Genomic DNA, 110,648 nt, shown 5'->3' on the forward strand with positions numbered 1-110,648 from the left:
ACAAGTTTATCTACATACAATGTGTAAAAACACTGTAATGTCGTAATAATAGGCAGTTATTCGTACCTTACTTCTTGACTGACTCTCAAATGATTCGCTCCGGGATTCATCCGTCTAGACCTGCCTACCAGCTAACCTTGTGTCATGTGATTTGTCAGATGGTGTAGTCTGTTGTTATTGGTCAAATGCTCTCATGATTTGTCGCAAATGGAACCCCCCTTCCATCATTACAGGATTACGGTTTACATGTGGTTGGATGTCATGTATATTATATGTTTAGCTCGAGATTGCGGCGGTTTTACCGTACCAGTTTGAGCCCGAGTCTGACGAGGAAGAAGACGCCAATCCACAACAAACTCCACCACGACTGGAGCAGGATGTTTGTCAGTAGCAAGTGACACTCTTGTCATAAAAACTCCCAGTGTGACAACATGCATGTTGTGCTTTTGCTCATCAATGAAATAAAATATAATTTTTTTCTCAAAATAATGTTCAAACGTTAGTAATACTATTATTTTGTCTTAACTGTGCATTGTCATGGTACATAGATAGAGCATTTCAGAAAGTCGACGTTATGAAAAATGATATATATGAAACCCAAATATATCTATATAGGTGCACGTGCGACAAATGTGTCAAAATGCAAAGTAAATAGCAAGATAAACAAATTGTAACACCCCAGAAATAACTGTACATGCTAATGTTAGCGTTATATGCACAAGCTAAACACAGACATAAGGTACGAAAATATTTCTTGAAGTTAATACAAAATCAATAGTCACACTTACAGGTTGGGATTCGGAGGGGCTAACAGGTCCAAATAGAGTTGGTATTTCCCCCTCTTTCAAGGATCGTCGTTTCACATATCCTGCACTGAACGCGCCAAGATTATTAAACCAATCTTCGGTGAAATGACGCGCGCACAGTACAACCATGGGGTTATAATCCTTTGGTATCGTTGGAAAAATGAATTGTAACCATTTTTCCCTCCCTTTGGTAGTTGAAATAAGTTGAAATAAGACGGACGTAGTTTCACACCGTAGAACACAGTTTCTAGACATGATACACACGCATCACGAACGAGCGTTATTAGTGCCAGTAATAATGCCAGCTAATGCCAGTTAAAATTTATCTCAAATTGAAAACAGTACTAATAGGAGACTATTAAGTAGTAATTCAATCTACAGTAAGTTACAAACAAAAGTAAGTTGGCAAACCTGCGGCTATAGACATAAAACCACATAGGAATGAGTCATTTACAGCTTTAGAATTTTTCTATTTCATGAACTGAAACAACACATGCTTCTGTACATCACTGTAACGGATATGAAGCAAACCACTTCAAACAACAGACACATCTCCGCACCATCCCTTCCGTGACGTATTTGTCCACCTGCAGAGGCTGTTAAAGTCTGCTGTGTTGCCTTTACGCATATGTGACTCATCCCATGACCTCTGGTAACAAATAGGCAGAGAACAAGAGAGCCAGTGTTGGCCAACATCTCACTGGGTTAAGCAGAGGAGCACACAAGTATACAGACCTCCTCCAGCCATGTGGGGAGAAAAGATCCTTTCCCTTCAGTGACAGCCTGCCAAAGCAAACACTGCAAACGAACAGAGGGAGGAATGCACTGAACACACATTCTTAGGTTAAGCCAGAGGATGTCGAATTATCTTATTAACATCTCATATCATGTCTCCGGTTTTCCTAATCGCTAAATGCTTCCATTTTTGCATCTGACGTTTTTATCTGATAAAACATGTTCGGAATGATACTTTCTATACTTTGAGTCTACTTTTTATGTAACTCTCATATTTTAAAAACTTGACATACTAATAGATTTCTGTATTCTGACAGAAAAGTCTCAATTTGGCCTACAGTTTCAGAAAACTTTCGGTTAACTTCTATTTTTTCCATTTTTGAAAAATAGGAAGTTCATTAAAACTGTGGAATAACACAAATGGAACAATGAGAATTATGTTATTTAAGCATGCACCTTCACATCAAAACCTTTATAAGATAATAACAAACATTTTGCTCAAGTGTTCTAAAACTTTTGACCTACTAAAATAGTTTACTGTAAGTATAATGTCCTTCAAAGTGTAATACATTTTTTACAAAACATGTGTTAGAAGTATTGAACTTATAGTATAACTAGTATTATACTTATGTGTTAGAGAATTCTTCAACCAACAATTTAAATTCTGTCATTATAAACTATCCCTCAAATTGTTCCAAATCTGTATAAATGTCTTTGTTTTGATGAATACAGATTAAGACTTGGAAGTATGCTTGTAACCTAACAGTTCTTTGCCACCACTGACTACCACGTAAGAAAAATAGCTTTATCCATTTCCTTGTTCTGTTGGACACAAGGAGATATTTTGAAGAATGTAGGATATACAAAGATACACTTCTAGTGCACTTTTGACTACCATTGTCATTTTTCCTCCAGCAGTACAAATAACACATAATTGTAATCAAAAGTTTACTACTCGTAGAGGGACAGTTAAAGTAAACTTAAAAGTACCTTTTATAAACTAAAGTAAACTAAAAATTTAGCCTAGCAGTATAAAGAAATGTATGATGGGTTATTTTCAACCCAACGTCAGGTCAAAAAGGGACAAACCCAGCCGTAGGGTTAAATTAACTCAGAGAATATTCATATTTGACCCCAAAATATATTACCATAAACCATGATTTTGGGTTAAAACAACCAAGCATAGGTCAATTTACAACCACACCGTTACATTTTTTCCCTTTTGACCCAAGGCTTGGTTGAAAATAACCCAGCATTTTTCAGGGTGACAATTACCTTGATTGTTGTATGCTTACTATATTAAATCCATTAGCATTGATATGATCACTCTCACACACTGCAGATTGTCATTTTTGCTTTTATTAATTACAAGCAGCAATATTAAAAAAGAAAATGTTTCAAATATTAAAATGAATAACTGAAATATAGTGTACATCCAGAGCCCAATGGCAAATATTTAGACTAGCCTTTACTCTTTAAGGATGACAAACATCTGTGTAAGCGATCAGAATAGCCACTGAACTTCTCACTCACTCCCAAGCGGCTGCGCACAGCGAGGCTAAACAAGGGCCTCTATACTACCCCCACTGCTGCTTGGGCCGCTGTTTGTCTTACGCCCCTAAAGACTTCCATCCAGGCCTTGACGCAGGACAAGAGCGAATGAGAGATGAGAGATTCACCACCATGAGAAGCAGATACTGATCAAAGCAGCGCACAGTTCTGTCGAAGCCTATCTAGAATCCGGGTTGCATGGTCCCTCTCCGACTCGCCTTTCCTCACACGTACCAAGAAAGTTTTGATTGCAGTTTGTCACAAGGATAATTACTTCACCAGTCATTAATGTCGCTTCTCAGAGAGGAAGATTGTTTTAATATTAATGTCGACGGGGGGACGAGAAATCAAAAACATTACTCTTCTACGCCGCTATGATCAAGGGTCCGGCCTGCAGAGTGAGAAGAATCTCTTTGATTCTCTCCTGAGTTTTACAGTCCAGCGACCACTTTGTTATTCCTGAGTTGTTTGCTAATGAGATTTCCAGTCAAGCTGAAGCCATGTTTTTCTTGTCCCATTTTATGAAACTCAAGACCTCTTCTTCGCTTCCCCCAAAATAGAGAGCTCTGTAAGCGCTATGTCTATATTCCATCATCCCATGCCAGCGTTGAGGGATTTGAACCAGAAATCCTCTGTTGCTGAATGTGCAGCACATGGCATCAGGTGTGTAGCGGGTTGTAACGTCAAGGTCCCTTTAAGGAAAGTCTCTGTATTCGCAATGTTTCCAGGCAGCTGTTTCAGTCATACAAAAACAAGTCATCTGCTTGAATGGGGTAAGAATGATATCCCTATAATCACTTGCTGAAGTCACAACAAAAACATATTTCCAACCAACAATCAAACCAGACAACTATAAACTAAAAAAAGTGCTGGGTTATTATCAACCCAAAGTTATGTCAAAACGGGATAGTGTTCATCTTTACTCTTTAAGGTATTGCATATGTAAAAGCACGTCAATGTTTTAGTTGTTCTAGACTGCGTATAGAGCTGCTCAAATGTGATATTTGGCAGCCGTAAGAATCAACTGTTGTACACTCACAAGTGATTTCTTTCATTGTGCAACGTGACATGCACATTACGAAACATTGGTAAAAGCATAATTCGGATGCATTGTCTAATACCACCCAGGGCCGGCTCCAGGCATGGGCGGACTGAGCCCACCTAAACGTCTGTCTTGCCCACCCAATGAAAAAAAAAAAACCTATTGGCTTGAAGCAACGCCACTCTTCACTCACATAATGACTTTGGTTTGTAACAGAAAATGCATGCCACATGCTATGGTGGAAGCAAAATACCAAGAAGATTTTTGAATTTTCTGTTGTTTTGACCCGTTTTGATTTCATTTTCTGCAAAAAATATACAACATTTCTTTGTGTGAGAAATGTTGACAGAAGTTCACAGAAATAGCCTTAACAAGAATAGTAATTTTACCAAAACACATTCTTATCAGAAAAGAAACTTAAAAAAATTGTCTCTTTATTTTTTGTGGCCATATACTGTGTGTGGTAAATGCCCACCCAGGACAGCCCACCCTTTTGCACTTGCCAGGAACCGGGCCTGATAGCACCGCTCGATTTTCCTCTTTGGTTGAGCTGAGCACCCACGTCCCTCCCTGTACTGTAGTCTGCTTGTGTCAGATGCTCGTTCCCCACACTTTGAGAATGGGCCGGTCCAGGAGTTGACTGGTTTTTATCTGAATATGAAGACACATTAAGAAACTCATTAATTAACATTTATCGTTAGAATATTTAGAATTTGGCGGCCGCAGTACATTATGAAAGTATCCCAAAAACCCGCGACTCTATAGTCCCCCGCAACTGCATTTTCAAAATAGCCCAATTGTGTGGGCACACGTCTTGATGTTTTGCGGGCGAAAAATTTGTGGTAACGCAAATTTGTGGATACTGAACATGCACAGAGTAAAATATTACTGAAAATTGATTAGTAATGCCTTGCACTACTGCGTTACAGGTAAAAGTAATGAGTTAGTGTAATACATTATTTTTGTAACGCATTACTCCAAACACTGTTACCAAGTGGCAGATTTTTCTGTACATACATTCGGCACAAATTTTTATCTAAAGCGGCTTACATTTAAGCATTACATTTTATCAGGTCATGAATTTACTGCGAATTGAACCCGTGACCTTGGTCTTGCCAGTGTAACGATCCACAGTCGAGCTACAGAAACGGTCTCATTAGCAAATGTCAAACATGCTTTCTTCCGGACCACATACATAGCGATCACTGGTGATCTATTGGTTTCTTGTTTTATTTAAAAATAATTATACACCAAGTCAGGACTTGAACCCCGGTCCCTTGCATACTAAACATGAGCTACACCACTAAACTAACATGTCTCATGCATAAAGTTTTCTCTTCCTTCGGTCATGTGTTATCTGGCCTAGGACTCTAAGTGAGGTGACTGGTGCCCCCTCCAAACAAAACAGATGCATGCTGTTCCCGACCAAACTGATGGGATTGTGTCCCACTCCAGCCAAAGGCAGGGAAGGGGTGTTCAAGCAGAGAACACATATTCCCCAGACTGCACTGGAGCCACACAGTGGGAAGTGGATGAAAGTAAACACAGCATGTGGAGGGAAAAATGATGCTGAAATTGCTTTCTCTAAAAAAATGTCTGACGAAATTTGGGTGACCCCCTGGCCTTTCCCACAACCATAAAAGCCCAAGTGTCTGCGGGCCACAGCCTACCACTGCAGCGGGTAAACTATCATACAGTCGCTCTCTCTCTGTCTCTCATGCTGTCACATTCTTTCCTCCTTTATCCTCCCACATGTCCTAATTACTTGATTTCCATGACAATAATGTATTTTTCTTTACAGACTGACTTTTGAAATATGTTCTCCAATTATACGTCTGTGAATTTGCTAATGGCAACAAAAACTCAAAATGGACCAAAAAGGGCAGACGTCTATGGCATTTGTAGAAGAAAATTCCAGTGCTTGCAAGGCAGCAAAAAAAGTTGTAATGGTTTGAGGAACGTTTTGGGTCATATTTTGGTCACCCGTGCATGAGAATCAGTCACTCCGTTAGCAGCGTTAAGAATCAATAAATCCAATGCTCTTGGTACTGACATTAGCATCTGGAAGAACAGTATGCTGTAATCAAATATGCATTCTTGCCTATTTGGAAGTGTTTTGACAAAGTATTTGATCAAGTGTATGATTCTGAAGTTATTTAACTTAAAAGAAATGGCTACACAATAGGTACACTGTGAAATCCCCATCAGTTCAATTCCTGCAAAATCAAAAAGCCACAAAGCTAAAGGAATGTTCTTGATGACCAAACATCCATGATGAATGTCCAAACGTTGGTGACTATGACAACCTCCCAGTTGAAAAGAGTAAGAAAACAAACAAACAGTAAACAAAGCTTGAGCAAAAAAGCATATTTTGAGCTTGACATACAGTGGCCTAAATGTGCCAGTTTTGATTTTGTTCTAATGTTTATATACAATCTTATTTTACCCTCTCACATAGAAACAGGCTGTTTTTAATGGCAAGCCTTCAATATGACCCATTGTATTTCCTTTATCTTAAAGGTGCAGTGTGTAATTCTTTGGAGGATCTAGTGACAGAATACAATATAATATATACATAAGTATGTGTTCAAAGGTGTATAAATCCTTACATAATGAAGCGTTTTGTTAACATTACCTCAGAATCAGCTATTTCTATGTACAAGCACTGCGGGTCCCCTTGCATGGAATTCGCCATGTTGTTTCTACAGTAGCCCTTAACGGACAAACTGCTCTACAGAACATTTTTCGTAAAAACATTATCTCCTCCGGGAAAGAAGCGAAAAATCAGCCACCTCACAGAAATCGCAACCTCACAACTAGGAGCCGCTAAATTTTAAACATTGGACCTTTAAGGAAATTGTACATTACTTGTACAAAAGAGAGATCGATCCAGGTTCTTATTATATCATGCTTGGCATTTACATCTTGTGTTGTATGTTTCTCCATATTGTTACTAGCGTAGTAACTTTCGAAGACTAATATATTACACAAACTCTATAATCTTTAAACCAGCTTTAGCATATTAATTTCCTTTAAAGGGAACAGCTCCATAATCAGATGTGTACTTGAAGAATGCGTTTCATTTTCAGACTGAAGTTAATGGTCTCATCAAAACTCATCCGAACAAACACATTGGGACTCCAATGGGCTTTAGGTCAGCGCAGGCTGTCTCAGACAACTTTACAAGCGGACTAAGAATGAACAGAGATGATTGAAATCTCCACCAAGCCTCCGTCTGAGGTTGTCTGAAATGCAAGGCTGTCTGAAATGCAATATACATGGTTTGTTTTATTAAAGCTAATATACCTTTGAACATCTAAATGAATAATACACAGCATATGAGATCCGGCCGAGCATATGAAGTGTTTGGTGGCATTGAAAATAAGGAAATGATGGGAGATGTATGTAACCAGTCAGAACAAAGTAACAGACGTGTCCTCACATCTGATAGGCTGTGCCTCTTCGGCTCTCTCCCTTCCCCCACTCAGCCCCGAAATGAGACAGAAGTGCTCACGCCAGCTCTACCAGATTTCTGCCCTCTTTTCTGCAGTCTAAAGTCCAAAGCTGTAACAGATTTACAACTATGGGAGGGCTATTGTGCATAATACAGAGCGCTGGTCTAATCTGAGCTGAAAAGGCTTTGGCAGAGTTAGATCGTCCTGCTCGTGGTTCCATCCAAGTAATGCACTCTTCCTTTTATACACGAGCCCTTTATAAAGCTGATTAATGAGAGAAGGACTATAAAACGAACAGATAGCAATCAGACAGCATGGCAAGCCAACTTCTTTAAACTTTTAAGGAGTTGAAGTGGGTCCAGACTTTATTCTGCACAGGGGCTGCTCAGAAACCCTAGAAATGTCTATGAAAGTGTAAATCAACTTGAATGAGTAAATCTGGGTGAAGTCGAGAGAGAGGTATGTGGTGTTACAGGCTTACAAACATTAATAGGTGTGTGTGTGTGCGTGTCTCCACTCCCTTGAGAGAATGAGCGTGCACACTTCCCCTAGAAGTTAAGGGTTAGGGTGTGCCACTGCCGTAGCGCATGTACAACCAACCGTCTCAATGCTCTTCTCACGAAAGATTTGGACGTTTATCATGTCTCTGGGTTCAAATCAAACAAATATGTGGTTGTATATAACGTCTGAGATCAATTTATATGCACATACTGTATACTCTCTGCATCCAGCACATACACATTATTTAAACTGCAAACCGTCTTTAACTTGATAAAGGTTTCATATGAACCACTGATTCAACGTCTGCATGTATGCTAGAAGATGTGGTTCTGTTTCTTGGACTTACAACATCACCCTCTGTGAGAACCATAATCATGTAGTAAAGAAATTAAATTAAATCTAATGCAAGAAAAATAGTACAATAGTGAGGGATTTTGAGGAATCCAAACCTTTTAGATTTACCTGGTTTTCTGCATTAAAGGAGCAATGTGGATATTTTAGCGGCATCTAGTAGAGAGGTTGCGAATTGAAACCAATGGCATAGCAACCAATCTTTGTCGAAGGAGATAATGTATTTACAAAACACGCATTGTAAAACAGTTTTTCATGGACCTTTAACTGGTCTAAAATATGATCTTCAACCAAGTCACTGTAGACAAACACAATGCTTAAATAACATCCAAACAATACATTTTCATTGTAAACAGTTTGAACAAGCCACAAACGGCCCTCTTTGGGTAGCAATAACCTTTATCAAACGCTTCCTGAATGTGCAGATAAGACTTGCGTAAAGGTCAGGAAACAGTTTGCATTGTTCCTTTTTACAAAAATTATGAATAGAAAAAAGGTTAATAAATCAAATTTTGCAAAATAATAAAAAGTTATTATTCATTTTTTCCATTTTCCATTTTTCCATTTTCAATCAGGAAAAATAGCAAAGGAATTGGAAGGGACAGTTCACCCAAAAATATTTGATCAATTGCTCAGGCTCTTGTCATTCCAAACCTGTATGACTTTCTGGCTCGGGCGGGACACAAAAGAAGATATTTTAAAGAATGTTGTTAACCAAACAACACCCACTAACTTCAATTGTATGGACACAAAACCATTTCTCAAAATATCTTCTTTTGTGTTTCACAGAACAAATAAAGGCATACATGTTTTGAACAACATGAAGTTAAATATATATTACAGAATTTTCAGGTAACATATCCCCTTTAAAACAGTCAATGACATACAGCAAGAATAAAGCTTTCATTAATGTGATTTCCAAAGGGCTTGATGATACTTTTCATTGCAGACTTCAAAATCTAATTCTCAAACTCCAGAGAACACTGAACAATGTTGGTTTGATCTCAGGAGAAACGGCCGAGAAGCGAGAGAATTCTTCTTTTGATCTCTCATCTAATCCTTGTCTAGAACAAACAATTGAGAGATTAGAGATCTCATTTGTGATTTTTCTTTTCGATGGGGACATATATTTCTCAGGCAGGGACAACTTTGTGGCACCATTTCACAAGCTACAGATGGCACGGATCCTGCTGGCATTGCGTAAAGCATAAGGCCCGTTAATGACTCTGAGCTCTCAAAACAATCCCTGAGAAGAGCTCAGGCAGGAGGCTTGCACTAGCTGGGCGGCTTGTGCTCAAGTCACCTTGATGTATAGATGCTTTCTGGGGTTCGAAACAGAAGATAGAAAATGACAGTTTTATGTGGATCTGCTGTAATTAGATTGGCTGGTACTTATTTGTAATTTCTTCATGTAAGGATGAGTTTTTTTGCAATAACTAGCTGGCTGTACATTATCATGTGTATTATTATGAGTTCATTATTGGATATCGTTGCTGACCTTCCGAAAACTCGGATGTCCATGCTTTCAGGAAATGGAAAAACTTCAAACTGTGATGTCAGTACTTTTTGATGACCTTTTTTGGGTAAATAATTGCAAAACCCATTGACAAACATAAAGTGTCACTGATAATAATGATTTATGGCAAACACCCCACAACATTTTTTTAAATATGAGGTTTCTTAAGGACAGCAGAACAACAATGATTTAAAACAATGTATGAGCTCATTTGTAACAATTGCAGACCTTCCACATTAAAAAAACAGTAATTTTGGTTTTAAGACAAGTTTTCTGAGAAACATATACATTTGAATGTAGCGAGCAGCCAATCAGAATTAAGTATTCCAGAGCACAGTGTAATAATGACATTTAAAAGGACTTATAGACTACGTCATGTGCCCCCATTTTTGATTTATTGTATTTGTGAAATTTGTCGAGATCCCTTGCAGAGAGCTTTTCCCATCTGATGCACAATAAATCATCTTTCTATTTGAAAGGACTTGCATATTTAAAATGTGAAAGTGCAGACGCTAATACAGTATCGCTATAGCCCTCTCCTGTATTGTTATCGTTCTTAGTGTGAACTGGTTTTGTCAATATCTGAAATAAAAAAACATGATTATCAACATTGTGAATTGTATTGTAAATAATTCCTTACCCGATTAATGGGTTGCCTTAAGAGCCACAATGGTTACAAACTTTCTCTCCAATCTTACGACCGAATTAAAAGTGTGATTGGATGGCAAAAAAGAAGAAAATAAAAAATCTATTTGTCTAATAGTATTATTATTATGGCGCTCTAGAATACTTGATTCTGAATGGCCCATCGCAACATTCCAAGGTCTTTCCAAACATAAACCGAATACAAATATTTATTTTAATAACATTCTTTTAACATATTTACAAGTGATTAAACCGAATTGCATGTTTGTGGCATCTGGACGTCATGTCTTACCTTTAAACCGAAAGTAAATGGGTTTTCCTTGCCGAGGGTCTGCATTCATTAAAAATGAGCAAATAAAATATTGCAAGTCAATATTGTATGTTTCACATCAGTCCTAATAACACCGTCAAGGTTAGCTCTTGCTATAACCACCGGCTGCCTGTACATTATCCCTCAAATTGAAAACACTTAAATATTGTGGTAATACCGTAAATTATTTCGGCCACAAAAGTGAAAATTGTGGTAGTCCTAGTGAGACTGACTGTCAACCTTTGAAGTTAATTTGCTTCAAACTCCAATTTTGTCACCATTTACCCATTCTCATGATACTATTGAATAAAAAAAGTCCATTTTAAAGTAAATATACCCATGACAGGTTTTTCAGTTTTCCACTTTGAATCCTGGTTCTCTTAAAATCTACATCACAAGACTAACACTACCGCACTACTACAATTGTTGATTGTTACTGAGCAAGGATTACCACAGATGCCCCTGAAAAAGAATGGATGCTGTCCTTAACTGTGGATAAGAGGTTGAGCCCTCCAGCTAAAGTTGTGCTACCAATAGTTTGCTGCTATGTTGTTAAAGTCGTCCCTCCCAGATCAATAGAGAGCTTTTGAATATTGACAGCTGAGAATGTCATGCCATTGAGTCTGTGAGAGGAAAATAAGAGAGAAAGATAGAGGGCCAATGACGTCAGAGCCCATTACCCATGGCACCACCCCTCTAATTAAACAAGCCTGAGCTCCCCAGAGATCTGAGAGGGAGAAGAGTCTAAACATCCCAATCTCCTGTCTGCCTCGTTCTCTCACACACACATCCTTAAACCAAGGCACTGTATCCTTTCATTTCCTCCTAGAAAACATCTCTCCCTCTAACAAAATATGAAGGAGAAAAAAATCTTAGTAGTGATGCCCTTGAATCCAGCTACAAATGCCTTCTCGATGTGAGCGGGCCTAAGCATTTATGATATGATGCCAGGGCTTATAATCCAACTCTGAGGGGCGAGGGGGGTCCAACTTTTACCCACGGTTGTACTCCCCCCACATACGACTGAGTGGGGGAGGGGATTTTGTATGATGTTGAGAAGCATTGTATGTGTGTGTCTATCGGGATTAGTCTACCGCTATCTCCTCAACCTCTGGTGCCATCTGCCAGTGACTTTGCAAAAATGCAAATCAGATACCCAGAATGCACTGCAGCCGGAGCCGCACTCCATCAGAAAAATAGGTCAGTGGAGCTCCGATCCCCAACACTCTCTATTACACCGCGTGCGTTTAGAAAACGGGGTAACGGCGAGTGGTCTGGGGGGGCGAAGAGAGGCGTTCTGGAGGGACCCTCGTGTGCATGCGAAGCTCCACAAGGGATGAGCAAAACAGGATGAAATAAAGAGAGCGAGATTATTTCACACAGAGAAGATAAAAGCATGAGGAGTCAGGGGAACATTTGAAACGAGCCATGGCAGGAGAACAAAGGCTTGGGTTGACTATCATCCACCAAACACACACAGGGATGGGGCGCAGGTTTGCGCAAGGCTTCGACCCACTGGATGTAACATACAATTAAGATACAATATTCACCGTCTCATCTGCGCTCACAGACATCCCCTGATGACCATCCATCAGTTTAGGATGGCCATCAACAACCTAAATCAAATCACAGACCGTTTCAACCCAGCTATGGAGCGTTCAGCCACGGCTCATTCTTTTTTATAGACTGCTAAAAAAAGATCAAAGACCCTGGTCGGTAATGTGCGTATTAATGAAAGCGAGGTGGCTGATGCAACGTTGTGGCAAGGCTACTGCAACCCAGGCAGCTAAGCTCAATTCCTCGCTGGATGACTTGTATGAATAATGTATCCATTAGAGTAAACCCTTGCTCCTTCTTTTTAGCGATCAGACCGGTCTCTGCGCAGCCACAGAAAGACACATGCAACCTTTTGTACATACGCTTTTACTCTGAAATATACAGCTCAATTGTAATGGATACATAGCAGGATGACTATCTGTTTAACCTTTGCTTTTTGGTTCCATAAAATCAAAACATGCTGCGATCACTTGGATTTGTAACGTTATGTTTTTAGGAAATAAACTATGCAGAGCAACAACATATTTAAAGTGTGGTGGATCAAGTCTTGCTAAGGCGGTTAAACATGAAAGACGTGGGTGGTTGTTTTATATTGAACAATTGCCGAAGCAAGAAGTCAACCTTTTAAAGAAGACTAAGGAAGAGATACATACATACGAAGAATACAAAAATATGGATGTCCAAGTGTGTGTATGTGTGTAAATGTATATGCATACTGCTGCCTATACGATGGAGTCCAAAAGTCTGACATCACACAGATTCAATTATTTGTGACATTGAGCATGTTAACTCCTCCACACAAAAGGTCAATTTCCTGCTTCCATTGAAGCACACGTGACACTCTTTAGAACGGTCTCACATCTTACTAAGACAACATGTGGAGTCTACGCTAGTATGAGTGCACGCTGTAGTAAAGTGTAAGAAAATTCAATATATTATTTTTACACAACATTTGTCCGAGGGATGGGGGGCGGCGGGCTGTCTGTCGGAGGGGGGGTTCGCAGCAGTGACACGAACAACCAGGTTCTTGCAACTAAATTGTGCTGCGACTAAAAACATCCAAAATAAATCAAAACTACGTTGCATTTTAGCATGTTCAAATTAGTCACATATTACCAATTAAAATGTACTTTTGGCATTTCATTATTCAGCTTCTTGAGGTCTTACCCTGAAATGTTCTTAAACAGGTTTGAAGGAGTTCCCTTTTATGAGTGTTTAATGCCTGCTCATTCACAAAAGGAAATGAATTAATACTAGGTGGCTAATTCATATGATTTTGTACAAATGTTAATAGAAAAATGGTTTATAAAAAACATGTTTTTTTTACAGTTTTTCCATGTATAATGTCAAAAAAACTTTTTTTCAAATATTTTATAAAATACAATCAAAAACATGAAATTACAGAAAAAGGCTGCAAATTTTCAAAGAACAACAGTGGGGATTTTTATTACAGGGGGAAATTTTTAATGGAAATAAACAACTATTGCTGGAGCAGAGAGCAAATCTGACTAAACATATAGGATTCATAGAACTAAACAAGATTGGATTAGCCACCAAAAAAGGAATTGTTTTAATATTGTGTTGGACTTTTGTCTTCAACTCAAAAGGTTTATAGACATTAGGAACACTTAAGTCAAATGACATCAAACTTTTAAAATGTAGTGCACATAGTTTTGTGGATTTAATGCACCGGGATAAATGCTATCAATTATTATCAGGCTTACATATAGCTGAAAAAAACCCTCATGGCTCAATGGCTGTATGAGAGCCCATCCATTTTGCAAACAGTTACACAAGATGTTTGACTCTGTATTGATGATGTAGTGCAGTGTATCTCACTGAAAGTGTAATATAATACTGGTACAGGCATAGAGGCTAATATTAGTAGTGGAGAGGGGAGTTTAAAGTGGGGTAGATGAAGTAACTGATAACGAGAGAAAGGGTGAGGTCAAGACAGACAGAGAGGCAGACCCAGCTGTGCAGTGGGCCCAAGGCCCACCCGCCCATAATTATGACTAGATTAGCAGAAGGTCCAGACTGACTGCCAAACATTTTGTCCCAGATTATGGCCCAGATGCAGCGCCACTAAGCTGTACAAATCGGTCAATGGCTGCTCACTCTCTTCTTAGCAGAATCATAGCACACCCGGAGCAGTGGGGGTTGGCAGCCGAGCTGGGCCAACTTTCGCCCCCACTCCTGCGCTAAACAACCAAATGCAAGATGGGTCTGATTTGCACTCATAATCTCTGAGCTCTTGTGAGCTGTGCAATCAAAAACACATGTGCAGTAATTATATCAAGTGTAAATGGGGTCTATAACATACCCATAAACGTTTTTTAATCAACCTAAATAAAATCAAATATCTCTAAAAATTATTTATATTCTACGATTGGTCATTTGTCTCTTTAAATCAACCTGAATAAAATAAAATGTACATAAAAAAATCTATATTCTATGAATGGTAAATCAGAATTTTTTAGAATCAAATTTAAGGGCTTTGACCAGTCATTCATAATTAACCTAAATATAATAAAATATATCTCTTTTAATAAACCTCAATTAAAATATATTTAAATCAATTTAAGTGTCATGACTGGTCATGCTGCAGTTCTTTTAATAAACCTAAATAAAATAAAACTTATTTAAAAAATAATTGAGATTGTATGACCGGTCATTCATCTCTTATATCCACTTAAATAAAATATAATTTAAAATAATGTATAGTCTTTGGCTGTTCATTCATCTCTTTCAATAAACCAGAGTAAAATAAAATAAAAATACATTTTAAAATAATTTTAGAGCTATGACTGTTCATTCATATCATTTAATCAACCTAAGAATAAATTAGGGTTCGAGCCCGTAGGGCTAGAAACCTATTGTATTTAAAATTAAGATTCTTTGACTGGTCATTATCTATTTTTTTAATCAATTTTTGTATTCACAGCAAATTGGAGGAAAAAGTTTGAAATGTATCTTCACTTAAAAACAAAACAAAAATGGAGATAAGAAAATGATTTTGGTATAACCAAAGTTACACACATACAAATTATTTTGATAATTTAAATTAAGTGTACAGAATTTTGTCATACAGCAGGACATATTAGCTCTCCACATATAAAGAGACCGATTAAGCATGTTCTTATTGTTTTATTTATAAGAGAACACTGAAAACAGATAACATTTGCTTGACTTTAGTAGACCGACTGCTGCATTGTGCCGTCTGCAGGTTCAGTACGAGGCATCAGTCTGCGCTCTTCTCTTTGTCCTCCTCTAATCCTCAGCATCCGGCCCAGACGGTATAATTGGTTTTTGTAACAAAATGCGTGTCTGCAGACACCAGCGAGACAGTTCTCTTCGTGCTCTGTGCTGCACATCCATCTTCCTGCCGGGAGGGGCTCAAATCTAAAATCAATGCTGGCATCCATAACGAAAACCCAAAATGTAGGCTTTCTTTTCAAACCCCCTTTCAAAGAGAAGACTTCAAAACCTCAAAGACCTTCAGGGCGGATTCGACGCAGCCGTCGAAATTGGAGTGTGTGAAGCCATCACCCCCACACACCAGCAAAGGTTGGGAGAGTAATGTCATTTGCCCTGGGCAATCCACCACTGATCTTGTCACCTAATTAGAGAACAACAAAATTGAGTGATTGAGCTTCCAATAGCTGATGCAATCTCATTCTTACACTGATAATAGTTAAAAGGGTCCAGTGTCCCAAATAGGGCCAATGGTAGCAAGCATGTAAATGTGATTTATAGGTGTTAAAATGCTGTTCAATAGTCAAATTTCCCTGACATACAATTATAAAGGGTAGGGTTAAAAGTGATGTTTCAAATTGCCTCAAAAGATCACAGATATCAATGGCTGGACGGAGAGTTGGAGATGATCTGAGTGCATTCAGCAGCAGTACTAAAATCCAGAGCACTTCCGTTTTACAATTGAATGTGAAATAAACTGTCTCTGAAATTCAGGCTAAAAGTCGGTTAATGTAATGAGATTAAGACCATTCACGTTTGATATACTTAGTCAATATTGAAAATATCAACGTTACATTTTAATAGTTTACAGAATGATATTAACAGTTTGTAGTGTGTAAAATGCGGTAAATCACAAAATGGGTCACATTACAGAATGCTTTAATGGAAACATGTATTTTTTTATTGTTCTAGCAATATTTAAAGGGATAGTTCATCATTTACTCACCCTTCAAGTTGATTCAAATGTGTATAAAATACTTCGTTCAGCTAGAAAGGTATTTGAGTACATGAATACAAGAAAGGTATTTTAAAGAATGTTGGCTATTTTCAGTTCTGGGACATCATTGACTACCATAGTAGAATTTTTTTAATGATTTTTTTAAGGTGACCCAAGATTTGATTGCTTTCCTAAATTCTTCAAAATGTCTCATTTTGTGTTCAACAGAACAAGGAAATCTATACAGATGAGTAAATGATGACAGATGATGACATTTTTGGATGAACTGTCACTTTAAATGACAGACTTCAAATAAAATGTACCTAACCAAACTTTAGTATTAATAAAACCTACACAATTATGACATGTGACACCAACCTCCTGTATATTCCAAACTCAAATACAGTTCAAATACTTTATTTATACAAAATATACAGTTGAATGTAGAGTGTTTACAGTCTACATAGTTCTAGCATCTTTTTTCCATAAGGGAAGTTCTCACAAGAGGTTTGGCTATTATTATATTTGGTTAAATGCAGAGCTTTTAATAGCACTAGAGGCGCCTTCATTGGGTTAAGCCACAGCCAAGAATAGAGTAGTTGTCAAAATGAGTAGAATTTAGATTATACTCGCAACTTCGGAAAAATAGGTTTCCAGTAAGTAAGGCTTATAAAACTCTTGAAATATTAACAAAAATACAAACGCAAACAACTACAAATTCTCCTAATGTCAATCAGAAAATAGAAAACTATTCCCATGTTCTCTGGCTTCTCCACTGTATATGTCAGATGTGTCATAAGTACACATATGCAACAGTTACACAGGACAGACATGTTCCACTGCTAACCTCAAAGTAAATATCTCTTCTACGTTTTCATAAACTACCTCTGCGGCTCATTAAAATGAATTATGTATTTTACAACGAACCGTAAATGATACAGGTCCTCACTGTAAATCACTCCAGTAAAAATCCACTGTTTAAATGGAGATATGCAACACGCAAACACATTCAACGCATGGCCTATTACAAAGGGTTCAGCCGCCCCGACGCTCCAGATAAACATCGAGGTCCATCATGCAAGAGACGAGGAAATAGTGTCCATTTCCTGAGGCTTATACTAGTCATCTTCCAAACAGAGCACTATCGTCGTACCGTCCGCACCCCTCCCCTCATATCTTTAAAGGGTAATCTGTGTGTAAATCAATTGATAAACGTTAGGCCTTAAACGAGGCCAAGAACAAATTGTTTAGTTTATTCAAGAGGTGAGCAGATGCAAGCAGGGCTGAGCTCCTTCACCTCCCCAAATCTGCTTCAATCAGTGTTCCTCTGGTCTTCATTCAGATTCTTTCGTATTGAAACACAAACCGCAGTCTCATTTTTCACACTTCTTCAGTAACTGCTGTCGTGACCCAAAAATAGGTCAATGAGCAGAGAATTATTAGTATGCAATGCGGCGTCTACAGAACAAACCATCACTGAAACAAGACATTGAGAGTAACACTGAGAGTTATATTATGTGTGATAAAAGAGAAGTCAAATGTTTTGCAAACATACAAAGTATTGCAAGCTGAAACAAATCTGTCTGCATTTGCCAACGATTAAAAGTCATGATTCATAAAGAGTCTTTCCAGCCATTAGAGTCAATGACTTTGACATGTGGTGTGTGTATGTGTGTGCGCTGCTGGTTTATGCTCAGCAAACTGTGATGTGTCTAACCGACTCGTGCTCCCTACCCTCTTTGTGTTTGACTGGGATCTGGCACGTGCACAGGTGTGTGTGTGTGTATGTATGACAGCAAGTGTTCTGTTCCCGTCTGTGCAGTCTAAACGGGCCTTGGCCCAGTCTCTGTTACTCAGCGCTCCCACACAGATGTTCTGTGTCCTTTGACCTTAAACTGGGTCCCAGCGCTGTATGTCACAGGGGCCGACAGCGTGGGGGCCCAAAAACAGAACGTCTGTGTGCGCGTCCGCTTGCATGTATGAGAGAATGCAACTGTGCGAGAAAGGGCGCTGTCCCACACAGTGTGTGAATGCATAACGTACTACTGTAAGTGTGTGTGTATGTGTGTGTGTGTGTGTGGTGTATGTGTGAGCCAAGCGAGTGGGGGGAGAGGACGGATTAGTCTGTGTGCGTGCGAGACAGACTCAATCTACCAACTCTCTTCTGATAAAGTTAGACTAGCTTTTTTTCCCACTAGAACATTCTCTATTCACTGCTGCAGTCTGCAGAGCAGCTTTATTAAAAATGAATGCCTTTGCTGTATAGCGGGAAGCTTTTATTAGTTGTGCTGGCCTAAATAAGCCAAGGCCTGAAAACTCATTCTTGCTATACATGATGAAATCAACAAGGTGAGTGTTTCTGAATGATTTTTATTTATTTATAAATCAATTCTTAAAAGAACCCCCAAGTGAAGAAACAACTCCTAAAGTTCAAACAGAGATTACATCAAGAGCTAATGTGATGGTAGACGGGATAGAGCTGAATAGTCCAACACAGATCAATTATTTCACAATACACACTTTAGAGTGTTATGATATGTATGGTATGTTCTGATGGATTATTTACAGAACATTTTATTTTTGATGTTGATCTTATTAAAGTCCCTGTGAACCGGAAGTTGTCAATTTTACTGGTCGGTTACTGGTTGAAGAATTTTGGGGTATAATATGTCACAGTTTTCTTTATTTTGCTATCATCACTTACCTAAGTGAACTATAGTGTCCTTGTGCACCCACTAGTAAAATATATCAACAATTATATCTGATGTCCGATTAATTTTTGCTTTGAAAACCCGTTCTACAAATCTATTCCTAACATCATCTAAGCTTTTCCACCATGTTGCTTACCTGGGAATATCTCCACTTCTGACACTTGATACTGTCAGGTTGAGGAAGCCCTGGCATCACCTTCTCCAGCTCTTCAAGGATGATGTTCTGCACCACATCTTTCTCCTTCTCAAGGTGCTGGACTCCAAAGGGAACACTGGTGTGGACCACCACAGAGTGCCCGAAGTCATTCGACACTGTTGAAGGATATAAGGTCATACTCATGAACATGCACAGATCACAGGTTCCAGGAGACATTTTACATGAAGAAAGAAATGAGAGTGACAGCTAAAGAACTGTGCAGATACAGAAAACGCACGAATACTAAAGAAAAACGTAATAAACTTTTTTGACAGAAGTATTGACACTGTAATTGTCAATGTAAATTGATAGTCGCAAGCCTTTGGTGAGGGTTAGCGTGAGTAGAGTTTAGTATCTGTTCCAAACCGTGTCCAGCCTTCTCATCACCAGACTATGGTTTCTCGGTGATATCATCTATGGGCACACCAAACCAAATGATGTAATGCATTACGGGCCAAGCTCATCGGCAGAGCCACGACCCACGACTGAGCCCTAATATATCAGCCTTGCACACGGCAAAATCAACACTCTAATAACACTGCTTTAAAACATATATTCAACAAGACTGGAGGAAATAATCCTTTATTGGGTTCTAGAAACATGGGCTGGGTTTGAACAGCTGGAGAAGGAGATGAAGTGACTCGGGCCGATTGGAAATGAAATGGAGATGAAATAAGGCATCGGCTGGTTCTGAATTAGACCAATGAGACCCGATTTGTAATGTAAAAGCCGCTGGCAGATTCACACGGTTAACACATGGACTTTATGGCCACCTGTGAGGAGGGATTTTAATTCAGTTAAATCAATTGTGTTTAGAAAAGTTTTGTGGACCAAGAGGGAACAATGAGTCATTTAAATTTCGTCCATTGGCGTGAACGTGGTGTTTGAGGATGTATGATTCTAGGAAAAGGTATCAAATATTAGCCTCTGGCATGCTTCTAGCAAAGGAAAGAGGAAGTCATTTTTTTCCAGATGTAGTCAGTTGCTTATATAACAGGTTTATAAACTTTTACCGAAACCTAGATGCTTCACTTTCAACTTTTCAGGAAAATGCATTGATGAAAGGATTAATTTCAGTATGATGGACACAAGAAAACAGAGACAGTCTACCAAGTGATTATACTAAAATGATTGTCTTAACCGGTCAATGTGAGGTGGCCAACTCAATTCTTGGATGACTGTTAGTATTGGGTTAAAAACACAAGAGGCACAGTCATTTTCCATTTGCAGAACAGTCAAAGTATATACGTGTTTGGCACAGTGCCAAGCCAAGAGGAGAGGAAAAGGAGAAGCAGAGGGTGAGCGCGCGCGCGAGAGAGAGAGAGACCTTCCTTAAAAAGAGAGTTACAGTGTTTATGTGTACGTGTGCTTGTGCCAGAATGTGACTGAGCACCAGATAGATAGAGAGAGAGGTCATGTAGCGTGGGTAGAGGGCTGGCATCGTGCCCACTGGTTGAGTCACTTATTTCTTGCTGGGGGCAGAGCTTGTCGCAAAGTTCACAGGGTTAACAGGAAACTGCATGTGATGCCAGACAGAAAAAAACGTATATTCAAATTCAATTTACAGAATTTATTTAAAAAATGCTACCATAACATATGAATCAAAGGTGAATGTGTTTGAATTTTAAATAGTTTCTCCTATTTCAGTTTAATATGCATAAACAACTATAATTGAGAGACATTTATTGGTTTCCTTACAAACACCGGGGCGTTATGCCAGCACAAGACATTGATCACTGTGTGGTTGAGCATCTAACAAAACAAATCAACCTTCAATTTCAGATGTGTGAGGTATTTTTCACTCCCAACCAAGTACATTTTCAAAAGTACGTACATGTTTTTACTTTGGAAGAATGTTTATTCCTTTTACTAGATTATAAAACATAATCATACTTTTTACTCCACTAGATTTGATAAATGGGTGATTCTCACGAAATCTTGGTTTGAAGATGTCAAACATGATTGAACACTCAAACAAATGTATTTTTAATTCATCAAAATGGATGTTACACACGCAATTTCTGCCAATCTCACATTAATCTTGAATGCCTATAGAGCATTATTCCATACTTAGTCTTTAGTTTGATCACATTTATAAAAGACAGTTGAGTTCCTGAAGGCGGGCAGTGGGCGGAACTAAAGCATGAGCACACAATTCATCATTGCATTATTCTTGCATATGTGTCGATTCACTGTAAATTTCTATTGTTAACATTATCATTGCTCCAGACAAAAAAAAACAGTTAAGGAGCAATAGGGGAAAAATTATTTTCAAATACTGTAAATAATTTTTTTAAGAGCTATATAACATGAACTTACATGTTTTAATCACATACTTTTAGTTATCCTGTTGTGTGTTAATCTTCCCTCTCATAGATTTTGCTAACATAAAGTTGTTCTTTCTAGTTGTTTTCCCTCATAAACAGGGTTATACGAAATAGTTCTAAATGTGTTTACATTTGTACACAAATATAAATATGTGTAAATGTGTTCAAATATTCTTCAAATGCTGCCTGTCTATGCATTTATAGGCAGATTAGGGGGCAGTAGTGGCCTAATGGTTAAAGAGTCGGACTCATGACCAGAAGGTTGCCGGTTGGACTCTCAGGACCGGCGGGTAACGATTGAGGTGCCCTTGAGTAAGGCATAGTTATAGCTGCACACTGCTCTGGGTGTACGTGTGTTCACGACTTGCTGTGCGTGTGCTCACTACTCACTGGATGGGTTAAATGCAGAGGTCACATTTCAGGTATGGGTAACCATATCTGACAAATAGGTCACTTTACTTTAAGATTTCTGCTAATTTAAAAAGAGGCAGAGAAGTGATATTGATTATTTCTAAGACTGATGTTGATTTTAGTTTGTAATAATGACGCTTTTCCGTATTTTCCCAACACAACCTAAAGATAATTGAAAATAAAACTTAACAAGAGAATTCGCCTGTCGTTCATGCTTGCCGTGAATGGATGTGAAATGATACGTTCCCTGAACTTCTCCGCGTTTAGTTTCATTTTAAACGTCTCAAATATCACATTGTTTGTCCACAGGCTCAATAAAATCCGTCACAGCATACAGTGCATTCTACAAACAGAACATGTCAATAACAAGCGCTAACATCCACTAGTAAATTTGCACGGTCTCCGATGGCGAATTAATACTTTTAGTAGCAAATGTGACTGTTTTAGGCACAGTCTACAGCCCTGCTTATGTACGTACATGCGGATTGTAAACAAAACACAGACATTTGAATCCAAACACAGCTGAACTTTCGTACAACGAACGAATCCACTGATGGACTTGCTCTCGTTCTCGCTGGTTGATGTGTTTGGATGCTTTTCTGGGAAAATTGTCCAATAAGAGACCAATTAAAATTGTTAGGTAAAGGAATTTCATGCTCTGAAAAAACTTTCCTAAACCTATTCGAACCTTAAAGAAGTGTATCAAGCACAGAAATACCACATTGTCCATCCAACTCGTTTTTTTACAGGTTGACCATGTCAAGCATGAGAAGCCAGCATGTTTAACGTTTTAAAGGAGTCAGAATACATTAAAGAGTTTTGAACCTCCCTTTAATGTTTTTTAAAACTAATATTTAAAATTAAGTAAAAATCCTTGAGTTAAAGTAATTAGGTACCAGATTTTTAATGCACTTGAGAGAAAAAATACTCAGACATCACAGCTCTGTTCGATTTGTTTAACCATTACGCGCAGGAAACTTGTGTACAAACTTCAGATCTCAGAGTTGTGCGCTAATCTTCTGATTATTATCTTCTGTATTATGGGTTAAACAGTGCCTTCTGGGATCAAATCTGACATCAAAACAATTGAAAGCCGGATCTTTGAAACTGCTTGGATAAGATACTTTATTTATATAATTATAACCTTACAGATAATTATGGGAAGGAATTAATTAATCACATCTAGAGCATGCCAGTCACAAACCTAGTCCTATCCGAATGGTGCTTTGATCAGAATTCACATTTCCTGCTCTTTTTAGACGGCATTACCCTTTTCTAATAAGTTTCAGATTTCTTATGTAATCAAACTCGCATCAATAATGAACCAGTTCAGATTTTTGGGAACCATAATATAGCCCTGATATAGCTCACTCCACATTAACCCAACTGCACAAATGCGCTTCGTGCCAGACGCTCAGGAACACAGTAATAGCTTATAATTAGCGGCCTGCCAAAAAGTTTTCAAAGAGAGCTCGGGGTGCTGTGCGAGATCAGACTCAGACCTACTTTACTGGAACTACAAGCAAAACACATTATAGAAATGAAAATGAAGATTAAAGCGTGGCCTCGTGAAGGCTGTGGAGGCTGGAAGGAGCATTCGGCCTGAAAGAACAGCACAGCAGAATGCAAAATTTAACAGCTCTCCTAATTATGATGTTGCCCTGAGAAACACTGGAGTGGATGGAAGGTGACAGGTGCGCAGGCTGTTTTTAGGAACTAATTCTATTGGACTCCGGTAGATGTACTATCGTGAACCGACAGAACCTTTGTGATTGAAAATATGTATAAACCTTGAACACAAGACTTTTTTCAGGCAAAGATGCACAAAAATCTAAGATGCATCAGACACAGAAACATAACAAGGCTAGATGGCATGAGCTCTGTTCCAAAACCAAGTGATGTCCACAAAAACAGCTACCGACATTAGGTGTTTACAGATGCCTATGCAGACAATCTGATCCAAAGCAACTTACAACATTCTGTCATCTGTGATAAGAAACACAAAGTGCACTGCAATGCATTCTGGGGTTATATTTTGCTGTGAAAGTTAGGGCAGCAGGCCCGGCACTAGTCTTGTTCGACTAGGAGGGCAATCATATATTCTGGTTGGTTAACAATATAAAATCCTTTTTAATTGTTTGCAGAATTTGTATAATTTTCTGTGATTAAATTGACAGATCCTAATATCATAGAGAATACAAATAGAAGCGTTTATTTATGATTGTCAGCTGCATATTTTTAAAGAGGCCCAAGGAAAGTCTGGGGGGAAAATCCCCCCTAGCCCCCCCTTTAGCCGACCCTGTAGGGCATCCTAATTTTGCTGCTTACTAGGTTTTGGTACAGATACCATGTATGGTAACTGTAAACTTCTGACATTTCATGCACTTCATTCGGGAATTGTTGAATTCAATTCAAGGATATCGATTTATTATTGCACAACTAGCAGTTCAGTCAGTTCATTGTTGCATATTACTTACCTACGCTACTTAAACTTATATAACTGATGATTTATACTTTTCAATGAGTAATGGTGGCTTGGGCTTCTGGGAAACGTTCTACACAAAGAGCTTTTTATGAACGAAGATCTAAAAATGGTCTTAACGCACATGTGCATGCGGTTTTCAATAACCGAGCAGTGCATTATCTGTTAGTTCTTACAAACATGCATGTCCACACACACCATCACAAAATATATGTACACATGTAATCATGCAGCCAGCGCTTCAGCATTGTGTGAATAGACATTTGAGCGGTCCGCATAATTTCGAGACGCAGCCCTTTGTGCTATGGATGACACTTCAAGGCAGACAAACTCAATTGGACGGTGATGTTGCGTAATTTGAGAAGACAGGAAAGTGGGAGATAATAGACTAGCAAAGCGAACAGAAGAACATGGTGTGATGGCAGGGCAATGCAAAGGCAGTAAAAATATGTTTTTTTAATCAGTTGTTTGTAATGTGAACAGCGAAAGCTACATGAAATACAATGTTTACAAACCCAACACAATGTAGTTTAAAACTAGTTTAAAATGGTTTAATCTGAATGGTCAAACTGGATTTCTTTTTTTCACCATTTGGGAAATGACAAGTACACCCCACTTTATACCTTTTCCTCTCCCTATGTATAGATTATGCTGTGAAGAGTGTAATTCTGAAAACAAAGTATGCAAATGCAAAAAAAGTGTTTCATTCTCTAATGCAAATTTGGTAAAATTGCAAGATTTCTTTCTTCTACAGTAGACATCAGCAGAAGCTAAATTTCTTCCCACACCGACAGCTAAAATCTCCTGACATCATGCTGATGCTAGCATCATTATCATAGCAACTGATGTAGACACACAGGACATTGACAAATCTGTCAGAACAAACCGATTACATAACTAGCAAAATGACAGTGAGAACAGTCCTAAAGATCAAATTTGTAAACCAAATCGGATTTTTGTGAAGTGTAAAAACGCATGCTACACATTGAGTGAAAGACAAATTAAAGCACAAACAAACAGACAGCAAAACCGGAAGATGTAAATGAGAAGAAAAAAATGTTGAGACACACCTAAATTGCGCTTTTTATCGTCTATGGCAATGAAGCGAATGCAGGGATTATTGGAGAAGTACTTGGCCACCCAGGGGACGTCGATCCGCTCGCCGGCTTTGTAGAAGAGTCCAAGTGCGTAGCGGGAAGAGTAGCTGACAGCTCTTAGCTCCTTCAACTGGTTCTCCCCCATCACTGGATAGAAACACACAACAGCCGTGGTTGAAGCACAGTATAACATACATACGTATAACACAGTCAGAGCTTTAAATGGACAGTGAGTGGCACTTTAATGAGAATGTTGTGGAAAGGCACGCTTGAGCTTATGGGCTTCTTTTGTGTCCTTGTTTCCAGACTTGAACATATGTTATTTATTGGAAACAAGCAGTCACACTAAGGCCTGCTTTAGTTATTTAGGGCCCATAGGTACATGGAGTAGTCAGGGTCAAGGGTCACGCCTGGGGAATCGAATGCATATTTCTGCTCAAAGACACTCCTGTTTCCAGTAAGGAAGAAAGGATTTTCGTGGAAAAGCAACCGAGAGGAATAAATAGGATCTAATTAACATTAGTGTCTAAGCAGAATCGTCCCCTAAAGGAACAAACAGATGTTTGGTCAAAACTGATGAACAAAAACACAAAGTCATCAATTTTACTTCACACACGTGTGAGCCATGTGCAGTGTCAGTGAGATCGGTATCCTGTGGCCACTTTAAACTAAAACGTGGGGATAAAATAATTTTGTAATTAGCCAAATCCATGCTATTGTTAACCTGTAGGGTGATAAAATCAAGTTTTTAGGTTTTCACCGTACTATTATGTCAGATGTCAATATTTAGTGCTTTAAATACCCATGTGACGTCTCTCCTTAAGTTTTTAAAGCACTTTAAAAAAGCACTTTTCCTTTTTTAAGCACTTTTTTCCATAGTCTGGTAAGTGAATTGTAAAATCCATTGCGGTCCATATTCCTTATAAATGGGGACATGAACAGTTTAATACAGCAACTCTTCAATGTTCTATAAAGAGCCATCCCTTCTCCATTTGTTGGGTATTAGTGCATCTGGAGTGTTGATTTTTTCGCAGAAATCCTACAAAGCACGTTGTCTCTCAAAAACGTTTTCTTTTTTGTCCCATCCACAACACATGAATTTTCCCTCTTTTAAAAGAGAAATCTTTTGTATATACTGATCTTTTTCTGTTTGCTGGAAGCCCTCATCGGGGGTTAAGTAAAATATAAAGTGTTAAATATAGTAAATAAATTCTCTTTAAATTTATATTTTAAGATTTAACTGAAAATGTCACATCCATAACACTAGAATTGCTCAAATAATTTTTTGACAAGGTTGTTTCAATGACAAATGCATTTATTTTGGGGGCAAAGAATTTGATATTCGGAATAAAATTAATATATATACTTAACTAAACTTATAACTACTTATAATTAATTTATATTATTATTTCACTGTATAATAATTGTATGCAATAAAAGGTTTGTTGAATTTTGTTGTATGTTTATTTTATTAAATAAACAATTTGTTAAATGGGACCTGTAGTTTGGTCACATTAAAAACAAACACTACATTATGGTACATTGACATCTTGTGGTTGAGCTTGGTCTCCGAATCTAAATTCAAAATATTGGAGCGACAAGTTTAGCCAAGTAACGGTTCTTCTGGTTTCATTTGATTCTTATCATAAATTATCTGAATCTATGTCCCAAGAAAAACACATGAAACACAAAAGACTTCCAAAAGCTTCCATCTGCCTCCTTTTTAATCTCATTGATGTCTATTAGAAAAAGAGTGAAACATTAAAGAGATCTCACCAGTTATTTTCTCTTTTATGGGTAAGCGCTTTACACGACACAACTTTTTATGTATAGAAAGAAATTCATACAAATAGCAACTAAAAACCCAGTTAAAATGTTCTTAAACTACCACCTAAAACTGCCAGTTCTTGAAAGGATCAACAGATCATATAAAAAAATGCTTTTCGGTCATGCGGTTCACCAAATGACAGCGATGCCTAGCAGACAACCACCAACCCCCCCCCCACACACATCCTTAACCACTGCTGTAATTTTGCCGTCACTGCGAACACTTCACCAACTGTTAGTTCAATTAAGAAGCAAACACCTGACGATGATGGAATATGACAACAGAGGTGAAGCGGTCACATGACTATCCCCGGACACCTCCCTTTTATCACCTTCTGTGTCATCTGCGAACATCTGGAGGAGATTAGGAGCATGTATGTGCCTCTTGGTATAGAGACAATCTGGTGAAGCATCTGAGCGTGGAAAGCCCAGGGATAAAGCAAACCCTGTCAGATGAATCTAGAAAAGACTTGCCTTTCTCATGTTAATGGAATCTGGTTTCAGAACACGCTATTGTTATCGTCATAAAAGATCCTGACATAGGAAGGGTTATCTCATGAAACAGATATGAGAACGTTTCTGCCACCATAACTCATTTGAGTTGTCTAAAATCACTTTCACTAGCTGGACAAATCCACATTCATGAATAAAGCCACTTCAGAAGGCCATGACTTTCATTTCGAGTAACTTCAGCGGAGTTATCGAATTGAGAGGCTTTTGAAGCTATTATTTTCTATCAGTTTCTTTCACACACAGAACAGTCAAAGTTAAAGTGATAGATCAACCAAAAATGTAAATTCTGTCATCTTTTACACACCCTTGGTCAATTCAAATCTGTACGACTTTCTTGCTTCTAGAGTACACAAAAGAAGTTATTTTGAAGAATACTGGCAACCAAACACACTGACTTCATTACTATGGACATAACCCCACTGAGACAATTTATAAAATACCAACAACATGAGGGTTAATAAATGATGACAGATTTTTTTATTTTTGTGTAATTTATCCCTCAAAATGTCTTATATGCAGTCCCAGATTAAGAATTCAGGAGCCCCTGGGCACAAGTGTGTTGTAGACCCTCCCCATAGGCGAGGGTGCACAAAAAAGTTTTGAAATAGCCTACAGGGCTACGTGTAGGAAATACCTCTATTTTACCTCTAATAAACCTCTAGCAGATTCTTCCACAATTCACACACAAACACACCGCAATAACAAAACTATTCTTAAGAGAAAATAAAATAACTTTATTAAGATAAATTATAGGACGTTCTTAAGAATATTCGTAGGTGTAATTCTCAAATATTTTACTTATAAACATCTTAATTTTTCTAAAAATAAAAGGGCAGAGTTTGTCAATGATTGTTATTTGTCCATTTGTTAAACTTTATTATAGGTATACTTCTTTAGCCTATATGTTAGTCTGTGTAAGTAAACATTTTGCACTGTAAGCTATGTAAAGGCTTTTCTAATAACGAAGACTAAATATCTGTAAGGCAGTTAAACAGTCAACATTATATCAAAATTCAATACTGGCGAAGAAACTCCACCAAATACACCTACATGTAAAAAAAGTCTTACCTTTTGAGATTTTAATTTTAGACAATTGTGAGGGTATTCTAACTTATATATATATATATAACCTATAGATTATATTGACAACAATAAAGCCGTTTTCATCGATATATTTTCAGTTTCTATTTTCAGTTCTGACGCGACATCTATAAAAAAAAATCAACATATACTGGCGATTTTGGATATATTCTTTTACACAGCCTCTGTCTAGGTAAACATGTGTATATATTTACAGAGGAAATCTTTTCATTTTTACACATTCAGTCAGTCGATAAAAGTGACAGGTTGTTGGAAACGCTGTTTTGTTCTCATTTAATTTAGGAGTAACCTGTCGAATGTGATGCATTCTTCCTGTCTGACCGGGGCAGCACTGGCGACATTTTCCCACTGAATGAAAGCTAAGGTTTACTGGAAAGTCAATATAATCGTCGCTTTGTGATTCTCCTTTAACCTGCTAAAGGGCTTGTTAAAGTTACTGAATCAAGAGACAGACTTGCGTATACGTTAGAAACACTGTTTTGTGTGCACACTTGTGGGTGTGCGGGCCAGAGAGGCAAACGGCAGAAGGAATTTAACAAAAACATTGTTAAGTGAAATGTTTTCCCCATTTCTTGGGCCCCAAGGTGCGCAGGGGCCCCTGGGCCAGTGCCCTTAATGCCCATTGGATAATCCGGCCCTGGCTATGTGTAATTAATTGGAGAATCTACTGACATAAATGCAATAAAATATAGATAACTGTCTTCAGAGCAGAGGTCGCGTTTACCTAAATTCTCTGTCATTAACAATTTTTTTTACCAGTGACAGAAAAAACTGAAGGCTGTCCGTCATTTTGACAGATTACAATAACGTCAATTTGTAATGCCCCATTCTATCATTTCCTTTTATCAGAACGTGATTGTGAATGGACTGAACTGAACGTGACTGTAAGCAGCAGGGGGTAGGCTTCATCCCCTACCCTGAACGCGATCGCAAAAGGATGTGTGTCCCATTTATTAGCTTACTTACAAATGCCTGGTCTGCATTGGAAAACGCGCGCCAGTCAGCAAAGACTTGCCGTGCAGATGCATCTGTCACTCAGCTATCGAAAGCCAAAAGTATCAATAATCGCGTGCTTTGGGTCGGCCTATTAAAATAAAAAAACGCAGATTTCTTAACGCCGCCAGACATTAAATAAGCGCCGTCTGGTGCAAAATTAACGTCAAACGCCGCCACACGTTTAAGTAACGCCGTGCGCTGATCGACGTTAAGTTAATGTGAAACGTCACTCAAAATGCAAACGTATTAGCTAATATACATAGCCCCTCCTCTTCTGGGTTTGAGCGCTCTATGGCAAGTCGGATGCCCGTGTCATCTCAAATCCATATCCAGCTTAACTTTGTGGAAAAACAAAAAATGGAAAGAAATTAAAGAAAAACCAGCTGAAAAGAAAACCAAATGAAAACTAATGCAGTATGTTCCAGGAAGCTATGTGTAAAATGTGTAATATGTAAAATTAAGTCAAGTCATGATTAAAGGTACCGTAGTTCACCCCCAAAACGAAATTTCTGTCATCATTTACCAATGGTCCCGATTGACTTCTATTGTATGAAGAAAAGTCAATGTGGACGAACGGTTTTCTGTTACTAACTCTATTTCAAATATCTTATTTTGTGTTTATACGGTTAACACGTTATACTGCCACACAGGTTTGAAAAGTAAAGAGGGTGATTACAGAATTCTCACTATGCTTATGCAATTTTAAATATAAGCCATTGCTAGTCTGGAGGTCAGCTCGTTTGGCTTTCGTTCGCATGTTGTGTCTTTGACTGGTTCGAGTCCCACTTGGACCATTTTCTGATTTTACATTGTTGGTCTTGTTATGTTTATCTGTGTCACGGGGATTTTTTATTTATATTTTAGCATTTATTTTGTGGTTAATATATAAAGAAAGTCAGGAATAAGAGCTCTTTTCTCACAACAAACAGTATATTCTAAATTTCTCAATCGCTCACGACACCGTCCAGATAGCCTCGCCAACAGCCTTTCAATAATCACCTTCAATGATATTGTTTCATATGCTTTGATGAGTAAAATTAATTATATTTAAATGCTCGGCTGAAAGTCAGTATAACGTGTTAACCGGATAAACACAAAAGAAGATATTTGAAAGAAAGTTAGTAACAGGAAACCGTTCGTCCACATTGACTTTTCTTCATACAATAGAAGTCAATCGGGACCATTGGTAAATGACAGAAAAACTACGGTACATTTAATCATGACTTGACTTAATTTGACATATTATACACATTTTACACATAGCTTCCTGGAACATATGGAATTAGTTATATGGTTTTCTTTTCAGCTGGTTTTTCTTTAATTTCTTTCCTTTTTTTGTTTTTCCACAAAGTTAAGCTGGATATGGATTTGAGATGACACGAGCATTCGATTTGCCGTAGAGCGCTCAAACTCAGAAGAGGAGGGGCTATGTATATTAGCTAATACGTTTGCAGTTTGAGTGACGTGTCATGATAACTTAACGTCGATCGGCGCACGGCGTTACTTAAACGCGTGTCGGCGTATGACGTTAATTTTGCACCATATGGTGCTCATTTAATGTCTGGCGGCGTTAAGAAATCGGCGTTTTAATTTGAATACGCCGATCCAAAGCACGTGATTTGTGATACTGTTGGCTTTCGATACTCAGCCCCCGCGTCGCATGCACGAATACACACACAGGTGCGCAGTGGTGCGGACAGAACTTTAGGCCCGATTCACATTTCGCGCGGCACTCCGAAAAGTTAAACTATTTTCATCTCGATGCGCGCCTGCCGCACGTCTACATTTAAAATAACTAATATGCGCGCAGAAACATGCGAATTGTGAATTTCAGAGTTTTGCCCTCAGAATATCGACTAGCGTCTTTTTGGATAAACATTAGCTGTCAGTGAGTGGAAATAGTCTTTCTCCGTGTCTTCTCTGTTCAGTAAGCGGCAGAAGCAGCACATTCATAACCAAACTGCAGCTTGCATGTGAGTAAGTACAAAACACCTTTTACTAAAGACACCTGTCATTGTTACTAACTGGACATATGAACAAACACGTGTCTGTAATTATTATCTTATGTCTGACTTTAATACATAAATGAATATAAACAACATCGACTTTATTGTACAATCTATTGTTTTAAATTATAGTAAGTTTAGAGAGTAAACGAAAGTACAGTAAAAAAGAATATCTTAGCAGCCGGGGCACCAGAAAAATTGAAATATAAATTTCTGGTTATATATTATATATTTTTGACTTAATTGAGAGACAGAGAACGTTTAGGGCATGACTTGATGGGAAAACACTGACCATTAGGTTTGGACAAATTTGTGAAGTCTATGCCAGCTTAGCTGCATCTTATCATTAACTGCGTGTTTGTGCACTTATCTCAAGAATCTACATTTAAGGGCAAAGGATAGTCTGAAATGCTTCTAAAAGAATTAGGCAATACTACTGAATAATGAATTTCCAGATTCCCCATGGAGTTTTGCTTTTCCCTTTATAGCATCTTTGTCAAGACTCATTCTTTGAAATGATGACCTCTCAAAATGTTGTGGTTCCACAAAAAAGAGCTTGTTTAGAAGAACTTGACATAACGGCCTGCATTTGTGCAAGCAGACGTAAAATGATATTCACCTTGAGGAACATTCATCCTTTCTCAATTTTCTTTCCCAATCATACTCAGCCCATAGAGAGGTTATCAATTTGCTTTAAGTGACAAATGAAGCTCTGAATTGTGCCTTTTCACATTTTCCCTTTTATAGCCGACACCTTTATAAAAGATGCACGCCTCCCATCTACTCCCTTCCTGATAGTTTGTATTTGCTTGCTTGATGATAAGTAATGACACTAATGTGCAATGAGAGCATTGGTGAGCAGTTCGGTAAAAAAATCCTCTTGGTTTAGACCAGAGGGATTTGATTTCATTACACACATCTGTGATCTTTGTCCTCCTTCCTTGACACATCCTCCGGTCGAAGGACTAACAAATCCACATGAGCAAAATTCTACACAAACATTCAAATTCCCTCGAAGAGAAAAAAAACACTCCGCTTTGCACGCGAGTGCTGCACAGCCCTAAACGCAAGACACACCTTACACTAAACTACATTCTCATGAAGGGCCATACACAGACACACCTGATGGCCTCTTCCTCTGCACACACGTCACTAATGAGTGTTTGCATCTGTCTGTACATTATAAATATGTGTGAGCTAGGAAGGCCAGAGTTTGTGGGGCTTTGGGCAGCTGTGCTGTATGTGCATATGACCAAGCCTCACAGAGAGAGGATGAGAGAAAAGAAAAGAAAGATAAAAGCAGGGCAATGCTAACCCCAGTCTTGTTCTCCCAAATATTTGAATTCTATTATCATTTACTTCACTTTTCTTTACTCTCATGTCAAACCAAACCTGCATGACTTCTTCAAACGGACAAAAAACTGGTTTCCCGTGCAATGTTTTGAAAACAATGCAGTTATTATCTCTGTGTAAACTATGAAAACAGGAATGTGTGAATATGACATCATGATCTGTCTTGCGTGTTCAGTCTATAGGCATGCACAAGTACTACCAGAACAACAATGGTTGACTACAGGATTGTGTTCCTGCCTCTCTTACTTATTAAAGAGTACATAATTTGGGATTTAAAAGGTCCTACTTTCGTTTAAGGAGTGTTCAACAACAAGTTTATGTACATAGAAGGTGTTAAAACACCATTATTTCGTAATAATAGGTAGTTATTCTTGCATTACTACTTGACTGACTCTCAAATTCATTCCGCGATTCATCTGTCTACGCCCCTTCTTTCCACTAGCCTAGTCTGATGTGATTGGTCAGATGGTGTAGTCTGCAGTGATTGGTCTACAGCGAATGAGGCTCACAAGCTAACGTTTTTGGGGGAGAAGAGTGAAGTTTAAGCGGGCAGTTCTAACAAAACGTAGGCGAGGACTATATGTAGTGACGTAAATCTGCGGCGGTTCATGAAAAAGCATAAACTGGCATAAACTTTCCCGGGGAGGCTGAGAAGTGTGATCCCCGATAGTTGGAGCACAACCTCCGGTCCCACTTCTTAAAAAGAGGGACCACCACCCCGGTCTGCCAGTCCAAGGGCACTGTCCCAGACCGCCACGCGATGCTGCATATGCGTGTCAGCCAAGACAGACCCACAACATCCAGAGACTTGAGGTACTCAGGGCGGATCTCATCCACCCCCGGTGCCCTGCCACCGAGGAGTTTCTTGACTACCTCGGTGACTTCATCCCGGGTGATGGGCGAGTCCGCCTCCGAGCCCTCGGCCTCTGCTTCCTCAATGGAAGACGTGACGGTGGGATTGAGGAGATCCTCGAATTATTCCTTCCATACGCCCGATGATATTCCCGGTCGAGGTCAACAGCTGCCCCCCTCCACTGTAGACAGCGTTGGTAGGGCACTGCTTCCCCCTCCTGAGGCGCCGGACGGTTTGCCAGAATCTCTTCGAGGCCGACCGATAGTCTTTCTCCATGGCCTCACCGAACTCCTCCCAGGCCCGAGTTTTTGCCTCCCCAACCACCCGGGCTGCAGTCCGCTTGGCCTGTCGGTACCTGTCAGCTGGCTCTGGAGTCCCACAAGCCAGCCAGGCCCGATAGGACTCCTTCTTCAGCTTAACGGCATCCCTTACTTCCGGTGTCCACCACCGGGTTCGGGGATTACCGCCTCGACAGGCACCGGAGACCTTACAGCCACAGCTCCTAGTGGCTGCGTTGACAATGGAGGTGGAGAACATGGTCCACTCGGATTCAATATCTCCAGACTCCCTCGGGATCTGGTCGAAGCTCTGCCGGAAGTGGAAGTTGAAGATCTCTCTGACAGGCGATTCGGCCAAACGTTCCAAACAGACCCTCACAGTACGTTTGGTTCTGCCGAGTCTATCCAGCTTCCTCCCCCGATGCTTTGAAACTTCAATAAACTAATTTCTCCTTATGATGTAGTTGTTAGGTTTAGCTATTTGTGTAGGATTAGGGATGTAGAAACAGGAGATGCAGCGTAACACTGTCTACACCGGCCGCAGCGACAAGACAAAAGAATGCAATAGAAATAATTTCTAATTTTGTCCACACTGTATGCGGCGCGATGTAACAATCCCATTAGAATAATGCCGTGCTCAGACTAGACTTTGAGCATGTGAAATTTTTTTTGGATGGTGCTGCTAAAATAGGCGGGAGCGAATGCTCAATCTCTTACATTTCTATACAAAGAGGTCACGCTGTGACTTTTCTATCTTCTATTGGTCTCATGCACTCTAGTAAATGAATTCGCAGGTCAGAGTTCACCAAACGTGAACTTTGACATGAGCAAAATATCTTCCGACGGCCTTGTGTTTCCGGTCTGTTGCATTCGCATGCGTATGAATAGAAGTCAATGGAATGAAAACGTAAAGTGTGACTGCGGCTTCTGCTGTGTACCATTGCGTTGCACCGGTAGCGTCTGGTGTAGACTATAGTCTAAATTTTTTGAGGTAGACTGTTATGTGATGAAAGTCATGTCAACATCAACTAGTCGATGATGTCATTAATCAATAAAATAAGAGCTAGGAAATATTTTGCTACAAGATTTGATGGGGTGTGGGCAGTAATACTCTCGTGTGTGCCAGCTGCGGGAGAATTGCAGGACTCCTTCATAATAGCCTCTTAATAAGTACTATCTAAATACAAATAAACTGTTGTTCGTCTATTGCACAAGAGCAACAACAACTAAAATAAAATAAAACTATTTTAAAGCGCAAGGAATGACATCAGTCCCACACACAGGTCCTTGGAAAAGTCTGCAATCTTCTTAAAGGTACAATGTCAAAAAAAAAACACATGACCCACGCTTATCGTCAGCTTTAAATGTTGCGACTAGTCTGAGCAACTCCTAGTGTAGACATGGTGTCAGGCATCATAATGACCTTTATAAATTCCAATAAAAGCCAATAAGCATGCTAATATGCAACTAGTTAATAGTGAGAATTGGAATAAAATAAAGTTGTACCGAAAAGTTTTAAGATTATAAAAGTCAGGAAGAAGAAAGTTATCCATTTTTGTTGTTTGGGTGATTAATTCCATTGAACATTTGAAGGCATTTCTTACCAAACAAAACGACAAAACTCTAGATTTCATTTTACACTCAATGCTGGGTTGTTTCAAACATTGGTTGGAAAAAAACTGACAAACTTAACCGTTGGATTAAATTAAATAACTGGTAGATATGTAGATAAATAGTGCTCTTAGTAAACATCAAAGCAACATAAACCTTCAAATCACCCATTATCTAACTTTGAGGCTTTTGCTCGTTCAACCTGAAAAAGCGAACCGAACCCAAGGTTACTCAGACACTTCCTTGGCTGTAAGATTGACTTCATTAGTATCAGCGAGTGTGTATGCATGTAGCTCAGGGACAAGAAGGTTAACATTTTCCAGTTTGCCGCTCGGGGGCATGTGTTGAACTATATGGTTGGCAGCCCTTGGATCTTTGATGTGGGAGTGGGTTAAATGTTCACTCTAATTCAGCATGTTGACAGTGCAATCCTTAAACAATGCAGGCCATAATGTACATTAAGTCATTAGTCAACTTGTCTTTACAGTATATTTAATTAAAACAGGATTGTGTTTACATTGATTTTTCTTAAACTGTACTGTTCAATGTTGACAACATAGTATATAATCATTTAAACAGTGCAGTGTATTTAAAATTTTCGTAAAAACAGCGAATTTGGACATCCGAGGTTCTGGAAGGACAGAAATGATTTAATTAATTTATAATGCATTATAAATGCACTATCATGATAATTTAATTGAACTTAACTTAAAAGGTTCAAAATGTATAAACATAAATGGACATGATTCAATATCATGAATCTCGGAAAAACAAACCTCTTGTTCACTCGCATTTGAGAGATGACGGAATAGCGTCAATATGGATATTTATCTTAAACTAACACATCAATTCACTTCATAAGACCTTTATTACGATCACAGAGCTGTGTCGAGCAGTTCTTTGATCGATGGATGCACTTTTTGGAGCTTCAAAAAGTCAACACCCATTCACTCCCATTCTACTGCTTGGAAGTAAAATGAAACGTGGTGATATTACTCCGACTGCAATATTTTTCAAGAAGAAAACCATATTCAGTACGGAAGACTTGAGGGCGAGTCATTTTTTTACAATTTTGATTTGGTAGTAAAGTATACCTTTAATGCTGTCATCCTCAACCTTTGCTTCGTTCCATCTGGACCGCGAGACATAGCCTAATAAACAATTTAAAACTTTTGACTATTTTGGTTGTTTAAATTGAGCTTGTCTTCACAACTGAGAATCACATCACAGGCGCTCTCAGGTACCTCTCAGGATTTTCAGCAGGTTCACATTTTGTAATGAAAAACGTTTTAATTGAGAAATTATTTAAAGCTCGAAGTATGGTAAGTTCTGGTATGAAATTGAAAAGGTGAAAATGGCATGAAAAGGCTAATTTAGTAAGTAAGTTTATTTTCTGTTTATGATTTTAATTGTTTTATAGCATTTTAATTGTTACATTCACCTTGCTGTTTGTATGTTGTCAGTAGTTTTTTTATTTACAAATATTTATTATTAGACTTCTATTAAGAGGGCATACCCCTGAAGCCACAGAGCCTATACATACATATATCAAAATATAAAATAAATGGCCTGATAGAAGATCATTTCTTTTATACAGTATATCCAACTGGACTAAACTGAAAAAGATATTGTCCGGACCTCCATTTGGAAGAAAATATAAAGACCGGACCACTTGGAATTTTATTTGAATACTCCTGCTTTAATGAATGCTGTTGAGGTATATTGTTAATTTGACGTATGTTAATGACATAATGTTAATGTTGTATTTAATTACAAAACGGCACGCAAGTACCGTAGTGCAAAAATCATTCTCTTAATCCTTTGTCTTGTAAATTATGAAGATCCTTTCATTTGTATAAAATGCAAAATTGTGAAAGATATTAAGACATAATTCAAATATACTTAGTTTTTTTATTATCAAAAACTTGTTCACACAGCACCACTATCTATCAATACCTTAAAAAACTATAATCTGCAGTTTGTGTGAACAAAAGCAAAGCATGAGATCTGGTGGTGTCATGTTAAAGCATGAGATATGAGTCTTCCTACAGAGCTTCCTCTCATAAGCGTGTGTTCGGATGAGGGTTTGAGAATTACTGAGCTACAGCGTGATTAGAATAGTAAGGACCCAGGAGAGCATGTAGGAGTGAGTCTGGCCTGAGCCCAGGTAGTTATGAACATCTGCATTACATCTACATGCACGCACATGCACACACTCACACATTTACACACAAACACGCAAGCATACACACATCTTCTTGGGGACAAGTCATAGCTGTAATGATTTTTATACAGAACATGTATATTTTATCCCCTAAACCTAAAGATCAAAAAATTTAGTTCTGTACGATTTATAAGCTTTTTCGCCCATGGGAACCTCAATTTTGGTCCCCACGGTGACACGAGTTCTCATGAGATGGTGTGCATTCAAGTTTAGGTAAAAACAAGGCTACACGCAGTAATGCTGTGAATATAGAGAGGGGTATTTAGACATATAGAGATATTCAATCTTTTTTCACACCAAATCCTTAATGTTCAGTATATACTTACATCACAACCCACTTTATATTTCATTACATTACATTATATTGCAACATGTTTCCATTAACATTCAAACTCAATAAATAAATGAATGTAGAATCCGTTCCAAACTCAATTGGACACAGTATTTTATCATTGACACGCTCCTGACATAAAGGCCGTTCAATAAACTTGCCAGCATGATTATCCTAATCGTTTTTATAAATTCTAAGAATGCATTTTGAAAAAACATATTTTTGCCAGGTTCCTTGTATCCCTCTGGGAGAAGCCAATCCCACAATGCACTGCTGTGAGCTTCGCAACAACAACAAAAATCAATCTAAGATAATGGGTGACGTACATCGGTGGCCAAAAGTGATGTTCAACTTTGGACAGTTGACATCTTCGCTTTATATTTGAATATTTTATTAAGGATGCATAACAATTTCCATGTTGCATCTGTTTGGATTATAATCTGAAACTCAAAATATTACAAGGATTACCAAATATTAATAACAGAAAAAATAGTAAACAGTGTTTGATTTATTTTTTGTAAGCCATTTGTTTTCTATGCATTTTTGTATATTTAAATAAAAGCGATATTCCCTTATATTCTGCGGTTTGCCTTATTGCCAATTTGGTCAGTAAATACCTGTTTAGTGTTTTTGTACCATACACACCATATTTTGATGATATACAATATGATGCTATACAATATTGGCAAAAACTGTACAAATATAGCCCTCCGGACAAGACTTTTGGCCCTAATATATACCTAAAAATAAAATTCATGCAAAAAAATGTTAAAAATGTATATTTTACCTGATATTTGTGTGTCAGACTTTCTAGATCATTGCAGCTATATCCCAGCAACATTCTAATAGATAAACTTATTGTCAATAAATTGTAAGCTATATACTGTATGTGCAAAAAACTGTTACTACGATGCCATTTGTCATATTCAGAACATGCGCATACAGTACGAATCAGTCACCTATGACTTCATTTAGGTTAGGTTGTTTCCTTAAAATACAGCTGCCTACACAGGCAGCAGACATCTCACTAGGTTTTGGAACAGAGCCACAATGGCCCTTGCTAACATCAGGAGACCTTTATTTTAGAACAAGGAAAATGTGCTGTTTTCAAATGAGATCGTGTGGATTTAATAATAAATAATTAACATAAAAACAAGCCCATTTAAAAGTGTTATTTGCATGCTGGAATCATTTGGTTAGTGATATTTATGCAGAGTGCCATGTCATTTTCTGGACTGGTTACACATCATAAATGCTGCTTGGCCTTAAAACTGAAATCCAGTGTTATTGTGCAACACGATCTCTGATTCACTAGCAAATCAATGAGGGTTAAAAGGGAAAAGGTGATGAATTATGATACAAGGGCATTTTCTCACAATACAAAGAGCACACTTTGGCTGCTAATGTGTCATTTCTATAGTAACAAAGTCAAGCAGTACTGTTCCCACAGTGGTTCTGGATGTGTGAATATTCCCAAGAGGAACAGGTCTTGGGATCCAGCTTTCCTTCTCAGAAGTTTGCCTAATTGGAGCTATCGGTGAAGGGTGTCAGGGGATGTGATTTAAACATTCTCTTGCTTTTGAATGTGTGACTGTCTCATAGCCAACTAGAGCTACAGTATTAAGTCTACAGTATTTGGTGTTCAGTGCTGGAGAAGTTGAGCTTTGGATTGTTAAAAAACTTAACTTAATAAAATTCTGTCACCGTTATCTCACCCTCATGTCATTCCAAACCTGTAGTTTCCTTTTGCATCTGAACACAAAAGCAGAAATATGTAAACAAGTTTGGCCATACAATGACATCTACCCTAAAGGTATTGTCCCTACAGACTATGCTCCATTCCAAGTCTGCTAAAGCCATTCAATAGCATGTGTTCTCAAAGTGTAGCACTTCTAGATGTGGTTTCAATATACTGGCTTTCATAACACGGGCTGAATTGTATAGACTACTTGATAGTGAGTTGTCATCTATGTCAGTCGTTGTGTGAAAAACAGCTGTTGTCAAATGTAAAAAATAACCGCATACAGGTTTATACCAACATGATGGAAAGTGAATACAAACAGAATTTTTGTAGTGTAGTATTCCACTATCATAAAAGATGATCAGACAAACAAAAAAGGCCCAAAAAAACTTTTAGTATCATCGAAGGGAAACACCATATTACAAATGGCAGTTTCTGTCCTGCCTGTACTTCTTTACTTTGAGAATGAATGGCAATGTCAAATGCGTATCGATTTGGCATCTTATAGACGTCCTACTGGGATGATTTTGATTCAAGCTGATATAATGAATGAACATCCAGCATGCACAGAAATTCACAACAAGTTTATTTCTGAATTTGGGTGGTCATTTTTTTTTCAGGCTGGCATTGTTTGAGGCAACATTGTTGCAAGCACACCAACTCCCATGCATTCATCATTGTTCCCTGGAAGGGCTGGCCTTTGCCGCTACCCTCTGGGACTCTGCACAGCAGCGTATCAGCATACTGGAAGGCTATACAGAGTGCACCCGAGAGTTGAACCATTTCCCAATTTATGATCTCTCAGCCCTTTAAAGGTTGATTTAATATTTGCCTGAGAGGTTCTGGAAAGCTTCCCAAAAGTAAACGGGAAGATAAATACAAACAAAACACAAAAAGGGAGTCGAGCGTTGTTTAGCTAACCTTTAATGCACTTGTTGGTGAACTGCGTCCAACAATAAGAAGTATTTATTACTCCGGGTGAAGTAGAGGGATCCCAACTCCAATTCAGCTTTAAAGGGGCTTCGCACAGGAGCGAGAGGTCCATCATTAGCCTCGGCTCCTAATGGACCCCGTTTCAACAAGGATCTGCTGACATGACATGCAAGAATGATGATCTACAGCATGGGAAGAGTCCTGAATTGCTTTTCCAACTGCTCACCGAGAGCCAGGTTATATTCAAGTCACTTGGAAAAAATAAAGCAGCGCGTTAAGATCGGCGTTACGGGTGCCAAAGCAAGCTGAAGGTAGCGCTGCCAAACCACCTGGATGCAAGAGCGCTTTATCTCATATGCGCAATTTAAGCAGCAGAGGCCAACGGAATAACAGATGCCTCCAAGTTGTCTGAAAACATTTAGCGGGTTGCCTATGTATCCAAACTCTGATAAATCAGCCCTCTTATTTGCCATGTGATTTCATTAAAGGTGACTCACAATTAGCTTATAACAGGCCTCCATGCAGGCTGGATTCAGTTAAATGCTTATAAAGTCTTGGTCGTGAAAGAAACCAAACCTCAACTGATGGCGCATCTGATCATGAGTGTGCCAAAAGCTTAACGCATGCTTAGTCTTTTTATACAGCTGGAAAATGTGTCAACAAAGTATACATGCAAAAACACACAACACAGTGATAAAAAACAGACTTATATAAAAACTGAAACAAGAGCTGTAATTCATCTACAATAATATGCTATATACTTAAAAATGTTCCTTTGCTAACATTAATAAATTTGATGAAAAAACAAAAAGCAATAGTTTAACTGCATCTATTAACTTTGATTCATGCTCACTTAATTGTATAAATAAACGTAAGCTAACATGTTATGAAAAATATATAGCACGTTTGAAAATTAAAGGTCCAGTGTATGAAATTCAGCGACATCTAGTGGTGAGTTTGTCGATTGCAACCAACAGCTTGCTTCCCCCTCCCTTTACTCAGTAACTTTAATCAAAGTAACTGAGTGTAGCTGTGACACGTCAGAGGAGATCTGGCCCTCCTGGCTGAGACTGGTTTCTCACAAGTTATTTTTTCTGTATTTATCTCTGGTTCCTCACCACAGGGCACTGTTTGCTGGTTGCTCACCGAGAGACTGCATTTATTAGATATTATTAGATATTTTTTACTAGAATGATTTTGTTTGTTTGTATAAACAGGGGGGGGTTTCCTCCGGGTACTCCGGTTTCCTCCCCTGGTCCAAAGACATGCATGGTAGGTTGATTGGCGTCTCTGGAAAAATTGTCCGTAGGGTGTGAGTGCGTGAGTGAGTGAGTGAGTGTGTGTGCCCTGCGATGGGTTGGCACTCCATCCAGGGTGTATCCTGCCTTGATGCCCGATGACTCCTGAGATAGGCGCAGGCTCCCCGTGACCCGAGGTAGTTCGGATAAGCGGTAGAAAATGGAATGGAATGGAATATAAACAGGGATGCACATAAGTGGTGCGCATGTAAGACCAAAATTAAAAATGCGCTCTGTAAATAAGTTAAGACCGCTCATTTGCGTACTGACATGATTGAAAACCTTTTGATGCACAATCACTGTTTTAGATCGACCAAATGTAACACTGGATAAGACTTCCGTTTGAACTGAATGCTGCTAAAACTGTCTGGATCTGCGCTGCGCTGCATGTCTACAAATACGCCGCTTCTCTTAAGTTTAAACAGCTTGTCCTTTTAGAAAGTTTGACACTTGCACGCAGCTTGAGTCTCTCTATGCTATACTCGATCCTAGCTCCGCACCGCAAGTCTCCATGTGCACTCGCAAGTGCACTTCCCAGCAACCTGCCAAAAAACAAAAATGTTGTCTCTTGAGAACCAGATAGAAAAACTTATATGCATCCCTGTCAAACCCATGCACTGTGCTGTGTTTTAATTTTTTTGTGTTTTTCTCCTGTAAAGCTGCTTTGGAACAATCCACATTGTGAACAGCGCTAAATAAATAGTCTAAAATTGAATTAAACTATGACGGCTGACACAGGACTAAGATGTTGTAACGTTTTCCCTTCTTTGCTGAAGGAGATAACATATTTACGAAATACTCCTCTGTAGAGGAGTTTAGAGTAGGGTTCCCACTCTACGCCAAATTCCCTAACTTTTCCCTGACTTTCACTGACTAAGAAGTTGAATTTCCATGACCTGTAATGAATGAAACCCCTGTTTTGAAGTGGGCGTTTTTCAGCCAAAGCTCTTGAAATGTAAATTTAACTAAGTAATGAGTTACTGTAATTGAATTACTTTCCCCTTGAAAAGTAAAGTAAGGGATTAATCTTATTTTTTATGTAATTTAATAACAGTTACTTCTGACGTAATTGAACTAAATACTGTGTAATATATAAAATAGTGTTATATAAATCTAATATAAATCTGACTTTAAATGTATGCTTTAATGTATCCTCACATTTGTATATTTCAGTTAATAAGAATAATTGATGTAGTTATTTATTATTTATTTGAATGAATTAAATAAGCCATGTCTATCCTTGAATCAATTCTACTCAAGGTTAATATAGGATATATAAAGTAATTAGTTATAACTAATGGAATACTTTTTGGAGAGAGTAGTTTGTACAGTAATCCAAGTAAACTATTGAATATGTATTTGGTAACTTGTAATTAATTACTTTTCAGTTTAAACTTACCCAACAGGTGACAAGGGTGAAGGGAATAAAATGGCACTTAAAATAACCGTAACAATATGTGTAAAAAAAAAAGTGTGTAAAAAATACAGTATAGAAAAATTACATTTTGATACATGGAAACAAAAGATTTACGTGACAAACATGACTTTGACAAAAAATATATATAAAAATTCCATGACTTTCAATGTCTGAATTTGTCCTTTAATAATTCCATGATATTCCAGAAATGACATGACCCGTTGCAACCCTGTTAGAGCTACTACTGTAGCAACATAGGATTATTCCATGTAAGGAGACCCGCAGTTTATGTAGATAGAAATAGCTCACTCTAACGATAAAAAACGCTTCATTATGTAAGGTCTTTATACACATCTGAAGACATTGTTTTGTTTATTATTTAGCATTTCTGTCATTAGATCCTCCAAAATATTACATACAGCACCCATATGAAAAAATACAGCACATTTGTAAATTGACTGTTAAACAGTTTTCAAGATTCGATTAGCAATTGTGAAAAAGGCTCATTATATTACAGTTGACAACTATTAGAGATAATGTATCACATATCCAGGTTTTCTCTTAAACCGCTGGCCCGGAACCCAGAGGAATCTGTGGACCAGCTCCAGATTAGCCATAAACTGCCGGCTTTGGCCGATTCTATAAATGAAAACATCTCAGCTCTTTATATCCGGAGTTTGAGCCCTGGCCGCTGGAGAGACGGATAAGCTTCCACAGCTGCAGGCCACTTTAAAGCGACAGGTTTTCAGGGATGTTTATTAATATCTTCACTGGAGAGACTTTTTTGCTTTCCCTACAAACACGGCAATAATGGACACTTTTGTGCAGCCAGTTAAGCGAAGACGAAGGCACTGTGATGCCGGCTGAAATATCGGTCGGATAAACAAGGCGATTGCCAGCGGTGCGTTTCATAGATAGCTCGGGTGTAATTTTGGACCAAACAGAGACATTTAGGGCAGCCACCTGAGGACTTTGGCGCTGACGTCAAGCCACAGGTTATTTCAAGCAGTGGGTCAAAGGTGGTCTATTTTTTTTAGAGAATATGTTGCCCAAAAATGATGCAGAGTTGTACATAGAAACCTGTGTGAGAGCACAAAACTCTGTTTTCGACTAATGGATGATGTGAAAAGCTTTCATCATAGCTTGTATGGTGTGTGGGCTATCTGGTGTTGCAGTGGTGTGGTATAGGAAATCAATATGTCCCATTTCTGACTCCAGACTCATTCAGAGAGAAAATAAAAGCTGCTGTAGTATGGCAACATAATCAATTTGGCTTTTCTAAATCATGGTAAATTACTTCAGATGCGTGACTACTCTGATTTCTTGATGTAATGCAACGTTTTATTAAACTATTGGAATTGTGGTAAAATTTAAAAGTGTGTAATTTTTTGGTAAAATAGTTTCTCTTATCCCAAGATTATTATGTAAAGACAACTCGGAATAAAACATTGGTTGGTTGATTTTCCAAAAATTGTAAACACTGACTTTATAGATTTGGTTGGTGTCGTGTCACAGCTGGGGGCGCGGCCGGGGGCGGAGTCAACGTGGGGAAAATTAATTGGAAATGCATGGCCAATTGGCGAGTATGGTCTACATAAAAATCACTTTTTCCATTAAACTGAGCAAGATACATAGAAAAACCCAGCCATATTGGATGGGAGACTCCTTGCAGTATCTGTGACGGAAGAAACGACCTGTTCATGATTGAATCTCCAGCTAGGCGACAACTGTAACATCAGTGTCCTAGGGTTCATTAAAGCTATCATATAACAGAGTATGTCTTAACATGTTAAATTAATACATTTTATAAACAGTTTGACTGTAGCATCGGACGGTTTCTCGCATAGAAGTTCCATTATAAGGAAACAGCTGAACAAGGCTCAAGGCAGTGATGAACTAAGAACATAGATTTTTCAGTTATTATTTATTCAGTTAGCATTGATTGTAATGGATTGTTCTCCCCCACGGCACAAAAGGATATGACGTTTATGTTTGCATTCCCAGCTCAATTCCACCAAGTCTATGGCATTAGCACACTAACATATAATCTAGCACGACCCAGCAACAGTACCTACACCAATAGCGTGAGTTTTGCGTGGGGCTGTCTGTTTGTCTGCCAATGGTAGATGAGGGATGTGTTTCGCAAATCATTGTTGAAATTCTGTTTGGCAACACTAGAGGCAAAGCAATAGCGTACTGCAGAGATGACGGATTTTGAATGCAAACCCCTGAAGCGAGTTAGCATTTTAGCACTTCCAGTTCCATCGCCCCAAAGTCAATGGTTTTTTAATTAAATGCCTAAAAGAAGGTTTGTGGTTAACAACACATATTTTCACATTTTATTCTATGAGAAAAAACAACAGTTATAACCCAGTCATGATTTTAAAAGCATCATGTCTTAAAAACAGAAGTTGCTAAAAAGCGACTGCATCCTTTGGCGGGGACTTTAGACTTGGATGGATACTCCTTTACGGAGTAATTACTTGCCAAAGAACACATTTATAATAAAGTTAGAAAAAGTTGTCGGTGTCTTGGATGTGGTGACGATGATATCGAGTGACCATAGTGTAGTCCGTTTATAGCATCATGTTAGCATTTTACTTCTAGCGGTTGCATTTAGGCTTCAAAAGTAATCATAATTGTGTAAATCTGTAAAGATGATCTTGATAGATGAAACATGTAAGTATCATGAACCTTTGATAATCACAGATCTTTTTTTGTAATCTTCCAAAAATTTATCGGTAAAATCAATAGGATTTCGATCAAGGGTACCAGTGTGGTGCTAACTTCCGGTTTGGCCATCAAAAATAGTCTCTGCGGTACTCTATAACACACTCTATCTACAACAGACCTGATGACAAAACAAAAAGCAACAGTATCTTGCGCATGCACAAGTTACGAAAATCCTATCAGATGTTCACAAGGCTTCTATAAAAAAGAATAATGATCAAAAGAAGTGATAATGTGTTCTTCCACAAATGTATAACTAAATGGTGTTTTTCCTGTATTTCAGTAAGTAACCACAGCTGCATTTTATACGAACACTGTTTTAAAAATGCAGATTTGTTTCTTTGTGCGGTCAAACTGAAGTTAAATAAGGAGCGCATGATGAAATAGATCATGCAGAGAACTGGCAAGCGAATGTGCGAGAGTAGCCATCACTCATAAAAGATCATTTCAGTTTTAAGATGGCTCGGCAAGGGAACCGCTATTAAGAGCGTGACTTTCCTGGCCCTGTCAAAAGAACCCCTTTCTCTCCAAGTCAGAGACATGAATCACAAATTCCTCTTAATTTAGAGGGCAATGCACTGCTCATTCATCTTCTGCTCTAATCCAAATACAGATCATGGCACTACCCAGAAATGGCATTCGCTCTTGGCACACCAGGGATGAGATTATCTCAAGTCTCTGAAGCCTCGTCAGATGTTTTAACACTCACAACTCTGATGTTTGGTTCATTATGTTATCGTTGTTTTTTGGGGTGTGACTTATTTCAGCAACTTTTTGCACTTAACCCCTTCCTCTTGTTTTGCATGGTTTCCTGAACGAGGTTTCTACTGAATAGACACTGAAGCGTATCATTTCATGCTTGACATCCAAAGCTTTTTTTAGGACAATGAGCCATCTGAATGATATACGTAACAATTCATTACCTGGCCACTAATGGTAAATACTAAATTATCTTCAGCGCTGTTCTGCATTCAAAACTGACAATATTGGTCAAACAACACCATCACTTTTTTATGACAAAATGTGACTAGCAGAACAAAGGCATGTCAACACAAAACCGAGTGTTACTTTGACGGGGTTAAGCGACCCAATTATAAATGGCGAAAAAACCCCATCCTTCTATTGTTTGGACTCCTGAGTGCCTTTGAGAGAGCTGTACAGGGAGCATACAGCGGCCAGAGAGTGCAGGGGAAATAAGCGTGTGTTTCTGTCAGTAGTCAGTGCAAGGCATTACATCACGCCAGACTCGCAGACTTGAAAGCAGCCAACCAAGACAGTCACTCAATGGAAGACAAAAAGAGAATCTCTAACCAAGAGAAGGGATGATGTAACTCGACACATTTATTGTATTCCCAGCACGGGATAAAGCTCGAGGTAATTGCTAGCAAAATGATACGCTCGGATATTTATGTTTGGTGACGGGAAACAAAAGGAGAGCCATTTTAGATTTAATGATGCACAATGTCATACCTTTTATCATATCTGCTGATAAACAGTCGCTCTTAAAAGGCATTCGGAAGGAAACAATCGGCACGCTACCCATCTCGTGCAGCCAGGCCCCAAATCAAATAACTGAGCCGGGGAGACTGATTACCACATGAGAGAGCGAGCCTGCCAGAAATAGAGCTTTAATTTCGTTAGAAATGAAGAATCATGTTTCTCAACATCAGCAGAGTTTCAAGGCCATCAGGGATCTGAGCTGTGGAAAAGATTCACACGAGTGAAAGCGCTGGCCACGTAGAGGTTAGCTGCGAAAAATGCCCTATTTCAGCACAATGATGTCATCACCTATAGGCACAAAGGCAAGCTAAGTTTGGTGCGACAGACCTGCGAACGGGTTGGACAGGAAGTAAAAGCAAGGACTTCACAATGGGAAGGGTGTGGGCACACCATCGCTCATTGAGAGAAATGGAACTGGCAATTGAGATGATGCATCAAGCTGCTATCAAGATTCCAGCCGTAGTGATATTCTTTTTGTTGTCCTTAGACCCCATGAAATGGAAATAATAAAAATATATTTTCTAAATGTTTATTATATACACTGTAGGCTATTCTAAATATTGATGACTCACCCTGCACTACACATATTCTTGTAAAATTAAATGTTTTAGAATTTAATTTAACAGCAAGAGGCACATCTGAATTCAAACAAATCTTTTATTTTTAAAAAATATTATTTTTATTGTCCCAGTGTTTCATCAGACGCACACGCCTGGCCCAAAGTCAACTTTCAGTCTGTGTCTGGTTAACAGTCTGGCTAGTAATACGGTGTATAACAATTTATTTGACAATTACTTTCTATTAAAATTTTATGTATATCAAATTAAAACTACTCAACATTTATAGATTCTTTGCAGAGGTCTCAAGAAAGGTAAGGTGATAGTTTCTGCAAAAAATAAAATTCTGTGATCATTTACTCTGGTCATTTCTTTCTTCCGCAAAAGACAAAAGAAGCTATAGTTTGAAGAAAGTTGGTAACCAAAAAGCAGCCACACCCGTTCACTTCTACTGTATGGACACAAAACCAATGCAACTGAATAGGTGCCAGTCAACAACATTCTTTAAAATATATATTTTTTTGCGTTCTGCAAGGTCATAGAGGTTTGAAATAACAAGAGCATGAGTAAATGATGATGAAATTTTCATTTATTTTGGGTGGGGTTGTTTATGTTGTTGCCGCTGAAACTGTCGGTACTGTATAAAGACTCCATGAAATCAATATAAAAATAATTATATATGCTATTTTAGTCCTAAATGCTTACAAAATTCCTGTTCAGCACATTTGAAATGTACAGTCTCCTGGGAAAACGGACCAAAAATATTGATGACCACTAAACTAATTTTTTGTCCAATCAAATTCAATTGTCCAATTGCATTCAATTGACCAGCAAGAATCACATCAAAGCTCATAAAAAGAGCCTATTGGCTGTCGTTGAAGGGTTAAGCCTTTCAATTTACCTCGTCCATAATACACCAAAACACAGGAAGGAATGAAAACTGCGCTTGTCAAATGATTTCATGTGGTCTTTTTCAATATCAAGCTGCAGTTTGGAGACATGCATAAATATATGTTCAAGTGGCCTATAAACTGTGGTTGTGTGAATCTGCAGTTATGATTCCAAGCTTTGAGTGACAAGCGGTCATCTAGTGCTTTGAAAAGGAAAGTCAACTTTGCACTCACAGATTTGAGTCAAATATATCTATAGAGCTGTCTAAAATGCAGAATAAATACCTACAATAAATCATTACAAAAGATAAATCATAATAATCAACACCAATATATTCATTTTTGTAAAGCCAATAATAAAAAAATATCTATTATTTACATTCACACAGCAAAGGAAAGACACACGGAAGTCTATGATAAAATAGTATATAGGTTAGGAAGAACCTGCTCAATCTTCTATAATGAAATAAAGACAAGCTGTTGGAAATAATTGTTCAGACTAGAAAGATTTCTTAGGCTTATAGGTCACCTTCCTCTTTTGGATCTCAGTCTTAAACCACTAAAGCAGAAATGGTTTAACATAAGCATACGCAAGCTTGTCAACGTGGAAGTGAATTTGAATCAGATTCTAATTTTGAAATGTACTTATTCAGCCCTTACAGCATCGCTGGGAACAAGACTGACACCCTGTTAAAGGTGACATCCTTTGATACAGACCAATGTTAAACTGAAAAGTATGCCAAGAATACAAAAGGCCCACTGTTTTATGGTGGACTCCATTTAGTCTGTGTTTGTTCTCAGTGTGTAGGACAAGCGTGTGTGCATGCGTGAAGTGTGTGGCATGTTTCAATGACCACAAGGTGTCTGTTTTAATTGTTAAGTTACTATGGTGTAAAATCAGAGGCCTGAGAACATTCAAACACATTATGTCACTCCAAGTCAAAGGGACATTTCCAATGCTTGCAAAAGCTGCATTCAACTCTCGCATGTTCATTTTTGGCAACTGGCGAAGCATGTCACAGAAAACAAAAAGTGGGAATTAAAGAAAATCTGAGGAAATTGTTTCAGTATATGATAACACATTTAAACATTAAGAAGCAGAATTTCTTCACCAAACTGAATCTTTCAGGAAGTGTCTTGCAACAACATGCAAAAAAGTTTTGGCATCAAAGTTGTGGAAAAGTTACTTGTGTGAAAGGACAAATCTGCCGTAACCCTGTGTTTCTCAGGCTTGATCAAATCACCAACCCTAAACGTTCAGTAATATATCAAAGGGAACAAATCAGTGGTGATCTACATCAGGCGTGCAACAGCACAGCAGCGTGCATAGAGTCCATTCATCATTTGCAAATAACACACACTCATACTTCCTCTTCATTTCCCCTGCACATGGAAAGCCAACGGGAAAGCCAAAGATCACCGAGTGGAAGTGTGAGGTTAAGGACTCGATCATTATTTTTATGCTGAACACATACAGAATGATCTCCATATTCACTTTATAATCAAACATCATCAATACATATCCTTTGGCAATAAATATATTTGTAGGTCCGATAAAAACCAAACCTACATTTTTCCACTGAAAGTGATTGATATCAATAAACCTCTTTCTAGGCATGTATGACACATTTCAGTTCAAACATATTTTAAAATTGGTAATAAAATAGATTTACAAATTGAGTATCAAAGAGGGCAAATACAATTTTAAATTTGGAAAAATTAGCTTTGTTTTAGCTGCCAAATATAGCACAAAAACGATCCCATTCGCTTTTAGACCATTACATACAATATACAAAATATAAAAGGTTAGCGTTCAATGAACAGATTCTACTGAATCATGCTGTCATGAAGCAGGAAGTGTGAGGCATTCATTTTTTTCAAATATGCTGCTTGATTTTGTTAAAATTATTTCCAGATTGCATCTTCAAAAGTGTGCAAGGGTCGGTGGCTCATACCTGCCTGCTGCCACCATCTGTCCAGTCTCTGCCACTACAAATGCACATAAATGGTGACATCATGGCAAACAGGATTACAGGATCCATGGCCTGCAAATGTCCTAAGGCCTATACCACAAAGCTACTTTAAGTGGTGGTATAACACTTTTTTTCTGAATATAAATGTAAAACCATATAAATGCATCATGAAATAAATTAGCTCATCTCAAGTCCTACATAAAGCAAACATAATGTCACAATGATCCTAAAAATGATCCCTCTTTCAAATGATTTACATACTTTCAAAGACAATTTGTATGGCTTTGTTCCAAGTAAACCAAGATGAAAATTAGGAAAATAAATGAAAAACATAGCCCACTAGAAATGAAAGATCTAAAGGGTTTAAGGAATTTTGGGAAATTACTTTAATGCGTCTTGCAGGAGCAGTGTTGTTCTGAACACATGGATGTTCTCACAGTAAAACCAGCCATGTAACAAAACAATGTAACACTTAAAAGAGTCCAAAAAGCCTTGCCTTGTTGAAGTGGGTTTCAAAAAAAAAACCCAAACGATTTGACAGAGAACCTGTTAAATGAGAGCTTTCATTCACTGAAGTCTACCAGAAAATAAATCAACTACTCTGTATGTGTACTCAAGAAGTAAACTTGCCAATTATTTGTGCATGATCTGAAGCCTGCAGGAATAGAGCGAGGGGCCTCTTTCATTTGTGTCCCTTTCCTCTTTCATTTGGTTTTTTGAAGTTCTGTGCCACTGCACTGTGACACTGATCACACAGCCTCCATTTCATCCAAAGCACTTCAGATTCATTTTTCAGGTGCTCTTGTGCGGCCGTTTCATTACATATCACCAGTGCTGTGAACCATGTGGCTCTGGCCTACTTCTGCTGCTCTGTGCGTGACACCACACAACCATTTAAAGTGGGGTTTTTTTTCAGCTACGACTCTTCCACCATTTTCAGCTGTCTCATTCCATTTTTCATTCATCCCTTAATTTGCGATGCAGCTCTTATTCCGAAGCTGTGACTTTCTCCTCGCGCTCTTCATTATTCACGGTTTCTCAGAATCTCTAACACCCAGAAGACCCAGACCTGACTCTTTCATTTCCATATTTGTACTTAAAGGGATAGTTCCCCCAAAAACGAAAATGTGATTTGAAAAATGTGAAATGAAAAGCAAATGCTTTGCAGAATGTTACAGACTGAGATTCCCAGTCACCATTCACTTTCACTGTATGGAAAAAGATAAAATGAAAGTCAACTGTGACGGAGGATGTCACAGCCACAGGAGAGCACGAGAAGGAGCATGTGCAGACGTCACTTTCACTTGTAAGCAGGAGAGAGAGAAGAGCATACGTTTGTGAAGTTCAGGTGTTTGTTCACTGCACATGAACCCCATACAGTGAGTAAAACTGATGTCTGTGTTTTGTTGACAATGGGTGCGCACGTCCTTTGGTTCAGCCAACCCCTCCCCCCCAAAACTTTTCAAGTCTAAAACTTAATGCATATAAGAGCATATCCGAGACATATAGAGATACACTGTGGTTATTGATTATTTTAAAAAGTAAAATAATTATAAAACGATTACATTTCTCTTTAACCTCGTGATTTCATATTGATTTCGTCATGAGATGCTTAAATATTTGCAAGAGTGACAATGCTCCTTACAAAAACAAACCAGCAGTGGTATTTTGGTTGGAGGCGAAACAGAAACGTTTAAACACATCTGCGACAAAGGATGACAGCATACCAAAATCCATATTTTAATTTCTATACAAGAAGGCCAAAGTGTGTGTGAGTGTTTGTGATGTGGTAATAAACTCACAAGATCCCACATCTCCTTGCAGCTGAAGTATTTGTGGTACTGGCATGGTTAGGACCACTATGTCAAACCGTTCTGGAGCTCCCTCTTTGTGACAAACTTCCCAGCCAGCATCTTTCCGGTATATGTGCGTGACCTGTCGGTTGTGGAGCACCTCTGCTCCTGCTTGAGGGGGGAGGGGCACAGTTGGCAACATTGCACAAAGCAATTCAAAAGGAAATAGAGAAAAAGGAGTTTCAAAGTAGGTCACACAGAAGGAAAATCAGATCAGATTTGGTATGAGTCAAGATTTGATTTATCTGCACAGAAACCAGGAAATAGTAGAAAGAACTTAAACTCCATAGTTACATAAAGAATACATGTGAATTAGTATCAAAATCTAATATCACATCAGGTCAATGGATTGAGATAAACATGGTGCAAAATTGACTTTTCATAAACATTATATTTTATTATGTTGATCATTGAGTAATTGAGCGGTTTCCCAAAGGTTTTACACACATTAAATCAGTTCCATCTGACTGCTTTTTTGTTCTTTGTTTCAGCACATGCAAAATATCAAAACATCCTGAACAGTTTCCTAATGGCCCGGTCAGATTATCGACTAAGCCTCTTGATGTTAGGGTAAATAAATCAGTTTGCATTCCCCGGTCCAAATACTTTTTCAAATCTCCTCTGTCTAGGAAATTACTGAGTGTATTTTTTAAAAAGGTAACGTTTAGAAGGAACAACAGCTGGAAGACTCAGGTCTTGCTGACCCAAAAATAATTTTCTGGCAGCATATTTGATGTCATTAAACAGCTGATGAAAACCAGCTGCATTATGAACAACAATAAAGTGGGTTATTAAATTGTAAAAATACCCTGATGAAAAAAGCGAACGTTGTTGTGTGTTTTATTTAACACTGATATGTCGATATATCCCTGCGATGGGTTGGCACTCCATCCAGGGTGTATCCTGCCTTGATGCCCGATGACTCCTGAGATAGGAGCAGGCTCCCCGTGACCCGAGGTAGTTCGGATTAGTGGTAGAAAATGGAATGGAATGTCGATATATTTTTTATATACTGCCTTTGAATTATACGTGATCAGAAACTTCAAACAAAAGATTCAATAGGAAAGCACCCAATACTGTAAATCAACCCAAAATGTCATAGAGCAAATCTAGAAAAATAAATAAATGGCTAGGAAGGAAGTTACCTGACATATTGAGGTAGTGTTTGATAATGGAAGAGACGCCACTGGGCGTCACATAGTTCAGAATTCCATCTTCTTTATACGTCATCCCTTCAACAGGTTCAGCGAGAGGCTTTAAAAGGTCTTGTGCCAATAGTTCTTCATAAAAACTAGAAAAATGATAAGTAACGATGAGAAGACCAAGTTAAAACCCACCCCAAAGAAATCCTATATCTACACCATAGAGATCAGACAGAGTTTGCAGAAATAGCCCACCTGCTGTGAATACGGGCATAGTATGGTGTGGCACTGATGTACTGGGCACCAAGATCAACCGTGCATTTAGGATTGCTCGGACTTCTGCTTGTGGACATTCTCCCACCTATAACGTGACAACATTAATACACTTTATGTTCAGAACAAAACATTTTCAATAATGTTCATTTCTAAAATCTGTTCAGAATATCACTTGTTGTAAACCAAATAAATAAGCTGAATGAGATACATTAAGCATTGACTATTACGTTACCTGACAGTGAACATTTAAAATAATTATAATTATTGAATGATACATACATCAATCTGATTTCTCATGATTATAGTAATATATTCTTGAGATGGGCGTGTCCTGCCAATCAAAGGACAAAGTGCAAAGGTTGTTTCTATATTGATCATCCTGTTATTAACATATTGAATAATTGCCTGTTTTGTTTAAAGAATCTTAAGTCTAAAAAGTCAACTGCAGTGTAATAAAGATAACAGTCCTTTAAATGAATGAACTAACACCAACTTTAATGCTGACCTCCGTCCCTCATAACACAGGTCGCCAGTTAAGAAGGACGTTTCGACTTGTGCTTAACTAATTACATTTTTTTGCCTTAATCGTGTGTCACTCTACCTTAATAAAGTGTTTGACACGAGTAACGTTATATACAATAAGTGTCATTTTAACGGGACGCTAACCTGCACCCCGAGATTTGTCCCACACGACTATGTTGAATGTGTTTGGCAGCTCCCTCCGCAGCAGACAAGCACATATACTGCCTGTAAGTCCAGCGCCAACTATTAAAACCCGTGACATTTTTTTAGAAAAGGCAAATAAACAGCTGCAAAAGTACTAGCAAAGCAATGCCGCTAACGTAGATCTCACACGATTCAGCGGGCGTGTCCCTTTAAGAATTATAAAACGCTGAATATATTGTGTTGGCCAACCAAAACATTCCCTAGGTTAGTACGACATGAATCAATAACTTATCATAAGCTTTGCAAGAATGAATAGAATGTACAAGAAAAACACACACACAAACATATATATATATATACATAAACCTCACAATAATACTTAAAAACGTTTATGTTTTATCAGGGTTTTTAATCATGTGGCAACGGCAATGCATAATTAATCAACTTTTAGCTTTAAAGTAATCAAAGGATCACTGAGAGATTGCCATACATATGTAAATGTAAGCAGTTCAATAAAACAGACAACAATACAAAAATCTTCGTAAAGGGGGCATGTCAAAGGCTGATTGATTAAAGCCCTTGAAGAACAGTAGTAAGTTATGTGATCTCATTGTCAGCTGATGTCAAAGCATTTCAGCATTATCAGTGGTCAGTACAGCAAACGACTGATTCCAGTTTGGTGCTGTGGAGATACGAATCGAAGTTAAGTGAGTTTCACATAATCCCTGTATTATTTTCTAGTCATATACTGGTTAGGACTAATGTTATAATAAACGCACTGTTTGGAATATAGATGCATCCTGCACGTCAAATCATACATCTGATCTTAACGCGCTCATACTTAGCCTAAATGTGCTTCACTGAATCAAAATTAACTTTGGCTGTTACTGTAACTTAGGCTATTGCGCAAAGAATTGACAGAAACAATGTACATGAATTTCGTGAAACTGTTATCATTACAGTGTTTTAACATGTTGTATGCACTGTCGGGTTAATAGTTTAGTAATTTGCAACCGTGTTTACCGGCTTTGAAGTAAGTTAGCTACCTGTAATTCCAAACCACACATCTACGTTGCGTCAACAACCTTCGTTTTGTGGAAGATCTGTAAATTTAAACTACGTTAATTCTGCTTGTTTACAGTGTTCACATACAGTATAATAGCCTAACGTACATAATGCCTTTAGTGGAAAGTGCGTATTATAATTAAGTTGTGTAAATCATTTGTTTGTTTTCCAAACACATGGTCTTGTAACTGTTATATCAGTTTACAAAACTGCCTAGAATTGTTCACCTTTTTTAGGCTAAACAACAAACAAACTAACTGTAGAATTTACATTGACTTTATTATTTATTATGTATGTACTAGAGTCACGTGATCAGTCATAATGTTAAAGTGAGTGAATAAAAAAGTGAATACTTAAAGTCCCAGTGAAATTAAGAATGACAATTCTTATTTTTTCATGAAATATTGCAGCGTTTAAAGTCAATAGTGGGTCATTAACTTGACTAAACTAAAACATAACATTAACTAAAAACTTAGTTAAAATTTGAAAATGCATGTGGCTTGGCCGGAGCATCAGTTAGCTCCTCCCCTTCAACTGTCAGTCTGCTGCCAGTTTCATTTCAACAGACTTGTTCGACTTGATGCGGCGCATTAAGATCCGACGCGTAGGATGACATCAAAGAACGCGAGAGTGTTTCGAAAAAACATCAAAAGTTTGTTTTCGAAACCCACTTTCATCCGCCTGTCGGATCTTGCGGCGCCGCATCAAGTCGAACAAGTCGAAGTCGTAGTGAAAAACGCAAGCCACGACCACAAATTTTCTCATAAATTCATTTTCACTCGGAAATGTGTCAGGATAAGGATGAAAAAAGATCGCAACTTCCGGTTCACGGGGACTTTAAAGTGAGCAGATCAGGGTGTTTTGGAGAGACATGAATTCAATGTTTGTGAATGTTCAATAGGAAAATGGCATGGCTGGGGTTTTCCTTGGCAGTGATCACATTTGGGATGGCTGAGTGCAGACCATCTTTCAAAGACGATGGAGGGCTGGACCCTGAAGTCAATATGAACATTGTAAGTAACCATTAGTTACAGCATGTAATAAGACATGTTTCAATATGTATATTTTCTTTACTTTTCAGCTTACTGTTAAATTTAGATGAAATGTGTTTATATTACTTTGTGCCTTACGTTTCTTTTAAAACGCACTGGAATTACAAGAGTCTGCCTGACATTTTTGTCAAAATGTAGTCATTTACATATTCTGTGACTGCTGTTTATATTTTGGGACTATTTTAGAACAAAAAAAGGTTCTATTTACAAACAGGTTTTATCTACAAAGTCACACGAATGCCAAAACCTTTAAGTTTGTTATCTCAAACTCTATGTGGCCCATGAATCAGGATGAACAATAGTAATCTGAAAATGCAGGGATGAAAATTAAAAACTTTTCAAGACTTTTCTTGGAATGCCAAATTATTATGCCGTCCTATGGCAAAGACAGTGATAAAAATGTGTATATACTCATGAATAACAAAGTTATTCTACTGTTCAGCCCTGTTCATTTTGGCAGCTTTGTTTCGGCTAAACAAACTGTTAAATCAATGTAATGTCAGATTTCGCTGTGAACTTTGCAGATGATTTGTAATATTTCCAGTTCCCTATTTTAATACATACAGTGTTTATTCATAAGGTCATTTCGTAATAGATCAATGTTTGCACTTGATTCTTTTTTGTTCTTTTGGGTATCCCATGATCCGCTGTGCCACATTATCATGAATACTTATCACTTGTTAAAGTGTATGTTTTTTTATGGTTGTTCAATGATGAAAGTCTTTTTACTGCATTACCAGATCCACATTTTTTATAAATGTGATCAGAAAGACTTTTCAAGTGAAGTTGAGCTTGAGCTTTATTTTCATTCGGCTACATGTGGGGTTCACACAAAACGTTGTGCCTCGCAGGACCACTACATAAAAATTGACATATAACAATGGAGTAAAATCAAACAAGAATAAACATATACAAAAACTACTCGGACTAACCTACTAACCTAGTCCGACTATGACTCTAAACATTAAACACCATTTACATTATGAATGCTTTCATGTGCCGTTAGATTTGAACTGTATGAGTTCTTGGATTTAAACAATGATATCTTATAATCATTGTTAGATGATTTACACGGGTCAAAAATCTATTTGCAGAAACGCTGATAAGACAGCAATTTGTTAGATTTCATTCAAAAGTATTATAAAACCGTTTTGTGTATTGTACTTTTGTGTACTTATTTTATTAACTGTCTCTTGAATGCACAATTTTACATTTAGTCTTAAAATGCATTTAAATTTACTGTCATTTCAAACTTACCACAGAAAACTTGAAGAATCTTAACCAAGGCTTTTTTTCCGACAGAATTCTACAGAAATAATGACAGGATTTTCATGGGTGAACAACTTTTTTAAGGGTGAATTAAAGTGATAGTATCTGTCATTTAAAAATCATTTACTCACCCTCTTGTCACTTCAAACCTGAATGAATTTCTTGCTTCCACAGAAAACAAAAGAAGATATTTTGAGGAATGGGGTTACTGGTCCTCATTGACTTGCATTGGTTTTGTGTCCATACAATAGAAATGAATGGTGGCCCGTGCTGTTCTGTTACCGACTTTCTTCAAAATATCTTCTTTTGTGTTCTGCATAAGAAAAAAGTCATAAAGGTTTGAAATGACAAGAGAGGATATGATGACAGTATTTTCATTTGTGGGTGAACTATCAATTTAAGTCTCTTTGGATTACAGTGTTAAATGAATAAAAATAAATGGTCATGACAGTTGTTTCATCAGACTTGTGCTGCTCCTCTTGAAGTTTTATTCTGCAGAAGTGCTTGAAACAGTTCTTCGTTTCAGCCTTTTCTTCATACAGAGACGGGAGAGAAACTCATTTCAGATAGAGAGAGAGGAGCACGTCCCCCGGTGCTTGCCCTCCCCAGAATGTGTGTTGAGCGAGCAGTGGGTTTATCCTTAAGTGGCCTGAAGTAGAACGAGCAGACTGAAGACTCAGGGGGAGTGAGAAATTGCTGTGCCTTTAATTATGCATGGGGAGATTGCATGGCAGGCCTGGAACCAACAGGCTCACACAATTTCTTTGAAGTCTCTGATTATAATTTATCTCTCTATCGGCAAGAGGGGCAGCAGTGTGACTCCATACAAGCGAAATTATTGTGCTATTGAAAAGAAAAATGACTAAACTGAGAATTTAAGCTGAAGTAGTGTTTTCTATTTTATTACATTTAAAAATACTGGCATGATACACTTTTATAATGACAAAGAACCATGTCATGACATTAAATAGGGCAGAGGGTAAATATGAAGAAATGTAACTATTCTTCCTCATGTCGTTTTTTTTTTTTAGCGCCAAACAATGCTTTTGCTATTTTTAACAGCTGAATTTCCAAGAGAGAGAAAGATTGACTCACTTTAAATGTTTGCTGTTCTGTATAATTGCTTTCCCTTACATGGAAGTTTGTTTACATTGGCCTCTCAATGCTTGCTGGTCTAAATACCTTGCCTTGGACTTTGCCCATATTTACTGCTGTTTTTTTTCTGTAGACTGAGATCATAAGACACTGGGGCTACCCGGCTGAAGAATTTGAAGTGGTCACAGATGATGGGTACATCCTGAGCATCAACCGAATCCCACACGGGGTCAAATACCAGGCCTGGCAAGGTAAAGGGGCACCAGTGATAAAGATTTGAATGAGCCTATTCATGTTTCTGTCCGGCTTGCTTAAGCATGAATTATTAAAGATGAGAGCTTGCTGTCTGCACTTACAGTGCGTGGTCATCTAAAACAGGAATCACTGATTCAGATTCAGAATGTGCTCCCATACATAAATACACATGATGTCACACATGCATGAACAGATTGACATGTCACATCTTAGCCTCCTGTGGTGTTTAAAGAGAGAGAAAAGTGGCTTCAGATCGTGAGTCATTCTGGATCATATGGAGGAGGATCTCCTATAACACACTTGCATAACTGCTGCAGAACAAAAAAGCAACCCGCATGTGACGTGTTTTGGGGATTTTCTATTCATGAATAACTTGATCTTGTGACCTTTGACCTCTTGCGTGTTTTTATGATAAGATTCTGTTTCTTAAAGGTTCACTGTTTAACACTTAGTGGCATCTAGCGGTGAGGTTGCGAATTGCAACCAACGGCTCACTCCACCCCTCCCCTCTCCCTTTCGAAGCACTACGGCAGCTTACACAGAGCTTACATGTTGTCGCGTTTTTGCCTTTTTACCGAATGAGATAGTAGCCCTCATTTACCAAAAGATCGTACGCCAGAAAACTGTGCGTACGCTTGTTTCCATGCAAAACTTGGCTTTTATCAATACGAACATCAGCGGTTGCTACGATGAAACCTCATGACAGGTCTCAGCTTGTGTACGCAAGTTTTGAGATAAGGTTGATTGTCCGTGTATGCTTTACTCTTTTGATAACTGAAAAGAAATAATGACAAATATATATTTTTTTTCGTTTAGTAAAAAAAGAAAAAAAAGATTTATTATTATAAAAAGAAAAAGATTTATTATTTTCATTACACTAACAAGTATTTAAGTATTTTCTTTTCTGTTCTAATTATATGAACATTTAATGTTTGAAATTACAGGGTTAACGGGTGCTTTGGTGTAAAAAAATGATGAGATTTTATGGTACTTCTAAGAAAACTTACGACAATTAAAATACACAATTAAAAGTAAAACATTTAAAACTACAATAATCAATATTTTTACCAGCAATGGGTAAGTTTATCTATTTGCAAGACGATAGCTTCTTTGTTTGACAAAAAGGCATTCCTATAAAAGCAGACAACACGCATACTTTAATCTTTTTTTATTTGTGCTTGGGTGTGTGTGAAAGACGCACATTGGGTCACAGCTCGAGGTTGCCTGGCTTTGTGTGGTAGGCTCCAGGCCGGTTTGTGGGGGCTGGTTCTTGCCTCCGACAGATCTGAAATATAAAAAATAAATGAAGCAAACATAAAACTGCGTGTGCGTGATTTAACCAGCCTGAAATGCAAGATTAGCAGCTTTAGGAACATTTATCCACTTTAGAAACATGCATCTGTCTCCGCCACAGACCATTTTTTCTTCACCTAAATGAAGAAAATTGTAAAACATTTACATATAAGCCTTATTCTATAATTGCGCAGCAAAAAGGATCAGTGATTTATATCTGCATTCATTTTTACACTAACACATTAATGTAGGCTAACTCAAACAAATTCAAACCATGTGGCAACCATGTATAAATATACAGTAGGAAAAACTGCTATGGTAGTCAATGGTGACCCAGAACTGTTTGGTTTCCAACATTCTTCAAAATACCTTCTTTTGTCAAAGAACAGATCAAAGAAACGTATACAGGTTCGTAAACAACTTGGGAATGAGTAAATGATGACAGCTTTTTCATTTTGGGGTAAACTATCCGTATAAAACATGGATTCTTTATTATATTATACTATATATTCTTTTATCTTTTTAATATACTATCTGTTAATAAATAATTGAGCGAAATGATTAATTATCTAAATTAATACTTTAGATTAACAGCCCTTATTTCAAACAAGCCTGATGTTTATACACAAAGGAATCACTGTGATGTCACTGCAGGGTAAACCTGTTTTATTAAACATACTAAACACATTAAATGGTATAACTGTATGCATGGTAGTGTGATTAAATGTTCTCGGCCTGTAAAACAGCGCGTCTAGAATCAGTATTCAGTCGTTTGATATAGCTCTGCCAATATTTCATTAATGAGCAAAGAGATCTCTAAAGCTTGTGCTCTCGCGCTAATCTCACCGGGGATGCCACTGGAGCGGAAAACCAATTCAGCAGTCATACATTAGCTTCTACCCTCCTTCGTTGTGCTAACACAATGTCTCATGTTATTCTAAATGAGAATACATTTCTCAGACATAAATCCTTCTGCCGGAGGATTTGAGGGCCTTTGAGAAACTTTGGCCTTGTGCATCTTTGCCTTTCAGTCGTTGTATCAGACTATTGTTAGCCGGGTTCTTGAGTTGACCTTCAGATTAATAGAGAATTGGTTTATGCAAATGAATGCGTTCGGTACGCTCGCAACAGCGCTTAATCAGGAAGCCAGGGAATTTTGAAGACCACGGTAACAATGGGAACCCTTTGTGCCGTTTTTGTTTATAGCGCTCGTAAGTCTGCTCGTGCGTGTGCTGGGAGATGGTAAATGTTAATAATACATTCTGATTTGTGATAAATAAGTAAAAAGCCATCGAGCTGTTTGTGTGAGTGGATGGCTGGTGCCAAACGGTGTGATAAGCGCATTGAAGGTGGTGCATCTCATTTCATGCTGTCCCACTTCTCCAAGTCATAGGGGACGTTATGCCGCACGCTCAGGAGAAACGCCGGGGGATTGCCATGTTTTTTAACGCCAAATTTGCAGTTGCTCACTTGGGAAATTTAGGTGTATGTGGATATACATTTAGATACATTGAGCCTCCTTTATATTTTGTAGAGTTTGGTCTAGCTTGCTGTTTTAATGATTAAGCTTATTGCCTATATTATCTTTAAAGCAGTGAGAACTTCATTTCCCATAAACCCTACAGACACATTGTGCAATCATCTCATGCCATTATTTTGGAGTTATGTAAAATTAAATTGAAAGCATCTGCACCATTGCCCTTACTCTGTAAATTGAGGGGGATTAGGGGGGGATAAGGAATGGCTGGTATGAAGTAAAACAATGCTATCAGCCCAAGGTCTGTTTGTGCTACTAAGAGGACCGGCTCACATCCTGTGTTTGAAAGATATAAAGATAAAGTTCCCAAAAAAAGAAAGGATGGCATGATGCGGTGATAGTTAATGCGCATGCTCCCTCTGCTGGCCAAACATAATGTGGTTAGGCATACAGTCCTGGAAAAAGTAAGAAACCATTTCAAAATTCAAAAACATGTTTTTCTGAATTTACTATTTATAGGTATGTGTTTAGGTAAATTATCCTTTTTTCATTATGTGAACTATTAGCAATATTTATCACAAATTTCAAATAAAATATTGTTTCTATTGGCTTTTTTTTGCTGAAAATGAAAACTAGAGAAACAGGTCAAAATAACAGAAAAGATGCTTTGTATTTTTCAGACCTTAAATGCTGCGAAGAATACAAGTTCATTGTAGCTTTTAAGCAATACAACACTATATTCGCTAACGTATTTAGTTAAACGAATATTTTATTATGTGATAACCTCTATTTTTATCACAGTTCTCCCGCTGTATTTCAAGCGTCGGTCTTTCACATTGCTTTTGGATGACTTTGTCACTCCTGAGGTTTAATTTCGTTGAAATTCAAGACACTGACCCTGGATCGGAATGGCCACAATACATCAAGAAATACTAATTAAATGAAAATATGGAATGGTCTCTTAATTTTGGCTCTATATGCATGTAAATGAATACACATTTATCAAAAGGCTTTGTGGCACTCTTGGTGTAATCCAGTGTTTTATGCTTATCACAGAAGGCAAACCTGCAGTGTTCCTTCAACACGGTCTTCTTGCTGCTGGGAGTAACTGGGTGACGAACCTCCCCAATACGAGCCTGGGCTTCCTGTTAGCAGATGCTGGATTCGACGTGTGGATCGGCAACAGCCGTGGGAACACCTGGTCCAGAAAACATAAACACCTCAACCCTGATACGAAGGAATACTGGGAGTTTAGGTATGAAAATATTTGTTGGAATTTAATGCTACTTTTGTATGGTCACTTTTTTGCATGGGTTTTGATGTATAGATGCACATTAACCACAAGTGCATCATCCGATACAAGGTCAAATTTTGTTTTTCAAGCTTTAGGAGAAATAAAAGGACAGAACTAAAAATCTGTCTTCCTCTTTCTGTTGTTTGTTGTGTGTGTGCAAGACAGTCATGACGAAATGGCCAAGAAGGATCTTCCAGCAGTGATAAACTTCATTACAGAGACCACTGGCCAGAAGCAAATCTTTTACGTGGGCCATTCCCAGGGAACCACTATTGGTATCACCCATTCTCTTTTCATTTCATATGGATTAACTTGTTTTTGTGCAATTGGGAGAATGTGTTTCTGTTTATCAAATCACTGGTCTACAAAATATGCTGTGCACATTATGCATCCTCTTGTGTTAAAGGGTGAAATGCTGATTCTGTTATTTTGTGGGGGACTATCACAAGTCCCAGCGGCTATTGTACATGCAAGTTTTTGCGATGCGTGAATACGGCATGATAATATAAAATTAGCCTATTACACCATGCTTCATAAATCCTGTTTGATTATAGTCAGTAGCAGTATCTATTTCCTGGTAGAGCAGCATATAGCAATGTTTGGATTATGGCAACACATACTGATTGTATTTTTTTGTTAGTGTTGATGTTTGTTCTTTACTCTTGTATCTCAGCCTTCATGGCTTTCTCCACGATGCCGGAGCTGGCCAGCAAAATCAAGATGTTCTTTGCTCTGGCGCCTGTTGCCACAGTGGCATTGACAAAAAGCCCTATGACTAAGTTGTCTTTCATCCCAGAGTTTCTCATTTGGGTGAGCAGTTTGTTTACTTTACAACTCCAGCATGATGGTAATTTACCAGCTCAACAGTATGTTCACTATATTTGCAGGATCTGTTTGGACGGAAAGACTTCTTTCCCCAGAATGAACTGATCAAGTTTTTTGCCACCGAGTTCTGCAGTAGAAAGCCTTTAAGTGTGCTTTGTGGAAACGTCTTCTTTCTCCTGTGCGGTTTTGATGAGAAGAACCTGAACATGGTATGATGTTGTCATTCACCTGCTCTTGTAATTGCCACTTATGTGAAAGCATAATAGCCTATTCTGTTTCAGTAACCTCTCATTATTTTAAAGGTAGCGTTTAATTCAGTGTGATGATGTCTTTAAGCAACCGCGTACTGTAGTAATACTCAATCAACAACTTATAACAGTGATTAGCTTAAAGGTATAGTTTACCCAAAAATGAAAATTCTGTCACCATTTATTCACCACATATATACTGTATATAATGTATGACTCTTTCGTCTGTGGAACACAAAAGAAGATATTTTGAGAAATGTGGTTTTGTACCCATACCATGGAAATCGATTGGGCGTCAGCACTTTTCAAAATATGTTGTTTTGTGTAGTACAGAAGAACGTTATACAGGTTTGGAATGACATGAGGGTGAGTAAATGATGAAAGAACTTGTTAAGACATGCATTTTATCTCAGTGTTGTAGGAAATGATTTGTTCTTGTGCCTACAGAGCAGAACTCCGGTGTACACAACACACTGCCCAGCCGGAACCTCGGTGCAGAACATGGTCCACTGGGCTCAGGTAAATTACATTCTCTGTCATCTTTCTGTTTAGTTCTCTCTTTCATTTTTCCATTTGCTATACATTTGAAATCAAAGATTTTCACATTACAGAGATTACATCACCTGGGCCTGTATTGAATATGACAACAGTTCGATTTTAAAATATTTTATTTGAATACGAGGACATTTTTATTTTAAGATCTTATTTTAAATTTGTCAGTGTTATACCTTATTCTATAATATTCCTATGAATAAATGACTGACAGAGACCCATCCTCTATCAGCCAATCACTGTGGTCATAGTCAGTAAGCTTGCTGACATCATCCATAGCAACGAGGTCAACCCTGTCCTTTCTCTAAGCTAAAGTTGCTCTCAGCAGCGTTGTGAATAGGTTTTAAGAGGAAACTCTTAGGTAAAAACCTTAACAGCTGTTTAGGAGAGCTCTTGGTGGTAAGAAAAACATTTTGTGAATAAAAAGAGGCACTGTGGTGTCACAATAGGGCTTCTGGGTAATGCACAGCTGCATTTGGATTAGGGATGTTCTCCCACATTTTTCTGCACTTTTACAAATGTAATGCTAGGGTTTCTGTTTAGCTTTTTTTTAATTAAAATCCAATATTATTAACTAAACATGGTTAATGTCAGTAAGAACTAACCTCAGACAATAACACATTGTAACAAAAATATTTTTTTTTATTTATATAATATTTACATGATGTTCAATGCTTTGCTTGTATTGTTAAAACAGGGTGTGAAAACTGATAAACTGACAGCGTACGATTATGGAAAAACTGGAAATATGGCACATTATAATCAGGTAATGTTGGATTCAACCACCTTTCCCCACAAACTATAATCTTACATATCTGTCCTGCTTATCGAGACAGGTCCTTTAGTTTCATTAGGACCAGTGAAACTTTAAATGCCAGATGAAAGAAAAACCTCTAACTCATGTATCTCCTGCTCCTGTTTACAGTCGACCCCTCCTGTGTACAACATACAGGAGATGATGGTACCCACGGCTCTGTGGTCTGGTGGGCAGGACACGTTAGCAGATCCTCAGGATGTGGCTTTGCTGCTTACACAGATACCAAAACTGGTGTATCACCGCAACATTGAACACTGGGAGCATCTGGATTTCATCTGGGGTATGGACGCCCCACAGGAGATGTACAACAAAATGATAGAAATGATGAGGGAGCACGTATGACAAGGACATTCCATTTTAACATCAGGTTTTATCAGCAGCTTTCGCTTTAAACATTAATTCTAACATTTTGTCTTGTTTTTATGTGTCCTCGGAGCAAAAACTTATGTTCTACCCTCTGTGCTGTAAGCAAATTATCTTTTTGTTTTAGGTGCTAATAACATATTACAGTCGTGATGATCACTTCTTGCCTACTGTGTTGATAAAGGAATTCAAAAAGGAAAAGCACCTGTTCATCCTTGCTTGTACTAACCACTACTAGATAATCTGACTGTACTGTACTGTTTAATGCCCTTGTTATGCAATTGAAACATGATGTTGCTCATTTGCTTTTACAGATGGTTAATAGTAAAAAAAGTAATGTTTACAAACCATGACATGAAAACCCAATAAACATGAAACAGACATTTAATAATAAATAACCTAAAGTAACTTCCATAGTTTTGCTTTTTTGAATACATTGGTCCACTTTTTTTGTGAGATTTAAACATGCAAGTTGTAGTTGTAACATTAACATCATGGAAAACCAAATTCATAAATAATAAAAAAAAAAAAATTAACTGAATAACATTATAACACAAACAATCTACAGCACATGTAGACTATAATAAACATTTATTCACTTTTTTTAACAAAACTTATTATATTCCCTTTTATACAGTTTAAACAGAAATCAGTATGGCAACATCTTTCATATGAGAAATGTATTATTGTAACAGGAAGTATAATAGAATGTGTGAAAATGTGATCAAATAAAAAAAAAGGATCCAACTGTAGGTGCACATAACACACGTTTGTCCTTTAATGTCCTTAAATACTTTCACATTGATTTTGTCAACAGTGCCACGATTTTGTGGAATTTCAGCCTCTTAGCAATATCTAGTGGCGTTTCATGATTCTGTAAGAGAAAATCTCAAACAATTAGATTTTACACACATCTCATATGCCAATATAATCAATGCAACATTTTAACAGTTTAAGAGATAATTCTTTGGTATCAGTTCATATATTTGTCAAACCTTTGGTATCACTTCTCATATTTGTCAACATCCACATGAAGAATTTCTAATTAATTGACTTACTTTGTTCTGTATTGAAACATCTGCATTTTTCAACAACAGCAATGGAACAATTTCCTGACTTTTTCTTTGGCAAGCATAGTGCAGCCCTATGTTTCCTTTCTACAATGAAAAAAAGGTTTACAAACAGGGTATGGAACCTGTCCGAAGTGTAACTGACATGGAGATGTTTTTAAATAAATGGAAATGCTAACTAGGTAGTCTACTTACATAGTCTACTGCATTTACATCCACCTTACTGGTCAACAGAAGCTCAACCATCTTCACATTTTTTCTTTGCTTCTCTACCTTTTAAGAGAAAAGGAAAAGTGCTTTATAGTAAGGCAATTAATAACATAAACAGACAAAACCAGCTTCCATGTAGCTCTTCAGGTAGAGCATGGCACTTAAATGCCAAGGTCATTAAGTTGATGCCCAGGAAACACATACTCATAACATGTATAATCCCATTTAAAAGCATTTACCAAAAACTATAAAATGTAAATATTTTAAATTAAGTAATAGGGAGGTTCTCACCACACTGAACAACACCAACTTTTGTGTTTAAGTTTCAGAGATAATCTCTTTTTGCACAGATTGTGACAAAAAAGCACTTAGATGACATGGTCAATTTACCATTATAAGATAGCCAATTAACAGAATAGGCATCAAAATAATAATCATCAGGTAGTCCAGGAAGGTGAATGTTCTTCTTGTAGCATAGTGCAGACAAGTCCTGTCTTTCTAGAGGAAAAATATACACACAGATATATTTGAGAACAGAAAAATTCTGATCATCAATAAAATGTTCATATTCGTGAGTCAAAGAAACAATGCGTTTTAGTTCCCTATAGAACCACACTTTCTGAGGACCCCACAGATGAACACAAAGCAAAATGTTAAAGCAGAGCTGGTAAAACAGCGGAAAGGCCTAAAACAGATGAAGAGGATGTTCTGATTCTAGCTTGATCCGCAAAATTGTTGTTGTTATATAAATTGAAGCATAGATGACAGCATTACAATAAGGTTTGAGAGTTCTTCTAGACCTGAATATAATACGATACCTTATTTCTAATGGAGACATTAGCACTGTGATCCAGAAGGTATTTGACCATCCTGATGTTTCCTTGTCTACAGGCAGCTATAATTGGTGTGTCTCCTGTGGTCTTATCTTGAACGTTTACATTTCTGCCATCAGACAAAATCAGTTCTCGCACTTTTTGAAAATCATCCTCATATGCTGCCTGACACATGGGCTAGGAAAGGAAGTAGAACATATCAGATACACATAAAAAAATAGTTAACCAAAAAAATGAATCAGTTTAAACCAGTAACATGTGATCTGTTTGTTTAGAAACATGACAAAATATCAGATGCGGTGGACACCAAAACAGGTCTGGTGACGACTCTCAATCATGACAGATGACTGAGAGGACATATGAATAACGTTACACCCTTTCTAAACAGAACTCAGCGTGCCGTGTTTACACAGTGAACATAAAACTCAATAATAGGCTCTTTTTAAGTTTATGTAAACCGCTTCGTGGCTGAAGTGTATAAGCGAGAACAGGCGAACAACTTCTTAACAAAAGCCATTAATGTGTACGTGCGACACGTGCCAGTAAAAGTGTCAAAGTATTACAACACTCAATACTTTTTCTTTGAAATAAGACAATAAAACCAACACAATAATACAACTAATATCATTAATAAGCATCCTATCCCGTTTCTCAAGTAACCGTTAGATTCCTCTTCTATTTTCTGACTATCCTTCATTATTAAAACCGTTTGTGTTCGTTTTTGTCATCCCGAATGTCGACAGAGGTAACAGTTAACTTGACGTCATACACAACATAATTCAATTTCGCGTCAATTAAGTTGTTGTTAATTTAAGTTATCACCCGATACATTTATATGACAGAGTCCAAACCCCTTCCAAAGATAACTTTCATGATTCAAGTTGACAAAGAAGGCGGTTACGTTACTCACCTCTGAGTACAATATACCCATTTGGCTTCCTCTCACCTCTTTTACCACAAAATTAAACTCGAACTCTTCAATACGAATTAAAAATACAAAACTAACACCCTTTAGTGACCTGTCTGCCCTCTCGAATCAGCGTTTCCCTCTTCTGTTTTTATGACGGGTTGCGAATCAGCGTTTTTGATAAGGGTGTGACCATTTCACGATAACGCGTACTAGGATGACGTCATCACGCCGCTTCAGGTGTTGTTGGTAGATTCGTCACCATTTCCAGATCAAACACCTGACTGGGGCCAGTGTAAACAGGTATATCGACAATAAAACACGCATTTCCTTGAGAGAGATTATACACGAGGAAGCATTGATTACGTACAAATACATAACTTACATTTCATTGATGCAAGGATTGCGAAATGTAAATGTAATTCTTGACTGCATTTCCTTTCCATGTACATCTTACACTTTCTGAACGGAATATTTAACATACTGAGAAGATAAGTCTTATGTATATTCCTGCAATAGGTTTTACAATTTAAATTATATCATCAAAATCACAATAAAAACCTCTCGCACAGTGTCTTACTTTGGTAAAACGAAAAAAATAGAACTCTCTATCAATTAAAATACATTGTTGTGTGAATTCGGTGGAGTTCTGCGCCATCTAGTGGATAAGAACGAGTATCGCATCTCAAGTTTTTTGTCGCACAAAGTCTGCTAAACGCGAATGCAACGTGCGACTTGCGATGAAAGAATATCATTGTGGTGGGCAGAGCAAGGCTTTGTAAAACAATGAGGATTTCCTAATTGCGTCAACTGCTGCTCATATTGCGTGGTGACAGCAGAAGGACACCCATAAATTACTGTGCACTACAGAAAACTATTCTTTGGTTTAAAAACAGCTGGAAAATAAAAAGATTGTTCTTGACTGGCGTGCATTTGTCGAGGGTTCAAACCGTGGTTGAACCATCACATCATTCTAGGAATCATTTAAAAATTACTGTTTCTTTATTATGTTTTTTTATTTCACGTTTTACATTTCTTAAGAACAGCAGATGTTTTTGCTACACCTCAGCCCATCCAATAAATGAAGGTGGTAGGAGTGCATGTGTTTCAACATTGATAATGTGTTATTCTTTTGCCATCACAGCTCACAAGGTGGTTCTCAAAATGGACCCATAGACTGCAATTGATATTTGACTTTTTCTGCACTCATCTTTTATAATGTTGTCAAATGCCAAATTATCCAAAATATATAAAGAAAAAAAATATGGCCCTCTTTGTTTAGTAGAATTTGGCTAGATTTCACATTAAGTGGTACTTATCCCGACTTCCAGAGATGATCATTGTCTATTGATCACTACAAACACGGTCATTTTTGTATTTCTTGATTTACAGTTCAATCAGCTATAGACAATGGTTTATGAGTTTACTTACAGATAAAACAGTAATGAAGTAACAAAGCCTTGTGTGCTAAAAATTACGTGACTTAGCCAGTTTGTTACACGCTTCGAAGCACTGATTCGATATGAGTTTCGAAGCTTCATGAAGCCTGTTTCGAAAGCGACCATCACTATTTCAGGTTTTCACTATAATTACTGACTTTTTTTATGGAAATGGCCCTTCCTCTGTCGTTTAACGCCTAACAGCTAAATCGACAATAATGTCAGACAGTGCCCTTGCCTTATGGCAAGAATTGCAATGAAAGAGGCACATTTGAAACTATGAAAAAGATAATGCAAACATTGTGTAGCAGCTAATGGTAAAATAGTGATATGGATCTTGCTTGCATTGACATAAGCAAGACTGTAAGGTGCATGAAAAGTCACCTTGTGACATTCTATGATTAATAGAAGTTTGGTTATACAGGTCTGATTTAACATTGTTTAAATGCTTTTGATGTTGTTTTTCAAAGTGTAATGCAGATGCACCATACACCACCAGAAAATTACTTTCTCCAGGAGCATTCAAGTCTTAATCAAAGTGAATGGTGTGAAGTTGTGCAGAGGATTTAAAGTAAAGGAAGAGATAACTTGAGTCTTTGATTAATTGTTTTAACATGGCTCACTCAACCTACATAATAAATACACAGAGCTTCCTGAAACATGTGATTTCTGAGGCGTGAAAAAAGCCCAGTCCAATAATTGCCAAATAATTGATCACCTGCACTGGAAATGCTACAAAAAAAGTGTTATGAGCTTTGCAAACTGTGAATGACTGCAGTACCCAAAACTAATATTGTTTCTAATATTGATGTCTTCCCCCTCTTGCTTTCTCTTAAAGGTTACGACTACAGTGATATACAGATGTGATTCCCCTTGTATTTCATTCTTCTATAACTACTCAAACCAAATTGTAATTGATATCATGGCACACATGTCTAGTCTTTATCAACTCCAAGACTTTGACCCTGCCATTATTGTCATGGGACCATCAGCCATGTCCGACCCTGCTATTGTCTCAGTGGGGCTAGTAGTCCCAGTTGACTTTTCCAACATAGCCATGTGATCAACGATACATCTGACCCTGCCGTTGTTGCAATGGTGTCATATTTAAATGAATGTTGCAAGGATAACATAGCATTTAAAGAAATTGCAAGGTGGTTAAATGGGTAACCAGCAATGAGGAATTGGTCATCAACAATGAGGAATGATTGAGGGGTGTTGCAGAGCAGAAAAATCCAAAAGAGGACCGGTAAAACGTTAGACAACACAGAAGAGGAAATATGGTCAAGATTCCCTCTTGAGCTTGCGTTCATGCCGCCATATCTGCAGAAACCTCTGCAGATCTGCAGGACCTTCTGGACAAGGTCGGTCCTGCTCCAACATATCAAATAAGCAAGAGTATTCTAAATGACATTGATGCGTTAGTCCTCATCAACTATAAGAAAATGAATGGATAAATTTAAATCTAATGATTAGGTTACTCCTGAAATCCCAGCCCAATATTCCAGCAAAAAGAGGATCACTGATTTGCCCATCTCTCCTATTTTTACTAATTTTTATCTTTAGTCAAAACTGACTCTTTCTTCCATCCAATCCATTCTAATCCATTTTAATTGATACATTATTAATTTAGTCACAACATGTAATATAAGTAATACTGTATAGCATATGATAATAAAATGTAAGAAATGTTTTTACTATAAAGTGGCAATTGTAACCTCAATAAAATGGCTCTTTAAAATTTCGAGCAACTGTTGCAGAAGATGCATGACCTTCAGACTGACACGGAGGATTAGCATAGGGGCATCGTAGAGCTGGTCAACCAGAAGGCCATCTCTAACCCCAACACATGCCAGTATGTGCCAAACTGTGGCACAGTAGGTGTGTCTCTTTTTAAATAATATTGCGTACATGTTTACATCCACGCCTGTGATGCACAGGTCTTTTATGTTAGTTATTTATAAACTTTATTTCAAAAGTTGCCTTTGGCTCTGAAATTGTACGTAGGTTCAGACTCTATTAGGTTAGATTAGAGCACAGCATCCCACAGAAGTTTCAGATCTTAGAAACTCAAGTTCAACATCCACAGTCGGATATATTGAACCGTACTACACTGTGATACACGTTTTACTCTGAAATAGTAGGTAGCTTCAGACTGTATTTGTTTTGTTTAGAGCACAGAAATAAAGTAAGTTAAGTTCTACCAGAAAGACTCGGAAGTCAAAATGTTATGTAGTGAACATTTAGGAAACAGCTGAAAGACAGAATATATGATGTTTTATTAACAAAGTTCGGGAGGAACCTAAGCATATAATCAGCCCGCCGGTCTATCATCAGCAATCAAATATAGCTCGAGCATGTGACCTCATCACAATCATCTCGCCTGGTACAACATCAGTGATCACAGCATTTACCCTATCAGTCGAGGCGCTTGGTTAGCTAAAATCGACATAACCTCAGCGTTCAAAGTCATGCCCATCCACCCAGACTACTGGAATCTATTCAGCATATGCTGGCGCGACAACTTTTACTTTTCAGTCCGCCTAACTTTTGGCTGCAGAAGCAGCCCTAAAATGTTTGACGTATTGTCAGAGGCAATCTGCTGGATTCTCTCTAACAATTCTGCAATACCCTACCTCATCCATCTACTGGACGATTTTCTCATTATCTCACCACCCGACTTCGTGCCAGCCACGCATCTCGCCACAGTCCAACAGGTATTCGAGAAGATCAACATTCCCCTCGCCCCAGACAAAACATCAGGACCAAGCACATCCATTGAATTTCTCTGCGTCAAGTTAGACTCGCTCAAATTCCAGGCTTCTCTGCCAAAGGAAAAAAATCAACAGAACGATTCTAATCGCTTCCTCTCTAATATCCGTCCCCCGCTGCTCAAAACGCGAGCTCCTGTCAGTTCTCGGCCATCTAAATTTGGCCCGCCTCATCCCGCAAGCCCGCCCGTTTGTTTCGCACCTCCTCTCCCTCGTGTCCTCCGCCCACGCCCTCGAGGACACAGTCTACCTATCCAGCTCTTGCCTATCCAGCTCTCTATGCGTACACCGGCAGCCTTCCAGCTTTTTCTGCATTTGGGGGGGGGTTCAGGGCTCGAGCCGGTTCCGAGCCTGGCGCACTTGCCTAACCCGGGTAAAGTGCTTTGGGATCGGATAGACCCGGTGAGCTTGGAGCCCACTCCTAGCACAGCACGCCAAATATGCGTAACCTTCATATCAATGCTTTACCAATTTATCCTACAACTTAGCTGCTTATCTGCGATGGTGAACTTGTGAAATTATGTTTTATTAACAAATTCGGGAGGAACCGAAGCATACAATCAGCCCGCCGGTATATCATCAGCAATCAAATGTAGCTTGAGCATGTGACCTCATCACAATCATCTCGGCTGGTACAACATCAGCAATCACAGCATTTACCCTATCAGCTCAAGCAAGCTTCATCATAAATAGACAAGCAGATGATGCTTTTCGCAAGTTCAACATCCCTCCTCCACCCCAGCTCCTCTCATTTTCCTCTCCCCGGGGGGAGGGTGAGTTCTGGGCTCGAGCCAGTTCCCTAGAGTGCTTCACGTTCGGATAGACCCGGTGAGCTCGGAGCCCACACCTAGCACAGCACGTCAAATACGCATAACCTTCATATCCATGCTTTTCCAATTCGTCCTACAACTTAGCTCCTTATCTGCGAGGGTGAACTTGTGAAATGGTTATAGTAAATATGAATATGCAGTTTCTTTGGAGAAGGCCCTGTCTGTGGCTCACATCCAGAGGGCCAAGAAGTCGTCCACTTCCCGCCTTGAGATGATGACGGGGGCATAGCCAACCCCACTGGAGTTGTATGGACAGGGACATCCTGGTGGTGGTGGGGAGGATGGGGGCGAATCAATGCTGCTTCGACTGCGAACACAAAGAAGGGGTAAGTTGCGATCTTCTATGTTCCGTGTTGGAAGGTGATTGGTTAGGTGTTGATTGGCAGTGAATGATACAAGATTGAGTCTCCCAGGCAGAACTTGCGCTAGAGCTATATTTCTACCAGAAAGACTCGGAAGGCAAAATTTTATGTAGTGAACATTTATTAAACAGCTGATATACAGAATATATGGTTATCGTAAATATGAATATGCAGTTTCTTTGGAGTAGGCCCTGTCCATGGAGTTCTAGTCACCCGCTGGTTGGAGTCTCTAGCGGTCCCTGCTGATCGAGATTAGAAAGTAATTGTTAATGAGATAACCAAATGACAGGTCACCAAGCCACAAGTGCATCTAACGTTATAGTCAGGCATCATGGAGCCGTCGTAAAGAGACATGCAGATGGTGAAGTTTGAGAGGCCGGGGTTCTTGAACGAGACACGACCAGAGGATAGTCCCTGAAAGTCCACCACGTGTAGGCGAGGCCTGATAGGGCACAATACTGACAAGGCCCTGATAGGCCACAACACCAACGAGGCCCCAATAGGCCACAACACTGAGACGAGGTCCCGATAGGCCACAACACTGAGACAAGGCCCCGATAAGCCCCGATAGAGATATAGCGTCATTGAAGTGATGGGCCGGGGCGATAGGCAGAGGCTTTGATAGGCATGACGTGGAGATGGAACCTCAATACCCGGAACGGAAGGCTAAAGTGACTAGTAATGAATGTGGTCGAAGGGTAATGAATGAGAAAACGAGACACCACCACCACCAGTTAATGCATGAAAATACTTTAGACGAGATGATCATAAACCCATTGAATCATTGGTGAAGCTTCATAATACTGTGATTCTTAAGTGAAAGAGCGTTTTGCAGTGTATATGTGGAAAATAGATGACACCAGCAGTATATCCATGAAAAATATAGATTGTGACTTGAGTTAACTGAGCCTTCAGTGTTTAACTTATGCTTTTATTCTACCAAAACTCGGAGGGTAATTAATTCCATCAAGGAATAACGATGAGAATAACTTAAATCCACAGCTGAAGTCCTGTCATGAGTACTTTGGCTTTAGGTTACGAGTGTATAGATGGTGCTAAATATACTGTGGCAGGGAAGGCGAGGCCTAGCGAAGTCTGGAGAGATAAGGAAATAAGTAGGTCGGGAAATAAGTAGGTCAAAGGCCGATTGTAAACACCTGTCTGTTGTTACAGTGATTGGAAAGAAGAGCATAAAAGCCAGCAAGAGGGGAGGATCGAGGGAGAGAGTTTGCTGCAAATGAGATGGTGTCGTGAGGACAGATAACAGAAGCCACGAAAGAAATAATTATGTGCCAGGAGGCCATAATTAAATATTATTTACTTTTACTTTGTTATGTACTTTAATTAATAAGAAGCTTACCAGCCACGCTGACCCTGTCTCCTTCCTTCCGGTACAAAGAACCCCACTACATATACTTAAACTCAGCTTGATAATTGAATTAAGGCTGCTGGTATACAACTTCGTATATGGAATGCACTTTACTTCTCTAAGGTTCGTAATCCTCTCATGAAAATGTTATTCACTATGGTAAAATTGCCTGGTTCAGTGATGTTACAACTAATCTGCCAATCTCTGATGGTACAATAATACGCTGATCATAAAATGCTTTTAAATGAACATTTATTTATAAAACAAAAGTTTGTCTTTGTCCAGACTTTGGCTACATTTTCTTAATAAAATAAACACAGGCTTTACTACCTTCTGACTTTGAATAGCGCAGTTTCTGTCACTGCAACACAAAAACACACATGAATGACTGGATAACTGTACATTTTCTAGCACTGTCTATGTCTGCAAATGCTAAATCTAATCCTTCGATTTAGCACACACATGATGTACCATATTCAAGGACTTGTGGCTTTCATATACACACACAATGCCTCACCGTCATTGCATATTACATACCCAGCACTTGATACATCCTCATTAACTAAAACGCTCACACAGTACTTTTCTTTCTTTCTTTCTTTCCTTCCTTTTGTTTTATTTTTAATTCTCCCACCCTCCCGGATCTGTTTCCTCTCCATTTCTGTTTATATATATATATAATATTGGGTATGATTTTACCTCCATGCCATTGGTATAAAAGCATATCAAACAAACAAACTAAAATGTGCATTAAAAACTCCTATAAAGGTGCAACAACCCTCCCCTACTATATTACTCTGTTGCACTATTGCTTTACTTGCACTGCCAGTGCACTACCTCAGAGGATTTATAAATACATATTTTTAAAATATTGTGTGTATATATACACCTTTGTTTGTTTATGTATGTAAGAACTGTTATCCAGAAAAGCTGCTAAAGTGTATTTCATTGTTCCCTTCTATTCTATAGGTTCAGTGCGTCTGTCGTGAGACGTCAGGAAAGAACCCGATTTCAGGCTGCAGTGGATAAGGGGTTACCAAAAAGGGTATTTATTACAATAAACACAAAACAAAGGCCTACGAAGGGATATAACAGTACAAACAGGACAATAACAGGACGTAGACTAACTATCAATAAACTGAAATAAACAACACTTGAAATAAACTAGACTGAACATTTACTAAACTGGAAAACATCATAGACGACAAGATAGGGGACAAGAGCGTGAATATCAGCAAACACAGGTAAGGACATAGGTCATAAAGGCATACAAACACAATGACTGAGCACAGGACAATGGAACATGATTGTAACAAATCTCAATAAAATGGAAGGAAGGAGGCGGGAACCGGCAAACATTTAAACATTTAATAAAGTAATATAACAGCCGGCGGCCCCTAACGGACGACCGCCGGCGGACAAAACATAATAGAAATACAAACATAACATAAGTTCGGGCCCGGTCCTCTCTCTTCGACGGTCCGGTCGCTCGTTCCTTTTATATTCTCCCATCTCCTACGTGATTCGAGGCCGTTGTGCGCACAGCTGGCGCTAATTCACAATTACTCACCGGACTCGAACCACGGTCTCGCCCCGCCTACTCTACTACATACCCCCATCACCCCTCACAGGCCGGGGGGTACCCCCGCGACTGTGCAAGCTCCCTCCCCCTCCCTCGGGGGGGGTGGGGTGGGGGGTATGCAGCGACGAGACGAGACAACGGAGACGGGAGCCCTCGGAGCGACCTGAAAGAGAGAGGGGAGAGAGGAAAAAAAAAAAAAATCCGGTTCCCCGACATGCTGCCGCTCGTTCCTCAACCAGCCGGAGTACTCTCCTTCGCGGTGCCTTGCGGTGGCCCTGGGGCTTCGGTGGACGGCTCGACCGTCCGCCCCCTGGCGGCCGGCGGTGGCTCCTCCTTTATCCGGGAGTCGGGGCGGGTTCCCCGTCCCCTGTTCCTCCCCCTTGGGCGGACGGACGCAGGCTCCGGCCTCTGGCAGGCGGTGGCTCACCCGGCACTTCCGCCCCCTGCTCCTCCCCCTCGGGGGACGGACACAGGCTCCGGCCTCTGGCGGACGGCGGCAACCGCCCGCTCCCACTTGGACGAAAGCCACCCCACCTCGACCCAGGGGCGCGGCAGCAAAGGTCGCCGTTCCACCGAAGTTTTGACGGTGGCCGCACTGTGCACTTCCGTTTCCCCAGAGCCACCGCTTCGGGCAGCCACTGGCGGACGCCCTTCGTCCGCGCTGCCCGAACTCTCCGGCACCGCGAGGCCACTCGGCGGCGAGGACTCTCCGACAGCATGTCTCTCCTTCCTCCCGGGTTTCGGCACCAATGTAACAAATCTCAATAAAATGGAAGGAAGGAGGCGGGAACCGGCAAACATTTAAACATTTAATAAAGTAATATAACAGCCGGCGGCCCCTCACGGACGACCGCCGGCGAACAAAACATAATATAAATACAAACATAACATAAGTTCGGGCCCGGTCCTCTCTCTTCGACGGTCCGGTCGCTCGTTCCTTTTATATTCTCCCATCTCCTACGTGATTCGAGGCCGGTGTGCGCACAGCTGGCGCTAATTCACAATTACTCACCGGACTCGAACCACGGTCTCGCCCCGCCTACTCTACTACAATGATGACTATTTAAAAGGAAGTCCACATGGGATAATGCGGTCGATAGGTGTGTGTACTGAAACACTCAAGGGAAGCTAACGAGGAAACGAGAGGGTGGGGACCGAGACGAGACTAGAGAGAGCATATAGAAGACTGAAAGGGTCAAAATGTCTCTGTTTACATTAAACAGGGAATCCTGCCATGATTCTGCCACAAGACCGCGATCATGACAGCGTCAGTGGACGGCTAGACTTTAAACTTTTATTTCACTGAAAGGTTTGCCCGGAATCTTCTTCAGACTGTATTTATTTTGTAAGCAAAGTGCGAAAATGTTTGTGTAAATTAAATTATTTATATATAAATGTGAGCTTCAAGTCTTTACTGCTCCAATAATGTTGGAAGCAGATTAAGAATGATCAGATGAAGCAAAGGTAAGCACAGGATCACTCCAGGTTTATGTATTTGCTGAGGTTTGTTAGCTTTGCAAGCATGTTGTGTTAAAATGACCAACATCTATTTTTTATCAAATAAAATGAATGTGTCCTTCTACCAGAGGAGGAAACCCTGATAGCACACATACATCTTGCTAATGCCCATTTGACGTCTGCATTTACATCTGCAAGATATCTGCAATATATGGTTTGCTCATCTGCAATACTTCTCGGAGACGTCTGCTATCAGACATCATTTAGACATCTAGAAAATGTCTGTAAGATGTTTATGATTTAGAATGAAGATAAAGCTGCTTTTTCTAAGATGTTTAGCAGATGTTTTAACACAACAGATCTCCAGGTGATTTTTAGCAGACGTATTAGACGTATCTGAGACATATTGCAGATGAGCAAACTATGTATTGCAGATGTAACTGGAGACTTCACAGTCAACTAGACGTAAGCCAGATGGATTGTGATATCTGTGAAGGTTCTCAGCGGATCTAAATGTATGACTGCAGTGTGCGCTCAGTCAGTGTGGAACTGCCTGGAACTAATTCAGAGGCTCCTGGGACACTTGGCATCCTCTGCGGGGGTGATACCCCTCGGGTTGATGCGCATGAGACCGCTCCAACACTGGCTACAGAGTCGAATACCCTGGAGAGCGTGGCACACCGGCAGCAGGCGTATCATCATTACGACTCTCTGCCGACGCACCCTAACCCCTTGGTCTCCAATGACTTTCTAGGGACAATGGTCCCTCTCGGGCAGGATGAGGCACGTCGTGGTGACGCAAGATGCCTCCCTGCAGTGTGCAACGTGCATGCAGTGAGGGCGATGGACTGGCCCCCGCCTGTGCTGGCATATCAATTGCCTTGTTGGCTGTGCTACTTGCACTGGATAGGTTACAACCTCTCGTGCAGGATATGCACGTGCTGGTCCGGTTGGACAGCACAACTGCCGTATTGTATATCAACCACAGGGTGGCATTCGCTCACGGCAGCTAACACAACTCGCCCGACGCCTCTGTGGAGTCAGCAGGTGATCTGCTCCCTGCAAGCAACACATAGCCGACTTCTCTCTCATCAGTCGACGCCTCGCGGAGAGTGCCGACCCAACCCTCGCGCAGTCCACCTCATTGGGTGCAGTTCGGGCAGGCTCAGCTAGACCTGTAGACGCCGTCTCCCTTTTATACCCGGATATCTGGGGCGGAGTCCAGCATCCAAATTTAATTCGCTTATTTAATTGGCCTTTTCTAAACTAGTCGAAGTTGATAGGTTTTCAAGGGCGAACCCCATCTGTTGATTCCACACAACATCTTGTTCTCTCCATCAGGGTACTGAGATTACATCCGTAACCAGAATCTTTTGTATCCTGTTTGTTTGTGTTATTTTTTTTAAAACAAGGAGTTGGACTTGAATTTCGTTTGTACAGCTGTGAAATGACAATATACTGTAGCTATTCAGATTCAGCTAATTCCATTTAAAAAATTATTTTGGTAGGTTATGTATGTAGTCCTAAATGTCAAAGCATCATAATCAACATAAATTTGACATATATTTTAATCATTATGATCACACTTTGTTATCATTGCTTGTTAACTAATTTTGCATGGCCATATGTTTACATGTTATTAGCCATCTGCCCTGCTGTTTTAACTGGTGAATGAGAACAGGCTGCAAATGAGTCCAGGCAACATTTATTTTTATCCTTCTTTAAAACTGACGCTGTCTTCAATGTGTTCTTTCAAAGACAGTGCTTTGTTAAAATATTCATGTCTTCAATCATCTCTTGTGTTTTTAATTTTTTTAACTACAAATGGAATCTTTGGTGAAAGAGAAAAACTTGCACATACTGTATGTTTTATGATACAGGACGTCGTAGTTCTGAGAGTTGTGTGATTTCAGGATTACATTTTTTCTCTCTTTTTAGAATGTTTGGGTGCCACAATTTTGCATCTCAAGACAGTCACCCAGAAACTAGGATTAAAGAGGTGCAACAGAGAAAGGTCAGACGTTCGCTTTTTGATGAGAACTTTTCATACTTGTTGAAACTGGATAAAGTTAAAATGGCAAATTAAATTTTTATGTGTCCTTGGATCCTATTCGTACAGTACTTGTATGCGGTTTTTACAGGACTCTGATCTCAAAATGTACATATTGTGAGGTAAATTGTAAAATCTGAACTTTGAATAGTCTGTGTTTTGTATATAAATTGCATCTTCTCAATATATGTATAAAATTATTTTATAATAGACTTTAATCTAATTATGAAGAGTGTGTCTGTTATGGCTTGACAGTTTGTCCCAATCTCATAAATGTAATGTTATTTTTATGTTACAGTCTCTTTAGTTTATTTATATGGGTGTGTGTATGTGCGTACATGTATATTTATATTTGTTCTGCACTGGGAATGTATTATAAGCCCACACCTTTATTTGTGTGTATGTTTCATCTGGATTGTGTCAATTTGTTTATTTTTATTTGACAAATAAAAGATTTTCTTTGAATTACAGTCTCCCTAAATCATTTCATATGGATTTCCACTGTTTTGCCCCAACATAAGATTTTTTTTTCAACCACAAAAACTTGAATCAAGTCCAACTTTTTGTTTGTGTTTATTTGCCAAACTTAGAAAAAGCAATCAAATCTCATACTGGTCAGTGAAGCCATTTTTACAAAAAATTTAGCCACAACAGAGGATTAATATGTGTTTAATTGTAAGATGACGTTCAAATGGCTGTGCTTTTAAACCCAAACTAGATATTCTTGAAATCCACCAGGAGGAGCCATTTACAAAATAGCACATCTACACTTAGAACAGTTCTTACCAAACTGTGGGGCCCCCCGGTGGGCTCATGCGGTATTGCAGGCATATGGGCTAAATCTAGATTTAAAACAAATAATAAATAAAAACACAATACATAGTTGTGTATATAATTAATTTTAATGAAATTGTTCATGTAGATTTATAAAGGTAGATCACATTATTTACACGTTAAAAAGCAATGTTGCAATTTGCACTTCTTGACAATAATAACAAACCTGTGTTCTAAATGTAGATGGATGACCATATAGTCACAAACAAATTCACAAAAATACATCGACAGTCACCAGTACATATTTGCACTTATTCTTAAATTCAGTTTCGATGTGAAACCACAACTAACATACAAGCTCTGAAATGTGTCACTACAGTTTTAAAACTTCACGCCTGTGTTTCTTCTTTCGTGATAGTTACAAAATTAACTTGTGCACTTGTAAACACAGATGTGAGAAAAAAAGGTTAGATGCATTAGATGACGTCACGCACGCAGAGCCCAAGCGCCGGTTGACACTTCCACCACCTTGAACTGTCACACTGATCGTGTCTCAATAGCGTGAGCCAGACGGTTTTTTATGGATCCTATTACTCAGCTGAGCTAACTAGGAAGGCATCAGAGATGCCGTCTAGATAGGCCGCTTATAAGGTTTCCAAACACAGCCGCTGAAAGCAGCGCTTACAACCGCTTACAGCAGCATTCATCTGCTCCGGGCAAACCATCTGACATCGCAGGTTATTCGCTCTGAAAAACAGCAAATCAGCCATTTTAGCCCCATGCGTGTTTCTATGCAAAACGAACAAAGCCTTCATGTGGAACAAAAGCAAAAGGCAGATAGTTTTAGACAATAATAAAAATCCTGCTCTTTTATTTCCGCGAGTTGTCTGTCTTCGCGCTGAATTCTAGCATGTGCCACATGTGACGGTAATAGGAATGTGGAGCATGGGATCACAACAACCCATCACCAACAGGTAAGTGTTTTCTTATTTTATTTCAATATCACATTTTGTACGAGCCTACTACATATGGCCTGGGATAATTATTGTCTTTTCTTTTTAACGCAATTGAGTGTTTATGTGTATGTATAGTGTTTAAATTGTAGTTATCTTGTCGGAAGAAGCCACACATTGTAAATGTATTTTTGACCTTTTCAGTGTCATTGAATATTCGCTAGTTGTATAATGTGGTCTGTAATGTTTAAAACGTTGGACCGAGATTTTCTTTACACTTTTGCCTTGACATCTTTGACAAAAAGCAACATTGATCCTCCCTTTGGCTCCAGGTTTTAGTGAGCGGCATTTTAGTTCTGTATTGATCATAGAGAAAATGCACTTGTATCGTAAACATGTCAGTTTAAAGGAGTGCGTTCAAGTTACTCGTGTAACTTGTAAAAGAAAAAACTTTAAGTATGTTACTTTTGTGTAGTGCTTACTTTTCAAGTAGTGTTAATATAATTAGTATTCAAGTAAGTATGTATAATTGTATTAGTATTAGTTTTTTTACATCGCATGCGTACTACAACAGATAAATAAATAGCTGTTTAAAACATTTAGATTTAGTATATAAACCCATAAGGCAATGGTCATCTTGTTATAATAATTTTGAAGATATATTTTGTGTTACGGTTAGAGTTTATAATTTGACTTCACGTAAACGTGTTTGCACTATGTAGGTATAGGTTGTTCTTTAGTTTACATGTTAAACTATGTTAAACAATGTTGAAGAACCACTCATCCCTCTTTACAAATGCTCACACTGTATTAACCCTCCTTAGACTTGAACAATACACACTTACAGGGATTTAGCCACATTTTATTATCATTTTCTTTTAACCTGCACTATGACACATTTAGCTATTATCTATGAGACTATCTAGACAATTGCTAATCTATTTGAAACATTCTTTGCCTTAAGAAATTTGAGTTAGTGACTAAACGTGAAATATGATTCGAGAAAAGTCTGGAATGCTAATATGAAGATTATACATATTTTCCTTGTATACAAATGCAATTATTTGTAATTATTTATAACTAATAGTTTCATGCAAGGCCCTCATTATGAGTGATTACTCAGTTTTAACGTGATAATTCACCTAGAAATGATAATTCTGTCATCATTTACTCGCATTCGAGTTCTAAATTCGGTATAAATTTCTTTGTTCTGATAACCACTAGAGAAAGATATTTGAAATAATGCTTATAACCTTACAGATCTCAACACCCAATGACTCCCATGGAAGAAAAAAACAATGGCAATCAAAAGTGCCCCAGAACTGTTTGCTGTCCTACATTCTTCAAAATGTCTTCTTTTGTTATCAAAAGATAATAAAAAAGATAAAATAAACGTTCCTACTATAGGAGTCAATGGGTGTTTAGATATGTTTGGTTATAAGTATTATTCCAATATCTTTCACTGTGTTCATCAGAACAAAGAAATGTATACACATTTGGAACAACTCGAACGTGAGTAAATGATGAAAGAATTTTCCATTTTGGATGAAGTATCCCTTTAAATCTCACCAATAGTTCACATCTCTCTTACACCGCGCTTTTATTTTAACAGCTTATCTACCTTAAGTAGCCATGGCAGCGTTCAGATGTGTGAATTTAGTTCTATATTGTTGATGATACGTTTTCATTTGATTACTTTGTGAAAGTGTGCCACGGCTCTCAGGTTTTAAACACTAAAGACCTCGAAGAGAGAAACTGTCCAGCATGTACCCATCATTGTTCTTGGTGAAAAAGCTCACCAAGGATTTTTTTTCACAGCTGAAGATATCCATGAGTCACCATATTTTGCTGCATGGTAACAAGCTGTCATAGCAACTGTAGCACAAATTCTGGAACGAATAACCTGGTTATTTGGACCGAGACGCTGAAATTTCATTTCATAATCCCTGTGGAAATGCACTAGACACTGTAACCGTGTAAGTGATTTAGAAAGAATATGCTCTGGATTCAAAGCCAGTGTTGAGTGTGCGGAACGCTTCATGCTTCTGTTGTCTGAGAGCTTAAATGGAAAGGCTGCATCGACCCAGTGGCCTCTTAAGCGCTGCCGTGTTGTCAGATACAATGTTTCTTGCTTCCCAGCTTGGAATCATCTTGGGAGATGAAAGATGGATGCTTAAGGAGGATCGGAGCCTGCCAGATTACATCATAAACTCACCATGGACCAGGGCTTCAGTTTCAGCACACTGGTGAGTGGGATTGTTGGAGGAAGGGGGGCAGCTGATGTTACTTTGAAGGGGTTGTAGGGATGGATTGGCTCCTATGACTCATTTCCATTAGCATTCCCACTGCAGCTGCTCCGTCATTCAGATCCCAGAGCGAGAGGGAGGGAAGCAACGGATGTACCCCCCACAAACACATACACACACGCTACACGTCCTCTCTTCATGAATGCACCATCAAACACTGTCTTATTATTCCGGCCACCCAAAACCTTCATGTTTGGCTCTCCACCAATATTCACAGATTTTTGTGCGCGTACTGTTGGAAAGTCAAGCAAGCTGTCATGTCACAAAATGTAACAGCTCCGCAGGCCCTTATTGAAGTCCATTGGTGTCTTGGTGCATGTCGATAAGACGCCTACTCTTTCTGGTGACCCTAAAAAACAGAGGCTCTGTGTAACGATTAGTATGGGAGCGGGAAGCTAACGCTGCGTGGGTGCTGGCGGGTGTTCCGGTTCACTCAAGCTGGGTGATGAACAGAGCTTATGTTGTGTTTATCTGAGGCCTCCGATATTAGGAACAATTATTCTGTGATCTGCTTTGCAGAAGAAGCTAGCGGCTGAGCCGGACCACACCGATGTCACTCTTCCGGCGGTCGAGCGAGTTCGGGCCCTCAGCAAGATGGGCTATAATATTGAAATAAATGAAGACATCACACCACGGCGCTACTTCCGGTCGGGTGTGGAGATGGAGCGGATGGCAGCTGTTTATCTGGAGGAGGGTAGTCTGGAGAACGCCTTTGTCCTCTACAACAAGTTCATCACGTACTGTCTTTTCAGCATATTTTTAGTTTGTATACACACTGCCAGTCAGATTTTGGACACATACAATAATTTTTTTTAAAGTCTTTGAGGGATAGTTTACCCCAAAATTGTAATTCTTCAGCAAAACACAAAAGAAGATATTTTGAAGAATGTTGTTAACCAAAGAACATTGGAGCCCATTGACTTCCATTGTGTAAAGAATAAAACACTAAGACATTTCTCTAAATATCTTATTGTGTGTTTCACAGAAGAAAGTAAGTCGTACAGGTTTTGAGGATAAATAAATGACAGAGTTAGCATTTTTTGCTTAGCTTTCCCTTTAAAGGCCTTAAGATATTTTTATTCTTTAGTCTATATGAATCATTTCTATAAAAAAATATTTTATCACTACATGTTATAATAATACCTATAATTAGTTTATATTATAGTAACTCATAGTTTTCATGATCTTTCTGTAAACTCAAATGTGGAAAATAGCATTACTAAAAAAGCGTGTGCTCAAACATTTGACTTATAGTGTACATCTACAGTCTCTGAAATCAAAATATTTCAGATCTACAATCCAATAAGTTTGTTGCTTGTCCTGTGTTTTTCTGTTTCACATATTTACAGTTTATTTGTTGAGAAGCTCCCCTGTCACAGGGACTATCAGCAGTGCAATGTACCTGAAAAGCAAGTGATAATGAAGGTAAGATATTTAGTTCACAATATTTCAAATCTGATCTGTTACCTTGGCTAGATGACATGTAGGGCTCCCAGCTGCTTATGTGATGCATTTGCCTTGTGTGGGCATGTTCCGCTTTCATTTCATCATAGTGATGTGAAACCAACATGTGTGAAGTCCAAAGAGTCTTTTTGCTCATTGTATGTATCAGATTTATGATTAAACTAGTTTTGATTGGAACAAGTTTGTTTGTTCTTCCTGGTCACTTGACATATTGAAAGGATTGTTCAGCCAGGAAATTATTTTGTTATCTTTACTTGTGTCATATCGAACCTGTATGATTTTCTTTAGTGTTGCCAAATTAGCAGTTTCCAGCTAGTTTTACACAGCTGGCTGGTTTCCAAAATCGAAACACAAAAGAAGATATTTTAAGAAATGTCTCAGTGGTTTTTGTCCATACAGTGGATGTCAATTGGGGCCGATGTTTTTGGTTTCAAAATATCTTCCTTTGTTCTGTTAAAGAAAGTAAGTTATACCGATTTGGAAAGACATGAGTATGAATAAATTAAGGATTTTTGTTTTTGAGCGAACTATTCCTTTGTTTTAGCTATTAGACCGACAATTGTTTGCTTCATGCTAGGGATGTAATGGTACGTGTAATCGTACAGAGCCGTCACAGGCAACATTCCCAATAAAGTCATCATTCCAATGCCTTACTCCCTTCTCAGGACAAAGCCCTTGGATTTTAGACTTTGGAGTGAACAGGGCATTTGCATTATCTAGATATTTGGAATGCACTTGGCAAAGGAAGCAATGTTATTTCCTCATTATCTTAAGCTGGCATGTTCATGTGAACTTAAGCATTTGCAAACAAACATACATTTTATATTTTAAAACGTTTTTACTATATGCTATATAATATATAAACACTAATATACACTCACCTAAAGGATTATTAGGAACACCATACTAAAACTGTGTTTGATCCCCTTTCGCCTTCAGAACTGCCTTTATTCTACGTGGCATTGATTCAACAAGGTGCTGAAAGCATTCTTTAGAAATGTTGGCCCATATTGATAGGATAGCAACTTGCAGTTAATGGAAATTTGTGGGATGCACGAAGCTCCCGTTCCACCACATCCCAAAGATGCCCTATTGGGTTGAGATCTGGTGACTGTGGGGGCGATTTTAGTACAGTGAACTTATTGTCATGTTCAAGAAACCAATTTGAAATGAGTCGAGCTTTGTGACATGGTGCATTATCCTGCTGGAAGTAGCCATCAGAGGATGGGTACATGGTGATCATAAAGGGATGGACATGATCGGAAACAATGCTCAGGTAGGCCGTGGCATTTAAACGATGCCCAATTGGCACTAAGGGGCCTAAAGTGTGGCAAGAAAAAACTCCCCCACACCATTACACCACCACCATAATTGCATTAATGAGAAATTGTACAGGTGTTCCTAATAATCCTTTAGGTGAGTATATATATATATATATATATATATATATATATATATATATATAATATAAAGAGAGAACTTTTCAAAATATAAAATGTATTGTTAAGTTATGTCATTAAAACAGCGACATCTGCTGACAGACACAATGCTTCGTTATCCCGTGAACATGCCAGCTGAAGATAATGAGGAAATTAAGTTGCTTACTTTGCCAAGTGTATAACAAACGTCTACATAACGGCACGTAAATGCCCTGTTCAATCCAAAGTCTAAACTCCAAGGGCTCAGCCCTTCGAAGGGAGTGGGGCATAGGTTTGATGACTTCATTTTTTATTTTCCTCGTTACGGTTCGGTAAAAATATGCGTACCATTTCACCCCTACTTTTTACATAATTATCCTTTATTATTAAGGGGATAGTTCACCTTCAAAATTAGAATTCTGTCATTATTTACATGCCCTCCCTCATTATTTACACCCCGCAACTTTTGTGAAAGATGTTGGTAACAGAAAACCGTTGGTTCACATTGACTTGTATTGGTTTTTTGTCCATACAATAGAAGTCAATGGGGGAGCAGCCTTCTTGTGTTGCCAACATTTTTAAAATATCTTCATTGTTTTTCAGAAGAAAGAAAAACACACAGGTTTAAAATGACTTTTATTTTGAAGCATTATGGATATTTATTTAAATACATTTTTATTTGCATAGCACTCCGTAATTTAAATTGATGCAAAGCAGCTTAACAGGAATTTTATTTAATTTCTTAATATTCAAACTGCCAAAAAAAGTCAGGAATTTCTGACATTCATTTGAAAATCACAATGGGTGGTTTAATGTTTGAGGAGTAAGCTGATATCCCTGAATGCACAATATGAGTTATTGTCTTAGGTGTGTTTTTCCCCCAGCATCCTTTAGAAATCATTCAGTTTCCCCAGAGAGCATTAGTTAACGTGTATTGATTTGGCACTCAGTGTAACACAAACCCCAATATTTGCCCCATTATCCTCTCATTGTGTTCAGAAATTACAGGAAGTGGCTTTTCCACGCAAGGATCAATTGAAGAGACTTCTCCATGAGAAATACAACAAAGAACATAGTGAATTTCTGAAAAGTCAGGTACTGGTGCTCAAACGTCTGTCTTACTGTACTCACTTTATTTAAAATATTAAAAGAAAATTCTGCTAATTTGATACTGATTTTTATGAACTGTATTTATGGGCAGAGCCAAGCCAAGGCAGCTGAGATGTGTGGAGATCGGCTTCAGAAGATGTCTCTGTTGGAGGAGGAGAGGCAGCGCGTGGCGCATCTCAGGAAGATGCAAATCGAGTCCGAGCAGTTCCGCTATTTTGAGGACCAGTTGCGTAGACAAGAGGTGGCCGTTCACAAAGAGGAAGCTGTCCCCAAAGTGCCTGAACAAACAGATGGGTCCTGCTTATCCCAGACCCCGAAAAACCATGTGCGCCTTGACCCCAATCGTAATAAACCAGCGCTCCCTATCCCTAAACCGGCAGCCACTTTAGCTGCTGTTCAAAGTGAGCATCATCGCTTTTTTTTTTGGTTTATTAGGGTTTGCAAAAATTCTTATTGTTCAGTTTCAGCATTCAGTAGTCAAATATTTGTTTCATTTTTTATTTATGCAGTTTTGGGAAAGTGCAGCGCAATAAGATGTTATTATCCCAGAATAAAACCATTCATGGTGAGGTTTCGCAGGGGTACTGTTCACCCTGTCAGGATTTATTTGGTTAAATGACAGTATGCCTGCACCTCATCTCTAATTTGTATTATTTGTCATACTTATATATTCCTGTGTGGTTCTAGATCAGCGTGTGGACGGCTTGCGGCAGGTTGTCATCCCACGAGACCTGACATACAGGTTTCTTCTGCTGGCTGACAGTAACACTGCCAGAGGGGTTGAGACGTGTGGCGTTCTCTGTGGAAAGCTGGTGAGATCTTACACCATCCTTTGTGCATGTGTGACATTCTTTTGAATAGAAGGTTCAAGCCCTTTTTCCTAGTGTGACTAAGCGCAGTTCCTGATTATATCATTGTCAAATGATATTTTTCTGCAAGTGAGTGTGGGCTGTGGAGTATGATTATTGTTATTTGTTTGTATTTGCATCATCAGTCTTTCACAAACTTATTGTTTAAGAATGCAGGTGTTGCACATAATGTGTAAATAGCAGGTGTGGAGGTGAACTATAAAGAGGATTTCCTCATACTTTCACCACACATGAAACAGTGAAACTATTCACTATTGAATTGCAGTGGTACCTGATTGCTTAAGTTGTTTTTGAAGCAGGTATTTTTATTTAAATACTACTATGTGATGGAACGCAGTTGGAATTTTTTTGTGGTTGTCTAAAGATTACATACAGTGTCAGTTTACCCCACTTTAGTTGCATGGTTAGTTTGTCCAAAAAACTGAAAGTATTTTTTTCTGTGACTCACTCTCTTTCTCCCATGGAACACAAGAGATACACAAGAAAGTCACATGGGCTTAGAACAACACCAGTGAAAACAGTTAATAAAGACTAATACATTTTTTATTTGAGGTATACTTTTAAAGGAATAGTTCACCCCAAAATTTAAATTCTTTTATCATTTACTCACACGCAAGTTGTTCCAAACCCAAAGGTGTAGTCTATGTGATAAAAGATCAAGAGTTTCCGTATACCCACTTAAAAATGCGCCATGATACGTAACAACATCGTTTTGTGTCAGGAAAGTGTGACATTGTTACTTTGGACCATTGATGCAACCGGGAGATGAAACAAAAGGAGATTGTGAAAGGCAAGCATTTAAACTTCACTGTTTCAGTGTTTTGTAAGTCTGCACACTAACTGCTGGCACTTGAGGGTGACGTTAGAAAATGAATCCGAGGCTCATACTTACGCTATATGCAGGGTCCCCATTCCTCGCGATAGTCACGGGGTCGCAATTGCGCACTCAGTTCGCCGGCGTTTTATACTTTCTGCTGATAACCCCCCCCCACACTTTCAAAACCACTGCGTAGTCTTTAATAAAACTAGCATATTTGTTATTATTAGCATAACTGTAAGTGCATTGTTGTCATATTAAATTGTATCTAACTAGCCAACTTCACAAACGTTAATTTGTTTGGCGGTGAATCAATATATGAAGGAGATAACGAGAGATAACTTATACTACAATGAACTCCTGGCCAGCCTCGTGAAAGTCAGGCTAGAGACACTGCCAGCAATCTATACTGTAAGTGCAACGGGTGCTTGATAAAACTGCACAAATATCAATGTCAATAATCGGCGTAAATTGCACTCGTAAGTGTGACCCAGTGTGTGAAAACTAGGCTTAAAATCGAGTTATTAGTGACGAGCTGGTGACTTGATTTCTGGTAGATAAACATTTAAAAGTGCATTTTCTGGGATTGCGGCCTGGGATGCTTATAACAAAACAGTCCTTGGCCACCATTGACTACCATAGTTGGAAAGTTTCTTTGTAAATTTCTTTGTTCTGTTGAACACAAATAGAAAGAAATTTTGAAGAATGTAGGAAAGCAAACAGTTATGCGGCACTTTTGACTGTCATTCATTTCTACTTTGGTAGTCAATGGTGGCCAATAACTGTTATTTTACAAACATTCTTACAAATATCGTTCTCTGTGTTCATCAGAACAAAGAAATTTATACAGATTTTGAGCAACTCAAAGGGTAGTAAATGATGGCAGAATTTTCATTTTTGAGTGAACCATCACTTTAACCCTGCCTTGGAACAATTAAAAGCATGCATATTGCATTTATTCTAAATGAACTATAATAACATTTAACTTTGTGTTTTTCTCGCAGACGCACAATGAATTCATGCTCACCCATGTGATTGTCCCCAAACAATCCGCTGGTCCAGACTACTGTGATATGGAGAATGTGGAAGAGCTCTTCAGTTACCAGGACCATCATAACCTCCTGACCTTGGGCTGGATTCATGTGGGTGTCTCTCTGGCTCTCTCCTATTGTCCTTTAATAAAAACAAGGCTGTTCATTTACTGACTCACACCCCTTGCACTTGGAACAAAAAAAGCTCCTGATGATGAATTTCCAATGAAACACTTGTTTAATGAATGAAATACTGAGAAATGTCAGGCCATGAACTTCAAAAATAATTCTTAAACGAATTCTAACACCTTGTCTACACCGGACGCGACCGACAAGACAAAAGACATTAGAAATGTATTAGAACCCATTATAGAAAAACATTTTGTCCACACTGGACACAGCGGTCTCATCCTGTGTAGGCACGGTGTTCACCCTTAAATAAAATGTATTTACTCATGATTTACTCATCATCATGACTAAACCCTTGTGACTATTTTATTAGTGGAACTAAATAAATTCTGAAAATAGGGATTTTTAGTATTTTTCATGTGATGTCAATGAATGTCAAATGAAGGTCACGAAAGAACTATGAAAACACAAACTGAAAGCTTCGATTCTGGTTTCTTTCTAACACAATTATTTCACATGAATTCAGAACACTCAAATACATGGTGTTAAACGTCTCATTTTGTTTTCCAGTAAAGGAAATGCATACAGGTTTGAGACCAAGTGATGTCAGAATTTTAATTTGTTGGACAAACTGTCTTTTTTAACCTGGAAATTCATCATAATAATTTATACGGTGGCCGCATGCGAGTAAGAAAATATTATTCATATATATTGCTTGTTTGCCCCACAGACACACCCGACACAGACGGCCTTTCTCTCCAGCGTGGACCTTCATACTCACAGCTCCTATCAGCTCATGCTACCGGAGGCCATTGCTATTGTTTGCTCACCTAAACACAATGAGTATGATACTCTCAAACCTTCCACACCCTCCATTGTGCTCATAGGACCTCAAGGCTTTTCTATGGAAAGCGTTTAAAGCTTGACAGCAGAGTGATGCAGATTAATGAATCTGAATCATGCTGAATTTGTTCAGTACGTTATTCATTAACAATTCAATCTAAATACACGTCTTTGGTTGAGCCAGTGTTGCTTGAATCAGTTTGTATGTTTTAATACTTTTTAGAGAAATTAACCAACTTGCATAAACATCTGAAATCAAACAAACTTATTTAACACACTTCTAAAACGTTCACTACTTAACATGTTTATACAGTATATAGTATGGTAAACATTTAAAGATTGTGATTATATTTTTCTTTATAGGCCAAAATGCTTTAAAAAACCTTCCTCTCTACACTCAAATTGTGATTGTGATTTTGACAGATATCATTATTTATTTGTTTTTTTTATATATTTGAATAGATAATAGATATTATGAAAATATCGTTAATATGAATCGTTTTAGCCATGATAACCACGTAGTGAAAACCTTTTGAAAATCCTAATATCAAATGTACCATTGTATTACCATCTGTATAGCACAGTATTGTTTTGTTTAAGGGCAGCGTAGTAAGAGGATTATGTCAAAGTAACTTGTTTGAAATGGTGTTGTTTTACTGCTTTAGCACAGGGGTCTTCCGACTCACCAGTGCCGGAATGGGAGAAGTGGGCGGTTGCCGGTTGAAAGGCTTTCATCCCCACTCTAAAGATCCACCTCTGTTCACTGTAAGCGCCTGTCAATATGAAAATCAGCCGCTTTTATTCAATGTGTTTTGTTACAACAGAAGTGAAACGCATTTTAGAGAAATTAAAAATAGCTGCTTCTGTTCGCAGATTTGCAAGCATATTGTGGTGAAGGACTTGAAAACGACAGTGCTGGACCTCAGGTGACAGGAGAAGCGGATACTTTAGAAAACCATTGAGAAGATCTGTTTACTTGAAGGCTTTTATGTATTTATTTATTTGACAAAAAAGTATTGTGAAATGGAATTACAAACTCTTTGAATTTGCAATTTTACAATTTCCAATTGTTTTTTGTGGGTTTTTTAGATAAATGTAAGCTTTTTGTTTGTGGCCAGGTGTTTTTTAAAGCATTTTATGTCTCTTCTGATCTGATGGCTTTTTCGCTTCGTTGTCCTCAAGGTGGCGTCATTTAGCAAGACGTACTGCGAGGCTACTGACATGTGAATTGTTTTTCTGGACTTTTTAAGGAATTTGTGTGGGTGTTTGAGAGTGATTTGCCTTGAATATCCATTGATATCACATGCAGTTCTCACCTTAATATAATATACTCTGAAAAGTTATATTTTCTTTTTAAATAAACAGAATTGCTTTTGTTGTTTTATTCCAGGAAACATAGAATTACTTATTATTTCTTGACCTTACTATTATGACATACATTTTTATTATTTTTTTATGGTTAATGAAGTATTATGCTGAAGTAATTCTGATCACAATGTGGTTTTCAGGTCACTCAATACTTGGTAAAAAGACTTTTGTTTTTCCTAACAAAAATGAGGCAATATACTTGTACTGGTTATTGGACAGATTTTCTTTGCCGACTCAAGCCTGCTTTGTAGTGTATTAATACACACTGAAGTTTTGCTAAAAAATTATCAATAGAGTCAAACAAAGCTTTGCTGTAATCTCAGGGTAACATTCCCTTATTTTTAAAGCGGACATAAATTTTTGTCTTTGATCTTATATATTCATTTGAGAAAGTTATTTTTCAAAACAGCAGAAAATATACCTTTACACGTGGAGAGCTACAGTTCAGACAGTCTGTTTAATTTGTGCGTCTCTTGTACAATTTGGATGGGATTTTCATCGGATTGTGGCTGTGCCAGTGGTTTCACTGAAATGTGCATTGCTGTTGTGGCTCTTTGTGCACAGGCTTATGTGTCTGGACAAGCATCATCTCGGCACATTTGTTAATAAAAGCAAACTTTAACTATGAAACACCTTGACAGTAGTGATTCACTTGATTGAGTATGAGTGACTTCTTTTCACAGCTGGCGTAATTTAGTTGTGGTAAAAGATGCCTTTATTATTAAGAAGAATGATTCATGGATTATTCATTGATTTCACATAAATCTTGATATCAAGTGTCTAATGTTTTCTTATTGTGTAAACATGTAGTTCCCATAATTGTTGAATTTCCACAATGTGATTCATTTTTAACCAATTTCAGAGCTGAGCAGAAGTACAGAATTGTCCTTTTACAAAAAAATGGACATTTTGAGAAGTTTTAGAAGCCTGAGCATCTGAATTATAAAATAGAAATGTTATAAATTATGAAATAACTCCAGGTTTTACATGACTGTGGGAAACCTGTACATATTTTACACTGCTGACAACAGAAAGTTATATGTACACCTGTGGAAAAAAATCCAAATGTTCATTTAATCGGCCTTTCTTTTTTTGTGTCTGTTGAATTTCAACAAAAATCAAACCTCAGGAGCAATAAGGTCATCCAAAAGCAATGTGGTATAAAATACAGAGCATCTTTTCTGTTATTTTGACCAGTTTCTCCAGTTTTCATCGTCCGTAAATAAATGCAAATAGAAACTTTATTTTAAATTTGAGAGAAATATTGTTATTAGTTTGTAGAATTAATAAAAAATGATAATTAAACCTAAACATATCTATAAATATTAAATAAAAAAAACGAAAATTATTTTATTAATTTTTTCCACAGCTGTAGAGATTGTGAAATATCATTTGCAAGTGCAGTATTCTCATTCTACTAAATCTGAACAACAACATTTACAAACGCAGCATTTCAGATTGTTCCGAAATAAAAGGATTCAAGCGGTGTTTATTATAGCAGAGCTTTATTCCTTCATGGCATTATCAAATGATATGACATCCATACTGCCTTAAAGCCCACAGCAGTGTAAGAACACATACAGTCGTGTTACCTCAATATTTTAACACATAAGGTCAAACAAGCTCTGTTCCTCCACCTTAAAACACCTTCCGTGTCCTCATCTCTGGAGTCTTGCTATTCCGGGAATCCCAAATCGTTCATACTGGCAGCACACTGAGCCTTCTGACGCATTGAAAATAACACTTTATCTTATGGACAAGATAAAATCAAAACATTCAAACAGATGTGGGCAGTGCAAAGACAAAACAATAGAGGGAAGTAAAGGGTACGTTCACAGTTTACAGGCTATGAAGCAATAGCAGATTTAGGGGGGACCAGAGGGGGGTTGGAGGTGCTGTTTAGAAGCACTTGCGATGCACGATGGATGGCCCGGCCTCGTCATACTCTTGCTTGCTTATCCACATCTGCTGGAAAGTGGAAAGGGATGCCAGGATGGAGCCACCGATCCATACCGAGTACTTGCGTTCGGGTGGGGCAATGATCTAAGCACACACAAAAAAGGAAGTGAGGTTCATGTATGAGACCAGAACCCTACATGCACAAAGTCAATCTGTCCTAACCTTGATCTTCATGGTGCTGGGGGCCAAGGCAGTGATCTCCTTTTGCATTCTGTCTGCAATACCAGGGTACATGGTGGTCCCACCAGACAGCACATTGTTGGCGTAAAGGTCTTTACGGATGTCAATGTCGCATTTCATGATGCTGTTGTAGGTGGTTTCGTGGATACCGGCAGACTCCATTCCTAAGATGAAGCAGATCAAAGGTCAGCATTTATAGCAAAGATAATTGATTAAATGTTGAACCAAGGTTGAGAATAACCAAAATAACAATCTGGTAAACTAAAACTCTGAATATGGATTCAGCACCGATGAAGGACGGCTGGAAGAGGGTCTCTGGGCAGCGGAATCGCTCGTTGCCGATGGTGATGACCTGACCATCTGGAAGCTCATAGCTCTTCTCCAGGGAAGATGAAGTGGCAGCTGTGGCCATCTCGTTCTCAAAGTCCAGTGCGACGTAGCACAACTTTTCTTTGATATCACGGACAATTTCTCTTTCAGCTATAGGGTAGATGAGACTGCTTCATTAAAATTATTCCACCAGACACAGGAAAAATATTTTTCTTTATCGGTGTTTCCACAAAAAAGATCAAAACATTAACACATTGACTGACACCTTTATTGATAAAAGCCACTCGAAATGCATTCACACTAGATGTTTTATCAGTCTGTGCCTCCCTGGAAATCAAACCCACAGTCTCTGTATTGACACAGTCTATGCATCATTGCAGTAATGTCATTTTTCATAAAATTTACAATAAAGTTTTGCTTTTTCAAAATCAAAAGTTGTAACTGATAACATTAGTGAATGAGCAATGCTGACATGAACTGATATTAACAATAATAATGCTGAAAAACTTTATTGCTAATTGTTAGTTAAATGTAAGCTAATGCAGTTACTAATGTTAACAAATACAACCTTATAGTAAAAACACAAACATATATACAGTACGAAGATCACCACTGCCAGTGAGACGTATGTCTTTTTTGGCATCTAGCTCTTAGTATTTTAATACATCTAATAGTAAATGGCAGATTCATGCGCTTAATACAGCTCCAGACTAACCAGTGGTGACGAATGAGTAGCCTCGCTCAGTTAGGATCTTCATGAGGTAGTCAGTGAGATCACGGCCGGCCAAGTCCAAACGCATGATGGCGTGGGGTAGAGCGTAGCCCTCGTAAATGGGCACATTGTGTGTGACACCATCACCAGAGTCCAGAACAATGCCTGACAGAGATAAATATGATTGTTCAGGAACAGGCAGTGTTTGGTTATAATAATATGTTTAAAATGGCTTGTTTGGGGGTTAAGTTACCTGTTGTGCGGCCAGAAGCGTAGAGGGACAGCACTGCTTGGATAGCTACATACATGGCTGGAACATTGAAGGTCTCGAACATGATCTACAAAGAGACGAGAATTGTTTTTGAAAAAGAAAGAAAAAACAGAAAAGAGAGTCAAACAAACACAAACACAAACACAAATTTTTATGTGGCAAAACGGGTAAAACTATAATATACTACATGTAAAAAACTGTATACAAACTGTCAAATTTAGGCAAAAATAACATAAAAATAAATAATTGTGTTATAAATATTTGTCCTAAATGAAAATTTTACGTTTTGTATGCAAAACTGCATATGTTGGATAGGTAGGTTTTGAAGCATGAAAGCTAGTCATTTGCTGGTTTAAGCTTGTCATGTGCTGCTTTAAGCTGGTCCTGAGCTGGTTTAAGCATATTCAGTATTTTTCAACAGGGACCGCATTGCCAAAATACATTAAAATAACGTATACTTAAAATAAATCACAGTGTACTGTACGGTACATCTGACAATCTCTTTAAACATTTTTCAAAATCTGATCATTTGAGTTGTCTGAGGTCACCTGTATGCTATGTGAAGTTTTATCAGATGGTGAGCACATCTAACATCGTTTGTAAAAATTACTCATGTTGTACTTATTTAGTACAGTATAACTCATTCTAAAATAACTACTGATGTAAACTGCAGACTAAAAAAATGACATAAGATATACCCAGACTTCCCTTATCCATCGGAAAGAAGAAAATGCCTTCCTGTTTTTATTATTATCCAAACAAACATCACTGAAATTGCAACATTTTTCTTTCCCATTATTTCTAACCTGGGTCATCTTCTCCCTGTTGGCCTTTGGGTTAAGCGGGGCCTCTGTCAGCAATGTTGGATGCTCCTCTGGAGCCACCCGAAGCTCATTGTAGAAAGAATGATGCCAGATCTGGTAAACAAAAACAACTGACATTAATCAACAGACTCGATTAGGATAATGGATGATCAGATAAGTCATTCTGTGCTCTTTCGTGGTAACTGAAAACTGGAAATTGCGGTTTAACAAACAAATATTATAAGGAGGTATCGTGTGGGATGAAAGCTTAGTGAATAACACCATCTGTTGCATGCATCTGTTAAATGATGAAACCGTGTGGCATGAATGGTGCACTTAGGTGTGAATTATCAGCAGAATCTTTAGATTTACTGTAAAAGTGTTTGTGTTAGAATGTGTAGGTGTGAAGGTTTCTGACACAAACCTCCCGAGAGACTTAAAGGGGCCATGCACCTTAAAGTTCTATGCGGTTCTTTGTTAATTATTTCTGTCTGGCCCCTTTAAGTCCAAACCTTACAAAGTGAATGTTTAAACATCTGGTTTGACAAAAATAGAATTGTGGTTGATTGTTTCTTTTTGAAGTGTACTTTGGAGTTCTCCCTTCTTTGGCTTTGCAGTCTCTCTCATTAGTTTTTTATCTGTTGGCTTGGCCGATAGGATCTTCATACCTTTTCCATGTCGTCCCAGTTTGTGATGATGCCATGCTCTATGGGGTACTTGAGGGTTAGGATACCCCTTTTGCTTTGTGCCTCGTCACCGACATAACTGTCTTTCTGTCCCATTCCCACCATCACTCCCTGAGGACAAGGGCAAATAACACAGTCAATAGAGTTGCCTTCCATCCCCGCTCTCAAACTAAAGTAAGAGTGAGTTCCAGTAAATTGTGTCTTAATCTTTTTTGGCACGCTTAAACTCTGGGCAGCAGTCCAATTTTCCGCTAAGTTTTCAGTTTGAGATAAGTTAATCAGGAGATTAAACACAAAACATACAACATTGGCAAACATGGATGCAATAGTCTCTATTACTACCTAAATCATGTAAATTTTTTGTCATTTAAAATGTACTAGTTTGGTTGTTTTAACATTATTAATTTGCAGTGGTTAACGTCCCCTGCTGCCATGTTGAGGGACGCGTACCTGGTGTCTGGGACGACCCACTATGGACGGGAATACTGCTCTGGGAGCATCATCCCCGGCGAAGCCTGCCTTACACAGACCTGATCCATTATCACACACGAGGGCGGTGCTTTCTTCGTCGTCACACATTTTCAACTCGATTTCCTTCCTTACTCCAACAGGAGACAATCACTGTAAACAAGTCATAAAATATCGGAGGGGCTTTGGAATTGCATTTTTCTAATAATGTATTTACATCCTTAGTATTCACAAATTAGGGACCTCATAAAATAGTTTCAAATAGTCATCAGGTTAGGTTGTTCCAGACATTATTTGCTCCAGACGGTTTTGTAAAATACTAAAATAATACAGTAATTTCTTAAAATGCTAATTGTTTAAAAATATAATTAGTTTTATACAAAAACAGACTACGGTGTGTTCTCCTTTTGATTGGGAATATATGTATGTGTGGGTTGTGCACGTTTTTTACCATGCAAGTATTTACCAAAAAGTATTTACAATACCACACCCTACTACTTCAAAACATGAATGTGAACAGTTCAAAAATCTTATCAGGTCAAACTGAAAATTCCGTTCAGTTATTCCACTAATTTACTGTTGCCCACATAATACTTAAAGCATTGTAAACTGTCAGCCTTATCTCAGTTTCTAGCAAAGATTGCAAAGTATTGAACAACTGTCATGGCATGAGGAAAACCATTCAAATATATCCAACAAAAGTTTTTCAACACTTTACAGCTTAAAAATGTGAACAGTACAAAGAATTTCAAAGAAAGTTAATTCATAAAGAAATGAATGGTTTCCTGGATATTCCCTTAGCTGGTTGTTTCAACTCAAGGTTGGGTAAAATATGGGCAAACCCAACTGTTGGGTTTAATTAACATGTGCTGGATTGTTTTAACTCAACATGTTGGGTTGTTTGAACTCATGGTTGGATAAAATATATTTTACAATTTGACACTGGTATTTTGAACATTGCTTTAAAATAGATTCAACCTCTTTCAATGTAATTTGTACACCAAAGGCAGGACGTTCTATTTTCAAATTCACATCTTGTTAAATATTTAACATAAAATGTAATTAAAAATGAATTTCCTATAAAATGTCTCCTTCCTTTGGCCCTGTCGATGACCTGCAGTCTCTACTGAGTGAAATTTGCACCATGGGAAAACTTCCTAATTTGGAAATGATAGGGAGGCAAGTCAGTCTCTAGACTTCACTAGCCCTCCCTCTGTCCATGCTTGTCTATAATAGTTTATAAAAAAAGAGAGTGGGAAAGAAAGGATTGGTCTCTGGTCCAGAAGAACCATATTTAGTCATAAAATTCACATCAGATGGCCATCCACAGCCTTCCTGTTGTAAGCTTTCATCTGTGTATATAAAACAAGCTCCAGCCTTCAGAGAAACTCTTGTGAGCATCATCATAAAATCACATGATTGATACCAATATAAAGATCAAAGGCAGATTTGCTTCAGTTATATAGGTTATATACTATAAGGTACAAGTTGCAATACTCATGAACACACAAATCCTCTTAGAAAATGCGATTTTTTGCAACAGACATTTGTGTCTACGATACATTAAGAATGGTTTTTAATTTAAGCAAGTATAAAATAACTTTTAGTAATAAAAAAAGAGCTGCAGTAATATTTAAAACTGTACACTCAATTCACACAACTGCAAAAATCGCATCTAAACGCATAAAAACCTGCATGCAAAGTATAAATCTGCAGGGGGCAAACTGAACAACACTTACCCTGACAGTGCTGGCCGGGGGGGATTTAGCCACTTGGTGATGGTGTGCTACTTGCAGGCTTGTGATGTTCTTATGTAGCTCCCATCCCTGCTTACCACACCCTCCCCTCATCCAAACAAGGAGCCTGGGCTGCACTCACATCGGTAGCTTTACTCCACTGAAGCCTTTTAGGGATGACTGGGAGAGAAACACTCCAATCCGGGCGGCAGCAGGACGGCCGCCTGCTTCATGACAGGGCATTCCAATGGCCATTTTCATTTTTTCTCTGAAATTTTGGGGGCCGCACCATGCTATAACATAAACACAGTGTTAGGCCCAGCTCTACTATAACTTGGTGTGTCACACACCTTTAAAAATTGTAGATTATTGCTGAATTAAAAAGTTAACTGAATGATTTTTCACTTTGTGGATAAGAGCAGGTTTAATGCTTTTTATGTTCCAAGAGATCAAAGGTCGGTGGATGTAATAGCAGAAGTGCTGCTGAAGGTTTAACTTAATGTGAATACATTATTTCTGCCAAGTATTACAAAAATCTTGCCATTTAAAAAATAATTGCAATCCATCATGACCTGCACGCACAAAGAAGCAACACAATAAATTTGGATTACGTCAAGGAATGGCACACCCCAAAATCACCATTAAGTGTTACAAAACAAAAATATCTAATATGTTTAACAAGTTTATAGAGTGAAGACTCTTTAAAATACAATGTTAGTCTAATGTGAAAAAAAATGTAAAAAGTGTTATACACAGGATTTGTCTTGTAATGAACTTCAGCCCTGAGACAGTCCAATCTTCTAAAAAACAATGCTGGGAAAAACGTTTTCACTGATGACATCACTCTATAAGAAAAAAACAGGTCCTATGTAAGGTTCTTCACAGTAATGTCGCAGAAGAACCTCTTTTGGATCCACAGAGAACCATTCAGTCATGAACCATTTTTTTCTTCTCTTTTTAGCCTGAACATTTTTCCAGTAAAAAGAATAACTTAATAACAGAGAAATGCTATTATTTAACACCATTATTTTTAGGAGTTTAGATACTTGAGCACTAAAGAACTTCTTAAAAAACGGTCTGATTCGTATGAATTTGTAAAATCGTATTTCTACGTTTTTGTACAATTTGATTTTACATAAAATAAACCCTGTTCTTGTAAATAAAGGTAAAAAAATCAAGCCAACCTGCTAACTTAAAGGAATAGTTTACCTCAAAATGAAAATTCTGTTTTTATTTACTCACCCTCGTGTAATTTCAAACCTCTATGACTTTCTTTATTCTGCAGAACAAAAAAAGATACAGTATTTTAGTAACCAAACAACGGCGGGACCCATTCACTTCTATTGTATGGACACAAATCTAATAGAAATCCATGGGTACCACCGTTGTTCGGTTTCCAACATTCTTCAAAATATCTTCTTTTGTGTTCTGCAGAAGAAAGTCACACAGGTTTGAAATGACAGAGGGTGAGAAAATGATGAAAGAATCTTCTTTTTGGTATGAACTGTCCCTTAAAAAATTTTCTTATGCAATACTCTCAGGCAATTCAACAACAGAAGAGTTTTGTTTCACTATATTATATCAAATTCAGAGGTACTAAATGCAATGTAATTTTTTTGGTATCTGTCCACCTCTTACAATGGAATCCAAGGGGTCAACTCAATCAAAGCAATTCATGAAATGCTACTGGTCAACTATTAGTTCTGAAGATTGACAGATTGACACATGCATGCAATGATCAAAGTTTAGCAATAGGAAGATGTTGATGTGCCACAGTCACGCACCCCACTTGTCACACCAGTTTCAAATGTATTGATACATTGCTGACAAGGAAGAGTTCAGTCCATATTCTCCAGTAAACAACTTTCGCAGGACGCGTCTGTCTCTTTTCCTTCCATTTTCTGCTCATTGAAGGAGAGTGCTTGCTTTTCCCTTCCCCTTTAACAGTATGTGCGGCCTTATCGCACCAAAAAAGGAACTGTTCTGTAAATAAGGAGAGTCTTGGCAGAGCACTGCTCAGAGGCATGTAAGGAAAGAAATGACCTCGTGGAAGGTGTGGTCCGGGAAATCACACAAAACAATGTCTGTGGCAGAGAAATACAGTGCGTGATGCATATGGACGTCAGTGATACACATGTTTGTGTCGTGGAGTTGGCGAATAGCCATAGTAAGTAAATAAACGGCCTGCGATAAGACCCCTATGGCTTTGGATATGCATAGTGCTGCTTCATTTCCATGTTTAGAGGTTCTCCTTCCATGCAGAGACTTGCGCCCTCCATGCGTCTGGTATCTGGTTCAGAGCATTCAGATTCAATAGCTGGAGGAGGATGTCAATGCACTAGTACAAGTTCTAACATGAAACACATTTAAAGCCAACATAATTGTTTTTGACTCACGTGTTTTTGAACACATTTGCGTCATACAATTTCGTCAATGCTGTATGACTAAATGTGATAACATTTAATACCCGTTGAAGCCAGTCACACTGGATCAGGGAAAGTTTCCGAAAAGAGCTAACGCTTGTGACACAATACCTTTTTATTTAAATTTTTGTCAATGAGCCACATCACACACATTGTCTCAAGTAATGCAACACATGATGTTTCTTGTGTCACAATTGCAAGATCTGTGTCAATAAAGTTCATGTTTGAATTGAGTCCAGGACATTTGTGATATTATCAAAATTAAGCTTCAACTTACATTTCAGTTTCAAACTTACATTACTGCATTTGGTGGATGCTTTCATACAAAGAAGCTCCCACAACACATTTCTATGTTTCACCATACACTTTTGCGTTGCTAAAGCAATGCTTCTAAATACAAATCTAGTTAACCTGAAACGGAGGAAGCCCCAAACAAATAAACCCCATCATAATTAATCGTACAAATGGAGCATGTAGTAGAGTCTACTACTGGATGCTGGACAAAACCTCTGCTCCTCTGGAATGTGCTTTGACCGAAAATGGCAAAGCAGCTGTGCTCCTAATGGACTCTAGCCTGTGTCTTATTGGACACCTAGCATCAACAAACTTCTCTTCACAACCAGCTCTGGAATGTCTTATGACAACTGTGTGCAATGCTTTGTACAATCATTGGTCTTTTTCCAATTTTGATTCATAGATTGAAAGATGGACAGAGACAGAGAAACTCAAGAGAAGAGGACAAAATGAGGACGATTTCATTTGAACCAAGAAATACAATTCAGCCACAATATGATCAACTGACTGTGACCTTTAAGTTTACCATAAAAGTCATTATTGACCAAGTTTTCATATGAACGTTGTTCACAAGGCCTTGATTGGACTTTCTGCTTTGTCTCCTTGGGGCTTGTACACAAATCAATTTGTCTTTAAAAAAGAGAATATTATCTCACACGCTTGAGTGATTTATTGTTTGAAGTAAATCTTTGACACAGCTTTAGGCTGTCATTTGTCATGTCACAGATGGACTAAATTAAAATTAAAATAAATGTAAACAAAATGAATATTTCCCAGGTAAATAATTAATAAATAATCATAATTAGAATGATTAATTAAAAAACATTTCCAGGAATAAACTTAAATATGTTGAACAACAACACCAATTAAAATTTTATAACCCATAGGCTGCTTTGTGGTTTGCTGGACGCATCTTTTTGCCACTTTTTTGGACTACTGTAATTTAATAATTTGAATAATAAAACAAATACTCTCAAAGAATCAATGTAAATGCAAAAAACAATGAAACCTATTATTAATACATGTAATGAAACATTTCAAGTTGCCTTTTACTTCGAAGTTGTCAGACAGGATGACATGTTTCCAAGTAACTATTGCATCATGATGTGAAAGGGAAAACCGAGAATTGAAAGTGAAGGAGGCACGGACTTTCCCTGGAGAGTTTTTGTCGTGTGATGAAACGCCACCTATTGTGTCCCTCACACTGCAGCTACACCATATGTCCTCAAGAGGGCTCACGTGGCCATTCAAAAGACGCTGTTATTAAAGGCATCTGCACGTGCTTTACAGCTGCGATGACGTTGGTCTGGGATTTCCAGAGCTTCACATTTTGTTTGCTGAAGACTGAGAGATGATTCCAAAGTCATTGTCTCAGGCCACCAGACATTTGTATTCTTTTTTATTTCTCTTAGGCTATACCAAATTTTGGGCTGTTTTCTATCTATTAATTATACACTACAGCACTGCACAGCAGTTGTTGCCTTTAAACATGTTTATAATACATTTGAATTTTAACGCAGAGGCATAAAGAATGTCTATACATCACACACATAACTGAATAAATACAAGCAGACTTTGCTTAAAATACTCACAATAAGTAGTACAAAAGCTTGAAAACGAGAGACAAGTGTGTGTGATCATGCTTCAGTGTTTCTCAGATGTCTTTGATTAGGTGGTGTGTAATAAAAGTCATGAAAAATGTCATAATAGGACTAACACTGTATTACACCTATCAGGGGTTTTTCGAACTTGGGTCAGGGGACGCCCAGAAGACCTCCAGAAGGGGTCATCTAAAATTGCAGAGATAAAGATCATTATTTCTGTGTCATTTCTAACGGTTTATATTTATTTCTGAGTGCTGATCTCTTTTTTCAAACCACTTAAGTATTTCCCCAGAAATGCTTAGATATGTTTTGCATTTTTGACTTTCTCACTACAGTTTCCTTCATCTTCCTAACTGAGGGTTGTTGCTTTGTGACCACTAGGACACATATTCATTATATGTTGCTGAAGAAGATATATAAAAGAAAATGTTTCTCTTCAGGTTTATACAGTAGCCTGATAGCAGACAATACAGTACATCTTGCTTATGTCTATTTGGCGTCTGCATTTACATCTGCAAGACATCTAAAATACATAGTTTGCTCATTTGCAATACTTCTTGGAGATGTCTGCTGTCACACGTCATACATATAAAAAAATACTATAAGATGTTTATGATTTAGGATGTATGTACAAGCTGCTCTTTCAGATGTTTTTACGCAGCAGGTCTCCAGATTTTTAGCAGACATATTACAGACGTTCAGATGTCTCCGAGACGTATTGCAGATGAGCAAACGTATTGCAGATGTCTTACAGATGTAAATGCAGACTTCAAATAGACGTAAGCCTGATGGATTGTGCTAACAGGGTATATCAAGAATTACTCGTAGCCCCGGTTTTATTTGGCTTAAGACTTAAATATTCCATTTGTAATGCTTGATCCAAATCCTCACCCTATTCTGGGTGAACTGCCTGGTTGTGGTTGTGCCATGTTTAATGACTCCAAAGTATATCATAGCAAGTCAACACACGAAACTATCACACAGAACACACAAAAACACACTGACTGATGTTTATGTCTTTAGGGCAAATAATGTTATAATTTTAACATTTCGGTTTAGCCTCTTCACGCGTCAAAAGAATTAAACAAACGATGGAAGACATTTACCTATAAATTAACCTACATATTTTGTGGTCTACATGTGCGCGCGTGTGCTTGGGTGGGCTGGGGGTTTGTTATGGGCTCTTTTGCTCAATTTCCTCTCTCTTTAGCTGGTATTACTGCGGAACAAAGTAATGTGTAATTCAAAGAATTCATTCTGATTTAGGTCACTGCATTGAAAAAGAAACTGTTGTTCATTACGACTGCTGTCGGAAATAAGAAATTCAAAGGTATGGGCAATGATTTTTTTATTGCTTAACATATTACATGGGTTTGGCGCAATCGCTTCCTCATTACTCAAGACTAACATCAGACTGCTCAGTACGACTCTGAGTCATTAACATTTCAACAAAAAGTGTCTTTACACGAAGAATAAGGGGTGAAGAGATTTATGGAAATTACAGTGCTTGTCATAAATAAAATCTTGCGGTGAGATCCTTATGTTGGTGCAACAAGATGAATCGCCCAAAAATGAAAAATCTATCTTTATTTAGTCACTTCTAGATTGTTCCAGACTTGAATTCTTTGTTCCAAAGTCACCTTGTAATGCTAAAGCGAACATCTCTCATAAGCACACTGCATTTGTCAGTTCAGTAGCCTCCTACCAGAGGTTTAGTTTGGAGTTTGCATTTCCTTTCATGGCAGCAAGCCAAACTCGTTCATCATTATTTCTTCTATGAATGAATGGGTGGGTGAACGTGTAAATTAACACTAGTTCTGAAGGCACAGGAGTCAAGTTAATAGATTTTGTCATTTAGGAATAAGGCATGGATGGTATTATGGCGGGAACCTCTATATAGGTCACACATCACTAGGATATATTATTTTTCATTCCAAACAGCAAATTGGCCAGTGTTAAATGTACACTGCTTGGTTGTCCATATGTGTCCACACTATAGAGTGTTAAAGTAACACCGAATCAGTGTTGAAGATAATGAGATTCTTCTAAGGTCACAGACTTATAAACAAGGTCTTGTTTTTCAAAGCACATAGCCGCAAAAGTCCAAGAACCAAACTGAAATGAGACATGAAACACGGCAGAGACGTCAGAAAATTTATGTTTTATGTTAGAGAATCACTCCATCCAGGGTGTATCCTGCCTTGATGCCCGATGACTCCTGAGATAGGCGCAGGCTCCCCGTGACCCGAGGTAGTTCGGATAAGTGGTAGAAAATGGAATGGAATGGAATGTTAGAGAATATGTCACGTTTATGTAGATTAAAACAGCCCAAACAGTATATTAAATTAACCAATATTACAAATTTATAACACAACTATGCACCAATAATGTTAATGAACAACAGCATATAATATGAAAATGATGAAATGGACCGTTTTTGTGAATTATAACCTTTTATTTAACTGAAGGTTTGAAAGATTATAAATTTTTTTAAAGCCGTTACAGGCGTGCAATGAATCTCTGGATAGCCAAGGCTGTGAAGGATACATTCATTCAATCCTTAAAAACCCATGATAATAAGGTCGCATATTGGGGCTGCATTTGAAGGAACCTTTGAATCGGGACAGCCTTACCAGCCTTCAGTCGTGCTGCTGTGACTTAAAATGCAGCCTTCAAAGAACGCAGCCCCCGAATTGGGACACAGCCAACGGTTGTCACCATTATTGAGATTCGTGATGGCCATGTGTTAAAATGGTTGAGAACTTTTGTTCCCTTCAACAATAGTTGGGTACCGCTACAAAGGGTCAAAAGACAAACTAAAGATCATCAAAACTATTTCAGGATAATGTTGCTGCTCTTTACCATTTACCAATATCATCGTTTGGCTTCTTTTTACTTTGCTTTCGCTGTAATAAACACCCCATAAAGCCCAATATTACAACTGGAGAAAAACTCAGGGTGACTGTGGTTGATATTTTCTTTAGTGATTGTGTTTGTTAACAGCAGGTGTTCATCATTATTGATCAATCATCACTTAATGAATCACTTCATTATTTCATTATCTTCAAAACTTCTTCAGTGTTACTTTAACACCATATAGTGTGGACACATATAGACACCCAGCAGTGTTCATATAACACTGGCCAATTTGCTGTGTGAGCTCTGAGGCAGATAACAGATGGGTTATTAGGCTGCTGTTTCATTCATAAAAATCTTTTAAATTCAGCCAGCCAGCAACTTTCCAGTTTCACAAATAGCCATTTTTGAATTCCTCTTCGTCAAAGATCTTGACACCATTACATAGGATGAGAAAGATTGTTGAGCAATTTGGGAATGACAGTGATGTTGAGAGTACGACCGTGAAGGCACGATCTGACTGAACATGACGAAGCCATGAAATTAGATGATAGCGACAGACTGTTTAACACTCCTCTTGTTACTCTGGGAGAGGTGGGTAGCAAAGACAGATGTAGGTTTGATTCCCACTGAACAAACATACCCATATGTTATGAGACACCTGCTAAATGTGTAATGTACTTTTGTTTGACTACATCTTATCTAAAGAGAGAAATGTAAATGTTTGAAGTAATCATGGGCTGCTTATCAGTTATCAGTTTAGTTCCTGAAGCAGAAACAAGATTCAAGTAAACGTTTGTGTGA

At 38.3% G+C, this 110,648-nt stretch overlaps 5 protein-coding genes and 1 long non-coding RNA gene across 9 annotated transcripts; 3 read left to right on the forward strand and 3 right to left on the reverse strand.

The window, feature by feature from the left end:
- Positions 1-15,596: 15,596 nt before the first annotated feature.
- rnls (renalase, FAD-dependent amine oxidase) lies at positions 15,597-56,156 on the reverse strand. Of its 2 annotated transcripts, none has more exons than XM_056770498.1 (7): positions 55,955-56,156; positions 55,268-55,373; positions 55,016-55,161; positions 53,820-53,978; positions 25,859-26,032; positions 19,509-19,684; positions 15,597-16,088 (listed from the first exon to the last, which is right to left on the reverse strand). In XM_056770498.1, exons 1-7 carry the CDS (start codon positions 56,070-56,072, stop codon positions 15,936-15,938), a joined length of 1,032 nt encoding a protein of 343 aa, XP_056626476.1. In that variant the 5' UTR covers positions 56,073-56,156; the 3' UTR covers positions 15,597-15,935. The 2 variants fall into 2 exon arrangements, with proteins under 2 accessions (XP_056626476.1, XP_056626475.1); XM_056770497.1 differs by having other exon boundaries at positions 53,820-53,981.
- A 358-nt stretch (positions 56,157-56,514) lies between these two features.
- Positions 56,515-67,967, forward strand: lipf (lipase, gastric). The gene is made up of 10 exons (XM_056771872.1): positions 56,515-56,661; positions 57,921-58,032; positions 60,569-60,686; positions 64,517-64,715; positions 64,920-65,029; positions 65,428-65,564; positions 65,642-65,788; positions 66,275-66,346; positions 67,077-67,145; positions 67,305-67,967. Exons 2-10 carry the CDS (start codon positions 57,925-57,927, stop codon positions 67,536-67,538), a joined length of 1,194 nt encoding a protein of 397 aa, XP_056627850.1. The 5' UTR covers positions 56,515-56,661; positions 57,921-57,924; the 3' UTR covers positions 67,539-67,967.
- Positions 67,926-70,769, reverse strand: ankrd22 (ankyrin repeat domain 22). The gene is made up of 6 exons (XM_056771873.1): positions 70,583-70,769; positions 69,658-69,849; positions 69,230-69,337; positions 68,825-68,902; positions 68,618-68,716; positions 67,926-68,433 (listed from the first exon to the last, which is right to left on the reverse strand). Exons 1-6 carry the CDS (start codon positions 70,601-70,603, stop codon positions 68,356-68,358), a joined length of 576 nt encoding a protein of 191 aa, XP_056627851.1. The 5' UTR covers positions 70,604-70,769; the 3' UTR covers positions 67,926-68,355.
- Positions 70,770-70,837: 68 nt separating this feature from the next.
- Positions 70,838-82,465, forward strand: LOC130439325 (uncharacterized). The gene is made up of 3 exons (XR_008909441.1): positions 70,838-70,882; positions 78,320-78,395; positions 82,329-82,465. It is a non-coding gene; the product is annotated as an uncharacterized LOC130439325 (long non-coding RNA).
- A 1,305-nt stretch (positions 82,466-83,770) lies between these two features.
- Positions 83,771-96,146, forward strand: stambpl1 (STAM binding protein-like 1). Of its 3 annotated transcripts, none has more exons than XM_056771811.1 (11): positions 83,771-84,188; positions 86,307-86,413; positions 86,993-87,210; positions 87,823-87,898; positions 90,355-90,450; positions 90,557-90,866; positions 91,153-91,277; positions 93,156-93,293; positions 94,042-94,154; positions 94,825-94,919; positions 95,028-96,146. In XM_056771811.1, exons 2-10 carry the CDS (start codon positions 86,384-86,386, stop codon positions 94,898-94,900), a joined length of 1,182 nt encoding a protein of 393 aa, XP_056627789.1. In that variant the 5' UTR covers positions 83,771-84,188; positions 86,307-86,383; the 3' UTR covers positions 94,901-94,919; positions 95,028-96,146. The 3 variants fall into 3 exon arrangements, with proteins under 3 accessions (XP_056627789.1, XP_056627790.1, XP_056627788.1); XM_056771810.1 differs by having other exon boundaries at positions 83,772-84,188; positions 94,820-94,919; XM_056771812.1 differs by lacking the exon at positions 86,307-86,413 and having other exon boundaries at positions 94,820-94,919.
- An 864-nt stretch (positions 96,147-97,010) lies between these two features.
- acta2 (actin alpha 2, smooth muscle) lies at positions 97,011-102,787 on the reverse strand. Its single transcript, XM_056771958.1, has 9 exons — positions 102,671-102,787; positions 100,914-101,084; positions 100,446-100,574; positions 99,781-99,891; positions 98,957-99,041; positions 98,707-98,868; positions 97,950-98,141; positions 97,644-97,825; positions 97,011-97,565 (listed from the first exon to the last, which is right to left on the reverse strand). The coding sequence occupies exons 2-9, from the start codon at positions 101,040-101,042 to the stop codon at positions 97,422-97,424; spliced, it is 1,134 nt and encodes a 377-aa protein (XP_056627936.1). The 5' UTR covers positions 101,043-101,084; positions 102,671-102,787; the 3' UTR covers positions 97,011-97,421.
- Between the last annotated feature and the right edge of the window lie 7,861 nt (positions 102,788-110,648).

The sequence above is a fragment of the Triplophysa dalaica genome, chromosome 17 (assembly GCF_015846415.1).
Source record: "Triplophysa dalaica isolate WHDGS20190420 chromosome 17, ASM1584641v1, whole genome shotgun sequence".
Classification (NCBI taxonomy): Eukaryota; Metazoa; Chordata; class Actinopteri; order Cypriniformes; family Nemacheilidae; genus Triplophysa; species Triplophysa dalaica.

Excerpts from the sequence above, each read along its gene's own strand:
- rnls (XM_056770497.1), bottom strand. The coding sequence starts at position 56,072 with ATGTCACGGGTTTTAATAGTTGGCGCTGGACTTACAGGCAGTATATGT. Across the intron at positions 26,033-53,819 it reads GCAAGGAGATGTGGGATCTT|TGATGGGGGAGAACCAGTTG; the intron begins GTGAGTTTATTA and ends GTTTCTATCCAG. Across the intron at positions 19,685-25,858 it reads CGATAAAAAGCGCAATTTAG|TGTCGAATGACTTCGGGCAC; the intron begins GTGTGTCTCAAC and ends ATCCTTCAACAG.
- lipf (XM_056771872.1), top strand. The coding sequence starts at position 57,925 with ATGGCATGGCTGGGGTTTTCCTTGGCAGTGATCACATTTGGGATGGCT. Across the intron at positions 65,789-66,274 it reads ATGAGAAGAACCTGAACATG|AGCAGAACTCCGGTGTACAC; the intron begins GTATGATGTTGT and ends TTGTGCCTACAG. Across the intron at positions 66,347-67,076 it reads ACATGGTCCACTGGGCTCAG|GGTGTGAAAACTGATAAACT; the intron begins GTAAATTACATT and ends TTGTTAAAACAG.
- ankrd22 (XM_056771873.1), bottom strand. The coding sequence starts at position 70,603 with ATGGGTATATTGTACTCAGAG. Across the intron at positions 68,717-68,824 it reads ATGTAAATGCAGTAGACTAT|AAAGGAAACATAGGGCTGCA; the intron begins GTAAGTAGACTA and ends TTTTCATTGTAG. Across the intron at positions 68,434-68,617 it reads ATGTTTCAATACAGAACAAA|AATCATGAAACGCCACTAGA; the intron begins GTAAGTCAATTA and ends TTTCTCTTACAG.
- stambpl1 (XM_056771810.1), top strand. The coding sequence starts at position 86,384 with ATGGACCAGGGCTTCAGTTTCAGCACACTG. Across the intron at positions 87,899-90,354 it reads AAAAGCAAGTGATAATGAAG|AAATTACAGGAAGTGGCTTT; the intron begins GTAAGATATTTA and ends CATTGTGTTCAG. Across the intron at positions 91,278-93,155 it reads GCGTTCTCTGTGGAAAGCTG|ACGCACAATGAATTCATGCT; the intron begins GTGAGATCTTAC and ends TTTTTCTCGCAG.
- acta2 (XM_056771958.1), bottom strand. The coding sequence starts at position 101,042 with ATGTGTGACGACGAAGAAAGCACCGCCCTCGTGTGTGATAATGGATCA. Across the intron at positions 99,892-100,445 it reads ACTGGGACGACATGGAAAAG|ATCTGGCATCATTCTTTCTA; the intron begins GTATGAAGATCC and ends TTTGTTTACCAG. Across the intron at positions 97,826-97,949 it reads CTTCCAGCCGTCCTTCATCG|GAATGGAGTCTGCCGGTATC; the intron begins GTGCTGAATCCA and ends GCTTCATCTTAG.